The sequence below is a fragment of the Orussus abietinus genome, unplaced genomic scaffold (assembly GCF_000612105.2).
Source record: "Orussus abietinus isolate OABI.00-Male unplaced genomic scaffold, Oabi_2.0 scaffold9, whole genome shotgun sequence".
Classification (NCBI taxonomy): domain Eukaryota; kingdom Metazoa; phylum Arthropoda; class Insecta; order Hymenoptera; family Orussidae; genus Orussus; species Orussus abietinus.
This window is the reverse complement of record NW_019396004.1, coordinates 2,280,521-2,410,066: the sequence shown is the minus strand read 5'-3', so window position 1 is coordinate 2,410,066 and position 129,546 is coordinate 2,280,521. Positions and strand designations below refer to the sequence as shown.

General features: G+C 53.3%; 12 protein-coding genes and 1 long non-coding RNA gene across 15 annotated transcripts in view; 10 read left to right on the top strand and 3 right to left on the bottom strand.

The window, feature by feature from the left end:
* Window positions 1-12,512: 12,512 nt before the first annotated feature.
* On the bottom strand, window positions 12,513-43,198 carry LOC111674343. The gene is made up of 3 exons (XR_002762381.1): window positions 43,116-43,198; window positions 41,110-41,191; window positions 12,513-12,591 (listed from the first exon to the last, which is right to left on the bottom strand). It is a non-coding gene; the product is annotated as an uncharacterized LOC111674343 (long non-coding RNA).
* Window positions 21,711-22,196, top strand: LOC105700988. Its single transcript, XM_012427357.1, has one exon. The coding sequence runs from the start codon at window positions 21,711-21,713 to the stop codon at window positions 22,194-22,196; it is 486 nt and encodes a 161-aa protein (XP_012282780.1).
* Window positions 38,635-39,520, top strand: LOC105700986 (enhancer of split mbeta protein). The gene is made up of 2 exons (XM_012427355.1): window positions 38,635-38,858; window positions 38,972-39,520. Exons 1-2 carry the CDS (start codon window positions 38,787-38,789, stop codon window positions 39,518-39,520), a joined length of 621 nt encoding a protein of 206 aa, XP_012282778.1. The 5' UTR covers window positions 38,635-38,786.
* A 178-nt stretch (window positions 43,199-43,376) lies between the features above and the next one.
* Window positions 43,377-49,152, top strand: LOC105700984 (trichohyalin). Of its 2 annotated transcripts, none has more exons than XR_002762380.1 (9): window positions 43,377-43,973; window positions 44,042-44,215; window positions 44,288-44,727; window positions 44,785-44,905; window positions 44,986-45,193; window positions 45,265-45,593; window positions 45,726-45,893; window positions 45,981-46,359; window positions 49,109-49,152. XR_002762380.1 is itself a non-coding variant. In XM_023434326.1 (9 exons), the coding sequence occupies exons 1-9, from the start codon at window positions 43,893-43,895 to the stop codon at window positions 46,122-46,124; spliced, it is 1,605 nt and encodes a 534-aa protein (XP_023290094.1). In that variant the 5' UTR covers window positions 43,381-43,892; the 3' UTR covers window positions 46,125-46,152. The 2 variants fall into 2 exon arrangements, 1 of the variants encoding a protein (XP_023290094.1); XM_023434326.1 differs by lacking the exon at window positions 49,109-49,152 and having other exon boundaries at window positions 43,381-43,973; window positions 44,288-44,482; window positions 44,543-44,727; window positions 45,981-46,152.
* A 132-nt stretch (window positions 49,153-49,284) lies between these two features.
* On the top strand, window positions 49,285-50,630 carry LOC105700771 (mitochondrial 2-oxoglutarate/malate carrier protein). The gene is made up of 6 exons (XM_012426926.1): window positions 49,285-49,358; window positions 49,462-49,674; window positions 49,829-49,965; window positions 50,046-50,216; window positions 50,281-50,380; window positions 50,438-50,630. The coding sequence occupies exons 1-6, from the start codon at window positions 49,285-49,287 to the stop codon at window positions 50,628-50,630; spliced, it is 888 nt and encodes a 295-aa protein (XP_012282349.1).
* Window positions 50,631-50,708: 78 nt separating this feature from the next.
* Window positions 50,709-54,138, bottom strand: LOC105700770. The gene is made up of 7 exons (XM_023434339.1): window positions 53,957-54,138; window positions 53,478-53,909; window positions 52,871-53,396; window positions 52,374-52,820; window positions 51,593-52,316; window positions 51,058-51,521; window positions 50,709-50,984 (listed from the first exon to the last, which is right to left on the bottom strand). The coding sequence occupies exons 1-7, from the start codon at window positions 54,136-54,138 to the stop codon at window positions 50,709-50,711; spliced, it is 3,051 nt and encodes a 1,016-aa protein (XP_023290107.1).
* Window positions 54,139-54,402: 264 nt separating this feature from the next.
* Window positions 54,403-56,139, top strand: LOC105700796 (splicing factor 3B subunit 4). The gene is made up of 4 exons (XM_012426963.1): window positions 54,403-54,442; window positions 54,667-54,750; window positions 54,821-55,095; window positions 55,171-56,139. The coding sequence occupies exons 1-4, from the start codon at window positions 54,409-54,411 to the stop codon at window positions 56,008-56,010; spliced, it is 1,233 nt and encodes a 410-aa protein (XP_012282386.1). The 5' UTR covers window positions 54,403-54,408; the 3' UTR covers window positions 56,011-56,139.
* A 1,079-nt stretch (window positions 56,140-57,218) lies between these two features.
* Window positions 57,219-58,184, top strand: LOC105700769. Its single transcript, XM_012426924.1, has 3 exons — window positions 57,219-57,635; window positions 57,739-57,940; window positions 58,150-58,184. The coding sequence occupies exons 1-3, from the start codon at window positions 57,414-57,416 to the stop codon at window positions 58,182-58,184; spliced, it is 459 nt and encodes a 152-aa protein (XP_012282347.1). The 5' UTR covers window positions 57,219-57,413.
* A 3,191-nt stretch (window positions 58,185-61,375) lies between these two features.
* On the top strand, window positions 61,376-65,279 carry LOC105700768. The gene is made up of 4 exons (XM_012426923.1): window positions 61,376-61,508; window positions 61,808-61,949; window positions 63,110-63,508; window positions 65,237-65,279. The coding sequence occupies exons 1-4, from the start codon at window positions 61,376-61,378 to the stop codon at window positions 65,277-65,279; spliced, it is 717 nt and encodes a 238-aa protein (XP_012282346.1).
* Window positions 65,280-68,163: 2,884 nt separating this feature from the next.
* On the top strand, window positions 68,164-85,674 carry LOC105701034 (BMP and activin membrane-bound inhibitor homolog). Its single transcript, XM_012427432.1, has 3 exons — window positions 68,164-68,587; window positions 83,665-83,934; window positions 84,563-85,674. The coding sequence occupies exons 1-3, from the start codon at window positions 68,455-68,457 to the stop codon at window positions 84,814-84,816; spliced, it is 657 nt and encodes a 218-aa protein (XP_012282855.1). The 5' UTR covers window positions 68,164-68,454; the 3' UTR covers window positions 84,817-85,674.
* On the bottom strand, window positions 84,832-89,021 carry LOC105701033 (mRNA-decapping enzyme 1A). 2 transcript variants are annotated; one of them, XM_012427430.2, is made up of 4 exons: window positions 88,631-89,021; window positions 87,806-88,250; window positions 87,231-87,728; window positions 84,832-87,146 (listed from the first exon to the last, which is right to left on the bottom strand). In XM_012427430.2, the coding sequence occupies exons 1-4, from the start codon at window positions 88,837-88,839 to the stop codon at window positions 86,913-86,915; spliced, it is 1,386 nt and encodes a 461-aa protein (XP_012282853.1). In that variant the 5' UTR covers window positions 88,840-89,021; the 3' UTR covers window positions 84,832-86,912. The 2 variants fall into 2 exon arrangements, with proteins under 2 accessions (XP_012282853.1, XP_012282854.1); XM_012427431.2 differs by lacking the exon at window positions 88,631-89,021 and adding an exon at window positions 88,517-88,613 and having other exon boundaries at window positions 85,805-87,146.
* A 275-nt stretch (window positions 89,022-89,296) lies between these two features.
* Window positions 89,297-90,910, top strand: LOC105700800 (importin subunit alpha-9). Its single transcript, XM_012426969.1, has 6 exons — window positions 89,297-89,615; window positions 89,673-89,885; window positions 89,955-90,136; window positions 90,219-90,411; window positions 90,493-90,664; window positions 90,722-90,910. Exons 1-6 carry the CDS (start codon window positions 89,373-89,375, stop codon window positions 90,835-90,837), a joined length of 1,119 nt encoding a protein of 372 aa, XP_012282392.1. The 5' UTR covers window positions 89,297-89,372; the 3' UTR covers window positions 90,838-90,910.
* Window positions 90,911-112,277: 21,367 nt separating this feature from the next.
* The window catches only part of LOC105700967 (nuclear hormone receptor E75), an 81,386-nt gene continuing 64,117 nt past the window's right edge, over window positions 112,278-129,546 (top strand). The window contains exon 1 of the mRNA XM_012427319.2: window positions 112,278-112,384. Coding sequence (XP_012282742.1) covers window positions 112,288-112,384 — 97 coding nt within the window. The 5' untranslated portion in view covers window positions 112,278-112,287. The remainder of the gene's footprint in view (window positions 112,385-129,546) is intronic.

Genomic DNA, 129,546 nt, shown 5'->3' with positions numbered 1-129,546 from the left:
AGTATTACTCTCTTATGGTATCACAGAAGCGTAATAAACGAAGTGCATTGGTATATAATATAATATTCTTATTTATACAGATTTTAAAAATAATTTATAAAAAATGAAATTTTCCGAGTTTCAGGACCTATCTTAGGGTCTCCATGTTCACGGTTTAAAGTATGAAACGATTTGAGACACCCAGTTCTATGAAAAGTTTTATGAACAATTCAGCTTTCGGATGCCACTTTCACATCCCCTTAATGTTAATTAAAACGGCCGAGAGACTTATCCCTCAACCTAATAATGAGGTAAAACAGGAGGAGAGAGCTTGTAAGTGACGGTAACGAAAAGCAACACGGTGGTGGAGTGCCGGTGTAAATCCGAGGACCTCCTCGGATCGGATTACCGACATTACAGGTCGTTATAGCAAGCGGCCAACTATCCGGGATCTTTCCTTACACGCGGCCCACAAATTCAATGGACTTTTCCATTTAGATTATCCGCAGGATCTCCGGGTATATCCGAGCTAATGCAACCGAATGCCGCGAGTTTCCCCGAGGGCCGTGCAACGCGACACCCGGCCGTGGCGGGCCCATAGAAAAGCGCCTTATAGGGCCTAAGGCCCCTAGACGGGGCACAAAGGAGTCCTCTCCTCTTGCGTGGGCCCGCCACTATGCGGGGCCCGTCTCACACAAAGTGGCCGAGTGTCGAGTTTCGTTTTCGGGGCCCTCGAAAATATTGTCAAATATTTGGCGCCCGCCGCGCGAACGACCGTCTTCGATCCGACTCCGAAATGGGCCTTAAAGATGGTCCCCATTTGAGCGTCAAGACCTCGATCGAAATCTCCCAAACACTCCCCCAGGAAAATTCGGAAACGTCGAGATCCTCCCCGCGAACGACCTGCTGGGGCCTTTCTGGAAATAGAAATTTAGGACAAGGCCCAAAATGATTTTTTAGGCTCGTGTCTCATGGATGCTGGAAATCTCCCGAACACTCCCCCAGGAAAATTCGGAAACGTCGAGTTCCTCCCCGCGAACGACCCGCTGGGGCCTTTCTAGAAATCGAAATTTAGGACAAGGCCCAAAATGATTTTTTAGGCCCATATCTCGTGGATGCTCGAAATCTCCCAAACACTCCCCCAGGAAAATTTGGAAACGTCGAGATCCTCCGCTAGAACAATTTTCTGAGGTCTTCTCCAGAAATCGAAATTTAGGACAAGGCCCAAAATGATTTTTTAGGCTCGCATCTCGTGGAACTGAAATCATGGGGATTCTGAAAGTTCGTATGAATGATTCTTTCGGGATGTCGAGTGATTTCAGTGTCGTTAGAATAACGGCAGGTGTGGGGAGCAAAAATGCGTTTTAACGTCGAAGTCAACGAGAACTCGCCGCTCCTCCCTGCCCCTACCAGAGAACACTTTTCTCCTCGACTTCATCTCCCGATCGACTGAATTAATACATTTTACGTCCCTCTAAACACTCTCGATCCCTCGGCTACCCGAAAAGGGGCCTTCCCTTTTGTGACAGGCCCCGGCATTATGGAGTGATTTTCGAGTTATTTCGACTTATTCCCCACAATAGAGCGGCCCGGCATTGTTGCCTCGCCCCGTCATTGGCGGCAGCTCTCTCTCCCTCCCTCAAGAGTGGAGATAAAAATACAAAATCTCGAATTTCCTAAAAATGAGGCCCTCCCAAGGCCCAAATCCGTCCCAGAGTCAGGGAGTCGAGAGATCCGTAATTAAATTGGGGATAATTCGAGGGCAATTTGGGGATTCGTAGGTTCAAACTGAGGTTAGGGATGCTGGGTCCGGGGCTGGTGGGCCCTACGCCGCTGACTTCCCCGAGGGCCTGACCCTAGGGGCGGCATTACGGGGAGACAAATTTCTTAAAAATCTACCTTTTCGACTCGTGAAAGGGACAATTATTGTATTATTTGACGCCATTTAGCCTTAAGGACGACTTCCACGGCTCGGATCACCCGATGAATGGGACCTCTGGGCCCAGGAATCACCTCGAATGGTCCTCTCGCGATCCTGGCATTCGAGGGCGATCTCTGTCGAGCCGAGCTCATTCTTCGTCTCACGAAAATGTTTGCCGAAATAAAAAGGATCCACGGCAGCTGGCCGATGGCTTATTGGTCGCGATAATGGACATATTTAAGTCAATCCCCGGCGTCAAACTTCTTGACACGCCAGGTGGAGGATATACCAAGGTGCGATGTCACCTAGGTGCCCAAGACGACGGAATTCCCGTAAATTGGACGTGGTTCCCCCTGAAGTTCCACCAAGGGTCCCCGAATTCCCCCAACAATTACAGGGTAGAAACTGTAAAAAAAAGTCTGGAAATCGACGTATGCAACAATCAATTAACTGGGTTCATAGATAACGATTCGCTGGACCTCCACCCTGGGCCCTTCCCTCGCGAAACTACATTCCTATCGAGCCAGGGAAATGTCTATGGGGTGATATCCGACAAAAGAGATGGCCTCACCTTGTGATTTCCTGGGGGAGTCCCCTAGAGTCGGGGATGAATCACCTCTAACTCGGAGGCTGTGAAAACCACTCGGCTCGAAAGTCCGGCCTCGCCCTCGAGATACTTCTCCATTTACGTATCGATTCCCGCCGCGTTTCCCGGCAATTGGCCGGCGTCGGGATACGCTTTTCCGGGACGGATCCGCCGCTTTTTCCCGAAGAAGCGAGGCAGACCGAGGCAACTAAAGGCCTGGACAAAAGAGGCCAAGGCGGACCATCGCCATGGTCGGCTTCGAGCCGGCAATCCTTTGTGACCACGTGCACGAAGAATCGTAAATCCAACTAAAGGAAACCTCCCCGAGGGGAGGAATAGCGGGAGAAAATGGCGGGAGAGGTCGGGGTCGTGTCCGCGGTGAGGTCCCGAGAAAGACCCAAGCTAAGTGGATAATGGGCCATAGGCGACGGGCCCGAACGGGCCCTATGGGGCCCCTAGGTATCCCGGAGTCCCGGTTCTCCAGAGCCCGACGCCATTGCGGAAACAACGCTGCATTGTCGGCGACCCTCCATTGTGGCCGGCTCCAATGATAGAAATATTTGTATCGGCTCTCCTCGAGGGCCTCCTGGAGGACCCTGGAGCACCCTGGAGGACCCAGGATCCCGCCGCGAGATGCGAGACGCTTCCTTTCCGGTGGAGTGCTTTGTGGCTCCTCGAATTCCAAGGAACGACCAACCTCGCACCCTGGAGTGCCTCACTTTCCTCACAAAGTGAGTGCCTCAATTTTTAGGTTATCCACAAAGCGAGTGCCTCGCAATCCCCTCGGTACACCCTGAGTCCAGCTCTAGATTTTGAAGTGCCTCCATTTTTTTTTATAGAACCTCGGAATCTCATCTCCTGGTCCTTGGTCCAGGGATGCTGATCGATATTCTTCAAATTTGCGCGCGACCTCCGTTAATCTGGATCCAAGCTGCAAGATGAGTCGAAGATGTGTCTTTGGACTTTTCAGATGAGCTCCAAAGTGACGACGGGCATCATCCAGCATCCAATCTAGGGGAGGTGTTGGTGCCCAGAAGAGGCTCTTCCAGGGTCCTCCAAAGCGATCCTCGATGGTGCTTTGACGATTATCTTTGGGAATGAGATAAGTCACGGCGTTTCTAGGCTCGCTAGGTGCACGTTGCGCGTCGAGGAAGACCCTAGATCTCCCGATCGGCTCTTGCCAGGACGAGGGTCCTTCTGCACACAAGTGTTCGCGGCACCTCTTCCAAAAGCGTCGCACCCCGCGACCCAGAAGACGGGCGAGAGGTCGGGTCGACTTTCGACCACGTGCAGCTCGGATTACACCCACGTAGCTGGGGTCTTGTCGTGGAAATACGTCCGTCATCTCGGCTTTCTCCCTGCTCGGAGAGGAATTTGTCCCCCAGGGTCGGTGCACGTGCAGGGCCCGCTAATCCGGAGCAGGGGAGTCGCAAGCAGGGGTCTCCGATTGACTAATCGTGTCGGCGCTCGAGTACGCGTTTCCGGGATGCGTGTCGATTCCCTAATAGGAGGCAGACGTCATCCTAGAGCCGAGGTCTCCTCATCTGGCAAAATCCCGATTTGTCTTCGCGACCATTAGTACGCAAGAGTCGGGTCCTGGGTCAATTAGAAGATTTTTCCCGAGAAAATGGGCCCCTTAATGGTCTAGACCTCTCCAGGAGCGGTTTTCAAGCTCGACGACGAATAGTCCCCCCGAAGGGGCCCTAAGTCCCCTCCTCTCAGCAACCACCGTCGAGAAGGGAAGAGCAAGAGGTCCCGCTTTTTCCCGGAGAAAAAGTTCGGCTAAAAAAGTCGAGAGAGCGGTGTCATGACGTATCGAGAGGGCCCGAAGTCCCCGCGCTACTAATAGAGGGAAAGGTCCCTAGAAAAAGTCCCCAGAAAAAAAGGCGGAGGAGCTGACCACGTGCAGGGGCACACGTTACCCCTTAGAAGTGGCGACGATAAACAGACGGAGGGAAAAAAAAAAGTCCGAGGGAATAAAAAAAGGCGAAAAAACGGGCCCAAAGACCTCGGAGCCTTCACGAGATAATTGCGAGGGGCCCAGGACGCCTCGCGATTAAACCTGATAGGCCCGATTCCGGCTCGCCCTCCATCTTGTTTTTTCGACGTTTCTCCTCGTTCCCCTTTTCCAAATCGCTCAATCCGTCCTCGCCGGAGTCGAATAAGAAACGGAAGGAGAAAAAAAGGAAGGCCCCCGAGTCCCATTTTCCAGGAGGGGACTTTGGGCCCCCCCGAATTGGGACTCGACAGTTTGAATTTCACGCTCGATCCAGAGGGGTTTCGCCTAATTAATAATCTGAGGGTTGGTAACGCGATATTTAGCCGTCTATTGCAATTCGAGTAGGAGGGGTCGCGGTTTAAAGGTCCCAGGAAGACGAAGACAGCGAGAGGGGGCAAGTAGGGCGTCGAAAAGAGACGCCACGAAGAGGGAGCGAAAGGGTTTCGCCCGATTTGATTTTCTCCTCCCTCCCCAGAAATCGGATATTCCGGACGATTTTGCCCTTCCCTGAAACCGGCGCTCGGATTTCAAGAGCCGGGACGATTTAATCGAGATACTCGCCGGGAATCGAATGTCGCCCTCGATGATGCACTCGAGCAGTTGCATCTGCATTGAGAAAGATGGCCGACGGAGTCGAGGCATCGGGAAGACCTAGAGGGCCGGGGAATCCCGTTAAAAATCGCGCCCTTTTCGCCGAAACCTCCCCAGGGTGCAGCTGCATCGGCACCTCGATAGGGTGTCTCGTTATCCGGATATTTTACAATCTCGGCATACTCAAGAACCCGAGAAGCCGTCCGAAGGGGTGGCGGCATCTTGGTAACAAAAAAGGGATCCGCCGAGGGAAGTCCGCCAATTCCCAGTTTATTTTTTTTTCCCCCCGATATCGATAACAACGCTCGGCTAATTATCGCAAGGAGGATCTCTCGGAACGAATCGAAAGGAAAAACTAAAAAGAAACGTACGCGCAAGCGCCAGGAGGAGTGTCCGCTCGTCGTCGAGACGGCAGAAATGAAGTGAACGAATAAATTAAATAAACGAAGAAAGTAGAGTGGAAGAGATAAAAATGGCACGTGTCCTTTTTTCGCCTCTTGAGAGGCGAGGGGGAGAAGTCTGGGCCCGCAAGAAAACCGCGGGCCAGTCCCCCTCGCTTTTTTTTTCTTTTTTTCGAAATACAAGAAATCAGTCTATCGGGCCCAGGTGGCGACTCGGAATGCAAATTTCTCCAGGCAATTCGCCTCGCTCTCTTCTGCGACCCCCACCTCGGCGATGCATCCGAGAGACGTCCAATGCACGTCCGATGCGAGCCCAGGAAGGGATTCCACCAGAAGATCGGGATTTCTTCGGAAACGACGCACCTGCCGGTGAAGGGGGGGCACCGGCGAAGGAAGCGCCGAAGTGCGGAAATAAAAGGAAGAGCGCCACTTTGCCGGCCGACTCGCGGCCGATAAAGTAGAGCGCACCTCGAGGTGCCACTCGAGTTACCGTAATCTGCCGGGCTAATCTCGAGGTCTCGATCTTTGGGCCCGCTCGATGGGCCGGAAGTCCCCCAGCCTCCCCCGCGAATGGGCCTCAGGCCCAGGAATCCGTAATCCCGGCGTCCGGTTTTGCGCGTTCCTTGGACTGGGTGGTCCGATTCGCATTGGCAGTTCTTCCTTCCACTTTTTCCCCCTTTGAAATGCAGAACGTGTCATATCGCTTGACAATTCACGATATCGAGAGTTGATTTACCGTGATAAGGAATATTTACGAAGATATGTGAAAAAAGTTCCGACGAGCGGAGGAATTCGGGGGCGGAAAATCGTAAATCGTGAGTCCCTTAAGGGGCCCTCAATGGGCCCCGCGTTTCCTCGATTTATCGGGGGGCCTTACGCCGAGGGTGCAAGGAATCATCGTTTCGAGACCCGCCCCTGCAGGACCGACAACGGGCCCCGCGAGGACTTATATCAGCTGGCCCGTATCTCAGCGTGGCGCCGAAGTGAAACGCTTAAATGGATTTGGGCCAGGTCGATCGAAGGGCCCTAGGGCCCCGTAACACGTGTTCGCGAGCGAAATAGTTGTCAGCCGAGAATCTCCCGCCTGGGCGACAAAGGAGGAAAAACGCGACGGGGAGACGGGCCCCGAGGGCGTTCGGGCATAAAAGCCCGGGGGCCCGACAATGGCCGCCGCGCGCACGCGAGAAAGTCCCCGAGACGGGGCCCTAGGATGGCCCCGTGTTTCCTTATGTTTGCCCATACCCGCGGAAAATCCATTGAGCCCGTGCTGGCTCAACAGAGACTCGTGGGCCCCCATTGTGGGCCGGCCATGGGCTTGTTATGGTTTACCCAAAGGAGACCGAAGGGCCCGACGGGCCCTGCAAACTGGGCGCGAGTTGGGCCCCTGTCGAGACCCGCGAGCCGCGCATTGTTCGCGCTTGGCCAACGCCTCGGAGAGAGGAGGTTCGTTTGGGCCCATTCATGGGCACGTCTCGGGCGTTCTCGAATTAAGGCCCAATTTTATCCTCCCCCACCCGCCTAGGGTTTGACTTCTTTCGGGACGCTCCGAGTCCCTGGGAAAACGATTAACCCTTTCCCTCGCCTCTCGAATCCACCTTCACGCGCCGTTGGGCCCGTAAGACCCAAATGCAGCCGTTTCCTCCGATTTTCACGCATGTTCCCTAAATGGCTGGAATCACCCGAGGGGTTTCATGCCTCCCGTGCATTAAGATCGCCGATAATTATCGCGGCCTACTTTGGGCCTCACGAGGCCGGCTTCCAGGTCGGGCCCCACCTGTTCCCGCGGGCCCTGCTCCGAGATTCCGGGAGCGTTGCGCCAAGTGTTAAGCCCTCGTGATTTCACCTCTGGGGCCTTAATCGCGCCGCGGGTTCGCGATCCCGTCGCCTCTGCTGAGGCCCATCGTCGGGGCCGTCCATCTTGTGGGCCCTGGGGAAAGTTTATGGCTTTATGGCACCCTGCAATCGAACGCAACGATCTCCTCGGCCGGCCGGGTCCAGAGACGAGCTCCGCGGCGGTAATTCTCGCCGCTCGGGCCCAAAGTGCAATTCCAAGACCGTTTCAACCGACGTCGGGCCCACCGAAAGTACGCGCCTCGGCGTCCTGACCCAAATTCGGGGCAATCGTCATCGGTTGCTACGCGGAGAGCCCGATTCGCGCTTTTTTCCCCCTTTCTTGGATTCGGAGACAACAGATGTGGCCCACTTGGGCCCCTCTCGGGTTACCACAAAGGACACCCACTTGCCCATCTACAGGGCCCGCGCGTCCGGGACGAGCGGCTCGACAACCTGCAATTCCGCGCGAAATTTATGCCCGTGATGTTTGGGCCTGATGTTTGCTCTCCGCAAATCTCTCCTCTCATCCGGGAATCAGATGGTCGGCTCTTTTCATCAAATGCTTCAGAATGGGGAAAATTTGAAGGGCGGTTTATGTGCCATCCGACTCAGATCTGACAGAGACTTGGCGAGTAACGATGAGCAAACCCGGTCTAAAATTAAATAAATAAATATATATGGTGAGGCCCTTTCCACAAGACCAAGACCAAGACCCATTTTGCTCATCACAATTAACAAGGTGGTTGGATCCACTTAAAGTAGGAAATTATTTGCGACCATGGTTGCGTGGCGTAAAAATGGCGCAAACGACCATGGCCTCTCCCCCAAAGTACAAAATTAGCTCTCTCGTCCCAGATTCAAGAAGTTAATGAACCGCTGCCACCGACCTCGGTTTCGGACAAGGGTGAGGCGTTTTCGGGCCCTTCCGCGGATTCGCGCCGGTTCCAAGTACTCCAGATGTGGTCCACTTGGGGCCCGAGATGGGCAACCGTAAGGCCCAATTTGCAGTAAGACCGTAAGACCGCGGAGTGACGAAACGTCCATCCTGGTGGCCGGAAACCGAGCAATTCGGGCCCAACCACGGACCGGTATTTCTGGGCCCTATACCTCGCGATTCCATTTCCCGGAAAGCGCGACACCTCCGGCTGTTCCGGTTCCTTGAGCACGGAAAGGTCACTCCGCAGGGCCCAGGATGAGACTCTGGCATAAAAAGGACCCCGGAAAGCCGACTCCTCCCCGAGGAGCCAAGCCCGGGACTTAAGGCCCATTGTCGCGGGCACGAATCGCCCCAGAAGGCCCGGGCCCGAATGGAGTCATCGATTATCGAGAGGATGGCGCAAACGTGGTCCGTTTGCTGTCACCCTGCTCACAAATGGGGCCCTAAACGAGTCCCCCATACACGTGGAGGCCCCCCGCAGGTTCGCGGTACAAACCGTCGCCCCCGCAGGACGTGGACGGAAAACGCAGGAAAATGGGGCCCGAAACCGCCGAGGACGCACAATGGGGCCTGGCAGATCTCTGATTCGCCCTGGAAAATCGGAAAGGAGTTCCGGACTGACTCTTCCTTGAATCCGCGACTGGGCGTCCTTCGGCAACAAAGAACTCCTTGCCCAGAGGTGCGCGCGCAGTCACGGCTCCAAAGACGTCCTGGGGACCCTGGAATGGCTGGGGAGGTCCCCGGGGGCCTTAGGAAGACGTCGCCCGTGACAAAAATATTTAACAACAGTCGCCATTGTCCTGGGACACGGAGGAAGCCTCCGGGATGAGTCGCTGGACCACGCTCTGCGGGGATCGGTGCACCATTTTGTAGGAGCATTGTTGGCTGGCGTGCGAAAACGATTCTTCGCCGACGTACAAGCACCAATCTGGATGGATCGTGTCATCTTGCACATACAGATGTTCTTAGAACGTTTTACAGAGGAGCTTTTGTAGTGTTTATGACGGTGGAGGTAAGGGAACATTGTCAGGATTCGTTATTCTATCCTGTGGAAAATTGTTGGATAACGACAAAAATGTTTCAAGGGCATCGTGCGAGGACCAATCTGGATGGATCGTGTCATCCTGCACATACAGATGTTCTTGGAACATTGTATAGAGGACCCATTACAGTGTTTATGACAGTGGAGGCCAGGGAACATTGTCAGGATTCGTTATTCTATCCTGTGGAAAATTGTTGGATGGCGTACAAAATCGTTTCATGGGTATCGTGCACTGCACATCATCCTGGAGATTTTTATTTAGATTTTCTAGTACCCATAGTAGCAGGATCCAGGAAACATCGCTGATACCGATAACCAAGATTCGTCACCGTCTTTACCAGCAGGATCTGCTCATCATTGGAGACCCGCCATGATTTGTCAGGTCCCTCGTGGCATTACAAAGACGTCGCCCGTGACAGAAATATTTAACAGCATTCCCCATTGTCCTGGAGCATGGAGACGACTTCCTAGATGGGATCCCTCCTGGACCCAAATTCCGTGCCCATTGTCCAGGGCCGTTCGCCAAACCGGAGATTCACCCCAGGACTGCACCCAGGGGAATCTATTGTCTTCCGCTTCCGAGTTTGCACATCACAGGGTGCCCCATGGTGTTTCTCTACGGGAACCTAGGGCTATCGGTGCACGGACTTGTTACGCGTTGTTTGTTGAACGTGTTCGACCTGGGGATTGAAATGCCACCCAGGATAGACAGATGTCCCCGTGGTTGGTGGCCGGGGCATTGTACGTCTCTTGCAGGACAAGCTTCGTCCAATTGGTCGAGAAGTTTCAACTTAACCGGTCTCCAGAAGGATGCTGACCCTGGTGGTCCTTTTTTCCCCTATGGCGAGAGATTGCAAAGTAGGCGTCATGTATTTGTCCCGAAACTCTGCCGAGTACCTTTATCCTTGAAATAGAAGTCAAGACATATCGAAGGGATCTTCATATGTTGGCGCTGGACATGGACCACCAGGAAAACGGATCACCAGGTTCACCGTTCCTGATTGGAAGGCCAGATCGAGTTGGCGTACCGCTGGGAGGGCTAGAAAGAGCTATGAAAACCTAAAGAGAGCTAAAAAGAGGTCCTTGCAAGACCTAAACCTCTCAAAAGCGGCTTTCCCTTCCCTTGAGGTCCTCTCTGCCGGAAGCGATGGGCGTCTAGGAGCGTCCCGACGACTTACTACCCGAATAATTGGGTCCTCCTATCGCTCGGGCGGACGCGTCGCTCATTCACGTGATTTATCGAGGCATGACGAGGTCCTTGGCACTTGGGCCCTGGTCCTTGAGATTTGGGCCTCTTTGCGCAGCCCAAGACTGCCCGAGTGGCTCCAAGAGCCCTGACACCAACCAGGAGGAGGTTTCCCTGCCGGCTGGATTATTTTAAGAGCGTCCAAGAGCCTTAACGCCTGATGATCCTGCGCCCAGGATAATGCAGAGGGGCCTGTTTTGCGCCTCGGCGTGACACCGGCCGATTTTCAAAGGGCACCGCCACTTACGGCCCGCCGGGAAATTACGAGGTCCTGCAGGAAGGTGCCGAAAGTGACACCATCCTGGCGAGACCTAACGAGATCCTTCGAAGGACCTCGCAGGTGACCGGGAATTACGCGGCCTGGTCGAGCTCAAAGGACCTGCGGCCCCCTCAATTTTCGTTAGGTGCGCATTTCCCTTGCGAAATTCACCGGAACGAATCCTCCAGGATTTCGCTCCTGGGGCGTTCGGAAAAAGTGCACCCTAAAACCAGATATCCTTAGAAAAAAAAATTCCGAAATCGATCGGCCGATATACGTCTGCTCATTTTACTAGTTTGTGATAAATACTAGAATCCTCGGTTTTCCAGGACAATCGGACAACTCCCGAGGTGATTTCCTTAATAAAGAAACCCTCCGGCGGTTCCGTTAGGTCGAGTCGGCACTTCTCAAAGCGGAGGACCCCACTTCCGGTTGGGATCCGTCGAAAACTCGAAAATTAGCGCGAAACCATTTCCTACACCAGCGGTGCCGGACTCGGAATCAAAAGGAGCCCGTAAATTGGGGCCGTTTCGCCGTTTCTATGGGGCCCTATGGGTCCGCGTAGGGTTTGTGGGCGGAGATGTGCCCCTGGCCATGAAAAGAGGATCCCAGATAGTCTATCCTTCGGGAATGGAATCGGAGCTAACTTGGCCGAACGGGAAGTGCGCAGGTGCGCTCCCCTCGCATCCCAAAGGGCGGATCTTGAAAGATCGTAAGAGAAAAAAGGAAATAAAGGAAGAATCGCGCGGAATCCTGAAGAGAATGACGAACCCCCCATTCGATGATCAGTGCCAAAAAAAATTTCCCCCATTAACTAACAAAAAAAAAAATTGCAAATAGCGAGCGAGGAAAAAATCGCAATTAGAAAGAGGGAGGAAAAAAAATACATTACTCAATTTAGGCAACGGTTAGGTAGAAATCTGCCGAGACTTCGACATTTCTTGGGAGATCCTTTCTTCGGGCGGTAGGGTTCTCTCCGGTAGAAAGGAAAATGTGTAGAGAAAACTTTTATATAGGGAGATAAAAAAAAAATGAAAACCTGGATGGCGCGCGATCGGTCTTCGGTAGTCGCCATACGCAAGAGGGCGGAAGGTGCTCTAAATGGGCCCTAAGGCCCATTGAGGGTCGTAAGAGCTTCTAATCCGGAGCTCTTGCACGATTTCGGGTCACCGATCGAGCAGCCAATGGACCGCTTTCTCTATAAAGGGAGCAGGGAAAAGAAAAGCACACAAAACGCAGGGAAATTCAGCGAGGCGTGAGACGCGTTCGAGCCTCTTAGGAGGCGATCCTTAAACAGTCCCAAACCTCGCAGTGGCTCCTTTTGCGAATCCCGATCCTGTATCCCGATTAGGCAGCGAGCCGGTCTTGTGGACCGATGGACTTAGCGAGAATCCCCCGGGAAAAATATTTTGGAAAAGGCGCGTTTCACGCATCGATGGTGAGATTTAACGAGGCGACGCGAAATAGACGACGCGGCCTTCCGGGTGAGAATAGCCGAGGGGTACCGCAGGGAGAGGAAGGAAAAAAAAGGGAATAAAAAAGAAAACAATATCGCCGAGAATCGACAATGGACAGATCGACCTGGGAGTAAAGAATTTTTAAGGACGATCCGAGCCAATCTTCGCCCCTGGTGAAACCCTCGCCTTGGACTACGAAAATTGTACGCATGTCATACGTCCATACGAATAGAATGGACTTCTTCGATAAAGAACAAGACTTACAGAATTCCCTCGGTTGGATAGGGACGATGTTGGATGGAGCTCCTGGACGACGCGATGATCCTTGATGGTGGAACCCCTGGAAATAAATGAAAATGGCTTTGATTCTTTTTTTCAAAGTTTCTGAGGGGGATATCGAAAAGGTGTGCGGAAAATGGCAGAGGGGAGATATAAAGGAAACAGCGAGCAATTAGGATCGGAGACGGGATTCAGGACCTCGGAGGTCCTTTTCCCGAGTCTGCGAATCGTCCTGCCTGCGTGTGGGGAGGAGGACGACGATTCTCTCTTTTTCTCCCATTAGGCGCAAGTTTACTCGAGGTGCTCGTCTCATCGCGGGAAGTGATGCTGCAGAAAATCCGGTCGATCGATCATCCTCGACTATTTGCGCGAGTTAGCCGTAAAAAGTATCCGCCCGTAATCGGCTTTCAGGTTAGGACGGCCACTTGGCCTCGATCGCCCCTTTCTTCGAGGACTTCGAGCCGCTAGCGTAATTCTAGTTATCTTCCGGTGGAGCGATGACTCCTGAGATCCCGATAAGAAAGAGAGAAAAAAATAAAAGGGGGAGTTGAAAAAACACCCGGAAGGGACTTCCACGTGATCCGCCACGTCGGGAGACGCGTGGAGCAGGGAAGAAAAAAAAAAACAAAGAAACAAATTCCACCAGAGCGATCCATCACGGCGTCTTTATTAGATACCAAGATGGCGTTTCACTCAGTTTGGCCGAGGTCGGTTCTCTCCCCAAATTCGAGCCACCTCGTTCGAGATCGATCCGAAAAAAGCCCAGAAGTACTTTAGGAGAGGTTCAATTTTCCGGGCCAATTTCCACGGCGGCGAGGCCGGCACTCGTCCCGGAGTACCGAACAGTGAGGTTAGGTCCGGAAAGAAGTAGAAAATTTCGCGGGGACTCGGTTCCAGATCGAAACCGATTTCCACGCGAGGTCTCCACGCGAATTTCCTAGAGAAAGCCTCGCGGATTCTCCACGGTGGCGGTTTTCTGTGTGGCCGTTCGGCACCCCCCCTCGGCCGCCATTGTGCACCCTCTCAAGGTGTTCGCGGCGTATAATATTCGAGAAATCCCCGGGACATCGGGGATTCTTACATATAGATCCCCGATCCCCCGAAAGCGACTTGGAATCGCGTCACGGCGAATTTTCCGGGAGCTCTCCTTTTTCTCGCCGCTTTTGGGACCACCCGTTCCGCCGCGTTAAGGCCGCATCTGGGCCCTAGGGCGCGGCCGCACCCCATTGACACCAGAGAAATCCCCCGCAAAACCGGCGATCCCTCTACTTGTCCTCTTTTCCGCGTCTCCTTTGCCGAGGCCGAGTCGGCGCTTCTTTTACGAGATGTATATTCAGGGAGGAGAGAAAGACTTTGGGCCCAGAAGTTCAGAGGCGGTGAGGCCCCATTGTCGAGTCGCTTTGCACCTCGGAGCCGCCCTTAATATTCCGTGACGACCGATTCTCTCGTACTCCTGATCTTCCACCCCCGGACGCCCCGATCCACCCCCGACTCTTTGTGGAATTGCGCATTATCTCTAACAAGCGGCTTTTGGGCCCGATTTTCGAAAAGCAGGCCCCCACCGAGTCCACACTCCGAGATTACCTCACGGCAGTGGAAACTCCCAAAATCGTGAAATCGTGCCAAGAGTCTCTCCCCAGGAAAGGACCACGTCGAATTTTGGGCCCGCTCGAGTAGTTTCCATGTCATTTTCGTCGCGCCTCCTCAAATCGGGCCCCAAAATTCGTGGTACCCGTTCCCATGCTTGACATTTGGCAAAGTACTAGAAAAGTGGAAAAATCCGCTGCGAGAATTAAGGGAGGGAATCGAAATTTCTCGACCAATGGTGGACGGGTCCGTAAATGAGGCCCAAAATTCGACGGACGCCACGAAATCGCCTTATAATGACACAGGGCCCGAGTCCCCGCTAGAAATGCCGGTAATTTTCAGGAAGCCCCGGCGAAATCATTAGACCTAAGGATTCTAAGGATCATAGAGCGAGGTTAGGAACGGGCCCCTTTTTTTCCGCTTCCTTTCTAGGGACCCCGTAAGACGTGGGTCCTGCGTGAAGTTGATGGGGCACTTGTTACGCCAGTGGATGCACGTGTTCTAATGGTTATCGGGGGGACCGAGAGGCCCGAGAGGCCAAAAAAGGCCCAAAAAAGGCGCGGGGCCCGTTGGCCCGGGGATAGGGATACAAAAACCGAAATGGACGTCTCTAGGAAGAGATTTGGGCCCGCTCTTCGAGCCGGGGGGAAGCATAGGAGATAGGCGAGATGGATAATGAGGCCCCGAGTCGCAGGGCCGCATCTCATCTCCCGGAAGAAGGACCCAATCGCTTCGGCGAATTTTGAGCCTGAATTCATCCTAAGGATTAAATTTCGCCCAGGTTCTGGAAAATCGTCAGAGACCGGAAAATTCGGGATTTTTCATCGGGGCCTAATCGAGGCCCCGTTTAAAAGACCCTCTTAAAATGGCCGCGATAATTTCCTCGCCCTCCTGGGGCCTTTTCCGCCATAAATCAGGAACAATCGAAGAAAAAGAGCCATCGCTCGGATTTAACTTGAACATTTCCGCATTTCCGACGATCCATCCAAGGATTTCGGAGGATTATAGACGGCGAATGGGATCGAAGGATCTCGTGATCGTGACTAAGGCCCCGCGGGGTGCCTCCCTGAGGCATATCTGACTCGTTGATGGCCGAGATGGCCCCACCAGGCCCAGTCGGGCTTGCACGTGTTCGATTTCCATCCTCGGGACAGGACCCGATCCCGTGTCCTGGCTGCCGGACCTTCGGGCCCTTTTTTGGGCCCTTTCTGGGGCTCGGGCCCCGCCCACGGAGGACGAGATCGAAAACCGAGAAAGGAAGAAAGGGGGTCGTCGTCTCCTCTTCCCGGCGAGTAAGGACCTTAAAAATGGCCCGATATATCGCGACACCCGGACGGACATCCAGGGTGCTTTATTGTCGGGCTTTGTGTAGCCACCGGTGGACGGTGTCCTGCGGGACCGGGAGATATCCTTTGTCGAACGGGAAGTCGGCCCCGCCGCTCCTGAAGATCCTGGCGACTCTCCAGGACCCGGAAGGACTGGACCCGCCACTTTCCCGGATATCAATGCGCGCCCATCCCGAGGGATGACTCGGGCGTTTCGTGGACACTACTAAAGAGGAAGGCGTGTATCCCTAAGGACTAAAATTACCTACACTATTCCCCCCATACATTTCGCAAAATCTTCAAATTCGGATGGAAAAATCAGGGCCCGATTTTCCCTACTTCGAGTCGGGCCCCGAAAAATGCCCTCCAAGTTGCTGAGGAAAAAAAGGAAAAAAAAATGAAATGAAATCTCGAAAAGACCGCCCCATAATTCTCCCTCGACTTTTTCCCGCAGAGGGAAGTGGCGGACAAGAGATGGTCCTGGAAAAGGACCTCGGGCCCAAGGAACGGACAGGATACCGCGATGACACGGTCCGGCTAATCCGCGGGCCGAATCGCGGATCCCGAGGGTGCCCCATGTCCTGGAGTCCCGAGGAAAAAGGAGGAATCGAGAAGAATCGGGAGGAAGGAAATGTATAATTTATAACTCTAATCCTTTAAGAATGGCCCCTGACCCGAGGGTCCTGGGGATGAAAGGGCCCCGGAGGATTTTTTTAACGGGCCCCGCGGCCTTTCTTCCTCCTGCAAGGATACTGGACGAATGAATCCAGAATCGATCGGCCGGCCGGGTAAAATCCCCGAAACTGAAAGAAGGAGAAACCGTTCCCGTGTTTACATAGGTGCAGGCACCCCCGTTAAAAAGGACCCCACAGGACCGGCGACTGTTTGCTTAGGTCCATTATGGAATTTCCTCCCCGAGGAAACGGATCCTTCCAGGACCCTCCGGAGGAGACGAGCGGTCCATCCGAGCAAGATGAATCCTCGAGGCCGGAAAAAAGGCGCTCGAGACGCGAAAGGAGTCCTCGACGAGGTTTGCCCAGGAACGCCGTCGGTCCTCCTGATATTTGATATTGGGATCCCAGGATATCGAGATCGAGTGTTGACTCGAGGTTTAGGGACTTAGATTATCGACGTATGAAGACCTCGAATTGGCCCTTCTGGTCTCCGGACCTAAAACCAAGCAAATAAGGACTCTCTTCAAGATCGATCCTGATCGAAGGATCGGATAATAGTGTTGTGGGCGTCGCATCAGAAGGAGAACATCCAGGATTTAATGGATTTCAAGGACAGGACTCGAGAGAAAAATCCAAAGTCGAAGGTTCAGGTTCACGTGGGTCCTGAAAATTCTTCTGGATGATGTTTGACGTTGGGATGTCAGGACTCCAGATTTAAGGACCCGATATAGCCGAACTGGACTCGAGGTCAGCTTCTGATCATAGGAGAGGTCCTTGGAATTTCTCGATAGAACATTCCACCGGCATCTTCAGAGGATCCGATTTTTGTCTGGCATAAAATTGGAGGGACCTCGGGGCGGAAGTCTCTTCCGGAGCGGAAGCTCCTTAACGCGATTTCCGCGCGGAAAAATTCCGCTCGGGAGATGGAAACGTGCCTCGGCATACCCGGTGCGAGTTAGAACTCGTCCTGTCGGCCATCTTTCTTCCTTTTCATATCCTTTTTTTCTCCTCGTGCCGAATCGAGGCCTCCTCACAGGTACAGACACCCCCACGACCCTGCAGGATCGATCCCTTTATCCCGGACGGTTTGGGACCGAAGCGAACAAGGTGCATTACGCCCCGTGAGTTACGTAAATGGAAACAAGTCCGAACGTGTCTAGGGCCCAAAATGCAGCGAGTCTGAAGAGCCATTTTTGTGCCCTCGAAGGTAGCTTTGCATTTTCAAAGGAAGCCAAGGATCCTTGGAAAATAAATAGAGGTTAGCGGAAACTTTTCCTCGGATTCACTCGAGTGAATATTATTACGGGGAAACCGAGAAACGAGGATCGAGTTTTCCTGGGGAGGGAAATTTATAGGGAATTTATATTGGGGGATGATTACCAAATTCCAGGACTCCAAAGGATCTAACGGGGCAACTGGCTACAGAGACGTCCCTAACCCTTTGATCCGTTAACCCAGAATCCTCGCCCCAACACCGGTATCGCCCCTGTGAAAGGGTAGAGCTCCCGGGGCCCATAAAGCGGACAATACCGAAAGGGTTGGACCCAAAATGCACCTGTAAAAGGGTTAAGTCCCGAGCCGCAACGGCACCTCCTCGGCCTTTCAGGAAACCTCACCCGCGACAAGTGTGGTCTACTTTTGGGCCTTACCGCGATCGTCGGGATTTTTTAATAACCACCCTCCAGAGAATTCCCCCGTCTACTCTACTAAAATAACATTCAGAAGCACTCGTGTACCAAGGAAAAGGAAATTCAAAGCGGAAATTTTTCAAAAACGATAATTTTCTGCCTGGCCCAGAAATACGGGGCCCTTTGAGCCCGAAGCCTTCCGCAGCTGTGGATTTTTCAAGCGTTCCGTGGCGTTTCGAGGGTGCAATTCGACAGGAGGAAATCAAGGTGCAACCTGAAAAGCAACCCTTGATAGCCAAGGCGAAGGTGGTCCCACTTTCGTGTCGATTGTCCGGGGCCCGAATTCCGCTCGATGGATCGAAACATCCCTCGGATGGACCTCGCCCCTTTCGATTGCGTCCCCAGAAAGGGCCTTTGTGCCCGGTTGACCCTTTTCACCTGAGCTTCACCGGTTCAGGCCCATCGCAACCCGTAAGGCCCCGACCTGCAGGGCCCAGAGGGTAGACTCGGGGGAGAGCCGATGCGTATGTGAATATACGGTGAATATACAGTATAGGAAGGGAAAGAACCCTCCCATTGACCGGGGCCCGAATAAGATATGCATCTCCGGGCCTGAATAGGGCCCGAAACTGGGGAAATTCCAGGGAAGATTTTCGTGATTTTGAATAATATTGCATCCCCCTTTCGGTGGTCGAGCGAGAGAAAGGGCCGAAAGGGCCTGTTCAATGGCGGCCGACCCCTTTTGTGCCGTGTCGATAATCTCCGGACTGGGCCCGGACAAAGGCCCCGTGGGTCCGGCCTGGACCCACCCGACGCATAAAGGATTCGTCCATTCCAACGGGGGGAGGGAAACGTCGCGGGAGAAAAATCCCCAAAGCCAGAACGACCGGTATAAAAAAAAAAAAAAAGGAGTGAGAAGGACGCGATAAATCGGGGAGTAAGGCCCAAAATAAAAAAGGGGGGGCGAAACGAATCGCGGCACCTGGCGACTCGCTCGTCACTCGCGGCGACGCCAGAAATCATCGGAAACTAATTGGCGCAATCGCTTTCACCCGATTGGGCCCGGGCCCAATCGAGGGTCGATGACAACGAGGATTGATGATTCCACAATTATTATCCTGCGACCCATCCTTCACCCGACCATGATCCTCGCAATCACGTATTCTCCCTTCTTCGCCAATCAGCGTTCAATTTTATTAACAGTACTCTCTCCGAAGGGGCCCGCCACTTTCCTCCCCCACGTAAGGCCCCAGGCCTCGGTTAAAAAATAAAAAGGGAGTGATCGAAATAGAAGAGAAGGAGCGTTTAATGAGCGTAAAAAGGGTACAATAGAACCGAAACCTTCGAACTATAAATTCACCCCCTCGCGTCCGGCCTTCGGGGTGGGAGGGAGGGGGGGGGCTGGGTCCGAGGGGCCCAAATTATGAAGATCCCAATCTCGGATCCCGTGCCTCGCCTGCCGAAGACTATTACGAACGCCGTAAGGTGAGAAACAAGATAAAAGGGAAGGAATCAAGATGAAGATGATACACGGTAGTCGGTATCCTATTTCGGGGGCCGAGGACTTCAATTTCTGGGCCCCCCGAGCCGGGCCCCGCCTCGCCCGATTTCTCGGCGAAACACCGGAAAACGGAGACGGTCCCAAAAAACCGAGGGGAAAAAAAATGCCTAAAAAGGGAAAAACTTGATTTTTAATGAGACGCAAATTTGCGAGCGTAATATGCAGGGGGACTGATCAGCGCTCGATATCGCGGCGGATCTCCTCGGATAGGACCCTATCAGATCGGGGACCTCATCAGGGAGTCGTCAGCCAGGAGGGGCCTTTTGGGGGGAAATCACCTAATCTCCGATAAATCCCCGCCAGGGCCGATTAGAGGACGGGCTCGTTCGTAGCGAGAGCGTAACTGAATCCCCCGGTGGCGGGTATCTCGATCTCGAAATCAGCGATTACACGCGCGAGAGGGGCCCGAGGAGGGCGAGGGGGGCAAAAGAGGGCAAAAGAGGGCAAGGGGTAGGGAGCGAAAGAGAGTAGACAAAGAGCAAGGACGAGGAAAAAGAGAAGGCGAGATATCGCGCAGGTTGCACCTGCCGGTGACGTCAGAGGAAGGGACTTCTTGTTTGGAGGTGCGCGAGCAGGCCCCGGGGGTCACCACTACTGTTTTACGTCCTTTATGTCGGCTTGCTCTTTTCCCTCGTTTCTCAGGCCGTCTCTCTCGGTCCTTGCGCGAGCGCGGTAGCGGCGTCTCTCTCCATCGGGGCCTCACGGGGCCCTACGGGCCCCAGCGCGGCGTCTCCCTCTTTCGCGCGCGGCCCTTAGCTTTGGGCTTCTGTTGCGCTGCATATTATTTATATGCTAATGAAAGCCCGGCTCATGGCGAGTGCAAAGGAAGGGAAAGAACCGAGAGACGAAGGGGACCGGGATTAACGAGAGGGCTCGGGACTTCTTCGGGCCCCGATCGACTCGTGCCCCTCGATGCTCCGAAAAAGTCCTTCGAAAATTCAGAAAAACGCATTTTCGGCCTTACAAGGACACTCGATGTCGTCGGGGCCCCTGTAGGGGTGCCCTCGAGGAGGCCGCAGGTTGCAGGGCCGCGCACTCGACGAGTACCGGTACTCACCTGCGACTTGGGACCTGCGGGAAGACAAATACCGAGGAATACCTGCGAAGCGTCCCTAGGGATGCGAAATCCTCCGGGAACAGGGCACGTCCGTTTCGGTTTTGGTTTACCCGGGATTTAACGGCCCCTGGCAGGTTCACCCCCTGTCTGCGTGCTCAGGTGTACGGGCCCCCTGAAATCCCGCCACACTCCCCCCGTCTCCCATAAAAACCGAAAATTCATGGAAGGAGCACCCCTTAATGGGGTGCGACTTTTTCCCTATTTAATTAGCACCGAAGCCAAGTAGGAACTCCGACGGATGGAATTACCGAACGACTCGTACAGCAGGTACCGCATTTCAGGGATGGTAAATCACCTAGGGGGGCGCGCCCCAGGGGAGGGTAAGCCATCCGGGGTTCAAGCTCCCCCTGAGTGACGGGAGCCCCCTCGGCAGGCCATCAGGTGCGCGCTCAGGTGCACGCCTCGATAGGCGGCGAGACTCCGACCAGTCGTACAGGTTGTAACACCCCGGACCGATTTTAGACGTTATTAAAAAAATCTCAAGATCCAAGAGAAGGAGTGACACCTCTCGCGAGATATCAAGGTGGAGATCTCGCGAGGGGCACCCTCGGGCCTCCCCTCCAGGACGCGGTCGCCTTCCTTCGAGCGGAGGGAAAAAAAGAAGAGGAGCGGACAAATTTAACGCGAAGACGTAAGGGGCCCCCGGTCCTTTTTAAGGACCCGAAGAAGCCGGTTAGAGCGAGTTCGGACCGGTCCGAACTCGTCGGATCATCCCCCTGTAAGATCCCTCTCGGGTCCATCCCGAGGAAAGCAGGAAAGAGCCCGGGAAACCGGAGAGTCCCCCCGTCCCCCTCGGCGCATAATGCAGGGGCGGCGCAGGGTGGCGCAGGACCGGCGGGGGTGTCCCGGCTCGGATGGGTTAGGGTCAGGTTAGGGTGTGCGTCGGAGAGGAGACCGGCAGATGGTCGGCGCGGCCCCCGTGGACGTGGGAAGCTCCGAATTCCCCGAGTTCCCACAGGCCGGGCTGCACCTGCCTCCCCCACCATCTAACCCCACGGGAAGAGCGCGGGGGCAAGTATATAAGGCTCCAGGGTTGCAGGTCGGAGGAACCATTCGCTGCTAAAGCGTTGCAGGCCCACAAGCGTTTCTCGCCCAGTTTCACCTCGCTCTGTTAGCCCGGATTTGCGCGGCAAGATAAAGAGAGAGGGAGTACACATCGAGTACCCCGTCAAGTCGAAGTACGACAAGTACAAGTTCGACGAGTTCGACGAGTTTGACGAGTTCGTCGGCAGGCCGGTCCGGTCACAGCTTCTCCGAGTATCTCCAGAGAAGAGTCTCGATAACCAAGATGGCTGCCCCCACGAGCCACGTGTTCGAGCTGGAGAACGAGCTCAACGACAACCTGTACAACCTGAAGATGGGAGGCGACCGCAAGGCAGCCTCGAGGAGGGTCCGCAGGATCCTGAAGCCCCTTCTGCGACTGCTGAAGAAGAGCTCCTGCAGGCAGTCCAAGAAAGCGCAGCGCGCGGAGCCCCAGGCCGAGGTGTTCGCCGAGCCGGAGGTCGACAACCAGAACAACTGCAACGAGCAGCTGGAACGTCGACTCCTGGAGGACCTGAGGAACGCCGAGGAGGGCGCAGCCATCACCGTCTGCCTGGATGGGCAGATGACAGTGGTCCCGGTGGTCCCGGGCCAATGCTACGTGCCCGTCCACTTCGCCCACACCCACGCCGGGGACTTCTACTGGACGACGCTGGCCTTGAGCGACGCGGACCTCTGCTACAAGGAGAGGGCCTTTTCTCAGCACCAGCTGCCCGAGATGCAGGTAGCTTGACGCGTCCCGGAGGTCCAGGACGTCGTCTACCTCGCTCCTCCTCCCAGGCATCATTTTGGAGCCATCCAAGGAGTTCCTATCGACGCCACCAGGAGGCCCCAGGAGGGGTCCTCCTCCCGGCAGACTGTAATTTAGCTAGCTTTAGGGACTTGAAAGACTTTCTCGAAACTGTGATCCTTAGAGTATACGAAGGAGCTGTCGCGTCTTGACAGCGCGCGAAGCCGCGTGGTCGCGCGACCACGTGGTCACCTGTTGCGCTCGGCGCGCATGCGCCGCGGTAATAAACGACACTGACCGATCATTGTGATATCGCGCGGATTAGGATAAGCCCATTCCTCGATTAGCTTGTAAGTACTATGTGATAACGGCTTTAACAGCGGCCGCGATTCCTCGGCCGCCAGGCACATGTCTTCCAATGTTGAATAAATGTTACTTGACCAGAATTTTCTCAGTTTCTCGAAGTCACCCTTCTCCCTCGACATAAGATAGAGTTAAGTATAGAGATGGCGAAGGGATCTCCAGGTTCCTAGATACGAATTTACCCTTGGCCTAGTGGACCACTGGAGATCCAGGCCTCGAAGTAGCAGGTAGTCCTTGGTAATGGAAATTCACGGATGGCACCGAGGACACCTGCGCCTTCGAGAAATTGCATTCGGATTCCTGGGCGTGTTTCGGGTGGCAAGAAAAAGCAGGGCCCTTAAGAAGGGTCTATTCGAGGAGTCAGAAATGGCCGGCATCCCTCTTCCTCGGCCCCCCATTTAGAGGCGCCCCTCTGGGGGCCTTTTTCAGGGCCCCCAAAAGAAGGGACCAAATTCCTGGTTTCCTTTCGAGCTCCTATTTCACCTAACCTAAGGTCGGCAGGTCTCTGGTGGTCGGTCGACGTCTCTCCCTTGCCCCTTGAAGACCTCGAAGATATTCCTTCCACCCCGAAACTCGAATTTAAAATAAATCGGGAAAATATACGAGCCCCATGGCGGACCCATGGGATCATGGGAATCGGACGGGACGTCTAAACCATCCCAGGATGCGATCCTAGGAGCGATTCGTCCATATGCGTCCATTTGGACACATGTTCACAAGGTGCATGCGAGTTCGCCTGACTTTCCGCGTCCGCAGGGGTTGATCCACCCCTGCGTGATGCGTGTACAATGGTGAACGAGGTGCAGATAATAATGGAATTAAGTAGCCCAGAAAGGGGGATAAGGGAAGGGGAGGGTGGTGAATATTCGAAAGGCCTCCCCTATGGGGTAACCCAGTCGATGAGACGCGGCTCCCTTTATTTTTCCGGCAAATCGAACACGCGTCCTCCCTCCATTTATATATTTTTTTTTCTCACCCATCACATCGAAGAGCAGCATCCCGGTTCTGCTAGTTTCCTTCTTTGGGTTTAAATCGTCCCCTAAAATCGAGAAATAAAACGGGAGCGGGCAGAATGATTGCGATCACCGAGGGAGACAGGCGTGATGATCGAGGACCGCGCAATTCGGGGGGGCATTAAAAAGGATCATTCCGGACAGTAACGAGTCCGATCGGGCCGATATTGATTCATTATTTCGGGTGCCCGCCGACTTTCGGAATCCTTAATGGAGGTACGCAAATTGACGCCGCTCGTAATTCCCTCCGCGAGCGAGCACTCTCGGTTGATTACAGTCATCAAACTGTCCGACGCGGGAGTTTCCATCCACTCGTCACTTATTCTCGAATTTATGTCGTCGCTGCTGTTCCCGCTCATTCGGGAATTTACGCCGACGGATAATCTCGGGGAAAAACGAGCCATCACGACGAGTGACACGGCCTGCGCCACTTTTCCCCCGAGTTCCACCTTCGCTTCCCGAGGCTCGAGAGAAAAGCCCGAGCACCTCTCGGAGGATAACCAAATTTTCAAATTAAGATGCTCAATTCGCGTGTGGAGGAGGGCAGAACGCGGGAAATTACTCTACCGCGAGATAATTTAACGAAAACGGGCGAAGGAGAAAAAGGAAAGGAAAGCACAGGCAGACTAGCAAAGTGGAACTCGGCGCGAAGAGGCGCGCTTCGCGCTCACCTCGTTAGCTCTAACAAGCCTAACCTCAACTATCTCTAATCTCGGCAGAGGTTTATTTTTGAGGTTTATTTTTGAGACACGATTGTTGAGTGGCGGCCCGTCGAATTTTTCCAATTTTTCGGATATTTCGAATTTTTCCAATTTTTTTAATTCGGCCATCGGCGAGATACGCGCGTGTCGAGTGTTCACGGTAAATGGACGACGTGACGAGCCGAGGTATTCCCGCGGTAACCGCTACGCCTCGGAGATATCTCGGAAAAAAGCGCGCGAGGAGTTTCGCACCTGCGGGAGAATAAGACGAAATCCCCCGCGGAATGGGGGGAGAAAAAAAGAAAAAAACGAGGAAGCGTAGCCCGCGGGAAGGGAACGGAGGGAAATGCCAATTTCGAAACGCGCACTCGACTCTGCGTGGGAAAGAAAAGGAGCAAACCGGGATGTACAAGAAAGTACGGGAAAGTAGGCTGACCAAGGCGCTCCCTACGTCGTCGTTTTGTCGTATCTTTACCCCGCGAGATACCGAATCGGAATAATTTCCTTTCCCCTCTCTGGTTGCGTCCCCGAGAGATGGAGACCGAATTTACCCGGGCAAACATATCAACAAGAGAGTGAGACGGAGAAAGAAAAAAAAAATAGAATTCCCGTCCCCATTTTCGAAAAAACGAAGAGAAAAAAAAAGTTGAAAAAATTGCGTTCCAAAGATAACCTCAAAAAGTCTCGTCGTCGTCTCCGTCTATACGTCACCACGTGGCCCGATGATCTCCCGCACTTCTTTCTTCGAAATGAGATGAGCTGACCGAAACAAATATACATTGTCGGTATTTGTACACATATATATCGCGAAAAATAATTATTTCGTTGGGAAGAAAAATTGATATCGACATGAAATAATTTCGTTAACTCGATCAGACATTTTCTCGGAGGTATTTTCTTATCATTATAAGATAATTCGTTTAAGGCTACTTTGAACAACATTAATGATAAATGAAATTTCCCGAGTTTCAGGACCGACCTCAGGGTCCTCTCATTCACGTGGTGAAACTTTAAAGAAGCTGATACACCCGAATCAGGGAGAAGTCTCACAAACGACCGACCCCTAAGACACATAGCCCTTAACCATTACTTCTCTGTGCGGTGCATGAAATGGGCGCCTAAGAATTGCTCCCTCGATCCGACATATTTTTTTCTTAATTTTTTGCGGAAGTTTATCCTAGCGATGCATATCTCTCCGAGTGTAGGAAATAATGCCGTTCCCACGGCCTCGTTGTCAAAGCAAAGGATGGATGCAATTCGGGGCGCGCTATCACCCTCTCTCTCGTGTAGATAAGAGGAGCGAGGCGATGTCCGTCACCTCTGACAAGTCCCACGGGTGATACGTGGTATCGCGATTCCGGCCGCTCGTAAAAGCTCTAACCGGAGATAAGAGCGAGCGAGTACACGAGTTACTCGCAAGTACGAGAGCACGAGCGAGGGTACAAGTGGCAAGAACGAGTAGCGACGGGCAAAGAAGGAGAAGCCGGCTCGTGGTCGGCGCTCCATTACTAGCCGTTCGCTCGTACCTCGCTACGTGCTCGTGCCCAACACGCGCCGAGCGATTCGCAAGCGAGTCGCGAGCCAAGCTCGAGCTCGGTCGGAGCCGAGCCGAGCCGAGTCGAGTCGGGCTCGGAATGCGCCAACACGCGCGAGCCGCGGACACGTACTCGCACTGGCGAGTAATGCCGCTCGAGGGGGTTTATAGGTTATGTAAGGTAGCGGAGTACCTCGTGCGAGAGGCCTGCACACGACAAGGAATGATATTCCCGGGGCATATCGTAAGAATCAGCCGACCCAACTCATAGGATGAGCATAGCACCGAGTACGAGTCGCATATCCATTGACATGTCTATATTTCAATTTCCATGGTTATGTCGGAAAAAACAAAAACAAAAAAGAAAGAGAGAAAAGAACGTCAAAAGCGTCAGATGTCAGCGCTAAGAAGGGCGCGCGGCACTTGGCGCGAGACGCAACCGCGAGGGGATCTATACGACAAGGATGCATCTGACAGGAGTGGAGGAATTAAGAATCCGTTCTGTTAAGTACCACGAGGGGTAGGATATAAATGTTAACGGGTTGAAAAGTCAAGTGGGAGGTGAGGAAGGTTTTGACGTCCCTCAGGATGCGATCGTTAGACCCCGGGCGAAGATGTGGCGGTTTTAATTATTTCCTCGCGCGGTTGAAATCCCGGTTTTTCGTCGCCTTCGAGGGAGGATGCACGTGGTATCGGTGCAAGGGGTAGCTTGGTCAGCACCTTCCGGGATTGGATATTCCCTTGGGAAAACCACCTCCTGGCGTCGCATTCCCCCCCTGTCCCTTCGGCAGCCGACCGACACGCCTCGGCGGTATGTAAAGTAGCCAGTGCCGCGAAAGGGCCGAAGATTACGCGACATAGGGATCCGGATTCCCCCGAAATTCGTGAGTCGCCGTAATTTACACGGGGACGCTCCCCCGCGGCCCGTAAATAATCCCCCGCGACCCGGCCCGACGACGTGGCCGCCATTACGGGTATTAATTGCGCGGCCCGGAGGAGAGGACTTTCCAGGAGGCCCCCGGGCCATCTCCTCTCAAACCCTGCCATTACGGGCGACACCGGACCCGAGGACGTTTTACGACCGTCAATCGGGATACTCGCGCGAATCTCCCACTGACATCCAGCCTCTTTGCGGCGACTCGCTAAAATGGCCGGGCTGGACCACCAACGACCAGGATCTTCGCCAGGACTTTCGGACCTCGACGAGCACTCCCGTTGATTCTCGAATTACCATCAAACCCCAAACGCCCCAAAAATTAAGGAAAGGATTAAGTAATGAAAATAATCCTGCCGAATCTCCAAGCATTTTTTTAATCAAAAGCAGAGCGTGATTTCATAGTACAATTATTAAACTTAATATATCATTGTCTTTTTGTCAAGATATATTTAAACATTGGCGAGGTACGGGAATTTCACCGATCGGCTTGAAATTTTTAGGGCTCGTTCTACACATTGTGAAATACTTTTTTAAATATCCTGGTCATCGCAAAAGAAAAGGTTTTTCGGAGAATTGCCGTACCTCGGCAATTTTTTAATACGTCTTGACGAAGAAAAACAAAATGGCGTATTAAGTTCAATAATTGTTGAAAATCATTGGAAATCACCGAAGCGCTTTTAAGGAAATCGCTTTCCGAGGGAACAGCCCCTTGTATGATAATTCGGCGGAGGAGGTCCTTCGGGACTGCGTTTCGGGATTTGACGAGGGCATTATCAAGATGTCCCTCGAACAGGAGGGAGCTCCTGGAAGGGCCTCGAAATCCATTTCGCAAAATTTTACGAGGAAGGGGGAGCGCCTCTTCCTCTCGCGAAAGAGGCGGCCGAGAACCCGTCGAGGATAAGTACGAGCGGACGTGGAGGATGCAAAAGGAAGAGGCGACCAATCGTTAGTCGGACCCGCTACCGGTTCCTCGCGCGGTTATTAAAACGCGTCGAGCCATAAATCGCGCATAGAAAAAGCGGCGGCTCGTCTTCCCAGGGGATATCCTTTTTTTATCCGCCTCGTTTCCTTGGCGTCTCTTCCCATCTCGGGCCCGAGGCACCTGCTGATGATCCGCGGCTACCGTGCGCCTCCAATAAAGATGGCGGCCGCCTAAAAGCGCCGCCAAGCCGTATTCGCCCCCCTCGGATATAAACCCCCCTTCCCCGACTCATCTCAATCGAGATAAGACCTCCGAAAAGCGGCATGTCCATTGTCCAAGCGAACCGATCCCAAGATAAATCCGTGACCCGAGTTAAGAAAAATCGACGCCTCTCGTCGGATTTCCTGTACCTTATCGGGGTCATTTCAATGATTGATACCGCCTTGACAATGAGGAGGAAGGGTTCGAAGAGACAATCGATTACTCCTGGCGGCGCCCTCTTACCGACTGACGGTGATACCGACGGGGTCGCTTTATAAGGACTGACTGCCCCTGAAAGGAGGCAACCCTTCTGGTAACTCCCCATCAGGGGTAGGTTGTCCTGGTATAAAAACCTCCCTGTACATTCGTACCTTAATTTATTTCCGCCTCCTGAATGTTGCCTAATCTCATCAGGCCCAAACGCAGCGCGGGATAGAGATGCCTCGGTCTATGGAAAGTCGCGAGTCTAGTTTACTCGACTTTCGGATCCCTTTTCCGCTAATCCTGCGGTTCGTTATCGGGCTTATCGCAATCGGAGCGATGGGTGTCACCGGCAGCACCCGCTCGTAAAGATCCCGGTATTCCGGGAGAGCGGAGCTTCGGGCCTCAGGGCCCACTGTGCGGTTCCGCGGGCCCGCGCGCTGGTAAAGTATCGTCCACCCGTCCCACGGCGGGCATACCGAGAAGGCGGACAGGACTTTCCCCGCGGGCCGGCTTCCCTCGCGTGGGAACTCGAGACAGATGCGTCGCGCGTGAGAATCTCGGGCAGATGCGGCCTTACGCACCTCCTTCGGTCGATCCGTGTGTGCGTTAACGCGCGTACGGACGCGTACGCACGCACTTCCTTGGGCATGGAAGACGGCGCCCTAGCGTGCCGTGATTATTATAATGCGCGTGTGTCGAGGCGTGTGCACGGAACGTGTGGGGAACGTGGCAAGGCCCTTTCCTCCTCTTATTGCCGCCCCGTTCCGATTCTCCAGGAGGACGCCATGGGGGAGAGGGAGGATGCAAAGTCGGTCCACCTCCCCATAAAACCACGGCAGGGTCCGAATCTGGATCGACAATGACTTCCACAAAAAAGTGGACGCGCCGATTAAACATCTAATTCCATCTCGTCGATAGTCATACCCTGTGGTGTGTTCTTACCACACAGATCTACGGGGTACCCCATGAAAATACGCCTATTTCTTAAGGAATAACTCCCGAAGGAGGGAGGCCCACCCTTTGAGGGTCGCGAGATATCGAAGGGTGGCCGTGTGTTACGGGGACCCTAACAGGGGTTGGGGTGTGCACGCGATGTGGACCCTCCACCCTGAGGAGGGTGCATCGCTCGTGCAGCCCACGAGCCTAAGTTGCACATGCTCGATATTCCCATGGATTCCGGGCCCCATGGCGGCCCCCTCCCTCGGGGCACTTTTTCCTACCAGCGTCTCAAACCTAAGATCTCCCCTCGGGGCCTGATTCGGAGTCGTGTGCGGATCACGGGGTCCGAGACACATGTCCCGAATTCCCACAGTCCGGCCGAGGGCCACACCTTGGTCGGGGCCCATGGATGCCCCTGGACGGACCCCTTCTTCCTTCCCCGGGGGAGGAACGACCACGTGCACGGGCGCGAGGTGCCCGCACCCTTGCACGCGTGTACCCGCGTGGCGGGAGTCATCCTCCGACCCTCCACACACAATACATAGTGGACCTCCCCGCGAACACTGTGTGTTACCGGAATGCGTTCCGATTCTAGACCCCCCTTATCAGCGGGAGATGGGTCTCCCATCTTATCGGGAAGTTTCCACTCAAAGAGATCCTGCTCTCTCCGACGCAATGGCGTCGATTCGCAAGACGCACCTAGGACGTGCGGAGAATCATGCAAGAGCAACTCCCAAGCGAGTCACACACCGCAGAACTGATACAAGAAAAACGAGGGACATGCCGCACACCCAGGGTGCTCAGCCAGTTCTGAAAATGTCCTAGCGGACGTGCAGAAATGATTGCGGAAAAAGGAGCCGCGAATCACGCACCACACATAAAGTGTGGCGATCCTCCCGTAAAAAGTGGTCCCACCCCGGAAAGGGAACGGTCGCAAGCTGCCGGCGAACCGGGAAGCTCGGAGTTGCGATTCCGGTCCGATCGGGCCACTTGTCGGGCGTGTTGCAGCGGCCTCGAATGCTGCACGCGTGTGGCGCGCGAGAGTTCGGCAAGGCGGGAAGACGCGTTTCCTTAACGAGCAGGGGGAGGCGAGAGGAGGGATCGGGACCCCGTGGGAAACCCGGTGGTTCCTCCTCGAAGGACCCGCGGCCCGTCCACGTGTACGGGGCGCTTACGCGTGCATATGTGCGTACGCGGGCCAGCAAAGGCGTGTATACACGCGGGCCCAAAGGAGGACCGGAGAGCGGACCATCTGCCCGAGTCTCTCACGATTCCACGCACAGCTGCCGATAACCTTGGCACGACAACGTAAGCGTCGTGAACCGCGCGTCGCGCGTCCACGCAGACGCGCGTGCTGCGCGTGCCGAGCGTGAGGTCGAGGATGTAGATCCAGGTACCACTAGGAAAAATTGCCCTCGTGGCTATTACCCCCCATGATTAAAATCAGGATTTTCAGAATAACTTTCAATTATTAAATTAATTCAAATAAACAGCCCATAGGAAAAAAAAGAAACATAATTCATCAGTATCAGAATTGATAAGTCATGATTTTTTTTCTTATCACAAATCGTTAATTTAAAAAATGAAAAACCTCTCCGGTCTCGTTCGGTAGCACTTTTCAATACTGTTACTGTAAAAAAAAAAAAAATGGGGATTTTCAAAAATAAAAATCAGGTGATTAAAATCGAGATTTTTATTAGACTAGATCGTTTCGATCCTGGGAGGGAGTATCAGGGGATTTATGTGTACCATGGGCCTTGGACCAGGGTCATCAAGGTGGAGATCTTCGAGGTCCAAGGGTGTAAGTCTTGGTCAATGAGTCCATGGGGTCGCGCCTCCAGGACACAAAGGGTTCGCGTGTCAGGGTCAATATCAAAACGCGGAAACGGTTGACCCATTGAAGGCCCAATGGAATCCGGTCCGGCCGCTTCCACAAGGGAGCTTCCTGAAGGCTTTCAACGTCCAGGTCTTACGGGGCCCCGTAGAGGTGAGCTCGTGCACAGGATGTGTTCAATGGGCGAACGGAGTGTGGGAACGCGGCTGAAAACGCGAAACGGGACCCTCAGGCCCCTATGGAGAATCCTGTTACGTTTACGGGGCCTGGGGTGTTATGGGGTCCCATAGGACCGATGACGAGCGCCTCAACGCGCGTAACAGGACTTTCGCGCGACCGCGCTTTATTGTCTGGTCTGTAAACACGTAAACAAGTCTCCCTGGGAAAGGGGGTCCCATGGATTTGTATGGTGTCGAGGTCGCCGATAAGGTTAGGAGGTCGGTCCCTCGATGGCTGATAAGGGGGATATCCAGGAAATGAATCGGCTCTGTGACATCCGCGACTCCACCACATGGTTCAGGCCTCATGGCCGCGCTATGTCCATGATGTACGTTCATGAGATGCTCCCTCTCTCTCTTCCGTGTGACGGCATGCGCGCGCACGTGCAGCGTACTACGTAGGACCGGCATGAATGAAAGGCCCCCTTTGTCAGCAGCTCCGTCTCTCTCTCTTCCCTCTCGCTCCCCTTCCGCGCGGCGACCTTCCACTCTTCCTTCCTCTCTCGCTCGAAGTGTCCCCGATAACCGCAAACGCATGCGCGCGCTCACGTGACTCCTGTCAAAGTCGCGGGCCACGTGGCGAGGCGGCGATCGCTCACGTGGCCGCGCGTGCGACCCCACCTGTCGAGTTCCCGCGCACTAATCGAATTAAAAGAAACATGGGAGTGACCTTAACCCCACTAATGGTCGGCATAGAAGGTAGATCGGGACCAGTTTTCGGGCCCGATGATTAGTACCTTTCTCTGAGACATGTTTGAGAATCGATGGGTAGAAAACCAAGTGGCAACGAATCCAGCAATAAGGCCCCAGGGCCTTGCGGGCCCGGCGTAAGAGGGCCTTCAGTCCGGCGCGTAAGATAAGAATCCCGAATCGCCGCTTTTTCCCCGATCGCGGGGCTTCCGCGAGCGGAGAGTGACCTCCATCGGGGCCTGAGGCCCCGAACGGGCCCCCTTCTCTCGCTGTCTGGAATAAACTCCGCATCGGTGTTCGCGCTCTTAGCCTCGTTTCCTCCCTCCCCCTCATCGAGCCAGCGTGCAAACAATGATTTGTATTCGGAGCCGATCATCGGTCCCGTTTTCGGGCCCGCGGGCCCAGGGGACCCGGCGATCCCGCGATTCGGCCATTCCAGATCGTGCCGGAAGCCCTCGTTAAAGAATATCCGTTAATTGCGCCCGTCGGTGGTCATCGGTCGGCGGGAACCCGGAGAAAAGTACATCGGCCTACGTGAATGGCCGGGGCCCGCCTCTTTCCCTCTCTCTCTGTCTCTCTCCCGGTCCCTCCGAGATAGTCCCCTCGCCGTTCCTCCGGGCCCGAAATCTAACTACCACCTGCCTCGTTTTCCCACGAGCCTCCGAGCGAACCTCTCGAATACCGATGAGACGGACGAGGACGGACGCCACCCCGGAGGGCGCCATCTGGCCCCACGGGTGGGACCGAGACGCCGCCGTGAGGCCCCAGTTGGCGAGAAAGGGACAGACGGATGCGCCGATCCGCGACCGAGACAAGGACGACGCTATACGGGATCGCCGGGCGAGAGAGAAGCCGCTATCGGCGGCGCGGGCCCAACACGTGCTCGCGGCACGAGGTGAATCAGGCCCCGAATCGCGCGATTGTTTTTTTTTTCCTCAATGCACCCGACCTTATAAATCAGACCAATCGAATGCATCGAGAATGCACTTTTCCGTTCTCATGATAATATAGGTCTTATCAGAGCGAAAATTCGGAATTTCCTGCAACGATGCCTTGAACATCGCTGAGGCCCAACGCGAGCTTGGGCCCGAGATTTTTTTTCGAGCATACAGCCGACCTAATAAATCCACCTAACGGAGTGCATCATTAATGCGCATTGTTAACGCGATATCCCTGATAATCAAAATTAGTGCAATGCGAGGAAATATCCACGGGACAATGGCGGGCCCAAAAGTGAGCGGTTAAGATCCGGCAATAAGCCGAAAGGGTTCCCACGCAAATGTAATTAAATAGAAGAATAAGAGGGGTCCGAAATTTCGGGGGGCAGGGATTCGTCATCCGTAGGACCTTCCAAGTCGTGCGAGGGATTAACGAGTCCTGGGGAACTGCTTTGCCTATTCCCGATGTTTGGCCTCCGAGCCGCAGGAGGTCCTTCTCGTTAACGACGGTCGGGTCTGATTTTACGAGGGCCGGTCGATTATTATTGGGCCAAGGAACGGATTGGTCACATCCTGGATGCCCTACGTGCCCGAAGGACCGACCAGGGACTTCGGTCTGAATCGAAGAGCGCCAGGACGCCATTATCCAGGAACAATGGCGGCTCATCCGCGGCCTGCGCCAGGTACCACGGAGCAATGTGGACTTTCGGTATTACTCCCGTTACAGGGAGTCCTTTTATTCGTAAACCTGGTCCGTTTATTGCCCCCTTAAAAGGCCGGGCCCACCCTGACGCACAGCCACGAAATCATGGCCGGGAATATTCGAGGATTCAGCACGCGTCCTGACAAATAAAAGGCACTTTTGCCCCTTCGCTCCCAGTAAAAGGGATTATTTGCAGCTCGACGGAGGCGTTAAAAATACTCCGAGTTGACGTCCAGAGAGATTGAGCGCGAATCCAAGGACGCTCCGAGCGAAGACCCCCGTCATAAAGGAGGGACGGAAAGCCTCCGATTAAACGCGGCCAGAAGGAAGAAAAGGAGGGCCCCACATAGAGGTCTCGTTATAATTAGCGGGGATGATAATCGACGGGTGTATAATTAAGAGGAAACGAATTCGTGGGCAGGACCTTCTGGCCGCGTCATCCTGTTGTGGGCCTTTTTTCTCACGGGGTCCTCTCGTCTCAATTTCGAATGTGGAATTACTAAAGAGGGCCCGGTGAGTCAGCCCTCCGAGACATTCCAGGATAACGCGCCCTCGGGACTCGTTAATGCCCCTCCACCTATCTGGACGCGTAGGTGGTCCTCCGGGAAGGTTTTTACATTTTTCTTCGACCTTCGTCACGGGGCCCGTGATGCCGCGTTTTTAACCGATTCGCCGGAAGATACCGCAAGAGGGCCCCGGAGGCCCCAAAATTAATTCTAAAAAAAAAGAAGGGGGGGGGATAAAGTAATAAATAAATGAGGGTCGTAATCGGTCGATTTCTCTTCCGTAGTCGCGAAAGGGCCCGAGAAAGAGGTCGAGAAAGAGGTCAAAGAAGCGAAAGGAAAGGAGGGGAAGAAAAAAGAGAGAAAGGGGGGGCTTCCGAGGGCCCGAAAGACGGCTGCCACCTCCGGGGTCTCTCTTCCTTCTAAGATCGCGCACGTGCTCGGCTTTCCCACGGCATATTCCGCAGCCGGTCCGCTCCCCGGCCGGCGGTGGGGGGCCCAAAACCGAAAAAGAACCAGAACGGGCCCGAGCCCCATTGCACACGAGCCCATTGTGCCCAGGCACGGGTCGGACCCCCCCGAGTGCACCTTGCCGTTGGCCACGCGACAATTTCTCTCGCTTATCAAGATCCATCTCTGGGCCTTATCGGGCCCTGCTCTCTGGAGAAGGTAAACCGTAAAAGCAAGAGAAATACATCAGGGACTTGGTTCTCCCGAGGATTGCCCAACGAGTCGCCTAGGCTTTCCTCTAGGCACGTGCCATGGGAAGGCGCCTTTCGATTAAAACTTCCACAGAGGAGGGGGAAATGTCAGGCCCATTTAAATGGCGCGAGGGGAGTAACGGAGCTCGACACACCAGGTGAGTTTCGGGCCCGCGACTCCGTGGGAATGTACAATTAGCTCCTTCCGTGGGCCCCACGGGTCACGGGGTCACTCGTGTATGCCGAGAACAATGCCCATTCTTGGAGGCGTAAGGCCCCCCGCGAAGTTGCGGCGATCGCGTCGTGAAGAAAAAAAAAAAGAAACAGCGGAACGCAGGGCCTTGTTTTGCCTCCCAAGGGGCCCAAACTGAGAGTTTCCGCTAATGCCCGCTAATGGGCGCAAAGTGGTCCGAGTTCTCGAGCCGAGTTTAATCACACCTCGCGGGGGCGTGTGCCCCGTATCACGTGCAAGCCCCCCACGGTCCCCCCAATTTGTTATCACGAGCCGCCTAATTCGGGCCCCCACGTCGCCGCTTTCGAAAGCGGACGCGTGCGAACGCAACGACAGGGGGTCGGTGTCCGGAAAAAGGGGAACTCGAACTCCGACCCGGAGGGGCCCAGAGCTCCCCCTGGAGTCTCACGGAACTCGTCGACGGCGCGTGGCCAAACCGACGATATCAATTGACATAACACGTGTCCCGGCGTATTGACGCGCAGTCAACGCCGACGAAACGTGGCCCTGCCGCGTGTCCCATTGTGGTGTCTCGGCGTTCTCCTTTTTTTCCTCTCTTCTTTTTCCGAGGGATTTCGCCCTCTTGGGCACGAGCCATGGATGTACCGAGGTCCGACACGATGCACTCCACTCGTGAGGTCCATTTTCGAGATAACCGGATACCCCTTGACGTTTCGTCCCCCAGTTGACCCGGGATACAGGGGTGAACCTTGCGGCCTCAATCCATGCCCAGCGACGATATCGATTCTTGATACGTTCAGGATGAATCGGGGGGTGAATCCCCCGAATGCACCCCCACTGGACATCGCATTTCCTTCTCAAGATCCTCATCCCGGAATTTTTCTCTCTTCACAAAATGACGAAAAGAAATTATCTTCAGAGCGACGTAACCAGGTCGCGAATCTTCATCACAAGCACTTCCACCGGATATCGCAGCTTCTTCTCGAGGTCCTCGGTTCTGGATTCTTCTCTCTCTCTCTCTTCGCAAAAAGTCACTAAAAAATTATCTCCTCGGCGACGTGACCAGGGGTACGAACCTGGGCTCGACGCGCGGATAATTGCGCTCCCCCCGCGAGAGCGGCCTTAACTCGTTAAAGACACGTTAGAGACGCCGGCAGGGGCCCGGGGAAACGAGCCGCTCGTGTTTGTGCTCCCTCGATGGGGCGAAACTGCAGGAAGCCGAGGGACCGAGGGGGACACGGCAACGCGCGATATAAAACGCGCGCCCGGCGTAATTGTCCGGTGCAAACGACGCTTAAGCGAGCCGCGCCCGAGGGCGGGACGCAGAAAATGCGCCGCGCAAAAACCCTGCCGCGGAAAAACGAGAAGGTGAACTGCGCCGGTTCCGAGACGTCCGCGGTTAGGCGCGACGTCGGAATAGGCTCCGTAACAAGGAAAGACACCATAAGAAATAGCCCTCCCTCCGGAAAGTACCCCAAACCATGTAAGATAATGTAGCGCATCTCAGGATTAAATGTAACAGAATTTCCCCCCGCGGCTTAATAAGCATGGAAAAGGATTCCATAAAACTTGATACTCTCCAATCCCGAGAATGATGAAAAAATATCTTTCATCCGATTTAACGCGCCAGGACATACTTCGCTAGGTGAACGTCACGGTACCGAGACACGCGCCTATACATGTACTCTGTGAAACTCCCAAGGAAGGTATCCCAGATCGATCTCTCCGATTTCATTTCATTTATAATATGTTATAGTAAACTAAAAACTAAGCGACACGTATTTTTTTTTTATCTGCCATTAAGCACTGTAAGGGGGTTAAACCACCATCCAAAGTAAGGCCTGTGAGAGGTGGCTCGCCCCTTGACATGCCTTACTTTGGATGGTGGTTTCACCCCCTTAAAGTGTTTAATGGAAGATAAAAAAAAATACGCGTCGCTTAGTTTTTAGTCTATTATAACATATTATAAAAGAAATCAAATCGGAGAGATCGACCTGGGATGACTTCCTTGTCAGTCGATTAATGAATAAATCCTGGTCAGTCTTCCTGGATTCGAGTACTCGCGTGGAGAGAGAACCCTTAATGAGTTTCGGCCTTGTAGGGGATTATGGGGTGGGCTTCCGGCATGACTCATAACCTCCATATTCATGGGGAAGTCAGGGTGAGATGGAAGTGGCGATCCTAGGGTGGATTCCGCGATAGATGGCGGAAGGACGAGCCGGGTCCAGAGTCAACCCACGGAGGCACCTTTAATCCCGCCAAGGATCGTCCTAAGAGCAGGGGGGGGGGCGACTTGTGCCTAGCACGCTCCACGGGAGAGAGAGGGAAGCTGCGAAAGAGAGACAGCTCGGACGAGATCCCAAGGAGAAGGACGACCCTACGTGAATCCCCAAAGTGCGAGAGAGAAGGGGAGAGAAAAAGCGACTAGACGCGAACCGGTTGCCGGAGAGACGAGTTAGAAAAAGATGGAGACCGCTGACAAGCCGGCGCGTATCGCGGGGGGAGAGAGAGAAAGAGAGAGCGATGGGGGGCGACGATAAGAGCGAGGGAGACAGAGGGAAGCGTATCGGGGAGTCGCGAATGGACGAAGAGGAAAGAGAGAGAGATACAATCCGTGACTGCAGGAAACGGAAGGAGCGAGGAACGGGAAGAGAGGGAGATAGAAAACGACAAAGACGGAGAGCGATGGCTCTAAGTTAGTTCAAGTTGATAGAGCTCATGAGAGAGAGGAGTGAAATCGCGAAGTGCGAAGATCGGTTCGCGACCAGTGGGTGCGACAAGGACGCGCTTATGCGATTCCTCCATAAGGACGACCACCTCACCCTCTCTACGAAGGCAAACGAGAGGTTTAGGGTGAGAGAGACGAGAGGATGCGGTCGATCGTTGAGTGGAAGAGGAGAGAGAGCGTGTCCGCTCCGAGCGTGCCGAGCACGCGCGGGGGAGAGACGGAGCTATACCCTCCACCATTCGAGAGAAAAGGGAGGCGATACCCGCCCGTATCCGTGGTAGGGCGCGAGAGCGACGCTCCTATGCCGAGCCCATGCATCAGAGAGAGAGGTACGACCTCGGGCAACCAGGTTCGGTATTGCGACAAGGAGCGCGTGACACCGGGGGACCCCGCGTCCGACAAGGACGCGTTTCCGCGGCGGGACAAGAACTTGCATAAATTTGACACACTGATCCAGACATTGTAACTAAGCAGCAGTCCTCGATTTCCCTGGTTGGGACTGACAGTCGGAAGATTTCAATTAAGATTAAATCGAGCATTCTCCCCCGTGCGACAAGATTCGCCAATTAGGAGTACCATCGCTCACACATAACCCACCGTCCCTAGTGTGGATTTTATCATAGTGGTCAGTCGCTTCCGGCATTTGCGATATAAATCGAGACGCGCGTCGATCGGGGCAATTCGCAGGGTGCAAAAAGTGTCGCGGCAAAGTGGCCGCAGAAGCGAGACGGCTCGTCCCGAACTCGCTATTCGGGTTTGAGTCTTAGCGCGGGAGGACAAGGACGAAAGAGGTCTCGGGACCCGGGGATAGTAGGCGCGGCCGACAAGGACGGCGATACGGTGACGACGCGGTCGGTGTGGGCGCGTGTCTGGCAGCTGCCGCTTACAGGTGGTGCGCTCGCCTTGGGAACCAAGCTCCACGGAGCGTTCCCACGGAAAGGCGCATCCCCACCGGACCGCCGCCCCCTCCCCTGTCCCTTCCGGATCCCCTGGCCGAGGAGGGGTATATAAAGCTCGTGCGCAGCCAGGGGACGCCATAATCACTGCGCGGAGCTCCCAGGGCGTACACGTCGTTCCTAGGTGCTCTCAGAACCGTGCACGACACGCGCCGTAATTCGCCAGGAATAACCGCAATTACTGCAATTATCTCGGTGACCACGAGACTCGCTCGTCCAAGTGCAATCGACACGTGGTGTGACCCCAGTGTGACCATGCAGATGCACGAGCAGATCCTCGCCGACGGGCAGGAGCAGCCCATCTCCAGGACCTATCAGTACAGAAAGGTAGGTGTCTCGATCCTGGTGGTTCTCGAATGATAAGATAAACCGTGTGTGCCGTTCCCCGCGTTTCTTCTTCTCTTTAAGCGTTCGATCCTAACCACTCGGTTGTTCCCCAGGTGATGAAGCCGATGCTGGAGCGCAAACGCCGGGCCCGGATCAACCGGTGCCTGGACGAGCTGAAGGACCTGATGGTGACGGCTCTGGCCGGCGACGGCGAGAACGTGGCCAAGCTGGAGAAGGCTGACATCCTGGAGTTGACGGTGCGCCACCTGCACAAGCTCCAGCGGCAGCAGCGTCTCTCGGCGAACCCGGTGATCGACGCCGACAGGTTCCGGGCGGGGTACACGCACTGCGCCAACGAGGTCAGCCGCTGTTTGGCGGCGACCCCGGGGGTCGACGTGGCCCTAGGCACCAAGCTGATGACCCACCTGGGTCATAAGCTCAACTCCATGGACAAGACGGGTCCGTTGACCATCCACGTGGCCAGCTCTCCGCAGGCCTCGCCGACCTCTGGGGCCAGCGACGTCGGCAGCGAGGACTACTCCATGCCGCTGACCCCTGCGTCGAGCCAGCCATCGCCGGTCAGGACGGACGTGGAGGCAGCCAGCCACCAGGGCCTCCTCCAGGTGGCCAAGTCGGCGGAGCCCGTCTGGAGACCCTGGTAGACAGAATCCGGTGATCCGTGGATCGTGGCAATATCCAATGGGAACCGCCTCCAACACGTGGCGGGGAGGGTCCTGGAGTGAATCCGAAAGAAGACCCCAGGACGCGGTGGCAATATCCAAGTGAAACGCGCCGATGAGGGCGGCTGATGAAGAGGATCTCAGCGAGTGGTCCAGTCACCCGACAACCGCCTGCCCAGTTGGATACGCGATCCAAATACTTGGCGACGCAATATCCAACATCCTGGGCACCGCGCCATCGGCGAGGAGGACGTCGTTCATCCCGGTGACAGCATATCCAGGGTGAAAAGTGATCCAGAGGATGCGTCTCGGAACTACCCGAGGTCCTGCAAGCCTTCAGAATTGAAGGAAAGGCGGGATCGACCATGAGACTCCTTTTGGATCCACTGGAAGCTGGAGGTGTCCTGGAGAATCCGACGATTGCGACCAACGTGCCCAGCCGCTCCTCCGGACGCGAACCAAGACTGTTCTTGTTTTACTGTTAACTTCTCCACTTTGTTTTTCACCCTCACTCTTAAATGTAGCTTTAAGGGGGTTTAAGACTTGCTCAAAGGAGCCGGAAGGGATGGGTCGAATTTCGCGACTAATATCGGACTAATATCCGACATCGAGAGATCCCGTCTCTCCTCTTAGGGTGTCCAGGGCGCGAATAGAGCGCGTTAGCGGTCGAGCTTTAATTTCGTAAGAGTTACTTTTTTTTTTCTTCTTTTTTTAATCTATTGTTTATATATATCACACTTTTATCGAGAAGCCAAGAGGACGGAGAGCAGCGCGAGTCTCTTGGAGACCTAGTTGCGAATACGTGCATATATTACATATACATATATATATATATTTTTTTAAGCCACATTCCGCGCGTTTCACCCCCAACACGTTTCAGTGGTTGTCGGTAATTGGACTTGCGCTGCTTTCGGCTCGACAGATTATTATTTAGATATATTTCCGTCGACAGAACGGATCCAAGTTGGCGCTACTGATCGCGCCGCGCCATGAATACGTCTCTCATCAGCCAATCGACTTCTACCGGTGATCCAAGAATATCGATCTATCGGGGCCACTAAATAGCGAATGCCTTGTAGGTCTCTACCCTTATTCGCCGTGTCTTTTCTATTACGACCGAATGCCGCGCGATCACGGACGCGCCGAGGACCATGTGATATAGAGAAACGTGTACCTGTGATATTTACTGTCGTAGAGGTAGCCGAACGATGGGCTATTTTTTAATAAAGATTATTCGTCGACAACGAACCGCCTCGCTCTACTGGCTCAGTTTCTTGCAATCCCCATTCCCCCCGAAAACTCCGCTCTTTCGTTCCAGTTATTAATAAATGGCGGTAAGTCTTACCCGACCGAGCTGGAATCTCGAATTTCATCTTATTTCCCTCTCTCTCTCTCCACGATTCGTTAATCCGCCATTGTTTCCCGGTTTCTCGTGGATTCCCAAGAAAGTAATGGGGGGCCCCCCTAACGTGAAATTCACGACCTGGGGAAGGAACTCTGAATACGGTTAAGCGACGCATCCCCGAGTTCCCGCAGGACTTAATTTACGCTTATGGAGAATTCCGACTCACCGATCACGACCTGGTGCAGCGGCGCCGAGGTGTAACCAAGGTGGAGCCCTTCGCCGTCTCAGCTACCACCTTCCACGAGCACCTGAAACGATCGCAGAATCTTCAGGACGTTAACACAACCGAGTATCTAGAAATCCCTGGTCGGTCACTTACATGCGACCGTTCCCGCAGTAAAGCGCATTTATACTATTCCTCGGCCACGAAACTCCCGACATTTTTCATCCCCTCCAACTTAGTGTCAAGTGAAGTCGCTTCACCCCGAGAGCCTCCTGGCACGTTTTCACAGCCCACGAGGTGTCTATAAATAATCCCTTATAAACTAACCCCGTACCCCCTCCTGCTCGAAATCCTCCTCCGACTCGAAATTCCTCACAATAGAACTCTCTCTCTCTCTCTCTTTCTCTCCCTCTCCTCCTATTTTTTCTTATTTTTTTTTCCCCTCTCGACGAAATCACGATCCACCCCCAGCGGGTTCGGCGAGGCCGGGGAAAAAGTCCGCTTGCGATCCGCTCGAGCGGATTTTCCGTGACTCCACTCGTAGGAAGAACCTTAACGTCGAGGGATTATCAACCGTATCGCTTGGGTGCTTCCGCGAGATTCGCGAAATCGGGGAAACGCTCCCTCGGCGATCGATCGACCAACGACCCCCCGCGAATCGTTTCGTGACCGAAGAAACGCCGACGACCGTCCTCGGCCAATCGAGACCGGAGAAATCGCGGAAACGCTTAATCGTCGGCGATTATCGCGTGACGTAGTTCATCTTCCAGAAACTGAGTAATTTAAAAATATCCGCTCGGAATGCCCTAGTCCATGTTTCCACGCGATACACTTCGAAATTTCGGTATATAATTGAGGTTAGGATTTTGGTACACGAGTGCAGGGATTTTCTATCCTGGATATTATTTCAGGTTTACTGATTTTCTATCGCGTGGTTGGACCCCAATTGGGGGTTACTTGTGGTAGGCTTAATATCGCATATTATATTAATGAAAAGCGGTGGATATGGTATAAATACTTCTGCGGCTCCTCGGTCACGTGGGTCACGTACAGTGGCGAACATGAATGCCTTCCCACAATACATTGGTAGCACGTTATCCATAAGGAAAGCATTCATGTCCGCCAGTATACGTCCCCTGAAGTTAGCCGCGATCAACCTTGATCTTGTTTGCATCGGGCCTAGATCGGCCAACCCCAAAGGGAGTTCCCCGAACTACCGGATGGGCACAAATGGCCGAACAAAAGGGTATAAATAAATCCCCTCCTATGTTACTCCTAACCTAGAATTGACGCGCCGCGTGGCCGAGACGCGAATGCTCGAATTATCGCGGGGCTTCTCTACTCCGATGGACGACTCGCTCCCGACTTTCGTCGCTTTTATTTCATAGCCTAAACGTGATAGGTAACGAATGAAATTCCTAACGATTTCTCATCGTTCGAAGGAAATATAGATCGGCATTTAAACAATTTCGAGCAGCGCCTCCTGGTTAAGCCTGATAACCCAGGCCTGAAAAACCCAGAAATGACCAGGGTTCAATGGAGAAATTTAATTCTAACCTTTTAGGGGATTGCTTTAACCTCTTCGCGACTGATCACTCGCCCTAGGAATAAAATATCTCCTCGAGGACATGTTTTTTGGAACTCTTGTTCAACCAGAGGTCGAGTCGTTAACGCGGCTTCTCTCTAGTTTCCTCGTTTCCTTGTTGGGCCACTCGCGCCATATTTACTCCTTGTGAAAATTCCAACCGTCTGGAGTGTCGCCCCCTTCACGCGCGGGCAATTCGAGGAACTCCCAGGCTAGTGACGAGAAGTCGCAAGTCCGCAATCGGGCAAAGGCGTAACACGTGTCCGCGGATAAATGGAGGTTAACGTGTCCCTAAATCGGCGCAGGACGGGTCTGAGAGGCCCAGAGCTGGGCCCGTGGGTCCCAGAGAACGCGGCCGGGCCCCGCGATGCCTGGGGATCTCAAAAACGGGGCCTATTTGCCAAAGCTACAATGTTATACTCACTTTTACCAGAGACGAAACCGCCACCCAGCTGTAGCACGTGCTCCCGGCCCGAACACACATGGCGCTTCGCCGTCATCTTGCGGCGCTTTCCCGAAGCTTCTCGCCCGTTGTCGTTGGTAATGTCGCGACCGCCAACCTCATCTTTACTGCCAACTCTTCGCCAGACATAAAAAATGTATAAATCTATTATTCCACGTATCACACATCACCTTTTCGTTTCGCCACCTTGAAAAAATCGGACGTTTCTAACGGTTTAGATTATGCACGAAATACAACTTGTCATGTCTACTGTTTTAATAAAATTGTTTTGGTTTTATTCGCTTGAGATTAGCAGCCCTTGATACTCTTTTCAGAATAATCTCAACTCCCGGAATGTCGGTTCAGAGAATTCTACGTGCTAATTTTTCGAGGATGAACTGTGATGCGTTTTATGTTTGCGCTTAAACTTTAAAAAATGACCGTCTAATTATGAGGTTAAGTGCGCTTTGGTCATTCGATGACATGTATCGTGTAGTTTGAAATTGTGGAATAAATTCTTGGGGTATCGTGTATGAGTTTTGTGTCTTTATTAAATCCTTTTATTGCATCGACTTCTGCAAGTTTATTTCAGGAAGTGCTGTAGCTTTATTTGCATCTTTTTGTGTTACTCTGTATATTGATACTAATTGACTGGTTGCTAGGAGACCTGTATAGAGATAAACATATCCTGTGGTTCGATATCGTAGAGGGGTTGATATAATTAAAGTAAGGTTTTTCTATATTTGCCGTGTTTTCAAAATGGTTAGAAGAGAAAAAGATTCAGTTAAAATGCACACAACATATTACTTGAAGCCTGGACAAACGTTGAAAAATACTAAAGTGAGTAAATACATTTTTGCATAATTGGTTAAATACGTTGTATTGATTTAATATTCTACCGTTAACAGGCATCGGAGAGGGCTCTCGCCCTGGTTATTAATAAAAGAGCGTTCCAGCAATTTGTAGATCATGTTACAGAGGATGAACGGAATGCCGAAATTGCAAAAAGGGAAGCGGAAAAATTACAAGAGTTCAAGAAAGCGACGTACGAAATGTCCAAAACCTGGGACAACACGATAGAGGTCGATTTTTTTCTTATCACTCAATGGTAGATATAATAATTATGTAATGTTATTTAATACTATTAATTTCAGAATATTCAACGGAGGAGAAAAGATGAACTACTAACCAAACGGAAACGAGAAGAGGCTGAGAGAATGCAATTCGCAAAGAAAATGGCTGCAAAGAAAGCGGCTGAAAGAACTGAAATAGTCAAAGAAGCGAAGAAATTACTCTTGTACAGAAAACCGCAGTGTAGAGCTATCAATCAAGCCCTTTTAGCTTCCGAGGCAAGTATAGCCAAAATTAATTCAAGCTTTGAAACAGTGGAAAATATTTGGTTCTTTCAGTGTTTCAGAGAACTCGAAGCTCAGATTGCATTTAAAAAGACTCTAGAAGGAATTGATAGAGAAAGAGATAAAGAATATGTAAATTTAATGAGAAAGGATGTAGAGAATTATAAAGAAGAAGAGAAAAAAAAGGCCGAGGAAGTGCTAAAAAAAAATCGAACACATGGCATACAACTGAAAAGACAGTATGTAATATTTTAAATGTTATTAAATAAATAAGAAGTCTAATCTCTATTTCTTAGGATTGAAATATTGGGAAGTGACTTAAAAAGGATGGAAGCAGCGGAATACGAAGCTCAGAAGCGAGATTTAAAGATCATGGAAAATGAACTGAACCTCATAAAACAATGCGAAGCAGACGAAGTACAAAGATTTATTTACATTTGAATTATCCCAATATTTGAACGCAGCTTGATTTTTAAATTAAATAAAACCTTGCCTAGGCTGATAAGAAAAAGAAGATGACGAATCAAATGCTCTTAGAGGCTATAGAACAGAAAAAAGCCTATGAATCGGAAGACAAACGAGCCGAGGAATTTCAGACTAAAGCACTGGAAGTGTATCTAAGATCCAAGAAACGAATTCAACAGATGCACAAATCGCTCATGAAGGAAGAACAAGAAGAACGAATCCGTCGTGCCGAGAATATTGGTAAGAACTTGTTTTCTTTTTTTTTATCAGCTTCAAAATACCGAAGTCACAAATTCTATTATAATTTCTAGTGAAGAAATTGGCTGAGCGGATGAAAACGGCACAGGCTTCTGAGGAAGAAAAGATTCAAAAAGTGGCAGAAGAAAAGGAAGCACTGGAACGACAGAAGCTCGAAGAGCAGAAAAGATACGACGAGAAGTTGAGAGCTGAATTACTGGAATTCAGGAAGCAGGCAGAACGGGAGAGACGTAAACGAGAGCAGGAAGAAAAGCAGCTAAAGGACTGGGAGACTTTACAGCGGTACAAAAGAGACGAGTACAATAAACGAGTGCAGCAGGAAGAGAAGAAGAGACAATGGGACAAGAAAATGCAGACTGCCAGAACCTTCCAGCAACAAGTCGTAAGAATAATTTTATACTTCCGTTATCTTTCTCGGTTTCCACTTCCACTTATCTTAACAGTTTCCTAACCTTAAAATTACTTACAAGATTTACTGTCAATTAACCTGAGTTGTATCTGTATTTACTAACAGATGGAAAAGGAGGCAGAGCGACGACATGAGGAGATGTTGAACGACGACTCAGCTGTTATTAAAAAAATGATTCAGAGCACCAACGATAGAGTTTTGGCATACGGTCAAGAAGTCATCGAAGAGTCGAGAGGCGTGAGGCCTCTCTTCCCGATTTTAAAAGTCATCGAAGTAATTCTTTAACATTTAATTCCTGTACCTTAACATCGAAGTGGTTAACATCAAATAGAGCTGTTAACTTCTTATTTTTATTTTTAGGGATTCAAAAAAGAAATTGGAATGCTACCAATGAAACAACACGTGGAATTGGCTTCGGAAGCACAACCGAAACTAAGGAGGTCGCGGAAACCTCAAACAATTTGTAGTAACCCTATACCCGAGCACCAAATACATTATTTATAAACCTTCGTCTTTTATTAACTCAACATTCTACGACTGTGATTTTATTTGGGAAGAGGAATTTATAATGGAAGGTGGACTGCTATTTTGACTGCAACTTTGAAGGCTTAATTTGCTTGACGTATATTATGCTGGTACCATGTATCTGAATAAATGATAGACTGAAATCAACAATACCATATTGTTTAACATCTGGGATTACCATATTGTAAAGCCAAGGAGAGACTGAAACGTAAAGGTAGAACTACAATAATTTAATAATTGATAATGATGATTAATAATACATTATTTAAAAAGGAACTTACTTTAAAGCCGTGTAAAATAACGCTTTTGCTTTCGGTAACATTCTCAGATTGATTCTCCTGATCGGTGGATAAAGGCACCTGAATGGTGCTTCTCGAGGTGCTGAAAATTCGATTTCGAATTTCCTGAAGTCTCTTCTGTTCCTTTTTGGATAAAAATCCATTTTTAGGTTCATACCCCAAAATTCTGTATTCTCTGGACTTGCTTAGAAAATCTTGAAATTGCTCTACCATGACCAACAGGTCCTTAATCTCTCCTTCTTGCTTCAGTAAAGCTTGTTTGTATTTAAGAATCTAATAAAATGCGAATATATCAGATTTTGCAAATACAGTATAATTCTGAATAATTTATTTGGGATTAAACGACTAGCCTCGGAGTGCATCAAATCCTTGTACAAGTCTCTGTCGAGAGGACTGACTCTGAAATCAGGATTTTGGTTCGAAGCAGCCAAATGTGTAGTCTTGACTTCGTCTAATTCCTCCAAAGCGAGGCGCAATTCCTCAACTTCTATTCTGTAGGCTTCAGCTTGGCTGATCTTTGATTTCAGAGTCTCCAAGTCTTCTCCCAAAGAAGAATACTCAATCAGCTACAAAAGAAAAGAGCATTAGTCAGAGTCTTATTTTTGTCTCACTGAGAATTCGTTACTGGCGATTCTTGAGTTACTCTCAATCGAAGCTGATCCCTTTCTTCGACGACGAGACTAACTGGCTCCTTTATGATTTTTTCTATCCGGGATTTAAGTCGATTCCTTTCCTCGGTTATTTTCTTCAACTCTAAACGCAGCACTTTCAATTCATTGTCCAGCTCGAGGCAACTCTCCGTCAAGGCCTTAACTTGCTTCCTCAAATCCCCTGTTTCTTCGACCACCTTTTCAAAGTCTTTCAGCCTTTCCGTCAGTTCTTATTAAGAGAAATCATCGTCACGAGCTTTTTCTAACATCTACTTGTTTACAAAAGACCATCTCGAGCACCATTATTCTGTATCCGCAGTTTGACGAAGTCTTCGCTGAACTTCCCCTTTTCGTCCTTCGTCATGGCCACCAGCGACATTTCCCCTCTTTCAACCATCTCCAACAGCTTCAAATTATTTTCTGGACCAGACATTACCTGGTCCCGGTCGAAGTTTTCGATCTGCAATAAAAATTTAAACACAACTTGTGTGACCCAATGAGCATACAAAATTATTTCTGTACAAGGGAGATTACCTTCTTCGCGATGCAATTATTTAGAGCGACTTCCTTCTCCTTCAAGGAGTCGTATCGTTGCTGAAGAGTGTTAAGGTTCATCTTAAGCTGACCGACCTCGACGTGGAGCTGCATTTTCTTCCTTTCAAGTGCCAATAAATGGGTGTAATATCGTCTTTGCCCAGCCGGCAGGGAATAAACCCTTTCGATAATGTGGAGTCTTTCTTCTTCGACCAAGCCCAGCCTCTTCAGCTGGATCCTCAAGGAATCCACTATCCTCGCCAATTCCTTCGTGCCCAGCAACATCCTGCCGAAATTGTTCCCCTTAAAAAAGGGAACACCGAGATAAATGTACCAATATGCGTAATAAATATGTAATAAGTCTATTTCGTAGCCGAAATACTTGGGAATCCCCTATGTTCTTCAAGGCTTCCTCGGTAATGGCTTCGTATCCTTGGCAGGAAACGCTCTCCATCGCATGTACCAACTTTTCCTGGTTTAGAAGTAAACTTATAATTCTATTTAACATGGAGAAGTGCATGTCGTGTCATTACTTGATGTTTTGTCAGCCTTTCAAGCCTCGCCAGGGTCGCCATTAAATCATCCTTGATTAATCCTTGCTCGGTTGGCAGATCATTGTCGTTCTTAAATTTATCCAAAGCCATCGAGAGACTTTCGTTCGCAGCCAAGGAGTCGCCATCTTGGCACTGATGAAATCTTGTTAATTGGAGAATTTTCATTTTGCCTACATTAAGTTCGAACGGGGAGCCTCACCGTGGTTTTCAGCTGCATGAGCATGTCGTTGTTGATCGACATTTTTAAGAAATGGTAAATCTGCTCTCTCTGGCAGTTAAGCATTTTTTGCAAATTTCCGATGTGCTCATCCTTCCGAGCGAGTAAACTCTTGACGTAACTGTCTGCTCCGTCGAAGCTTAAATTATTCTCCGAATTCGGCTCCTGCAATGGTACGGAATACGGTTAAATGATGAAACATTTGGAGAGATTTCAACATTCAATGCTGACCTGCACGATTGGCTTGGACTCCTTTTCTACTGGTGTACATTCGTATGTGTTGCGAGGAAGCAGCCTCTTTTCATCCCCGCCATCTTGAAATCTTTCGCAATTCCTCAGCGAAGACTTCGAGTCTTCGAACTCGTCGTCGCCGCTGCTCGATGAGGTTTCGAACTCGTCCAAAGTCGTCCAAGACATGTTAATTCGAGATTAAATTTTCTCCTCGATGTCTGTCGATGATTTCCCTCTCTACTTGCGGTGGACGGAAGGAAATGGACAGTCAAAAAGCGATGGAGAAAGATGGGGCGCACGCGAAATTCGTTTCACGCGGTATTTCCCATGCCCGAAGGGGCATTCACGTTACATGCTCTGAAATTTCGTGCAATTCCGAATTTGCCAAAATAGGAAAACGGATGTGATCGGAAGTTGAAGGGAATAAAAAAAAAAGAAGTGAATTTCAACGGTTTAACTGCGGGTGCTTGATTTGTAGAAATGTTGAACCGCCTGAAACGATACGGAGGTCGTTCAAGTGAAAGCTTTGAAAATCGCTGCCGACCTTCTCGACGGATGGACTAACCTGAAAACCAGCTTGGATTTGATAATACACATTTAAAATAGAAATTATTACTGGGGCATGTTTTCAAATGCATACACGTGAGTATCGACATGTCTGAAAAAGAGGAAGCAAAACCGAAGCCCCTTCCACCTGTTGTTAATTTCCTAAAGGCCGGGCTGTCAGGGTAAGCGCGAGGAACATTTCCCGAAACTTCCACATATCTTGAAGGCACAAATTGTATTTTGAAATTCCTATTAAGAAACTAATGATTACTCCACTCCTACCAGAATGTGCGGTACTTGCATTTGCCACCCGATGGACGTGATGAAAAACCGAATGCAAATGTCTCCGGGTGTCCCCGTGTCGGAAATTATCAAGAAAATCTCGAAGACGGAAGGAATTTTCAGTTTCTACTCAGGACTTTCGGCAGGCCTCGTGAGACAGGCCACCTACACAACGACCAGGCTGGGAATTTACAACCAACTGCAGGATTACTGGAAGTAATCTCATTTCAAACGTTTCCAAAGTCCTGCTCCACCTCGCAACTTCGAGGCCCGAAATATCCGGTTTCAGTTATTTATTAGCAACGACCGCCAGCTAATACGATAGATCTATGGTGATCGATGCGAAATCTCTATGGATTTTCAATTTCAGAGCGAATTACCCGAGTCCTCCCAATTTTCGGGTTTTGTGCGGCATGGCGATGTGCTCCGGCTGCTGCGGAGCTTTCGTCGGCACTCCAGCAGAGGTCGCCCTGGTCAGAATGACTTCGGATGGACGATTACCACCGAGTAACGGAATTGTCCCACTTATGAAAACGTATAAATTGCTGTAGCTGTACACGTAACTGTATCCTCTTCCTGCCAGCTAGGTGAACGAAGGAATTATAAGAACGTATTCGACGCTTTCTTGCGAATCGCCAGGGAAGAAGGACCGACGACACTTTGGCGTGGAACCGTCGCCACAGTTGGTAGAGCAGCCGTCGTCAACGTCTCCCAACTGGCAACTTACAGCCAATCTAAACAGATCATCTCTACCAAATGTATCTCAATTTTGAACTGATTAACCTAATCTTCAACTACTCTAAAAACAAAACTCTTCCCCAGTTGGCGTCCCTGAAAGCCTGGTGTTGCATTTCTACGCATCCATGGTGTCGGGCTTCTTCACCGCGTTCAACTCCATGCCCTTCGACATTGCGAAGACAAGGTACGCAAGGTAAACCCTAGTTAACATTAATTTAAAGGGACCTTCTGTTCTTCGCAGAATCCAGAATTCGAAATCATCAGGCAAACCACCAGGAGTGATCACCGTGATTATGGAAATCACGAAGAAAGAGGGAGTCCCAGCCCTTTGGAGAGGATTTTGGCCCACCTACGGTAGAATAGGACCCATGACTATGATCGTCCTCATCCTGAACGAACAGTTCACACATTTATACAGAGCAATCTTTAAGTAAAATTTACTTTCGGACTCCTGATATTCAGCTTCACAATAAAATGACAGAAAGGGAATACCCCAGCCTCTGTTTCCAGAGTTAGAAGTGCCTAAACTCGACGAAACATTTGTCGACGTTTGCGTTGCGATAGTCTAAAGCCAGTTGAGAGAAGAGTGAAGCAGCCTTCAGCATGTTGGTCTCCGTCTTCTTCGACGTGGAGCTGAGGGCTCGGGAGAATTTTCGCAGGATCTTTTCAGTCATCGAAAGAGTCGTCTTCATGGCCGGGCTGATGCAGACCATGGTCCCGGTTAACCTGTGTTCTCCATCGTGCAGCAAGAAATGGGCCCCTTGCAGTTTTACTGGGTCGAACTTGATCTGCAACAAGGAGTTGTCAATACTTGGGCTCGGTTCCTAATCGTTTCCGCAAAATTTATTTTGGTCTACTAACTCCGGAACTCTCTGCGATCAGCTTCAACCTCGGCCATTTGTAAGAACTCAGGGCCCCATGGAACAATTGCTCGATCCCGACTGCACAACGTTCGGAAGTGTCGTCCCAAGTTGGAAGCTTCACGTCCGACATCATGACAGAGGATTGTCTCCTGCGAGATTCATGGGTGACATCAATGCCCGCCTCGAAGGTGTTGGCATCGACATCATAACTTCCTTTGATGGCGAAGATCACCCAGTCGATGAAATTCTGGGAGTAGCTGTAATATGGGTCCATGTCCACCACTAAGACCTTCATTTTCTCCTGGTTCTTCGTGGGATAACAATACAAGTCTATGGCCAGATAGCCGAAATAGCCCTTCTCTTGAAGAGCCCTTGAAATCTCATCGACTGATGGCTTCAACTCTGCGACGTTCATCGAGCTCATCGGGAACATGAAGCCAAATGTTGAGAAGTGAGCGTCCTCTATAAATTAATAAATGTCATTAATTTGTACCATTGCACATAATGTTCAGGGATCGTTCAATGTTAAGTACCTAAACGTATCTGGTCAGCAGTGCCCGTCCACTCTGGTTTCCTCCCAGAACTAAGTCCAGGGATAAAAAGGTTAACGATCACCGAAGTGTGGACTTTCTTGCTGAGTACAGCTTGTATCAGACACCCAACCTTGACCATGTGACTGTAGAACTCCTTCCAAGACCTAAATAACGATGGGATCCTGGCAGCCATCGAAACGACTCTAGGCAAGTGTCCTGCCAACATCCTCTGGAACTCCGACCTCAATTCAGGTTCAGCCTTCCACCTGTCTCCGTAAAATTCAGCCTGCTTCCTCAATTCTGGCATGAAAGGGACCGTTATGTGATTTATAAGAAAGATGGCAGAGTTCTGCTTAGAAGCAGCCAGGTTGAGCTTGATCAGCCACATGCAGATCTCGCAGTTGGAGCAGATCAGTTCAGCCAGGTTCGAGCAAAGACTGTTGTAGTCCTTGATGTTGGAAACGCAGACAGGCTGACTGAGGCCTAACTTTTTTATGAAGTCCGACACGAAGGACTTGTTCAGGAGATCCTGCTGGAGCGCCATTTCTGGACATAAATAGGGGATCTTCAGGTTCCCAGACACCCTGACATCGCACTCGTCCATTATCCAGGGCAGGATGTACGCGGGTTTATCAGAGACTTTCTGCAAGATAGCTTCCATGGTATCCTTGGAACAATGGAGAATCCTGGAGACGTTCAGAGATCGGTTCTCAAAGGTCTTTGCCTGAAATTCATAAGATCGTGAGGGTGGAACGTTTCTTTAAGAAGGCGTTCCCCTCACCTCTGATAAACTCAGAAACGTAATTCGTTCTCGATAGTTTCCTCCAGGTTGAACAGACTCTAAGATGTCGTAGTACATGGCCAGAAGGTTCTGCGTCGCTTTCACTGGTAGAATGTAGATGACCTCGGCGTTGGGATTCCTCAGGAAGGATATCTTCAGGCTCATAAAATTCTGCTGAATTCTGAACACCTTAGCTGGCAAGTTTCTCCTGGCGTCAAGACGATAACCCAGTGATGGCAGATGGACTACCACGTGAGGCCCCTGAATTAATTTATCAAAATCCCGGATCAACTCCTTCATCAGTTCTTTCGTTTCTGTTAGAGATGTCAGCATTCTTCGCAGATATCGCTCATGCATCTGACGCTTCTTCTTCACAACGATCCACGAACACCACAAGACACTTGCTGCTATATATTTGCATTCTGACTCCTTCAACCTTTTGCGGGACTAATGAAAGAACCGCTCCAGTTATTAAATATAATTATCATGTTATGTTAAAGCAGTCGAATTTGTATGGCAATTACTTGATGACCACGCCAGGTTTTTTGTATAATCATGGCGGCTACGTCTTTTCCATCCATCTCATGCATTTGTGGTACCCAACTATTCAACCACTTTGCTTCATTTTGAACGGCCAACAGCTGCAGCAAATCCCTCTTCGATAAGGTAAAATTCACCCCGTTCTCTGGGATTTTTGAAAGGAACTTGAAGGTTGACGTTGAGTTTAAGCGGATACTGGGAACCCTACGATTCCTCAGCAACTTTTCGATTTGTGGACGCAACACCAAACACCACTTGGAACGCAATTGCCTACCATGAGCATCCAACAGTTTCGTCCAGATTGGGCAATCTTTAAATGAAGCATCGACGAATTTCAAATAACCAATTTTTTTTGCCTCCTCAACGGAAGGAGTGACAAAAGAATCCATTTTCATGACTTTCTCAATAAAATCCCTGTTCGAAGATAAACCGATGGTCGACCTACGACCTTCGAGTGGTTCCTTGAAAGACTCTGCTTCAAAACTGAAATTAACATTTTCTTTTATATTTCTTTTTTGTTAATTCCTTGCAGGAGGAAATTTAATTGAATACTGGGAATCCTACATTGGCTTTTCGATGGATTTCATCCTCGAGAAGGTCTTCATTCGAAGTAACGTAAGTTCTTGCTTGAATTTAAGGTCAGAATCGTCGAATTTCGAGAATCCTGTTTCTTTTGGTCTAGAAATGACATTTCGAGTGGGCTCCAAATTTGGAAGAGCTGTATTTTTCCAAAGACACTTGCAAGATTCATTCCCTTCCTCGTTGAACGAATCAGTGATGTGGAAATTTTGTTTCTCTAAGATTTTTATGATTTTCGCAAAGGGCACACGAGACGGGAGCTGAAGACGTTCCTTCCCCTCAGCTGAAACGTCGGTCATTATTTTTAGATGGTATTCCTGGCAGATTTCTTCGATCTTCATAAGTTCATCTTTTGCGTGATCATAGAAATGTTTGGTCGCTTCAAGTATTGCATCCTCTCCTTTACCTGCATTTTTGCTGTAGGTCCGTAAAATTATCAATTTAAAAACAGTGCTCTATATTACGAAAAAATATTTGGATCCGATTTGAACCTCAATTCCTTCGCAATTTCCTCTTTTCTTTTGGTAATGGTAAGCCTTAGGGCACGGTTTTCTTCCTCCAATGTCAGCAAACTGCTTTGCAACAATTTTGCTATCCGAATTTCATTTTCTCTACCATCTAGTCGTTTTCTGCTTCGAGAAGTCATCATTCATTAATGTTCATGAAGGAAATGGTATGTACATATGTATGTATATACAGCCACGAGAGGTTAATCGGTTTCATTAACCTGCATTAACCGATTGGATGCGATTGCGCGACTCTGCCCGTGAGCAATCTCCCAACTCATCTTTGAGTATGTCTATGCTAAATATGAATCAGTTTCTGTTTATGGCCGCTGAGTAGCAGCACCATACTATGAGTTCAGGAAATAATATTCGTGCTCTCATCTTCTCAATGTTCATAAATTAGTGTGAAAATGGCGGCCGGTCCGATTGCGGAACGTAATCAAGGTAATTTTTAACGATAATACGTTAATATAAAAATTGTATAACTTTATAGCACTTCTCCCAATTAGTAATATTTTCCGTTAATATCAGACTAACCATTGAGGGAGCGCTAAGCCTATAAAAAGTTAATTAACCTAGAATTAGAAGAGAGGTTTTCTTTGCTTGGCATCCGTACTTTAAGGTTTAGACTTTCCAATGATGTGCTAATGATGTCAATGGGTTTGTAGATGCCACGATATATGTTGGAGGTCTTGATGACAAAGTCACGGAGTCGCTTATGTGGGAACTGTTTGTACAATCCGGACCGGTTGGTAAGTATCTTGCAGAGTGTGTATTAGGCCAAGTATAAGTTTAGTTACATTAATGATTGTATTTTTTTAGTTAACGTGCACATGCCGAAGGATAGAGTCACTCAAATGCATCAGGGATATGGATTCGTTGAATTCATGGGGGAAGAGGATGCAGACTATGCTATAAAAATAATGAATATGATTAAGTTTTATGGGAAACCAATCCGTGTGAACAAAGCAAGTGCCCACCAAAAGAATCTGGACGTTGGTGCGAACATATTCATTGGCAACCTGGATCCTGAGGTTGACGAGAAGTTATTATACGACACGTTCAGTGCATTTGGAGTTATACTTCAAACCCCAAAGGTAATTGTAATTCCATATAGTAGAATGTCGTTCAATAAATTTAGGAGCCACGTTCTCATTAAATTTCATTTTTAGATAATGAGAGACCCAGAGACAGGAAACTCCAAAGGTTTTGCATTTATAAATTTTGCATCCTTCGATGCATCCGATGCGAGTATAGAAGCAATGAACGGACAGTACCTATGCAACCGTCCTATCTCAGTGTCATATGCCTTCAAGAGAGATGCCAAGGGAGAGCGTCATGGAAGCGCAGCAGAACGTTTGTTAGCTGCACAAAATCCCTTGAGTCAAGCGGACCGCCCCCATCAGCTGTTCGCTGATGCTCCACCTTTGGCACCTCCACCTATGCCGAACAGTAATGCAGCGCCTCATCAATCATCCCATCATGCACAACACCACGTAATGCACCATGGAATGGTAGTTCCACCACCTCCACCTCCGGCTACACCAGTGGCACCGATGGGTCATCCTCCACCACCGCCAGTGCCTCCACCACCCACAGGATTCCCTCCATCATCTATACCTCCTCCGCCACTACCTCCCATGTCGGTGCCTGCTCATCCACCGCTACCACCAGGAATGCCACCTCCGCTGCCTCCGATGCCAGTTCCAACATCTCAAGCTCAACAGACCAGTGGCAGGATGATGGCTCCTCCTCCTCCACATTGGGGAGTCGGAGGACCGCAACAAGGACAATTCCCACCACCACCTCCTCCATCCTCAACCGGTGGTCCGATGCCATTTGGACAATTCCAGCCACCTCCTCCGAGGCCTCCACCTGGATGGAGGCATCCTCCTCCTCCACCTGTCTCCCAGGGTGGACCTCCGCCACCACCTCCTCCCCAATTTCGACCATCCTTTCCTCCGAGAGGACCTCCTCCTCCACCTCCTCCTCACGATGGAGCCCAATACTAGTGTTTGACTACAATATTTGACCCGACCATGCTCGGTTCGTCTACTGTTGTGTGCATAATTCCTACAATTCATTTTCTACGTGAGTATTCTTTGTAAATGAAACACTGATAATAAATAGTATAATTAATATGCGCTGGAACTCGTGAATTCCATAATTAGCTATGTTTTGTGCGTTTAGGATTGGGAGTAAAGTAAGGATCGCTTCTCCCACGAGTTTATCGATTAGTTTTACGCACTTCACGCGTCTTCTTTCCGTATCCATTAATGCCTGCGCGTACGTAGGGTGACCTAAATTCCTGACGTCATTCATATTTTTATCCTACACGTAGCGAGATTGATTTTAATAAAACAGGGCCTTCGATGGGGGACAGGAGGTCAATGGTAACTGGCTACGGCCGACCGATTCTCCCTCTATTTCGGGGACCTTTTCGTCATTTAATAATAATCAATCGCGATAATGAGCACGATTATGCCCTCCCCTCCGTAAAGAGACTCGATCGACCTAGCGCTTGGCTAAATGCATTTGTCGCAAAACTCAATCGAGTCCGTCTCTTCCTCGTGACTTCAAAATGCAAATGGAAACCAGGGAACGGTTCGGCGGTCCCTTTGTGCTGGTCAATAACTCTGGGGAATTATAGTTCATCGGAATATCGACTTATAGTTGCGCGCAAATAGGGCTGACGTATACGAGGGATCGATCATTCCGAGGTCTCTCTTCCCACCGTCGGCGGCACATTAAGCCGGTAGCGTCGCGACGTCGTTGCACACGTTGCTCCGACGCGAAAATAGTTGTCACCACGCCGTCCCCCGGAGCAGGACGAAAAGGAAAAGAAATCCTCTCGCCGCCCATGAACCCACTAAACCATAAAACGCGAAAATTAAAAATAATACGTACAAGTAAAAATAAAAAGCCGCGCGAGTGGAGCGAAAACAAGTGCTGACCGGCGAAAATAAGCGATAAACAGTCTCTTTCCCCTTGTTTCTTTTTTTAAGACCCAAGGACAACTGTCCGTGGATCTTTTTCCACTCGTGAAGTATCTCGGGGATAAAAAACGAGAGGAGGACTCAGGAAAGCGTCCTGGGGCACGGAGTGTTGGGTGACTTCCGAGGAAAGAAACCAGGGTGGCTCCGTACACCGGAAAGATTCAGAGTTTGTAGTCGAAAATTCATTGAAAAGTCATCCTCCCTGGTTGGCTAATTGGGATTAATTTCCAACGCCCCCCTGGAGGACTTTTGCAGCGGGCTGAGCCCTAGGGAAGTGCGCAGAGTTCCATCGAAGGTTGGGTTGGTTTTAAAGCGTTTCTTCGAACGCTAATGTTAATCAAGGGAAGTGTGCTCGGTGCTTTACGGTTATTTATAAATTACTGACGAAGAAATGGAATGAATTATTCAATATCGAGGCAATGGCACGTCTGGCGTACGAGTGCAATGTTGGCCTTCGAGACAGCGCCGGCAACGACAGCAACGCCGTCCCGTTCGCCTGCACCGCGGATAAGTATTGCTTGTATTGCTGCTGCAATCCGCAATGCTGTTTGCTGGTGCACCGAAGACCGCCCCGGCACTTTTGGGAAGCCTGGTACTTTTGGCTGGGAATTGCATTGCTCGCTCTTTTCCTGATCAGCTCCGTAAGTGGGAATCCCAACAGATTTGGGGACGCCCGCTGGTCCTCGAGTTTAATGCCTTTTTCCCCATTTTGTATTATCTTTTCTTTTTTCTCTTCCGCAACAGGTCAGCAGCTACGTGGTCAGCAATTGTAGACACCATAACCAGAACCTGGGGGACCAAAGTCGGAATAATCGGAGCCCTCCTCGCAGGAACGAGCATGGGAATCCCAGCGAGATCTCCATAAACATCATCGCCACCCCTGGGTTGCTGCCGCAGCACACGAAGATGCTGCTGATGCCTCCTCAGTCCAGCATGGCGCACATGAGTTGGTTTCTTCTTCCTTCCCTCTCTCTCTCGCCCTAGCAATCCATTTGCATGCCTATCGAGCGGGTAATTGGTATGCGACTTGCGTGTGAGTTTTATGAAACGCAAGTCCGCGTTTCCATCCTGCCATGTCCTCGCATGGGGACTCGGTGAAATTGAATTTCAGACACGGTTCACGTTATTACATTTTCTTTTTTATCCTCTCACTAGTTGCGATTCACATTGCAGCTCCGATCGTGGCGTGAAGTGGTCAGCGACTTCGTCGAGGAACCACCACCACCGGCTGAGACCTGGCCCTGCGACTCTGTCCGATGCAGCAGTCGAACCCTGGCGGGGATTTTTCAAAATAATCGAAGAAACTCCTTTGTCAATTTGGACAAGTTAACTTACACTCTGGGTTTCACTATTTGTAGGGATTCTTTGAGGAGGACCGGGATTCCCAATTTTTGGAAGTGGGTGTTAGCTTGCCGTTATTGGTTAATAGCGATGTCAATTGGATCGACGACCGCATCGGTAATCGGCGATGCATCCCTGCTAGAGATAGCACCGAATCAGAGGCAAAAGGCAATAAGTCCCTGGCGAGCACGTATAAGGCGCAACCCCTCATTTCGCTCGGCATCTTAAATTGGCCTCAATATCTGCCATTTAGCGCGATATACGCCTCTTCGTCCGAGGAGACCGGTCCCTCGGCGAGGTTTGTTTGCAGATCTCTGCTTACCGGCGGAGGATTTTTACCTAGGGGAACCTGCTGCCACCTGGCAGGATCCTAACGAGTTTCTGGGTATCTAGGAGGAAGGTATCCTTCACGGGCCATCCTGCTATTTCCTTTTCTCTCGAGGAGGACTGATTATCGAAGTAGGAGAGTTTCAATCGCGGTAAACGAGCCGTGAGGCGCGAACGGTCGAAAATAGACGCCAACCTAACCTATCATCCCGCTCACCGGACACAGAGCCTCTCTTTACCGAGAGTGATCGAGTCGGGCCGCAATTAAGCGTTTTAATTAATTAAATGTACACGAGAGTGGAGATAGACCTCTCGGCTTCTTAAACGAGCTACTAGCCGGGAGGAACAAGGACTCTTTCTCTTGCCGTCTCGTGCCTCTCTTTTCGCCTTTTTGTCCCGAAAGGATAGCCACGACCAAACTCGTTCCTCGAGTCCGGGCGCAATTCCCTTTAACAATTAACAATTAAGCCGACACGACGCGGACGCCATGTCCGTACCTTAACCTCCTAAAGGACCATTAAGGCCCCCCCAAGGTTCTCGGGGGTTCCAAAGGCTGCCTGGGAGAGCGGATACCTTCGGGAGACCAAAGTCTGCAGATCTGGGAGTTAATTAAAAGGGACAATCGAGTAAACGAACCGACCAACGGGGGCCCTAGGGATTGGCCAAGGAAAGGAAACGCAGTCTCTCGGCCTCGCGTGTTATCCTCCTCTCTTTGTCCCTTTTTCCCCGTTTTTGCGTCTCCGACTCTAAGAGTGCCTTTAATTAAGAGTGTTCCTTAAAATTCGTCCCTTGCCGATGAGGACACCCGAAATGTCCGTAAAAAAAAAAGAATTCCTTCTTTCACGGAACAACTAACGAAAGTATACGAGGAAACACATTTTAACTACCATTAACGCCATTATTAATCCTAACATATCGAGTAATGTTAAGAACGAGCAAAGAGTCAATTTGCACTTCCCCGGAGTGCTCAATTTTTCCGCAGGATGTTTAATGACGATTTTTTAAAAAATCTTCTAAGGGAACAATTTAGCTCCGTTAATTCTCGTCGTTCGCGGTAATTACTTCGTTTGTGTGTAACGTGTACATGGAGAGGTGGGTCAATTTCGTCTCTAAGTGTCCTTATTATCTATGCGGTTATGTTGTTATGGAACATCCACTTGACTTGAAATAAAGACACGTGTGACATCGTTAGTGACTTACTGTTCGTTTTCCCGAAATAGGTAGAAATTAAACAACGAAGTGACACCTTGGCATAAATAACGAATGCGTGGATGAATAAATAATAACGGCCATCCTTGGCGGCGGTTTTTCGAGGCGCGCTAGACGCACGATTTCCTGCCGTGCAAAAAGTAACGGGGCGAGCTCGGAGCTGAATGCATTCGGATGCACCGTGTCGTACTTGTGCGTTTACGTCCGCTTCATGTGTACGCAACGAGGCTGCGTCGGTGTGCACGCGAGCAGTGTATATACGCACTTCTCTGCTGATAACCTAACCCGAGTAGCTCGAAGGACGCTCGGATAAAGAAGCGTTCCGAGGAGCCTGGTTAACGTGGCGAGGATTTTCCCGATTGCGTTAATTCTCGTTACCGATTGACATTTATTTCGACTTATTAGAATTTATTATCACAGAACCTAGATGTGATTACTTACGTTTACGGGCTCGCTGGGGGAAGTTAGAACGGTTTCCGCACCTCGTGAAGCCGTCAACGGCCGCCAGCAGCGCGCAGTAGCTTCCCCCCGACAACTTTAGACCCACCTCGCGTCTTCACACCTTTGATAAAGGCGAATGAAGGAGGCGCCGTCGTGACCAACGACTGAGAAATACTCCCTGGATGTGAGTCATCGTCTTCCCGAGGAGCCATCCACCCAGGACACCGTGGTTTGGCTTGTTTTTCGAATAAACTCAGCTAGTTTAAGAGAGCGCGGGCGGCCATCTTAAAGTATGCGTCTGCGGCCTCGCGCGTGTAAATCTCGCGTCCCCCCGGCTCAAAGAGACGCCAAAACTCGAGGGACGCCGAAAAGAGCCTGGGTTTCTTTCTTTTATTAACTGCTACTCAGACAGCAGGGCTCGCGTTGGGTCCTCCGAGGCGTCGCCAATCGCCCAATCGAAATAGACGGACGTAAATCCGTAAGGTGCGCATACCACGAGTCGTGGTACCCACTGACGGTTCGTTTCCACAGAGTGGGAGGGTGCTAAATTTGGAGGAAGAAGCCACTACAAGGCTAAATTAATGCGAAAGCTTTCTCGTGGAGGCACCCCTTGGGGAACATTTCCAGATCACTCGTCGTCCCGACCAGACGCAGTCTTCTCTGGGGCCGGGACCTCTTCGGAACCTCTTCTGGACCTCTTCCGGACGTCTACGGAGCGTCTTAAGGATTTCTTCGGAACCTCTTCAGGACCTCTTCGGAACCGCTTCTGGACCTCTTCGAGACGTTCAAAACTGCCCCAAGATTGGACATGCGACCCTTTCGATCTACCCTCCTGACCGTGGTCATCTTCTTCATCGATTTGATAAATATCGAAGGCAAGTGCGTTCTCTTCTACGATATCCCTCACATCCTTGTTTCCTTCCAGTGGTCGCGGAAGAGGGTGAATCTTGGATAATGGAAAAAAAATAGAATATGACGGAGAATTGGTGCCTAGTGGTATTTCAATTGCCCGGTTTCTGGGGCGCGTCGATGGCGGGAAGGAAAATGCAAGTGCAATTCCCCCATGAATAATGGATGTGGCGAAAAGACGGCGACATTAAGGCCCCCTGGCCTGAATTCTCGAGGCGATCCACCGTTGCTGAAAATCCTAACCTATTTCTACGTTTTCCCGTCGCAATTCGCAGGATTTATCGCCGGTACGTCGATTCGGCTCGTGAAATGCCCAACCGCGTTTACCTAACCTAAATGCCTGCGAGTACCGGCCGTCACGTTCTCAGAATATGCAAATTGAAGTGCGAGGCCGACCGAGTTAGGCCTCGAAGAGTCCGTCGATGTTCCCAATCGAGTTCCTCGACATTGTTGGCCTCTAAAAATAGTCCACCTGATTTCCAGGAACTTCGGGACGTCATCGCCCACCTCGGGAGTTGCTCGCACGAATTTAACCCGTTCCCTTTGAACGTTGCCGATTGGACTGAAGGAATTCGTTCTTCCCCAGGGAGAAAATGCACCTGTACGAGCAAATCCTGCAAAGAAGCCGGGGTGAACACCTGCAGGACGAAATCCTTCTGCTACACGGAGCTGATCCTAACCTCCGACGGCAACCCGGGGGAGAACACCACGACGAGGGGCTGCACAGAGTCGGTACACCTTCTTGGACCACTCCTAAAGGAGAAGCTCGAAGGAAGGAATGAAAATGGACGAAATCGAGGGCTCTTCGGTGGCTTTGACTTCGAGTTGCGCCGAAGCGATAACCTTCACGAGATAATCGAGTCGAAAGGTTCTCGGTCCTGGGGTAATTAAAATCTGCGAGACAACGGGCGAACATTCGCTTCTTTGGTGTCTCCTCCCGCGAGAACCGTAATTAAAAATTATCGCCACTCGGGGAGGTTAGGTTGACCCTGATAAAAGTTCCCCGCCGATAAGGGGATGCACCGAACGGCGGAGAATAATTCGCCGCGCTCTCTAGAAAGCTTAGTGGAAATAATACCGGAGGAAAAAATTAGGCATTTGCTCGTTGGCGATCTCTAGGACTACGTGGACTGCGAAATGAACAGCTCGACGAATCGCGACGTGGAGTCAGCAAGTCGGGACGTCAACGAAAGCGAAGAATCGAAAGCCGGCGGCCATCTTGGAGTGCAAGCGTTTGCCCTTTTCACTCGGCGGTTTCGCAGTCGGCATTGCGCCCGAGCAATTAACGGAATAAATTAAATAAATTCCGGCCGAGTCGTCGCTTCGCTCGTTAATGCCGATTCCCGATAAATAACGTTTATCGCTCTTAGCGGTGATCGAGGGAGCGCGTTAGAGCGGGTTGGCCTTAAAAATCGGGAGGAATCTTTACTAAGCGCGGAAAAAGGAAGATGGAGTAACGCTCGGTGCGTTTCTCGAGATCTCCATCTATTTCTGGGACGCCTCGCAATCCCCCGTTAATTATTACTTCCCCTATGCACTCGGGCTCGCGATGTAAGCAAATAAATACTTTATCTCGAGTGCGGTTCGACGAAGAGTCTCCGTACACGTACGTAACCGCAAACCCATGTGTGTGGTCCCGATAGGCGGCTCTACATGGCCGGAGACCTCGGGTCATGAACTTTATCTATCCCGACATTATCTGACGAGGGCACCCCGATTGCCCAGAGGTACCGCCATTGCGCAAAAAAATCTGAACCTCGAGTCGAACCTGCCGACGCGCTTCCAAGTCTCAAACAAGAGAAGGATCGTCCATTTCCTTCCACATTTTCGAGCAATATTTTCAAAAATATAATTGCCCCAATTTATTAAGTACTTTTATTCCCAACAGAGGTGCACCACCCTTGCTGTGCGAGACCAAGATCTGGCCCAGGTCGAAGCCAGGAGACCTCCAGAATTTCCCCCTGCTTGTGCTCAAGTGCTGTGACACCCACGACTACTGCAACGCCGGTGACCTGACCTCGACAAAAATGGCCAAAGACCCTGAAGAGGATCGCCAAATGGACCCATCGACCCCTCAAAGTCTGGGTCCTCTAAGGGGACCCCCTGGCCCTGACCTAGGACACCCCACAACCGCAGGTCGAGGTCACGTGGATCGAGGTCCACCTAGAGAGACATACGAGTCGAAAAGCTACGCCGCGAGCCTGATGCGACCTCTGCACGTCGCCGCCGTGGTTTTAGCCTTGGCAGCCCTGATATCCGTCCTCGCCGCCTGCTACGTAATCACAAGGTCATTCGATTTTTGGTATCTCGATCACGTATCGGTTGGCACGACTGACGAGCGCAAAACTCGGAGCAAAGAAGGCTGCCGTTTCTTTTTTCTTTTTTCTTTTCTTTCTGGCAAATTTCCTTTTAGTTTAGGATCGGCAGGGCAATCGGTAGGATCGGGTAGGATGAGCGAGCGATGATGAATGGCGTGTGGCAGCGATGTCGAGACCGGCAAAGGAAACCCCGATAATTGGTTAATTTGCTTAATTACACGGCGACCAGAGGCCGGCAGTGATTGGATAAACTGACTCGGGCGGATTATATGGTCGGCTTTTTGCATTCCATTGTGCAAGTGCAAGTGTCTCAACGCATAGCTACGTGTAAAGTAGCGGTCTCGAATCGATCGAGGGCCGGGAGATCAAAGATCAGCGTTACGTTCCGTCGGTTAATTACCGAGATTCCGCAACGCCGATTTATTCCCCGTGGCCGGACTTCGTGCCGGTGCGTGTGTGGACAACCTGGGGTGCGCACCTCAAACATGGCGGGCGTGCCTCCGCCCGCAATCCGCTACAAATCAGGGTTTTCCTTCTAAACGGTGCGTGTCATAAGAAATTGCTTCCAACGAAAGTTGGAAGTATCGAGATGGGGCACAACTTTTGTAGGAAGCACTTTTTCGTGTCGAGACCAGGTTTAGAGCTAGGAGCGAAAGGAATCGCTCGCGAGCGCAGCTCCGACCTTTCCACTCGGGTGTCGGTTTCCAAACGAGAAAAGCAACGGCAAGCGTAATGAGCGATTACACTCGGCAATGATTTAGGGTCGTTGAAAACAAGGGAACGAGTGCTGTATGCTCGGACTTTGCCCGGCTATCATCGCGTTTCACTTCGCTCTCCTACTTCCCCCGTTCTCCATCCCGCCTCTTCGATCGCCATTCGCCGCACAATAAACTCCGTTATCAGATCGCCTCGCTCCTTTTCCTCAACTTCTGGCCAGTATTTCCACCGAGTTTCCTCCGGGGAGTTTGAAAGACCGAGAAGAGTCTCGAAGGTCTCCAAGTATGCTCATCGACGAGGTCGCCGATGGCCGATTTCGGTGGGCCCAACTTTAGCAGGCCCCTAAAAGTCAAAGTCACCCGTCCGCCCTGTTATCAGTGAGCAGTCCCCAAATAAGAGCCCGCCGCACGCTTAAACAGATATAAGGCCCAGGGCCGAAGGGGGTCCGCCCTCTAATCTGGCGGGGCCGGGGCCCTAAGTGGGTTTTCGAGTTCGAGAATGTCCGAGCGGGCCCCGAGGCCCCATGCCCGACTTCCGTCGGACTCTTCTCTTTGGGCTTTATCGGGCCTTCCAGAGGAGCCGACCGGGCCCAAACCGCGGGGCCAGACCCCCTCCACCTCCACTTCGTCATTTTTACCCGCTGGGACCGCCATCTATTCTCCTCCTTATCGCTGACGTCGCTCGTCACTCTCTGCCTGCTTTCCCTTTGGTGAAGAGAAAAAAAAAAAAGTGACGCCGGAGAGGGACGCGAATCAATTTGCGACAGTGCTTGGCGCTCCATTTGTTTTTAAATTAATAGCCGACCGCTCCTTTTCTTGCTTCGCTTTTTTTTTTTTAAGCCTACGGAAGCGAGGTGGATAATAAAAATAGAACGGTTGACGCAGATCGTAATTATTCAATCAGAGCTCGGTTTTTGCGCCGGCAGAGAGACTGTATCTGTTGTCCGAGTATAATGAATTTCTTTTTTTCTCTTTCCGCAGATTCCTCAGGAGTTATCCATACGTGGGCAGCTCCGTGGAGTAATGGCGGACGTCGCGTTCCCACGAATTTCTGCGCGCGAGGATCCACCTGGCAGGATATTCCGACTGGCCGAACCACTCAGGTACGCTCCGACTAATTGCCGTCCCGAAACCGTCCGACGTCCCTCCCGTGGTAAATACGCCGATGCTATCCGTGTTCTAAAACGGAAAAAGAAGGAGAAAGAGACTCCCGGGTTATCGGGCCATGACAGCGTGTTCGTACCCCTCTGCCCCGCGACATGGGTATTTATGCTGCCACTATACTTTCGACTGTTTGCCGAGCTTACAGCCGAGCTAGTTTGTTCTGGACGTAGATAAGGATAAAGGACAAACGAAGAGACGCTGATAGCTCCCGATATTTCCGACGGGTCCGGTTATATCTGTCCATTTTCGAAGCCCCGAAACGTGGGAGCGTCCTTTTTCCGTGATAATTTCCACCATACGACCCGACTCCTCGAGAGTTTCTCAGGTGAACGACCAGGAATGTGCGTCGACATGGCACCCGCGGTGGCGGCCGCCATCTTGGGTTGCGGTATTGCACCGACGAAACAAAAGGAAAGAGTGACGCCAGAAGCTTTTGTTCCGGCATAGGCAGCTGAATAATCTGAATTCCGTCGAAGCATGCCTATCGCTAGGTTGAGATGCCCCCGAAATTAGGTATCCGGCGATTAACGAGAGCCCGAACATCCCGGGGGGAAATATCGAACCGACACGAGTTTCTAACCCCGGCCCACCAGGTGCGTTGGCCATCTCCCGTGTATAATTACACCTGGACTAGCCAACGAAAGGCCCCTCCGTGTTCCACAGAAGTTGTGAGACGTTAAGAGCTACATCGAGGCGAAATTATCGTACATCCACGTCTCCTATAAAAACTAGACCATGGTAAAGAAACCCACGCGATCCCTTGCTAGGATTCGCGAGGAGTCGAAAAAGGACGAAGAGGGGAAAGAAACGAGCTGCGACGTGTAACTCGCTGGAAAGGTACATAAGGTAGAGGCCTAGAAAAGGGTTCGGAGAAATCTATTAGAGATAAGTACTAAGTTCTCCAAAGTTCCCTTCACCATGACCTTGGAGGCTGCAGTGCACATGGCGGCGCGTCGCGCCAGGTGTCGGGCGCCATCTTGGATCTCTTCGCCGACCTAGAATAATCGATTTTCGAGTATATTTTCCCCTTTTCCGCCTGACAAATCCGGAATCTCGAGTAATTGCGACGAGGGATCTTACTTATTTCACGAGATAAAGCTTGAGGAAGAGAGTCCGGACGCGTAAATATGTGGGAAAAAAGTGGAACGTGTACGCGTGTGCGTTCGAACATGGCGCCGCGGAGGAGCGGATCGCCGAACGACGCGGCAGCGAGCGTTCCGCAAAATTAGCAAACGAGCGGAATGGATAATTGGCGAGTTACCTGTCCCGCCGGCACTAATACCAACCTGGCGGTCGTAAAACGAACGATGCTAGATTTTATCTGCCGGTCTGGCCGAGGGAGAGAGACCGAGGGATTCGTGAGAAAGTGAGTTTCCCGCGAGCGCGCAATTGTTGCGGCATCGCGGAGGCGCCATCGCGACCGCGCTAGTCAACATCTCGATATTAAGTACCCATTGCGTCCACCTTCTAATCAAAGACAAGGATAACGAGAAGAGGGAAGTCAAATGCAGCTCCCTAAACCGAATATACTTTCTCGAGTCCGTTAAGTTCCCGAGCGATTAAAAACGGCCGCGCCAGGTGTGCGGCCATTTTTGTGAGTTCTTTTTCCGTCCCCCTTCCGCGGCAGACCCGGCAGCGATAAACCGTCGTCGGAAAGTGAGTCTTCCCGCACGTGAAAAGGACCCACTCCGCATAATGCAGTGTATTAAAACGAAGCCGGCTGCTCCTTGTAGAGAGAGAGGGCCGAGGATGGCGTCCCGCTTCCTGGGGCAGAAACAAGAGAGAAAAGGGATAGAATGTTAATAACGAGGAGAGGGAAGAAATATGTGTACGAAAGAGAAGGAAAAACAAGGTCCCCCGGGGAGGGGTAAAAGAGAGAGGAAGACGTACAAGGGGAGTAAGGGAGCGAGAGAGACGGGAGGAACGAGGAGGGTGAAGTAGGAAGGACTGACGAGGGACGAATGAGCACAGTCACGGGCGGAGGGAAGTGCAGGAAGGAGACAGACTTATGGGGACCAAGGTGGAGAGAAAGAGAGGGGACGACAGAGAGAGAGTCGATGGCTGCAGGCCGGTGCCCTCACGCACTTGCCCGTGCACGCATACACGGAGCACTCGAGCGCATCCGTGCGCAACCGTGGAGCGCTCCCCCGCGAGTGACGGGCGCCGCAGGCGCCACTGGGCTTCCCCCACCCTGCCCCCCACCGCGCAGCCAATCAGCACGCTCGCTGGCATCACGTGACGCGCGCGCTTTTCAAAACGCGGAACTTCTGCTTGGAAGAAGGCGTAATCGGATTGTTTCAAAATAGATCCATCGAGATATCTTCAACGAAATGCGTTCATACGCGTAACGTCCTCATGGAAAGGACTTGGTAGGATTTATTCTATGGCAGAAAGGATTTAAAATACCCAAAGTACATGTATTCAAGGGGTTTCAGAGAGGCCCGGTCACTATAGTTCCGTGCACGTTTTCATACACGGATTCCTAACCTCGGAGTACGCGCCTCGACGACGCTCTCGTTCTCGGCAGCGTTATCGCGGTAATATTACCGCTTTACGGCTCCATGCAGCGCCGCGGCGCATTCCCTCGTCGGGAACGCCATCGGGTACACTCGCACACTTAGGCTAGGAAAGTGTGGGAGCGATTTAGTCAGCGCTTTCGAGTTCCCCGGCGCCCTCTCGAGTGACTCAGAGAGCGGCGCAGCGGCGCCCCACGTCCCGGCGCCTCAGTCGCCTGCGAGCGCTCGCTGCAAACGGGTCTCCGCACGCATAAGCTTCCGAACCACTCCACGGACGAGACGCGCGTGCGACGTGCAAGTCTCATTAGACATGAGGTTCCACTGCTGAGGGATAGTCGAGGAACGGTCGTCGACTCCTCTTTCACGTTCGCGTTCGTTCTCGTAACGCTCCGGATTTGTCGGCCTCCTTTTTTCCCTTGAATTCATATTTTCGGGGGGAACTCGACCGGTGGTTTCGATACATGCGGGGATTCGGTTTCCTTTTGCCGACTTCGTTTTTATGAGAGCCAAGTGTGGAAGATGCTTCCGAGGGAACTCATCGCGCTCGCTACGTTGACGCTCTCCGTCGCCGCTGGCGTCGCTTCCGTCGACCTGGACTTCGGGGATTATGAGGTCCTCGGTGAAGAGGAGGGCAGGACGACCGATGGCAATGGTGAGGAATTTTTTTTCCCCCTAATATTTTCACGCCTTTCTTCGATTTAATTCCCCAATTTCTGAATTCACTATGTTTCAATTATGGGAATCATTCATAAAATGGACACGGCGCTCATACTTTCTTAAGGATTAATAATTTGAGACAAAAGAAATAAGTAGTAAGGTGGCCGCTATTGCGAGAAAATTATAAAGTCGGTAGATATGAAGGAAGAGAAGTGAAGAGGGACGATGAAAAAGGAGAAGCAGTCGGGTGGCAAAGGTCTCTTTGTCTTCGACCAGTGCGTGTCAGTCCGGTGACACTGCGGACCACTTTGGCGTCGGCGTCGCGACGTCGCCAAGGGCCGGTGCCGGCTCGACCGCTGCCAAAAGGAACGCATGCGTTCCACTTTTTCCGGAAGTCGCCGGCGCCACGTGACGGACAAAAGGGAGAAACGAGAGAAGAGCCCTCGACTTATATAATAACGAAGATGGCCTACGAAATCGGTCACCGTCTAAAAATATAACGCTCGTTGAAAGGAAAAAAAAAGAACTACTTTTTCAATTAAAACGAAGTAGAGGCCGGTGGTTCTTAGATCCAAGATGGCGGCACAGACCGTTGGTCACGTTTAGATCGGTAAAGGGAGCGCCGCGCTTTGCGGCCGATCCGATTTGCCGATCGCCGACCGCAAGCCCCACCGCAAAATCAACGACCTATAGATCCCTTATCGATCTCCGATACCGATCGAAGCCACGCGTCGATTTATCCCTCCGCGCTTCGCGCGCCAATCTTTCACCACATAACCTCAAAGCCATCCGCCTGCTCGAGCAATTCTTGATATCATTTGGAGCGCCTCGACATCGCCCGTTACATACTCGCCATTACCGTAATCGTGGCAATTAACGATCGAGGCGATAACGAGTGAGGCCCGAGGCTCGTTTAAAACGGAAATCTGGATCCTGGTCTGCCGAACTTCGCCAAACTCGCAGGCGCCGCGACGCCCGGCGCCGCTGCGCTTCGGGAATAATAAACATTTTAATTTTACTTCGGCGCGATACACGGAGTTTGAAGACGATAAAGTGTGCGACGGGCGCCAGCTAGTCGCGCGGATAGCGCGATGTATGAAACGAGCGAGGGCGCCAGTACACGCGAGTACTTGTGCGCGCGAGCGTGTACGTGTGAGCGAGCATATTCCCGCCAGAATGCCTAAACGTAGAAACTCTTATATACATACATACATAAGCATATACGCGTGCACATCCTCGCGTTCTCGGGCTAAATACGCGCGGAAACGCACACACTCGCGTACAGTTTAACAAGTGCGAATAAATAAATGCACGTACCTAAACGCGTGCTTCGCGAACACGCGTAAGTGTGCGTAAACGCACATGGCTGAGTTAAGGGGCTCGTTTTACGGAAACCATTTCACTTAGTTTCGACCAATCAGCGCCTGTTACGGTGCATCCTCAATCTCGCCTTGATATTCTCCGCGATCGTGACGCATGCGCGGCCGTACATGCACGTTATGTACGTTATGTATAGCATCGCATATAGGTACGCGTGTACGCATCGCGTATGCCTTCCCGAAGCCATTGATCTCGATGCGTCGCCCCAAGCGATTCGCGCCTGTTGGCCTCTCTCTCGGCCCCACGGCACAAGGCATGGTTCTCTCTCGTTTCTTCGGCTCGTCTTCCGCCTTTTGCCGAGTCGAAATCCCGGAATTGCCGACCCGTTAGTTGCGACTAACGAGGGAAGCCTTCCCACCGTTAGTCCGTGAACGCGTCGGTAAGCGACACGCGACGAAGACGAATCGAGACGAGTCGGAGGTACCGTCCTTCCGTGATATACATCAAGTTTTCTGGAACATTTCCCTGGTTGATCCTCCAGTTAGTCAGAAAAGTATCTCTATTTATACCTACGATCGCCTGATAATCATCCAGAATCACGCGATCTTGATCTTCTCGCCGGGTCCGTCTTCGCTTGAAAGCTGGAAATAGGGGATCTTGATTACCGCTCATGTCCGAAAGGATGGGTTCAGGAACGCGAGGTCAATCCGGGTGCCGCAGTTAGATGTGTCTCGCGCCGGTCCAATTCGGTTCTGACCAGCCCGCGCCGCTGTCCGGCCGTGGTGTGAGCGCCCGCGGCGGTGCGCGCCTGCTTATATACCCCCACCCTGCCCCCCGGTGGCGCCTGCTGGCGCAACGAGGTGCACGGAGCATGCAAGTGTGAAATGCAAGAGTGCGTATCGGCTGTGCCTCTTCTTCCTCGGTCTACTGTTTTCACCCTAACGGTCTCTCTCCTTCTCTCGCATGCACATATATAAAGGATACGTGTCGGTCATGTGCGCCCGGGGCCATGCCGGTGTACCATTCGGATCCCCGTAGCAAAGGAGCCGCTTCGAAGGCGGTTGGCACACGGAAGTGACGACTGTCGCTTTTATGTGTGTGCGACTGGTAGCCTGTGCCCCGGCTTCTAGGTGGAGTGCTCGCCAACGGGCACGCGTCCGGTAGCGTGGGGTCGGCGAGTTTTTTTTGTTTACACCGGTGGTTTGTTAAAAGCAAAGGTCTCAAGTCTTGGAACTGGAACCGTGTAGATCTCATTCGATCGGTCTCGAAAATAGTCGCGATCACGCTCCTATCCAAAGATCGGTCAGGGCCAGTTCGGCCAGAACCGGTCACTCTCGGTTCCCATACACCTCGTATGTAAATCCGACGGAATCGAGCCCGGGGGAGATTAATAGCGTCCGCGTTGACAGTGGCCAATGAGATTAAAAGAGATTTGAAGTGAAACTATAACGGCGACACGTAAAGAAGCCAGGATTTATGGGCGTCCACGAGACGAGCGAGTGGACGACGGTTCCGCGCGTGTATGACCGCGCACGTAGACGAGAATTAACAGTTTAGAGACCCTAGTATCCCCGCGAGGTACGTCGATGAATTACCTCGAAGACGCACGGACTATACCACGTCCATGCAGCTCCGACATGCACCTACATATCCCAGGACACGGAAGGACCCCGAGAGCGTAAATCGTTCCCAACGGATCCGAAGTAGAAAGTTTTCCACAATCTGGGACCCCAAGGCCGACGACCTCCTACCGAGTCTCGGGCACCCTTTTTGCGCCGCTCCATCCCTCCTTTATTCAATTTATCCCGATATAATTGCGCGATATTACCAGCCGCGAGGAACATATAGGACCCTTGAACGCCGAGCTTATGGTTGGCTCTTACCCGGCCATCAAGATGAACCGTTTGCGGTGCATTTGCCGGGACGCCGTTTCGCAAGTGGTACATGTCTTGATCCAGGAATTACTCCCCGTCTCAATGGTGGAACACGCCTTGGCTCACGGCTTTCCAATCGAAAGATCATCCTCATTAATACAATATAATCGGTCTCGGAGGTGGTGGTGGATCAGACTATAGTCGATGACGCACTTGTCCCTTGCCCTTTTTCCTTTTTTCCCCGGTTCTGGGTGCACCCCTAGGCCCCGATTCTTCCGAGGTACCTTTCCACTCCCCTTCGGGGAATCTGCAGGCTAATTGCGGCCCTCGATACGCAGTGCCTAATTGCGGATCTCTGGTCTTCGCACTCCAACCACTCCCACGAGTGGCCCCAACAAAACGAGGCTGCATTTGGGTCAGTGGCATCCCTCGGCGCCAAGATTCCGTGTAAACGCCTCCCAGCTCGGCCTATTTCGAGTCGAGTGACAAGGTCATTGTCTCCACATCTTGGCATCCCTAGGTCGAAGGAGGCGCCAAAAATCCGCCACTCGATCGATCATCCTTCAAACGGCTGCTACAGCGGCTTCCGTGGATCCATTCTATCTCCCCTCTATATACCACTGTTACGCTTCCTCGCTTTTACAGTCCTCTTTATCATCCCCGACTGATTTACCGCTTCCTCGTGTCGCCATTACGGCCGCGACTCCAGGGCCCCTATTCGCTCCCCTCTTCCTTTTCCCGCCAATTTTCTCAAACCGAGTTGAATTCGTGGCTCATTTGCACGAATTATCGCGCTTTAACGGCGCCGCCGTATACCGGGGCAACGCTTCCCGTTAACCTATCGTAATTGCCGCACCGAGCCGTAAACACCCCACTAAGTGCGTTACTGGCCGGCCTCGTTGCAGCAACGAGACTCGCGGCGATAAATCAGGAAGCGTCGTTAAAAAGGCTCCTGCCTTTCGCGACGTCTCGTTAAATTCACTCGGGAATCCTCTTCGTCCTCTTCTCGGGATGGATTTGACCTCGGGTCGCGCAGACACGTCCGGAGTGGCATCCTAACCTCACTTCTCCGGCCTTCTTCCGCATCCCTCTCGACTGGGGTCTTACGACACTCGTTTCCCTCGCCTCCAGGCCCGGAAAGAGAAACCTAGGAGTCGTTTAACCGACAAATACCCTCAAATTAGGGAGAATCGGCGAGTTTCGCGTACAGAGGAAAGCCTCCCGAACCGAGAGGGGCGACTTACGGTACGCGTACGGTACGTACTTGTACGCACGTACGCGCGCCCGTACAAATATAACTTAACTGCTTTCGAACGCACGTCCAGTCTTATTAAACTTGTTGTAATTCCGCGCGGCAGCGCGGAATGAGCACGTATTCCTACGTGCATCTACATACAAGGAAGGCACGAGCTCTTGCGCGCCTCCGAATGCCTCTGTGTGTGTCGTTCCTTTTGGACGGGCATTCGAAGGTGTCCAAGAGTATCCGAGAGTGTCCACCCTGTCCACGTGGAATAATGCACACGAGAGGAGATTACCTGCACAGGGATTTTCAGGGGGCCCAGCCTCGAGTTCCGAGAGTAACGAATTTCGTTTCTCCTTTTTTCCCCGTGTTCATCGGCAATGTCTGTGGGTACACCCACCCACACACACACACAAGAGGCGCCACCGGCATTTTCATGCGCACACACGAGCGGTGGAACACACCGTGGACGATTAATCGCCTGCTACCGAGCGCATATCCGTCCATACGTGTCCACCGTTCGCCATTTACCATTCGCTGCCGGCCATTTTGCCGAGGAGGGGCGAACGCGGAAGACTAATGCAGAAAAGGGCCCGCTGCGATGAAACTCCCCAGTGAGGCCATCTTGGTCGGGGACTTCCGTCCCCGACGGGGAAAAAGTCGAGGATCGCTCGTCGAGATCTCAGCAGTCTCTCCACCGAGACCGAAGAAAGTGAGAAAAAACGGAAGGAGGAAAACGAGGAGTCGTCGGGCCTTTTTATGGATTCCGAAGCCAGTAATGTCGCGACCTGTACGCACCTTGCCGTTTATGTTAATCCCGCATTTCGCATGCAATATGACGCGGCGCACTTACACGCGTGCGCTTCGGGTATGCGCGCATCCACAGGCCCGCGCATGCGCGCGGCTCTGGACGCGTCGAATTTAAATGAACGCGACCCTTCGTCGCTTTTCATCGGAGATCGTCGATAGGCACCCGGGAGAAGAGATGAGGAACTTTGCGGAACGCTCGAAGAGGATTTGGCAAGTGAGGGTTTACCAGGGGGGTGTTGGAGGTCGCGAGGAAGAGGGCTTGCTGGAGAAATTGAGGGAGATTCGGGTAAGGATGGGAAATCCACAGGGAATGTCGACGGAAATATACGGAAATTTATAATAAGGCGAAGCATGCGTCGGCGGATTCGATCGTCAGCTCGCTAGCCGGCACCGAGGCGTGGAAAATTCAGCTATTAATAAAGCTGTCGGTCCACTCCCCCGTGGTGACACTCGCCTACGGATAAGTAATGTCCGGCAGGGACGGAGAATGTCGCTGGATCTGTATCCCGATATATCGGGCCTCGTCGGCTCGCTTTCGCGCTTCCTGGGGCCCGATTCGCGCCCCGGAGAAAGCCGAACCCCACGGTGCGATTGCTCGTCCATTACTTCTCCGCGACAATGTCCAGATTGCCGAGTAGATGAACAATCGGATCCGGGTCGGGCAACTCGTCTTTGTCTCGAGGGTCCACGTGGTCCAGTGATAGGGAAAATTGGTCCCATCGATCAGAACATGAAAGATATCAGCCCGCGAGTGTTCGGCTTGTTAAGTCGGGTTTTGCAGAAAAGTGGGAAAAAAAATAAATTAAGGGGATGTGAAAGTGGCATCCGAAAGCTCAATCGCTCATAAAACTTTTCATAGAACTGGGTGTCTCAAATCGTTCCATACTTTAAAACGTGAATATGGAGACCCTAAGGTAGGTCCTGAAACTCCCGAAATTTCATTTCTTATTAACTATTTTTAAAATACCTATAAACAAATTTGAAAAGAATCGAAATTACATGAGTTTCAGGACCTTCCTTATAGGCTCCCTATTCGCGTTGTAGTGTCAAACTATCCGGTAAATCGAGGTGGGAGAAAAGTTTTATAAACAAAACCTCTTCGATGGCACTTTCACATCACCTTAAGACCTTTCTTTCTGTCAACCTTATAACTCGTCATCGCCGAGCTAATTGCTCGGATTAATCGCCGTTCGGGTGATCGAACCGTTCGGGAGGGGTGAAGACGTGCAGTTAAAGTGGAGTCAAAGTGCAGTAGAAGTGCAGTCTAAGTGGAGGAGGGAACTGTAAACTCTCGTTACGCTTCCTGACGCAACGGGTCCCGGGTATCAATGTCGGCGATTTCAAGGAGATATTTATAAATATACACCGTAGGTGGACGTGCACGAGTCCGTCCGCTCGCTGACGTATCCGTCTTATCCGCGCGGTCGCGCAATCGCGATGCATTCGCCCGTAATCGGCAACCGATGCGTGTCGGGGAGTGAAAGAAAAGGAAAAGGGAAACAGGGGAGGGGAAATAAAAAGGGACGTATAAAAATGCCGGAGCAAGGCGCAATCGCCTCTCGCGGTTCCACGCTCTCGGCCCACTCCCCGGATTGCGATTAATTTCAGGATTAATTGAAATTAATACGCCGCGGCCCGCTACGGGGCGATCAATTAGATGCAATCTTTCCAGAACGCGTTCCCGAGAGGATTATGCACGTCGACGGGTGTACAAATATCTGCCCACTCGCCGGATTCCGGCGAACTTCGCCGCCTATAAGTACGCGTCGCGATTCGAGAAGGGAATTCATTTCGGAGTGCAAAAAAAAGCATTAACGAAGTCGCGCTCTCCGGGGGCCTCGCGCTCGGAAAATCGTAAATAGGAAATCGCAGGAGGGATAAGAACTTAATCCAACGCCGTGAAATCAGCTCGCGTGTGCCGATACTAACGCGGGAGAAGTTCGCCCTTCCCCGATTTTTTTTTTCCTTTTTTTTTTTCCCTCCTCGCGCAATTGCCAGATAATTGGCACAGAGCTTTGCTGGGCTCGTTCCCACACGGGGCCCGATATGTATCGCGGGATCTCGTCGTAATCGCGTGCAAAAATCTCCCAGGCCGAGCCCAGGGGCCTTGGCGGTCGGCCTGATCTCGGATACGTCGTTCTAGTTCCTAACAATTAATAATAAGTAATATTGTTAGGAGAGGAGACGCGCAGTCGAAGACTCCGCTCTGCATACTCGTGGCATTACCGAGGGGCTATCGCGGCGTCCGCGGTGAATAAAACAAAAGCATCTATTAATCGGGAGTGCCGAGGGGATTTATTTGCATAACCACTCCGAGGCCGTCTTAATACTCCCGATCGTTACGACCGGCTCGTGCCGATTTTACACCCCTCGCGGATATCACGCGGCGATATCCGCTCGCGCGAGAAATCGATCGGCATCGATCAACCGTCCTCGATTTGTTTCGTTAATTGCGTTAACTTCGCCTCCATTAGGTTTAATTCACCGGGATATCGCAGCTGCGATCGCGACTGGACGATGCAGGTTCCCCAGGGACGTGACTTGTGCAACGGTCGTCTAACCTCACCACGGATCGCTAACTCGATCCGATATTTTCTCCCCTACTTTCCGTATCTCCGTTAATATCTCCACCCTCGGCTCGGAGTTCTGAAATCCCGGCCAAATCGTCGGCAAAGCACGTGATTAGCGGATTAATTCTGGCGCCGATGAACAAAGACGATGCGCGCGCGGATTGAGCCATCTGCACGCCGCCATTTTGGAGAACGCCGTGCAGACTGGTCCACGTGGCATTTTCATGGATAGGGACGGTGGTAACCGATGTTTGGCATGATTTCACTTGCTATGGGCACTTTGTCTCGTTATCGTTGCTATCCAAACCGAATAAACCGGGGTCGAATCGAGATCCACCAGAAGAAAAAAGAATATCTCCGCCGGGGAGATAGTCGGCATGACGGCACGCTTTAAAATTAGACGGCGCACATCTCTCTCTCTCTCTCTCCTCGACTTTGAAAAACGTCCCGAGAGCATTTCCCGAGGCTTTGTAACTCGGGGGATCGTGTGAAATTGATTATCGCGAGTGGTCAAAGTACTGGCCGATCGGCGGCGGCCATTTATCCGTCGCAAACTCCGGACTGAAGGGGGATAAACGAGGAGATTACAGTGCGGCGAGATGGACCGCTCGAGTCACGAATATCGTGCAGACAGTCGGCAGAGATTCATGCCCATTAACAGGGACCATTAAGAAGTGGGGTCGGTAAAAAGCGGAACCATTAACGGCGGGTTATTACTCCCGGCCCGGTAAGCCGAGTTACCGACGCCGAATCCAATTCGCGGATTCCCTTTCGATCGGCCGCAATTAAACGATTAAGTGAAAATGACGAGCGGGGAGTGAATGAAAGAAAAAAAGTGGAAAAAATACAGAGAGTAAGATGCGAGAAAATACGGGACGTGCCGGTCTCGGTGAAATTGGCCCTCGGTGGATTCCGCCATTTTGCGACGAGACGAGGGGCCGCCGGGGAGGAGGCCGAAGAGTTATGGCGTCTTGGCGGCATCGGGCGCGTATAATTTGGAGCAATTTGGCAATTGCATATAATTGATGACGTTGCCTTTTACTTCTGCCGGGCCGAGGCCCTCGAAGACGAGAGTTAAGTAGGGCTAATCATTGGTTACCGGGCTGAAAACCTGCCTTCGCCTGGCCAGAGCTTCCTCCGGACCCGAAATCCGCGTGCCCAGGTCGACACGTATGTGCTGCGTTTTACACGAACGCGTATGCACTCGGATTATTATCCCTGTACCCTAGACAAGACTCCACTCAGCTAATTCCCCCAATTTCGGAGTCACAGGTCCAGCATTAAATAGTTAAAGGAACGTCTCCAATGGCGGACCCCAGTCTTTCCAATATGGCGTCGAGGTCAATGAGGATAGGGAGTGGCATTTTCGGGGGAGCTTTTGTAGATAGACGACTATTTAGAAAACGGTACCTAGGGATTTCTTGGCTCGTAGACGAAGGATACGCGTATATATTCTCACAAATTCAGGCATAACCAGGGACGGTAAGAGGTATACTCCCTCATCGGTGTCTAATACCTAGCGAGCCCCGGCCCAGGGCCTCCAGGGATCCTCCTTCTTCCCAGAAAGAAGAGTTCCGTCCCTATTGTTCTTGCTAATTGCCGGCCCTCCTTCTCTCTCTCTCTGTCTCGAGGCCCGACCCATGGCTATCTCCTTAATGGTCGGTTGTGGCCGAACCGACCGATGGTCGGCCGGTTTGCAGGCCCTGCAAATACCGGGCCGGTGCACACCTAAGTCGCTTCCCTTTGTCTCGGAATTTCGGGCCGACAGTCCCGAAACGGAGTTTCATTTTCTCGGATTACTCGGCTGAATTTCGCTGGTGCTCGAAGGCCCTGTCCTCGTTGAAGGGTCGTTTATCTCCGGAAACAGGGTATCCCATCGATCTCGTTCGATTGGGTTTATCTTGAAGGTCTCTAACCTCCGGATTGCAACTTGTATCCGGGAAAAAAATCGTCCATTTCCTCCAGATTCCCCCTGGAGGCTCTTTGTCTCTACTGCGACCGACGCAGAATACCCTGGTTTCACTTTTTTAATTATTCTAAATTAACCTCCCCCGGGAAATAATTTCTTCGAGTGGCGTTGACAAGCTGGCGACCAATGGGACGTGAAAAGGGAGTCGGGGGTCACGACGATTAGCCGCCAAGTAAATCATTTCCTTCCCTAAGGGTCGCAAACGAGCCAGGCATCGATTCCGAGGTCTCCCGGTCGATGTCTGACTTTTTCTGCCCCCGTCGCGTCGAATTACGCCTCGACGTCCGTCGAAGGAACGCATAATGGCCATCTTCTTCTGCTCACATCGGAGGGCCTTTCAATATTCACGAGTGGGTCCAGACGCGAATCGTTTCCACTCGCCAATTGGTCCATTCAGCCTCCTTCGGTGGCCTCTTCATCGGCGCGACTCCTCTTCCACTTCCTGGCAGAGGGGCAAATGGCGAAATAAATCCAAGGGGTCTACGCAGAAACCAACAACCGGGATGGGATCATGGGTCTTCGCGGTATAAATGCAGAAGCCGCTACCGAGGATTATAAAGAGGCGATCAGGCAGCACGGGGGCCGCTGGATAAACAATTTAAAGACCCGGCGGCCATCTTGGTCCCGCGACGGACGCGTCCGCCCCCCATCGCGAAGAGTTTGCGGGGGAATAAAAATGGAAACTAACTGACAGCTACCGTGGGAATGTCAATGTTCGCCGTAGGAACCACGGGAGCCGAAGCCACCGAGAGAAATGGCCAAGAGTATCGGCCAGCAAATAATTAGGGGAAGGCTTTAAGTGGTCCGCATTTCGGGCATCCTGGAATCCGCTCTCGGGCGAACCCCGCCAGGACCCGGGGAGACCACCGGTAGAATGCCTCGGAAAAGGAGCAAAACCTTTATTGAGAGCCCTGGTCGCTGACCAGTCCAGCGGCTCGAAAAAGGGACCAAAAAGCGGGTCCATTAGGCGAGCGTGCACTTGTCGTCGACGACTGGGACCAGCAACGTTCCCCGAAACACTTTGCATCGGGGTCCTAAGATGGCCCCGGGCCTCTTGCCCTCTCCCTTGCCCCGCTGTCGCCGGTGCCATTATATCTCCGTCGGCTGACAGCAGTGACAGCCCGAGATACCGTTTAATTCGCCGAGAAAGCCGCACCTGCCAAGCCGGGGAACGCTCTTCAAGGTCCCCCCGACAGGGCCGCCACGTGGACCCCCCGCGAAGCGTCCAGACTTGAATTTTTTTTTTCACCTCTTCCCCGTTTAATCCTTGCACCAGTCCCTTAAACGGAGACACGACCTTCCATGAGCCATTGATAATGATTTCGAGCCTCTCACCCTAGGTCCCAAGGAGTAGGTCCAAAAGGTGCCTATCAGCTGAGAGGGACGAACCGTTCCAATGTCCGGATGCAATAACGCGTAATAGTTTACACAGTCCAGTACGCGCGCATCGGATAGCAGTGAAACATTTTTCTTTTTTTTTTTTGCCGCGGGTATAAATGAGATGTGTTTCCAACGAGGTCTCGAGGCCCCCCGCGAAGAGGACTCGACCGGTTTTTCGAGTGGCCATAGGAGCGTCCGGCCGGGTCGTAAATATCCACGGGGACCATTAACTCGCTAATATAAAGACGGTAAAAACATATTTAGTGGGGTCCGCGTCGAGGGGAGATAAAGGTTTTATATAAAAAGCATCAAGGGGCAAAGGGAACGCGGGGAACTCTGAACCCCAGTCTTCCCCAGGGCTGTTTGAACAGCTTGTCGAGGTGTTCGAGGCCTTGCCCGTCGACAATACTCACTTCTTCCAAGAGCTGTTCAAACAAATCCCTCGGCCACGAGGACGATCATTATTTGCCCGTTACCGGGTTACGACGAGACTGCGTTTGCCTGGGCAAACCTCCAGGAAGTCATTCAGCGCCACGTCGAGCTACCGTTGTCATTTATAATCCTGGAGTTGTCTTCGACGACCTGGTTAACGATAGAACCGTCGACCAGGGTTTGTCATGACGACCCCGAAGAGCGTCAACGCCGTCCCGGTAAATCCCTAGTCTCGCCATTGTTTCTTCAACCTGTCAGGTTTCCGTTTAACGATCCGACACGTCCAGCCGCGACAATTGTCGAGCTCGTTGGCACCTGCCGATGTACCAGGTCGTCCAGGGAGTCGCAATCGAGTGCGCCTTAAAGGGTGTAAAATGGCGAGTTGCTGGAGCTTCAGCCCAGCCAGGTGAGTCCCAGCTCGGAGCCGCTCATCGCAAAGTAGTACTTGCATCGGTTTACGACCCTACCTGATCGTTCCGTTACGATCGGGGCCCTAACTCCTGCTTCTCTGATTAGCACCTGCCCGAGAGCTGCTTAAAGAGTCCAGGGATTGCCAGCGTCGCGATTATTCAAAAGAGAGGGGAAGAGAGAGGGAAAAGAAACGGAAGAAATGGTCCACGATTTCAGGGACTCCTCGGACCCTCCATTCGTCATCCCATCGTTATCCTCCGGTGATATCTGAAGTGCGCGACGTCAGGTCGCCGTTGAAAGATCGCCGGAGATCCTCGAGATCCTCTTCCCGTCCCTGGGACATCTCTGGTGCCTCCTCTCGTCCTCCGGTGGATTTTTTCCGCATTCCGAGAAGGCTCCTGGCCCCTGGGCTCCACAGGTGCAGAGGGAATGCTCTCACGTAGCGGAGCTGGACACGAATCCCTGACGAATGAGTCAGGAGTGATCGTCGCGACACCGGACAGGAGTTTCTCGGTCCAAATCCTTTGGGACGTTCCGTCGATCTCCGAGTTCCGTCAGTTGGTTCTCAAAGTTTATGAGGTAGGTTCGGAGCCGGAAGAAAGGTTCAAAGCTCCAAGGCAGTTGGCGCCGTCAGGGGGACGTCCCATGGGACTCCATGACCGAAATTCCATCCTCGGTTTCGGCTCCCATCGGTGCGACGAGAAGCCGTTTTAACCGTTAAGTCGTAAAGCGTACAAGTTTGCTCCTTCTCCCTCCGAGTGGCAGGTCCCTCTTCCGGCAACGATTTGTATCCTCCCGTGAGACAGGAGAAACAAATATTGACCGAGTGCCTCCAGGCCACCTTCCCCGGAGCCCACCACGACCGCAGGCCATGGAAAGGAGGGCTGATTAATTAATAGGTCTCTCTCTCTTCGATCATTCCGCAATCCTAATTCGGTTGCGGCTAGCTAACGGTGACTCTCGAGCGATTCGATTGGAAAGTGATTTATCTTCGATCTCGCTTGGGCGGGTAGAAGGTAAAAAAGCCTGGTGGACGCTTTGCCGAGGATCTGGATCGAAATCCGGGTTAAGTAAAATTCCTTCCTTTCTCTTCATCGCTCACTTATATTATTTTAGCGACAAAATATCCTTCCCCCAGCCAGCGTATCATCCAAATTTGGATGATCGGTCCTCACTATGTCGAGGTCGCGGTGCACCAGTTCCGATCAGCCTTTTTTCAGGCCGCCTAGGATCGTCCACCCGGGTTCGCAGACGTTCCCCGTAGTTCATGATCGAGAGCCGGTCTGGCGGCCTAAAAAACAGGAGGGAACAATAAGGGGGGCTTGTCGGAAAATAATTAATATACCTCGGACGCATAACGAACGGCCCCGCCGAGCCGTCTGTTTGTTTTCGGAGGGGCCTGCCCCGGCTTCCTCCTCCCGCCGTCCTGTATCTCCTCTTCGGGGCCCTCTTCTTCTTCTCGACCTCCCGCTGCTGGGCCCCTAGCCGGTGCTTTTATTTTCCAGCGCAAACATCTCCACGCACGCACACGCGCCGCCGTCTCTGGCTTCCATCTCGAGGGCGTTCGTCTCGCTCGCACCCGCTGGGTCCAGCACGATGCGTCCTTCTCGCTCCCACTGGGTCCCAAGACCCCTCGTAGAGGAAGGGCCTCCGACGGGAGGCAGCCTCGGTCGCCGCATGCCTCCTCCCTTCCCTCCTCCGCCTTGATCTTCCTTTTCTGACTCGGCTGTTTTAGCCCTTTTTACTCCTCGGTGAGCTCCGGCACCGGCAAAGGGGTATGCTGCCGCTGGCTTATTAGCGAGAGACCGACAGATTCGGAGGGGAGAGATCGGGCCCTGATGCGGGGCCTGAAAAATTGACGACCGGCCCGCTTCGGCCCAGTCACGCTGCAATGTTTGCTTAATGCCCCGGTTTCCTAATTGCACCCCCTGACGGCCTAATTCACACGTCAAATTTCCCTAATTATTCATTAAATCATCGGTCAAGATCGTCATCGGCGAGGTTTCCTTCTCGTCGCGGCTTAAATCCGCTAATAAGCTCTCAGAATTGAGATATTAATGTCCGTCCGATCGTGAGGTCGATCCCTGTCGTAAAGAGACTCGGCGGCCTTCGCGCACACGTATGCGCTTGGCGCGGGACTCGGCTCAGCCCCGATGCAAATCCTCCCGGGCGAGTCGCCGCAGGGAGATAAATCCAGGAGAGGGGAGTAGCAATTCCCCGAGCTCTTGAGATTAAGACGGGATTAAGACGAATCGCGAGTACAAGGGCAGCCGGAGCCCGGCACAAATCTTGGCCGGTTGTTGCGAAACACAGCGGCGAGAGGTCCGACGCAGAGAGGCGATCCGCTCTCGTCCCTCGTCTTGGAGGAACTTCTCTCCGCCGATAAAGTGCATCCACTCTGGCGTGCATCTGCCGGGAGCCATACTCGAGCGCACTGCACGCACAGCAAGTCTGTGCCGATGGTGCACACGCGTACCAGCTTGCGACCTCGTGAATCCGCAGATTTGCTGCTTTATTCCTGTATGGATTTCCACGCGCACGGCCACATGCGCGCGGATTTAAGATAGGGAAAGAAAAAGACGGAGACCCTCCCCGGGCGAGCCGAGGGACGGGGCCTTATCTTTTACGACTTCCAGTCGGCCACTCATTAGCGGCCGGCATTCGCCGGAGATAATGATTCGCCTTTGATTCGATGCGCTTCGGGAGATGGCTGGGATCCCTGCCCGTCCCTAAGTGCACTCGCAATTATTCTCCGACCAGGCCCTCCGAGGACGATACAGGAGAATACAAATGATAGCATTTCATTCCTGATATCGTCCTCGGTACAAAGTGGCTCAATCGAGGACTCGTCGAGGCGATAAGCGGGCTTTCCTCCCGGAAAGCCACGAATTCCTCGCGAGTCCTGTATCCGTCTTGATATCGTTCCTTATCCAAATACTGAAATTTATTTAAAGTCAGTGATGGCCGTGCGTCTCGTCCAGGAGTTTCAGGAACTCCGTTATGTGCAAGCAGCCTGCCGGTGATGATGGGTTGGTAATCATTGCGATCGTCGATCTTGGTTTCCAGATTCCCGAGGCGTGCGAGAGGTGAGGTGTTACTGCAACCAGCCAGAATGCGTGTCCCAGGGGTACATGTGCCGAGGTAGAGGCTGCTTCACCGAGTTGCCCTCCAGTACGAACCCCTCCCTGTTGAGGCCGGAGCACAGCTCCCATGGATGCCTGGAGGAGAGCTTCAAGGAGCGCCAGTGTCCCACGGGGTTCCTGTGCTGCGAGCAGGACCTCTGCAACCACGTGGACAGCCCGGCCATGAGGAGTAGGCTGAACAAGACTCTTCAAGGTAGGCATCGTCCTCTTCACTCTTCATCTTTCACCTCGCACAGCACTTCACTTTCATTAATGCTAATTAATTATTGCATAAATTTATCGCAAATGGGCAAACCGAGGGGATCAACCTAGGGTCATAAAACGGGGCTTGGGATGTGCATTCGGTGCCTACAAAAAAAAGAAGTGTGGTTGCGCGTATAAAGGATGATGAGACGCCGCAAAAGACCGTGGATTTTCTATCCGTGTCCCTCGTATTAATTTTTATCAATACCCCTAATGGCAGTATGCTTACGTCGTCTCGCGGGCACACGGAGGGAAAGTAGGTGGTTGTAGGTGCCGGAGGTGCTCAACGTGCGCGGAAGGCTCGAGGCCTGGCCAGGCTGCACCGTACACCTAGAGCTCCGTGCAACGCTTTCGCTTCTCCAATTAAGCCGCGTAATTGTGGCCGTGGCAATCATCTCTTCGTAAAAGATTGGGAACAGGTTCTGCCGACAGAGGGAGGGAGAGCTCGGTGAACCTTAAAGGCCCCCGAGGGATCTTCGTCGTTCTCCTTTCCGTCGTGCCAATGACACGAGATGCCCTCCCCCTGGTACTCCTGGATCCAAAAGCCTCTGTTATTGACCCTCGTTTCTCGTTTCCAGTTCTGTTGGGCGACCAGAGGGCGTTCCTGGGCCCGATCCAGCCAACGGCCCATGGGGCCCAAAGTACGGACGGATGGTTCAAGACGGCAACGATAGCGGTCCCGATTTGCGGCCTGGTGGCGTTGCTGATCCTGGCCAGCCTGGCGATCAGGTTGCTGCAGCCAATCCCCACGCAGAACGACAAATTGGGGCCCCACAGGACCCCCGATGGTGCCCCTCCGCTGCTGGGGACGCCGAAAGTGCCTCTCGTCTGAAGGGGACCGGACACTTCCAAAGACTCGACACTTCCCGTCCCGTCAGCTCTCTTGCTTTCGTATTTCCTTTCTTCTCTCGAACGACGGGTCCTAAAACAGAGGAGCTGCTTCGTTAAGGGCGATTGTCTCTCTTACCAGGGGCCAGCAGCGACTCGTCACCGCGCCCTGGTGGTCGTTCGCGATTCACTCGAGATAAGATTCTCTCCGGGGTTGATTCTCAAATTTCTGGGCCTTATTGCGGCTGCGGTCGGTTGTAAAGATACTGTTACTTAGCATATAGCGAGGAGCTGGACGATTCGTCATCTAGACGTTCATCTCGACGGTGCGGAACCGCTCGCGCTGTCCTCGACTGATGGAAATCATATATTTTTTATACGCTCGACCCCGTAAGGTAGCGATTAAGTCTGTTAGGAAAGCTAGCGGGCCGGAGCGCGGCTCCACTTGGCTGTGAATCTAATGACGGAGCGACCAATTTGTAAATTATATACATATATATATATATAAATATAAATATAAATATATCGTCGTGAAACCGTAACCCCACGCATCCCTCTCGAGCAGGGCACCACCCGCGTGCCTTGGAAGTGCCTCTCAAGCGACTCTCGAAGAGTCACTTTTCCGTTCTCCCCCGGGGGGGCAGATTTTCTAAAACATTTTCACGGAAGTGGCCTCTGCTCGGGAGGTTCCACGTCTCTACCCTGACGTGGTTCTTCCTGTAAATATTGTACACACGACTTGCTGTCTCTCCCCCTTATTAATATTAGCGATAATTTCCCACAATATTTCGATTCGAAGCGAGCGTCCGAGAGAGGAAGCTTGTTCGGCTGGGAAAAATAAATAAACCGTTTGTTTATTCGACACGACGTTGCGGTGCATCCGGTTGCGTTACTTGGAGGATCTCCTTCGCGAGGGATTTGGCCTCGCGTGTCCGATGCCCCTTAAACTCTCGTCTCGTCGGAATCGCCTGGTATCCGGAAGCAGAAATTAGAACGGATAACGGCGGATTAAATCTGGACCGTTCACCGAGGAAGGACGGGCCAACTACTCCGCTTTCTAGATCTTCCAGATTTTCCATATTTAACAACGGGGCACTTTCCTAAATTAAATTACTGCGGAACGGAAGAAAAATGTTCAATATGACCTTGTGACTCCAGCAGATCTCGTACTTTTCGTTTATTTCACGCTTCTCCACTCGCAGGGACAAACGCAAGATACGCGAGTGTCGTGTCGACACCGAACATGTGAGAGGGTGTGTCGTTACTCTATAAAATAGACATTTTTCTTCCACCGAAACCCGATCGCGCTTATTCTCTCCCTCTGTCAACCACGAGCGTTTTCCTCTCCACTTTGTATAATATATAATTGATTTGGCATCACAGTTTAGAATCGTACGACACGTCCGACGGTAGCTTCGCCCACGGCTCCGTGTGCCGCCTTTCGCCCAGCACTCGTATGTAAAAAAACAAAAACCTCCCGAGCCACTGGCTTCCCGGGACCCCCCGCGAATCCTCGGTTAAGTCGAAAAGAAAACTAGGGAAAATGCATCCAACGTTAATACACCGACGTTCTAGGGGATTTCTGCACTCGCGCGGAGCAACACCGGAGGCGAAGTCCTGCCGGAGGACCCAACGTTTCTCCCCGTACGATTTTCTCGGTTTCTGTGGCCTTGTTTTGGCCGCTTCGTCGCGGAAAATGGATTCTTAACGGTAAATGCACTGTAAAGGAAAGAAAGAAGAAGTCGATTGCGAGTCGTCTCAAGTTCCTCGAGTCCGGGAGCAGTCTACGTGTCTCAACAGTCTAACGAGTAGTCGCTGTCCCTTCTCTCTTTTTTTTTTTTCTACAACCACTTCATCTTTCTTTTTTACAGCGTGCAAAGCGTAGTTCAGTGTCCTAGCGTCTCGTCTAAGCGATCAGTCTGGCTCTGGACGAAATCTGGCGTCCCAGGTGCCCGACAGCGTCGTCCAGGGTGGTGGAACCGATTCGGACGTGTTGGCTCCGGCACCTGGTCGCGCGAACGCGATTCGCGCGCCGCCATTGTCCATCACAGCCCGTGTGACGGGCTCGGTTTTTCGGGAAGGGTTCCACCAGCGCCGGGCCTAGGAGAGGATCTCGCCGAAGGACTTGACGTAGGCCTCGTGGAGCTTGTTCACAAAGTCAGGATCGCTGGTTAGCAGGTAATTGAAGGCTTGCAGAAGTTGGTTCCTGGTCAGGGGCTCGAGGGGTCTCGCAGGAGGTTCTTGAGGACTTGGTGCGGAGAACATCACCGGGGGCATCAGAGCTGGAGCAGACCCAGAGCCTGACAGCGAAGAGCCAACCACGTCATCGGAGCTCTGCCATTAATTAGAATTTATGTTAATTCAAATTCAAATGGCATTATATGTATTTTTTTTAACTGGAGATTTTTTTAAACTCACCGTAGGGATGGTTGCATGTGCAAAGAGGGTTGCGAAAGGGTTGCCACTGTTCGTACTGGAGAGACCAGAGGTCTGGTGGTTGGTCATAGTGGTGCCGACGTTTGTAGTGGGTGTCAGTATCCTGAGGAAACTGGTCGAGCCATTTGAGTCACTGGCACTCTGAGTAACCGACTGATTCATAAAGTGAGCCGGCAGCTCTCTCAGTAATGCATTGGTTCCAACGGTTTCTGATTGCGAAGGAGCTCTGGTTCGCCTTTTTGATCTGTTAGAGGCAGAGCCCACGTTGTTCATGGTGCCAAGGGGAGTGGGCTGTGGAGCCTGCACTTGCGAAGGTGGCACTGGCTGTGGAGTTGTGGAGCGCTGTTGTTTTTCGATGTGCTCCAGAGTGTGAGCTGCAGGGTGAGACATTAAGCGAGCCAGGAGAGGCTTGGTTTCTGGAAGAGTAACTGCGTTTCCTGGGGCTGGTTGATCTCCAGGCTTGAAGTGCACTGGGTTAACCTAAAATCGAAAGTACCTTTTTAATTTTTGGCACTAGATCAAACAATAAATCTATGCTCTATCGAATGTCTAATCACCTTAGCCTTTGCAAAGAAATCCATTACGCTTTGCGACGTAACGTCAGGACCCAAAGGAGCATTCAGCGGGCTGGAGGTACTATCCCCTAAGATAGTATTAACCAGAGGTTTGCTCTCAGCTGTCGTTCCTCCTCCTCTATCGCTTGCCTTGCTGATATTAAAATCCTCCTGAGCCTTACTTAGCATACTGTATATATCGACGTTACTCATATCAGGTCCGAGATTCTTCTTGCACTTCATCAGACTCTTACTCGTCGACTTTCTGTCATCCTCCAGCTCCTTAACCAACTTATGCAGCATCGTAGCTATGCGCACGCAATCTTCTTTATCATAAAACCAGACTCCATGAATGTTGCACTTCCAGTTTCTATACAATAAGAATGGCTCTTGCAGCTGCAAATCTAGGCCCTGCATGACTGGCTCCATGAGGTTCTTCGTATTTAGCCTAAACCAAAACAAAACAAAACAAATCAGTGAGCAGTTAACCTCAAAATACAGTTCACGGATGCTTTCCAATGCAACAATCAAAGGTTATGCACAACCTACAAAATTTTCACATGAATCCTTTCTTACCCCTACTCAGCAAATAAAATTCTCCCAAGTAAAGCCTTAGAAAAACTAGACAATACTTTATAAAGAAAATTAACACAAGCTCTAATTAAATCTAATTAAGCTTTAAAGTGCTCTAATCTATAGATATACTACAATCACCTATCAAAGCCGATCTCCTATCCTGGGGATCGTTCCACTGCTTCATCCGTGGTGCTGAGCATCGCATCGAGTACTACAAAAGCTATTAAATGCTAAATCTTAAATACTAAGTACCGATTCATGATGAGGATGCTGTTATAGGGCTCTCCGTTCCTGGAATATACGAAGAGCGCGCCCTCTATATCGGTCTTCTCCCACTTGTTGTTCTCGGTATTGAATGTATAAAGGGCTACATGGGTAGCGGTCTCTATGATATCCTTGACGTAGGGGTCGACCCTCTTCAGAGCGGCCACGTTCATCCTTAGCTCGGTCAGGTCCGTCATCTCGTTGAAACTGGCGGAATTCACGAAACCGACGAAAGCTCGATCACTGGAAGGCACTTCTTGTGCTAACCTGCTTCCTCGGCGTGGCGCGCTTCTAGGTTAACTGATCGCGCTTGGCTCGGTAACGAACTCGCTTAGAAATTGCGCGTATTTTGAACTGACGCAGGCAGCTGCTCGTCGGGAAGACGCCATACTGGTTTGGCGATCTGTTTCGCATTAGTTCCACCGTTTTCCCGCTACGCGTACTGGCGCACAGAACGGCCAGGTATTGCGGTTAGAGGATCGATTTTGTAACTCGAATCGTGTTATAAGAATGCCGAAAAGTGTACATAATACTTAAGCCTAGCGCTTAGTACCTCGTGGAATAGCTCTTTTCTCCAGGGGGCAGCACAGTACGCGATCGCGCGATCCTGCCCGTGAGCAATCTCCCAACTCATCTCTGTTTTGTAACCTAACCTCTCTATCTTCTGAAGCCAATCTGTAGGAATTCCCATTCAACTCCGTTCCCTCCATTGTTTAGAAATTTTCGCACGATGAGCGAGGATTCTTTAGAGAAAAATGAAGTAATGGAGTATATTCGCGAGGAATTAAGGGGCACTATTTCGGAGGAGAGGAAACGTCATCGGAGAAGTGTGCTGAATAAACAGCGGACCACCTTGGAGGATCCTCTCACCGACTTGATCACCGAAGACTTCGTCCGATCGAAAGCTAACCTCTTAAAGAAAAAGCCGCTACGGATGAAGGAATATCAACGTTTACAGAATGCTTTCGTACAGGTTCGTTGCAGATTTCAAGAGGGGATTCAGAGGTTAGAATAAATTTACTGGTTTCAGGATTTGGATAATATTAACACATTTATGAAAGTTGATAATGCAGTCGCTGGTTTGGCTAGATGCCTGTCAGGATCTAATGCTGCGTTGCAGTTGGCTGCAGCTAATTGTTGCTGTAATTTAGCACTTGGGAACAGCAAAACCTGCAAAGCGCTGTGTAAATCAGTGGGTCCTTACGTCGTTGCGATGCTAGAGGGTTTAAGCAATCCTCACGTGGTACATCGGGCATTCACGTTATTCTATAGTTAAGAATAAATGAATGGATCAAAACGGACTCATTTTTAGGAAGTATGCGCATGGACTATAGGGAATCTTGTGGGTGGAAGCTATAAAGCTTTTGAAATTCTCCATGCGCAAGACTGCCTCGGACGTTTAATGTCTCTGCTCCAAGAATGCGATAAGAGCATTTTATCGACAGTAATATATGCAACAATGCACTACGTGCGAACAGGCTATCACCAAATCGAGCAAGTTCTGAATTCCGGTTGCGGTATAAATGATGACTAATAGATTTAAAGAATTTTTATTTATTCATGTATATTTTAATAGGGATGCTGATATGATAGATCTTACTAAAGCGGTGGTTAAATTATTGTTCAACTGCCAAGAGAGCAATTTAATTTGGCTCCTTGCTTTACTTTCATCCAGACCAGCTTGTTTCGCTTATTTAACAAGTGCTGTACCAATGATTTTAGAGTATCTGTACAATTCTGCAAATTCTGGTTTAACCGATGTTGTGCAGGTAATCTGAAATTGGATTTGCATGATTATTATCTATTTTCATATTCGTCAGTAAAAGTAAGAGTTGTAAATTTTCGATCAGGTCACGGCAGCAACAAGATTTCTGGCTAATCTCGTTTGTGAGGAAACCGGAAGCGTTGTAGAAGCATTGTTGAACGACCCAGACCGAATCAATGAAAATTTGCGTGACCTAATTGACAAGTTGATGTTGCATGCACACGCGCACTTAAGAAAGGAAGCACTATGGCTAATAGGTAATCCCGAAAACTGGTGAATTATGAATTTAAATTAACATTTGTCCTTTTCATTAGGGAATATTTATAACCATTCATCGAGAGATTATCGCCAGTCGTTGAGGGACAATCTTCTTTATCTTCCGTCGATTCGGCTAGCCGCGGCATCTGTAGTAAAGTCGAACTTGTTATAAGACCCACTCCAAATGTACAGAAACATTCCTAAGTTACCTGACAACGGACAATACAATTTCCACGGTTTTGAAATATTGCGTCATTTAAATTGCTGGTCCTTAAATTAAAAACAGTGGTTACAAAATTAAGAAGAGTAGAAACGTCGAATAATCTGCACTTAGTTCAACGTTTCGCTCATCAGAGGGCAGAACCGTGTTAGGAATGCGACCCGTCTCGTCACTTTTCTTTCCACAACTTCCTGACCGATAAAGAAGGGATCCGGAGGCAAATTCAGCGCGTAAAACAGTGGTCAAGAGGATTGATAAAACTCGTTTCAAAGTCACACATGTTCTCTAGTACTCATGAAATATTAATAAGTCCACCAGGAACAGATAACCGCGATAAATACAGGTCGACGGCCCCTTGCGTGAAGGGTGCCATTGCGAAGCGTGACTTTACGTGGTCGGTTTCTATCTTGATGACGTTTCCCGCTCGGAATAATCGCGAATCGCTGGAAAATTAGCCTACGGCTCACGATTAAGGCAGGGACATTGTTCCTTGCCATGCGAGGTACGTCGGGCGATCCTTACTAAAGGATCAATCGTTACCAGAGCACATGGCTCATCGAGGGGCAAAACATTCCGTGTCTCAACGTTCAACGGGGCCGGAATTTTCCGAATTTTCCGACAGGGTGAACAGCTGGCTGCGATATCGGGGTTACCAGGGGAGATAACCAATTTCCCAGGCCTGGTTACCTAGGAGGGTCCTGACCCTGGGGAAACGTGGCCTTGGAGGCGGAAAGTTTGCCCGTGGCCCTATTTTTAACGAACCGCGCCCGAGGAGGGATACGGAGGCGCTATCAGTCGCAACTTCCAGTTCGTCATTGATAACGTTCACCCCGCATCGATTCCGCCATTAATTACTATTCAGTCGAGAAGTTATTCCCTATCCGCGTCGCGGTTTTCCATCTTTTGCCAGATGCAGAGCGAGAGCGACAACAAACACCAACCACCGATCGCTGATACTCTTTATTTTTTTTTTCAGGTGCAGCGAAAAGGACGCAGAGAATTCCCGTCGCTCATTGCTGCTTGTCGTCGCTTCCTGTTTGAATTAAAAAATTCCCGGAGGATGGATTTCTCTCGAGGCAGACGCTTAACCCGAGGGCACAAGGAACGTCGTCATCGTCCGACCAACCATCCAAGGATCAAGGTCCTTTGGTCCAGGTTAGGAAGCTTGTAGTTCACTCGTAGGATCTTGGGACGATAACGAGGTCGCTTAATCTGGATGCCAGGTGTCGGGACGCAAGGTCAGAGTGTTCGTCCTGGCGGCAACGCCACGACCATCAACCCTCCTGTCCTCCCCAGGACCTCCCATGCCCTAGTTCACCCCTTCCAGCGGTTCCCCCTTCGACGCTCCTCCTTCCTGTTTCCTCCACATCGCCCACTCCGATCCACCCTGGCATCCTGAGAAGCACCGATCCACCTCTAGACTCCGAGACCCAGAGTGGGATTCCCAGCACACTCGGCGTGCCCTGGTTCTCGGTACCCCTCGATCCAAGAACCGCTTAGGCATCCTCATGAAAAAAAGATCTCTTCGCGTCTTCAGGGTTCGGCTCGATGTCGGGAATCGCTATCGACTCGCGATCGGTCGCGTTTCCCTGTCGAAGTCACCCCAAGACCTGGGATTCCCATAAGCGTGGGATATTCCATTCCTGCACTTCGAAGCAACCGAGAGTGTACCTGATGGATCGATCATGGCCGATGGAACCTGCTCTCGATCGACCCATGCTCTTACAAGGGGATGCCCGATTTGCCAGAAGATCGGAACACGCGTAGGAAGAGGGAAAGTCCCGGGCTGGAGGCTGGCTAAGTGCGGCGTCTACTCTCCGGGGCTTATTATCGATATTTCCTCGACCACGGCGAGTCGGTACCATCGGCACCGGTTTTTCTCCTATGTGGAGGGTCGTATGTACCGACTGGGTGCCCCGGCTATGTACCGGGTGTTATCCAATGCGGCAGTCTCGCGCTTGCAAACATCCCGGTGGAGGGGGCGTCTGGGTCACCCCCTTTCACGTTAGTCCGTCTGTCTGGCTGGCTTACTGGGGTTCGCAACCCCTGAAAGGCTCTTCCCAGACCGATGCACACCCTGCCTCGGGAATCTACCGGTTGTTTACTCGCAATCGATATCGCGCGACCGCAGCTAGGTGCCCTTCGGTACGAGCACCGAGTGGCTCACCTTCCCTTGCCGCGTAATCGCCGATTTCCATCGACGTCGACGTCCCGACGACGAATCCCCATCCCCGGGCGGGGTGGGAGGTGCGGGAGTAATCCCGAGGTGGACTCTTTTTTTTTTTCGTCCGGGTATTGCGGAGAGCACTCGCGTGCAGGACCGATCGAGAGCGTCATTTTCCAGGGGTGGTATCCGGTCCTACCCTCTAGCCTCTTCCGTCTGGTCGTGCGGCATAAGGGGGAGGAATTATTATTGGGTAACGGCCCGGAGGGTGCGGGACGGGGAAAAAAGAGGAGCCCCGGCAGACGGGGTGGAGGATCTCCGTCTGCGGGGGTGGAATAGTCTTTTTGCAAATGGAAGCACGATACTACGTAGATCGTGCGTGGGTGGTGCAGCGCTTTATCAAGGGGTAGACGGGGCCGGAGAGGAGCCGGGGGACTTTTGCACCCCATACCCACCCAGCCCCGGGGGGAAGGCTCGAGAGGCAGTCGCGGCCTCGCTGGAGGGAGAGTCCTACCCTGGAGGGGGTGTCTGGGTCAATCCCCTCCAGTCTGGGGGTTCCCAATCCCCGACGCATTTCCCGGGGTTCGCAAACGCACCAGCGACGCCGCTGCGGCGAACGATCGCGAACGGTGCCCGGGCCGTCGCGTTCTTCGATCGCCACCCTCGACGTACCGGCGAGGACGAGCTACGCCGACATTTCAGTCGCCCGACTCGACGCCACGTCCCGCTCGCGCACCACCACCCGGGGGTACGTCGAGTGTCACGTGACGCCGGAGAGTTTATGGCCAATAAAGCCGACAAAAATGACACGGCCGGCGTAAAAGCGGCACAATTGGTTCACTGGGCCGGTGCCCCCGCGGCCTTGATAGGGCACGGTGAACCCCCCGCGCCGTTAAAACGCCGCGGACGGGTGATCGGACCCTCCATGCGTGCGGAATAGCGCGACGCCGAGTGTGCCGTTGCACCGGCGTCGAACCGTCGCCTCGCATATGCTTGCTCCCCCCCTCTATGTTAAGAGGTAAAAACACCATAGCTACTCGCCAGGACTGAAACGGAATTTCTTTTCAGGTTATGGAGATGCCTGGTTAATAACTATCTTCTGGAATACAAGATGGATGCGCACTCACGGCCAGGTGGACGCCATTCCTGGGGCGAGGGCGAAGGTCCGTTTCGAATCCGCAACGACGACGAGGCGGGCTCGCGGACTCGGCGAACACGCGAGAGCGTGTACGCGTGAGCGCGCTCCCGCGCGCCCCGAGAGAGAGGGAGAGAGAGAGAGCGAGAGCGTTCACCCTGCCCGGTGCGTCGGCCCTTCAGCGTCTCTCAAACGGACCTTCCTTCTCCCGCGAGGGCCCGAGCGCGCTCTCGCCGAGGAACGGTGCCGGCCCTTCCCCCCCTGTCCCCTCCCTGGCGGACCGAGGGAGCTGCTACGCAGGAAGCCGCAGCGCCGCGGCCCTCGACTCGCGGCTTTGGGCGTTGCACTCGGCGCTCCCCGGGTTGATGCTCGAGGAATGCCGCCGAGCTCGCCCGAGGATGGCCGAGTGACTTTGGGCTCGGGCGCGACGCCGAGCGGCCGCGACGGTCAACGCGCGCGCGGGTTCGATGCACTTGCGCGACTCGCACCCGAGTGACTCAGCCCGACCCACCGCGCGATGGATACGGCCTTGACCCGACCGTGCACGTATACGGATGCGTGCACCCGACTCGACTGGCTTCCGATTCGCTCGGCCGAGCACTTTTTGCCCGACCGAGCGAAACTCGCCCGGAAAGGGCGAGCCCGGGACCGGGATTCCCCCGAATCGAGGATTCGCAGCGAGGAGGCCCCTGCAGCGAGAAGCGGCGAGACGCCCGTCGACCTGGAATCGGAGCGTTGCACGAGTCTCTGGAGTGTTGTATTAATTTATAATTGTTTGTAAGTTTATTGGGGAAGGTTTTAGGGGGGGAATTGCGGATAATTGCGGATCTAATTGACGTTTAGGTGGATTTGGTTGCAGGGCGAGATGGCTCCTTGGGACTCCGCGGTGGAGGCGATTTACGTCGAGTGTTCTCGACGGCGCGGTCGTTGATCGGCCCCGAAAGGAAGGCGCTTATCGGACCGATAGCGCGACCAGACGCGCAGGTCAGTGTGCTGGGAACGATCGACGATCGAAGCCCCGGGTTTCGTATCGGGGCTGGGACTCGACCTTCGCCGGAAACGAGAACAATGGAGGCAATTCGAGGGGCCGTGGAAAGTTCGCGGCGGGCCGGCACGAGGGCACGCCGGCCGCGTGCTCGTCTCTATCGGTCCCCTCTTTCGCCGGATAACGGGGGAGTCGGCGCGAGAAGAAAAAGGAACGACTTCCCGCTGGAGCTCTCGGCGGAGTCCCGATGTGCCTGGAAACCGACACCGCTCTGGCACCATCTACCCGCTTCCGGCCCGCGGTGGCGGCGACTACTGGAGAAACGATCCTTATCTTTCGGGAATTTACCGTCGACTTTTAGGTTAGGGTCGCGCGGCGCTTCAATCTCTAGAGGGGACCTCCGGGAATGGAGCACGCGCAAGCCGATTATTTGCGCTTGCACTGGCGCGGTTCAAAGTGTCTTGTCCTCGAGTCGAAGAGTTCAACGACGTCTGGCGGTTGGACTCGAGACAAAGGCTGAAAGAGAGCGCACCTCCTCCCGGGGGGTATATATCTTTATGGAACGAGTGTCATCGACACGTCGCGGGGTGTTCCCATTTGCGGTGGGGAGCTCGATCCGTCTATCGCGGATAGGTTTTATCTGCCTCGCGCGCGAACCGCTCATTGCGAGTATAGAACCCGAGGGAGGCTCGTCCGCTCGTATCTGAAATCGCGAAGAACCTCTGCCGAGGTTTGCCTTCTCGCGAATTGAAGTCCATGGAGACGTTGCCACCCTCGTAGGTGTTAGATTACCATGGCCCCGGATACCCTTGTTATCAGTGCAGAGGTTGAAGGCACATACGGTGTTCTAGTCGGAACGATTCGCGATTCTTTTACCTCGGGCTTCGAGTCTGGAATTTTGGCACTCGATACGAGAAGTTTCATCTGAAAACGAAGGTTAGGTGAATCTCCTCGTTTCTGGATATCGTGGAAATGGTCTTTCGACGTTATCATGGCCCAGGCTCCAGAATTCGATGCGTGCCGACGCCCACGAGTGCGCTCCATATTTTGGCCGGTCTTCGACTGCAGCAAGGTTGCCGGGCTGTATCGGATATCTGCATATCCGTGCACTGCTCTCTTTCTTGCGTTCCCCCAATGGGTCGTCTCCCTCTCGTCCCCCCTCTCTCTCTCGGATTTCTCAAGGGGGATGTATTTTGGTCTTTGGACGCTGACGTTACAGCGGCCGATGTCCCGCGCCCCTAACCTTGAACTGCAGAATGCAGTCACCATCCGACAACGTCCTCAAAGCTATTCCTGGCGGACGTGGAGGCTGCTGAGGATCGGTAAACTCGCGCGAAGACGCGTCCCTTCTTGGGGACGTCTTTCCACGAGCCAGCCCCATTCGATTTGCATCCGTAATCGGCGTCTCCGCGCCCTGAAAATTCCACCCAGGAGGGGCTCCATCGGCGGCAGCGCGCGAGGCCGCTGCGGATGGCCGCCGATGGAACTCCCGGCCACTTTGATGGGCCTCCTTTTGGCGCAGTATATTCCGGGCGAAATGGAGTCCCCTTATTTCCCGAGATTTAAGGAGATTAAACAAGATTTAATGAGACTTTACGAGGGTCCAGCAGGGGTTGGGCATATGGACGAGATGCCGAGGGGTGGTCGCAGACGTCTCCTCGAGGTTCGCCGACTCCGCGGGAATAAAGTCGCGGAATCGCATGCCGGGGGTCGGCTGGACTGGTCTGGATTAGGGTGAAGAGTCTTGGCGACCAGACGAGGGCCTGAGGACCTGGGGAAAAGTGTACTTCCTTCATAGCCGTCACCCTCGAGACCTCGAACCGTCTGACGACCTGACCGTGAGTCGCATTCGTGTTATCGATTGGATGCCAGCTTGGAAGTGGGGTTGGATAATAAGGCTAATGCTCCCGACCGGGGGTTGCTACCCCTGGAACAAAGCCTGTCTGCGGCAAGTTCAAGTGCCGCGCGCAATATCCGTCGGCGAACAAGGTCGAACACCTCCGGCACGGATTGTAGCCGAGGGGAGGGCGCTCCCTGCATCCCTGTGCACCTTGCCTTCGCGTACATGATTGTACGCGTATGCAGACACCCATCAATACCGACGCACTCATGAATCCAGGGTGAAAAATGTACCAACGAGTCCCTCTCCCTCGAACATTCCCTACGCACTCAACATACACGTAGACGCGCCCAGAATAATGAACGAGCGATTTTTAATTCTAATTATGTACAACAATGAACGAGCAATTTTCATTTGCAAATATTAAATTCGCATTTAAATGTTACACACCGCTGGGTGAAGAGTCAGACTAAAGGCGGCAGGACCAGGGCGGAAAGTTCCTCGGTCGATGATCTTTGACGATTTAGCGATATCAATTCTTTTGTATTCAGCCTTTCTTGGCCGAAAATCCGTGGTTCGAGGGGTATCTTCTTCTTCTTCCTCGCAGGTCGAAGAAAGTTGCCCACCACTGCGCCGTGGAAGATATCACGGGTGCGGAGGGAGCAGACCTCGCGGGGTGAGGGAAAGTGCAGCGGCCTCCTCCTGTCCCCTCCTCGGGCGGCCTCGGTGCAACCCTATCCCCGTGATCCTGGGGGTTATGCGGGAGGACGCGGGATGCTTCAGACGACGCGACAGCGGTAAACACGGTGCCCTGAAAAATGGAACACTCGTTAAACGCACTCGGACGCGTGTACCATGTCGAGCCGTAGATCGCATCTGCAATGGCGGCCGAGTCTTTGGCGGTGGCAAAGACCGGCGGCTTCCATGCCTCCCTTGGAGCCTCGGAAAGTGCACCTCGGCTGCAGATCTCGAAGCCGGGAGGGGCGGCAACTTCTCCTTTTGGAGGACTCGGGTGCCTCGCATCGGAAGGAGGGCATTGGTGCCAGGGTGGCTGTCGCAACGTCGTGACTACGCCCGGAATAAGAAGCCGAAGAGGTCGGTCTCGTTTTGGCGGAGGCTTCGAGTTGAACGTTCCTTCTAATTTTATCGGCGAGCCTCGCACGGCTATTTCCCTCTAGGTCTAGTGCGCGCAATCGGCCCTCGATGCACCGGGAAAGGACTCGAAAATGGACGATCTCAAAGTACCCCCGAAAATGGGGCCGAAAAATGGGGAAAGCTAGGCGTATACCCTCAGACACCCTGAAAATATCTACGCGGGAGGCGCAGGGGAGATCTTTGGAGGAACTCCAGAAATAGGGGCCGGTGGGGGTGGGGTAGGGAGGATTTGCTCGCTGAAAGTGTCTACACCAAAAATCGAGAAAAATGGCGGAATCAAGGGGCGAAAAGGAGGGAAGGAGAGAGGGAGAGCCGGCCAGACGGGGCAGGGCATACTCGTGAGGCTTCGCTTAACACCCCGGACTTGCATTTCGCAAGAAAGGGGTTTCGTCTGGCGCGAGGAAGAAGGGGGACTCTGCTTTTGAATGTCAATGTCTTTGTCTCCAGGTTACGTTCCGTTTGGTTGCATGCGCCGAGACATCTCGGCTGCACATTATGGATTCTTTCCCCTCCCAGGGGAGTTTCTTCGGATTTCCAGGCCGCCATTAGGGGTGGATCTTGGTCCTCTTTGAGCTCCCGAGAGGCCAGGGGTTAACTCCGAAATCCTACGAGGAATTAGTCAGAGTCGACCCCGAAGTTAGGCAGCGGTTCGCCAAGAGAAGAGCGCGTAGGAGTGATTAATTTAGGGGACGACCGATGACCCGGGCGAAATCGCCGCGCACGGGCGGCGCCGGGGCCGAGAAGGTGGAGGTCGGAGGGAAAGTAGGTGCGGAAGGACGAAGAAAGAGGAAAGAAGACTCGGAAGGGGCTGCGGCACCGCGGAGGGGCGAGGGGCGACCGCGTCTGGCCGCGGGTCGGAGGCTTCCGAGGGCTTCTGGGAGCTGGCTAGAGGTCTCGAGAGGTCGCCGGAAGGAGGTTGGCTCTGCAGGAGGTTGAGGTCGTCGGGCCCGCGGGAACGAGGCATTGACCTCCAGTGAGTTAGGACGTCTGCCGGTATTGATTCGGCGGCGGTGCAGCTAACTCGGGGGCGGTGAAAACGGGAATACGGGAGTACCGGAGTACCGGGATGGAGGCGGCGGGTTCCTGGGGGGAGGGCCGGGATTGGGGGCGAAAGAGGGGCACGTGGGAGGAGGGTGCAACGTACTGGGGCAAACTTTCCTCGGCGAAACCCGGCGATCCGACTCGCGCCCCTCCCCCCGGGCACACGTACGGGGTGAAAGCAACCCCCCACGAGGTGGTTGCCAACTTCGGGAGGCACCCCCGCCGGGGGAGGGAGGTACTTTACAACCTTCCGTGGAAAGTCATGACCAGTCCCCGAACCGATCGATGCAACGTGCCGGAATCGTTCTTGCGAACCCAAGGCCTGGGAACCGACGATCGACGTCGCGCCGGACGCCCCTTCTGTAACGAGCTCGGTGGCACCATTTTTAGTACTATCGTTATCTCGGCATCGACAAGGAAACGCATAAAGAGAGGCGCTTTGTGGTACGCGGACCTTCCCCCATGGGGAGAGCCGCGACGTCGGCGTTTATACCTCTTCGGCAATTTTCTGGGAACGTCGTCGCGTTGGGGGTGCCTGTGGAAGTCCGAAGTTTCTGGAACGCAGCCGGGACCGAGGGTTGCCAATTTCCGCTCTGGTTGGCAGCCGTGCGATCGATTTCCACGGCGGCATTGGCAACCCTCGGCGCGCCGAGTGCAGTTTGGCTGCTCGGGGGGCGCAACGTGCAATTGCAACGGGGACGGGGCACGGGGGCTGGAGGGATACCGCAGACAGGATGGAGGCACTGGGGCGAACTTTCGCTCTCTCGGCTAGAGGCGAACGCGCACCCACTACGCCACTTCCCGCGTCGGAACCTCCACGAGCGGGGCGACCAAGTTTCCCAGAAATTGACCGTACATAGATGTTCGTCTGGAAAGTCTAAATGCGACAAGGGGCATGCGAACAGAATACGCCTTGCGACGAAATTTCGAGTTTTCGGATTTTCGTGTTTCCGACTTTTCGAATTTTCGAATTTTCGAATTTTCGCATTTTTGCATTTTCGCATTTTCGTATTTTTGCATTTTCGCATTTTCGTATTTTCGCATTTTCGCATTTTCCCATTTTCGACTTTTCGAATTGTCGTATTTTCGAGCAAGCTCGAGATGATGACCAGGAAAACCGCGTCAGGATAAGTTTGGGATCCGATAGACCCTGTTGAATGATCGACCGGGCTCGGACGTTTCATCGTCCCACGGGATATTAGCCTCGCCGATTGAAGTCCGGTCCCGGAGGAAGTACGGGGGCGAAGTACGCGATCGCCCAAGACCGTCGGCGGCGGAAGTACGACGACCCGAGGCGAGTACGACGACCCTGAAGCACGAGCCGGATCGATGTTGGCGGCCTGGGGGATGACGTTGTGGAGGGCCGGTGAATGCGGCTCGGCAAAGCCACTTTTAATTAATCACGATTACGCGCGGAGCCACTCCTGGCCAGGGGAGTCCCTTTCCTCCCTCTTCGGGCTCCGCAGGATCTGCCCCTGCTTCGGGTCCGCCCGAGCGATCCGGGATCCAGGGGACGGACACCTATCGGACGGAGGGCGCCGAGGACGCGTCGCCGATCGAGCGATAAACCGGAAGCCCATGCATCCATGACTGGCTACCTGGGAGGGAAAGGGAAAGTCGGGTGGGCAGAAGGGAGGGTTCTAACGAGCGTCTTCGGACGCGAGAGACCTTTCGGACCCGAGCCCAGATGTCCGGGTCGCCTCTGGGGTCGATCGCGGTGTCGGGTCCTACACGAGTAAAGGTCCACCGCCTTTTCCCGTCGCCTCCACGTCTCTTCGTCGTCTCCTCGTCAGGGTCCCGTGGAACCTACTTCTCGCTGATAATGACTTCCACGGGCCCACTCACCATCGACCGGACGATAGACGCATGTCGCCGGGAAGTTGGGACGGGTCCCTCCGGTGCAGCAGACACCTCGCAGGGACACGGAAGCTCGAAAGGTTCGGCGATGGTGGTGGTGCCGTTTCACACCGGCCCTCCGGTCGTGCGTTCGCGACATGTCGGAGCGCACGTAGAGCGGAGTGGAGGCGCAAAGCGGAGGTGACGGAGGACGAGGCGAGGTAGGTGGGAGGTAGACGCGAGGTAGGAGCTGGCTCTTCGCGAAGGGCGACCGTCTAGACGGGTCATTGTTTAGGATAAACCGTAACCACGAAGCGGGGACGGCGCGGTCCCGTGCACTCGATACTCTCGCGACCAATCCGACGCTCCGTCGTCGCGACGTCTCGGGACGTCGTCGACCCGGAATCAAGGGATCATCGACTCATGAAACGTCTGGTTATAATTCCCTCGACGAAGACCGCCTTCCGCCGCCGTAACTCCCCGTTGGCTAAGGGTACCCGTCCCAGGGACGGTAGTCTAGACGAATCGGGAAAGCTACCTCCGGTAAAGATGGCTACTTAACCCTGTGATTAGGACGATCACCGTGAATCGTGTCTGGCGCAACGGAGGGAGGATTTCGGGGACGTCGCGACGTATCTCAGGATTCGATTCCCCGGCACGCGAGTTTCCCACCGAGAAAATGAATTCGCTGTATGGCTAAAACCACGGGAATGCAAATGCCGAGGCCACGTAGCCCTGTCTACCCCCAGGAGGGTGAGGACGGCGCCCCGTTCGGCGCGTGCGACGGGGTTGCAAGAGATGCACGCGACGCCGTCGCGGGTGCTTGGCCTCTACAGTCACGGGGTCATTAAGCCGAGTTGCCGTGCGCGCAGCCAATGCTCGCCGGTGACGGCTGGCGCGAGAAACGTCGCCACCCGACCCTTGATCCAGCCATCTTAAACAATCGGGACGCGCTTTGTTTCCCTGGAAATCCAGGACATAGAGTCCTTCGGGGGAGCTCGAACGACGTGCCTGGGATTCCCCCACTGGCTAGAGTGCCGGAGAACGTTCCAGTCCCGGCCGATAAATAGGCTACCGTGTCTCTCAACGTTCGCCGCCATCTTCGCGTCTGCGTCCTGGTCTTTCGAGACGGACGTGACTTTAGACTCTGCAGACCGGAGTTTCGTACTCGGCGCAGTTTCTGGAGCAAGAACGTCCGTCCCGCGATTAGCTTGCCGAGCCGAGCCGAGCCGAGCCGAGACGTCCTTCGTCTCCTTCGGGCCGACGACGCCGGGTCGCGACCGTCTGGAAGGTTGCCCGGTCGCACGCATGCGTCCGAGTGGCACGATTCCTAATTAGCGAATAATTGGATTCGTTACGCGATAACCGCCGTAGCCGGGCTGGATGATAAGAGGAGGGGGGCAGAAAGAGAGGAGCGAAGTCGAGATTGAAAGAGATCGTTGCCGCGAGACGCCATTGTGACTTAACCTCCAGCCGAGGAGGGCCCGGACCTCGCCTCCTACTCGGAGAAAGAGGAGCCAGACTATTCAGAGGCTGAACGAGTCTCGTTCCGAGCACTCCGCACATCCGATGCCGCGTCTCCCGGACACCCCCTTGATGCTCCCCCTCCAGAGGAATAATTCCACCCCCGCTCCCCGACGCGAGTCGAGATGACCCCCGATTTCTTAATTAACACTAAACCACCGGCGGGTGAAATTGACCGTTTCAAAAGATACTTGTAAGGGGGGTATAAATCGTCGGTGGGTTAAGCGTTAAAAAACACCCTCGACGTTCCTTCCTCCCCCGGTATCACCTCATTTTCTGTATTTTTGTAATACATTGCCACCTTCGGAGAGAGGTCACATAAAAAAATCCGAATATAGTTAAGAGCCCCCATTGTCTTATTCTTTGTATATTTCGTTTAATTAAACCCTCCCCCTTGATTAATAATGAATTTCGACCCATGCACTTCTACAATAGGTCGTCGTCGTTCGGGGGTGGTTTTCGGCTAGGTCGGGGTCGGGGTCGCTCGGCGTGACATCCGCCCCCGGGGGAGCCCCCCACGCGTAGAACTACCCCCTCGCGATAAGGAGGTCGATAACAAAGTACCATGTTGCCCCCTCGCCCCTGACCTCCGCCCCTCGCCGATGCACCCCCGGCGCCGCACGAAGCTTCCCGCACCCCCTGCGACGCCCTCCACCCCCGGGTACCTATGCACGCGTGCAGACGGGGCCGTGCACGCGTGCACGCACGACGAAGGTGGCGTTTCCAACGCGAGTATTCTCGGCCGACGAAGTGGAGTAGAGTAGAGTGGCGCGTAGAGGGTGCGCCGGCCGAGGAGGGGGTGGCGGGGAGAGGGACCGCCAGGAAGGGGAGGCGCGCCGTACACGTACAGGAGGGTGCCTTTCGAGGCTTCCACGTGTGGGTGCAGACAGGAAGGGGTGAGTGCACCCTTCGTCTGGCGCATAGGCGTAGTGCACCGACGCGCCGTGGGGCGTAACCAGGTCAGGACGACCGGCGCGACCCTGAGGAAATGCCTTGAAATTTTCAGTTTTCACATTTGCACACTTAGTACGTGAAAATTGTAAAAGTAAGAAGTGGCGAGATGGGAGTTTACTCCCCGGGGAGAAATTGTCGCTTCTTCATAGAATCAACCCCTAAATGAAGGGCTTGTAGGATTCCTCTTAGCTGCTTCTTCTTCTTAAATCAAATTTCAATTAAAAAAAAAAATTAAAAAAAATAAGAAAAAACTTGAATTTCTAAATTTCACAATTTAGAAATCTCGCGAATTCGACAATTCTTCGCCAGGGGGAGAATAAGTCTGGGGGAGATGTTTTTATTTATTTATTTATTTTTTTGGGGGATTTTTCGATTTTACAGGAGTACTCGTGGGCGGAGGTGAACTCGGTGGCGTCGTCCAGGGCGGCCTGCAGGGAAAGGAAACGGATGTGGTGGCATCGATTCTTCGCGAGGTTCCGGAGGGTTCCGCCAGGAGGTGGCCCCGTGTAGGTGAGGGCTCGGAGGTGCGCGCGCACCGCGATGCAGTGGAGGTCATCCACCTGAAAGGTCGGGGTCATACTCTAAGGTAGGTGGTGGGGCAGCCGACGGGGTTGGGGGTTGAGAGCTGGGCTTTTGAGGGCAGAGGGATGAACGGGGGTGGAAGAGTGCATCTCCATGGCAACCCCCACGCGCAGTCAAGGCTAGACGGTTCTCGACGCGGTTCTCTCTATGCACTTTTCAGCCCCCACTTTTCAACCCCCCCCAAAGGACGGGTCCCTCGCGTTCCTAAACTGAAAGGAATTAATTATAGAAATAACCGACCCAGGATGGAGGAAACTCCAGCCACCTCTTCCGGGCGTCCTACGGCTCTTGCAATGGCGGCGCGGAAGATCCGCGGCTACCGGGAGAGGAGGAGGCATCGATTGCGGAAATACTCGATGACTCTCGTCTACGGAGTTTCCAGCCTCCACTTTTGAGCCTTTATCCCCGCCCGAGGGGCACGGGACTGGAAGGAATTAATTACAAAAATAACCACCCTCTGAGGGCTCGAACTTGGGACGTGCTCCACTTGCGACATGTTCTCTAGTATGAATTTTCTCCTCTATCAGTTTTCCTACTCCCGGCCGTGATAAGACCCTGGTATACATTTGACCGCTGTTTTTAGGCATGACGCCGATTTGTTAGAATACCCGGGGTGCCGGAAGAAACGCACCGATCGTTCCGATATATCTGGACGGAGCGACGACGCCGCGCCAAACTTGACGAATTGCATTTCGGCCTGTTGTTTTCCCGCGAGAATGCAGTTACTTCCCAGGAGCCAGCTGACTCGTTGAATATTCAGCCCGGCAAGGTGACCGGTCGCAGGTGGAAATCCATTTCCAGCGACGTGGGTCCGCCGACGCGGCGACCCCTCTCATTAGAATGTCCCTGCATCGGCGCTCGATTTCTTTTATTGTCATGCCCTGACGTCACGTATCGAAATCGGAGCTGAACCCCGGGCGGAAAGTTTGCGCAACCGAAGCCGCTCTTGGCCAACCGCGACGAGCCCCTGAGATTAGTCCGGCAGAAAAGTGTCGAGCAACTCTTGTCGCCCGAAATTCGATGAAAACTACCACTACAAGGATCGCTCTCGGGACGACTGTGGCGAACAGAGGGGATGATTCACCCCCAGGACCCCCGAAATCACCCGGGAGGCGGCAGCGCGCCAAATGGGGGAGCGAGGGAAGCATGTCCTGGATATATGGTCGTCCTGCAATCGCCGAATCACTCCTTGCGATTGGAGACGCCGTCAATGCTCTTCTCGATACTCGGGAGAGAAGAAAAGGATGAGGAAAAGGAAAAGGAGGAAGGATATCGAGCGTCTCCTTCTATTACGAGGAACCGGCGCCATTAATCGGTGGGTCTGTTTGCTCTCGGCTGGGCCAAATAATCCGCCGATAATAACTGGTGCAATGTCAGCTCGAGGTCGAGATATCGCGGAAATCCTCGAGGGATCCGCGAGTGACACGCATTATTCCGCGGTCTCGCCGCGGGGTCCTAAATCGGCCCATCATCGATCTTGTCAGCTCTGATAAACAAAAATGGCGCCTTCTCGATTTCTGAATGAACCTCCGATCGCCTATCTGCCTCCTGAATACCGGAAGAGGACCCTAGGACCAATGTAACCCCCAAGGCTTAGTTTCCCCTCCCGGGTCTGCCCACTTCCGAATCTACGCGGGAAATTCAAATTTCATCCCCGCAGGAACGCTTCCCGCCACGATGGCCAGACGTGTGGGTTAACACCGAATTTATTGATGTCTGAAGATACGCGTTATCTAAATCGGCTCGTCCGTCCTCTAGGCGACCGTGGCCCGTTTCAATGTTAACGGATATTATCGCGACCGATAATGCACACCGGTGCGAGAGGGGGGATTAAAATCTTAGGTCTGATTCACGTTTCGAAACCGTCGGTTTTCCTTGGCAGAAACTCGGCGCGGGAGTTTACGAAACCGATTCGCGGAATGAATTGTGACAGCGGCTGCGAAGCGGTCCCGATAATGGAATCGCCACCTCCGGCTTTATCGGCCGAAGTTGGGTCACTTGAAAGGTGGGAGCCACCCTTGAAATCCCGTTCACGTCACTCGAAACGTGGAAGTTTTGCCGTGTAATCGGGAATTTCGCGATTTTGGGAGTCGTCCGAATTTCGGGGGCCTTGAATATAGGCCAGAAGGACGACTCGCACTTGCGACTCTGGCGCAGCCGGTATCGGTGTTTGCCGGGTGATAAGAAAGAGTCGCGATGACTTGCTTGCGGCAGGTCATGGCTTTCAAGATCACTCGTTGTTTTCAATGGGCCTCGGTATCTCGATGCTGGTCAGTGCATTCGCAGGTCGAGGATTCGTCGCATACTGACCCACGTGGATTTTTGTTTAAATCCGTGATAAGGTCACTTCCCACGCAGCTCGGCCATTAACTAGGGAAACGGTCGTTAAAACTGAATCAGCAACCACCGAGGGAGAAAGAATCGCAAAAACCCGGCACGGGGGACCAGGAAATCGGGACATTCCTCCGCCGCGTGAACCTAACCTATAACGCTCCCCGTTAATGGTTCACTTCTCGGGGAGGCGACGACCGGCGAAGGATTTCTCCTTCTCGCGGAACGATCGAAAGTCCCGTAACGACTTTGGAGTTTTGCTACGATTTCGCGTTTTGTCCCTCGGCTTTACGTAACTTGACAATGCGGAAGTCTCGAGTCTCAGCTGAAGAAATTCGAAAGCCAATTTTCGGACCCGGGGGAGTCTGAGGATCGAGCTGGATGGTGACCTAACCTCCAAGGGATAGATCGGAATTGCCCTTATTTATTCCTTGAAAGTCTGGCTTTCCTCCTGGGATGATCAGTGGCGGCTTCGGAGCGACTTCCTCCACTCTTGCTGGCTCCGATGTCGGCAAGGAAAAGCCTGATAACGGCCCACTCTTGAAGAAACGAGGTTTCGCTTTCTTGAGCGGCTCTCGCGCGTTCGCTTTCGTCGAGCCGTCGACTTTTTGGATCCCAGGCTGCGGTCGTTCCGATTTCTCGCGGTGGAGTCGCTCCCCTCCCCTTCGACGTCGCTCCAGGAAAGTCTCCGCTTCCCGGGGGCCCAAGGAATCCCGCGTTGAGGAAGGGCATGGTCGAGGTCGGGAGTTCCCCTTCGGGGAAAAGTTCGAGGTGGGATTCGAAAAATTTCGAGTCCCTCGCTCCTAGTGGAGGTCGACCTCGAGGGCGAGCGACTACCTCTCTCCGCCCTAACTTACAAATTTGGACGAAGGTTACCCCGCGAAGTTGGCCATGCCCGATCCCTCCCGGGTCCCTTTGTTCCCGATTTAAAAGCGTCCCAAAGAACGTCCACGGCGCCTTCGACCCGAGCCTGACTCACATCCTTTAGATTTCGAGAGCGCCGACCTGTTTCTCGTTTTTTCACCCTAGCCGAGTCTATAAATCCGGGTTTTTATTCCCGCCCTTCCGCCAGGGTGTCCAGCTAAAGGCGCGTCCTTCTGGGGACTCGGCCGCTAACGGAAGGAAAAACGAAACGGAAGAGTACAAATCGGACGAGCAGGGAATCGCGAATCGCTCCAGTTCGCCACGTGAACGCCGGGGCCTCGGGTTTCTGAAAAATGAGACCCAACGCCGAAGTGCAATTCGATTTTCTGCTGATTCGCACCGCGAGTCGACCTTGACGTCTCCAGAGCTGACTCGGATTCTAGTTAGACGTGCACGTGGCCTGGTGTCGATCGAGTCCCTGAATTTGCCGGCCATCGTTGGAATCGATTCGTGCCTGCAATCCTCCACGAAACCGAAAGCGAAACCCAGTAGAGAAACTCCACCATGGAGAAACTCCGGAGGCTGCGATCAGCCTTCCAGTCTAGATGGAGCTTGGCGTAAGAAAGACGTCTATCACGGATTCCGACGTCCAGGTCGACGTCGAAATCCGTTTAGCTTTAGAACGACGAACTACCAGCGTTAATGGAGGGCAGATAATGGATATTTGGTCGAGCGGCTGATCGAAGCTGCCAGGAGCAGTGGGACCATCGGCAGCGTGGGCAGCGACCAAAGACCCCTGACCCACTGAATTCGCTCGTGTCCAAGTGGGCCACGCGAAGGTACAATGCGTGTCCTAGGTGTGTGCCCGACCCACTCGCACCGGCGTCGCCAGCACACGACAAGGTACACGGCCACCGGGCCGTCAACAAGGAAGACTTTCTCCTGGCCTTGAGCTCGAACCTTGGAGCACGCTGAACTTGAACCAGTCTCACCTCCAACCTATTTCCCGGCGTCTTGTGCGCAGTTCCGAGTTCCTGGTCGGTCCGACCAGCAAATATGCGGCAGAAGGGAAGAGATCAGCGCGGAGCCGGAAATCGAAGCCACTTCAGGGCGAGATCGGGGGTTGCTAGGTCCAAAAAGCGACCCGACGACCACTTCCATAGCGATGGTACCAAAGTGGAGTCTTTAGGTCCATCAACGCGGGAGAATTTGAAGATTCTTCTCTGTTTATCCGTACCATTCCATGACGTGCTCGGCCTCTCCCCACTTGGCGGCCTAACTCGGCTCGCCCGTCCCTAACCTAATACAACAAGGATCGCGGCGAGGCTGATCTCTCTCGAGGGACTCCGGGACTCTAACCGGCCGCTGCTCGACCGGTTTGAATAGCTCAAGTTCATCTAGATCCGAACCGGCGAGCGATCCGTAACGCGCTACTGCGTTACCCGCGGCCGTTTAACAAACGAGTTTGCACGCGAGCTCGACCCAGACACAATGCCCGACGTCGGCTGGTCGAAAGGGAGGTCCACCCCACAGGAAACACGGAGACAGGACAACGACAACACGTCGAAGCCGAGGTTGAAGAGCGAGGATTGGGTGGCTGGAAGCAGGACGTGGAGTTCTCTCGAGGTGACCGGCGGGGTCTCCGGGACGAGGACACCCCCCATCGGGATCCTGCGGTCCAGGGACCGTCCCAGGAGTGGAACTCGAAGATGCGCGAGGCGGGGTCCTTGGAAACTCCTCGGACCAAGGAGAAGGGGGTTGCCGGTTGCGGATCGGCGGGACCATTGGAAGGACCTTCGGCAGGACCTTCGGTAGGGCAAGGGGACGTCGCGGATCTGGCCTTGACCTTGGACACGAGACGCGACCTAGAACCGGCAATTGGACCGTCTAGGAGGGTCCGCCGGAGAAATTCAAAGGGTTTAATGCCCGTGGCCCATTATGCTTATTATGCTATCCTCCCGGCCTCCCGAAGGGGATTCGGCCGGGGAATTATAGCCGTCCTGACCTCCGGTTTGTTTCGTTCCTCTCTGGAGAAGGACCGGCGATTGCTGGACGGGCCTCGAGATGCACCCGATACCGAGTCGCGTTCAAACACCAGATAGCGATACGCGCCTCGTCGCCCGATACGATAGCCACTCGGCTGGTGCGACGTTCTCGGCTCACCCGCTTCTTTCTTCGTACTTGGGAGCTAATGGTGGCGTCGTTATTCGGCGATCAAGGGCAGACCGTGCGTCAAAGATGACGAAAGCGTCGGACGTGTCCATGTCCACCCCAATTTTGGGTCGTGGTGGTTGTTACGTGGAGGTCCAGAAAAGAAAGAGACATCTTCGTCCCTTGGTCGTTATATCCACGTTATACCTTTAAACTGTCTTACCAGAATTCTGGGTCGCGCTCACCAAAGTGAAAAAATGAAAAGGATATCCACGTCCTTTGGTCGTTATATCCACGTTATACCTTTAAACTGTCTTACCAGAATTCTGGGTCGCGCTCACCAAAGTGAAAAAATGAAAAGGATATCCACGTCCTTTGGTCGTTATATCCACGTTATACCTTTAAACTATTTTACCAGAATTCTGGGTCGTGCGCACCAATGTGGATATCCACGTCCTTTGGTCGTTATATCTACGTCATACCTTTAAACTATTTTACCAGAATTCTGGGTCGTGCGCACCAATGTGAAAAAATGAACAGGATATCCGCGTCCTTTGGTCGTTTCATCTACGTTCCACCATCGAGTCGTACTGCCCTATCACAATTCTAGGTCGTTGTAATCGGAAGGGAAGAAACGACGAGATACTCGCGGTCTTTGGTAATTTTATCTATATTCCCAGCGTCCAGGCAATCGACCCTACCCCAATTCTGGGTCGCCGTCGGGCCTCGGTCGCTGGTCGTCGGCGAGTCGCGACGCTGGTCGGCGCGTTGCAATAGGAGAGAGAGAGCGAGAGAGAATAGACGGGCATGGGCACGGTCGTGTGTACGAAGTGCGTCGAAGCGGGATGCGGGGGCTGATCGATAAAAGCGGCAGTCGGGTTCACGAGCCTCGTTCAAGGACAAGGCCATACGATAGCGGACGCGCAACCGCGGCCGCGCACTCGGCCACCCCTACCGCCGGCCGAGTCGAGCCGAGCCGAGCCTGGCCGAGCCGAGCGGCGACGGTTCCTTCGAGCAGGGCCAGTCCTCCGCAACCTGGGCCCGACCGGTCGGCGAAAAGACCTACATTCGACATCGAGAACCGACAACCGTCCAAGGACGACCTGGACCAAGTACCCCTAAAAATCCCCAGGACCCCCGAATCCCCTAGAACCACCTCCAACGACCATCAGGGACTCCAAAAGGCGGTCACCTAAAATCTAGGCAAATCCAGGAGGCTCTAAAAAAAAAGAAAAAAAAATGATAGGTCGAGTTATATAGATCATCGCCGGGAAGTTGGCCGCGAAGTTGGCGCGACGTTCCTCCAGGGCGAACTTCGCCGTGAAAACGGCGCGGTGGATTCCGCTCGATGGTTGGACGGGCAGGGCGCAGGCGTCGTTTTCCCTTTCGGCGCCGGCTTTCTCTCTCTCCCTCCCTCTCGCTCTAATCGGCGCTCGTCATCTCGGCGTCTCACTCTCTCTTTCTGGCCGACCCGCTCTCCGGGCGGCGCAGAGCGCCAGGGCGCACGTAGGGCGCCGCGACGTAGGCCGCGATAGGGCGAGCGAGCCGACGCGGGACGGCGCAGGGCCGGCCCACGATCGGTCGCGGCGCCGCGACGCCCGCGCCGCACTCTCACTTTCGCCGGCACCGACGACGCTCCTCCGGACGTCGACGACGCCGCCGTCGCAGTGACACAGTGTGCGCGCCCGGCACGCGGCGCGAGCGCCACCCCTGGTCCGACCTCCGGTGCCCCGAGAGAGGGCGCTGCGCGTCAGGGAGAGAGAGACGGGAGAGGAAGAGGGCGACCGCGTGTCGGAGAGAGAGAGAGAGAGAGAGAGACGGGCGACGCGAGCGCGGGGAGGACGGAGAGCGCGAGCGCGAGAGAGACGCCGCGCGCCGCGCTTAGCGCGACAGAGGGAGACCGCGCGAGCGGCGAGCGCGCCGGGAAAGGGAGAGCGAGAGAGGGCGGCTGGCGTGCGCGAGAGAGGGAGAGAGGCGGAGAACGCGCGCCGGGGAGGGGAGGCCGCGGTTCGCGTGCGAGCGGTGGACTTGTTTTCAGTGTGAACCGCCCGGAGGAGTCTCGACGACCACGCGGCCGGATCGTTCCGCGCTTCGACTTTGCCGCGACGTAGCTCACCCTAGCGCGTTGGACCCCGAGGAGACCGTCGGTCAGGTCGGCGCGGAGAGGCAGACGAGAAGAAGTCACGGGGACCTCGACCTCGAGGTCGGACGCCGGTTGTCGGTCGTGCGTGAGTGCCGAGGCCGTCGACGGACATTTGGGGGCTCGTTTACCCCCTCGGAGAGAATCATCTCGGGATTTCCTAGGGTCAACAGGGTGGAGTACTCCCGACCGCTCGTCGGGACCTCCTGGTGGAGGTCGATCGGACAGTCGGGACCGTTGGGTTCGGGTGGTGGGTGCAGAATCGAGGTCGCCGTTGTCAACGGTAGGATCTCCCTGGGCTAGGTCGTAAGGCTTGGGGCGTAGGTGACGGAGACCCCAGGGGTCTCCTGGCTCATCTCGACGGGGGCATCCATGCGTCTCGGGGCTCCGCCGTCCCGAGGTCCAGGCACCCTCCCGGCTGGCCAGCGAAGGGGGTAGAGCGGGCCCCCAGGCCCCCGACCTCGCCAAGGTGGCGCACACCGCCCGGGAGCGGGCCGCCGCAGCAGCCGAGCTGCAGGCCGAGGTGCGCAGCGCGATCAGGGTCCTCCACGGATGGTGCCCCAGACCACCTCCGCAACCCCCACAGCCTCCGACCCAGAACCAGAGCCAAGCGAGCCGCGGAGCCGACACCGTCCTCATGGGACCTCAGACCCAGCTACGGGGACCACCGCCGTCCGTCGTCGTCAGCTCCACCTCGAGCATGAGGCCCCCGCCGCCCCCGCCTCCGCCCCGGGCCAGAGCCTCCGCGGAGGGTAAGGCGCATCACGAGGAGCCCACCAGCTCTATCCCCGATCTCGGTGAGCCTTCTTCTTCTTCTTCTTCTTTTACTCTTCTACTCTTCTACCCTCTGGAGGAATCGTAACACTTACCCACTTCTAATTCTAAAAATTAAAATTCTCGTTCCATCGATACGTATGCCCCACACCGATGTCCGGCAATTATTGGACCTCTAATGACAACCTTTAATTGAGGACATTAACATGTATACGAAATTATCTTCTCTGGGCTCGGAGCATTATTTCTAATCATTTGGAAAATAGAGAGATACGAGTACCCTAGATAGGACCGATCCCGATCGGTCGGCGCACCTTCGGATTTTTGAGGACCCTGCGTCTTCGATTACGCGTTTCGTGTCTATTCGAGGTATATCGTATCGGGGGGGAATCGACGCATCGGCGCCGATCGAGCAGAGCTCGTTCGCAGACGCGCCGATAATGTCAAGGCCGCCTGCCACGGTGTGCCGACCGAACAATGCATCGTCTCGTTGCACCCGATGCTAATTGCCCGCGACGACTGCGACGACGACAATGGGGAACGCGACCGATCGGCGATCGACTTCTCGCGGGGAGTCCGAACTTTGCTCGCGACCGGAGACGCGTCCACGAGGAATTCCGGATGCCGTCCGGACGTCGTCCGGTCGGATCGGCTAGGGGCCCGTCTTAAATTGGCCGGATTGGCGGCGATCATTGCGACCTTGAACCGCGAGGCGTCATTGCGGCCATTCCGCGTGCTCGCGTAATGTCAAGGTCGGGAGAGATGCGAGGATGGCGGTGACGAATCGGCCGCTCCTCGTCAACGACGTCCTCCGATCGATCGACCTCGCGATCTAGACGACCGTCCTCGCGAGCGTTGATCTTAGACCGCGGGTATCTAGACCTCGCTTTGCGGTGGAAGGGGTAAAAAAATGAAACGCGCGAGGAGGCCGCACGATGTGGTGCACCGCGTGGGTGTAAGGTCGGACCTTAGATCGTGTATGTATAGACTTTGTATTCTAAGGAAAGGAGAAAAAAAAAAATAATGTAATGGGTATGTATATGATCCAAGGCGTTGATCTGATTTACGTTTCTTAGACGATCTGCCGACAATAGAGTCGGAATCACGTCGAGAGGACGCTCTTTGTCGGATTACTCACCCGGGCGCCATTAGACCCCCAAAGTAAACAGCGACCGCGCGACAACCGTCGACCGAGATTTGCGTCGCCCTTTGTCTTCGTCACCATTGGCCGCCCTTTCGCGGAGCCGCGATATCCCGATCGAAGCCCGTCCTTTCTTTATTAGCCAATTCGTTGAGCCTCCTGGCTCACAGCCGCGGAATTCGACTCGTCGAAAGAGATCCAGAGAGAGAGGGAGAGGGAGGGAACCACCAGGCGACCTTGCTGGTCCTGGGACATCGAAACGCAAATCGTCGAACGTCTAGCCACGCCTCCGGGTCGACCTCATCTCCGGGACCCTTCCTGGTAGCGGGTCCGGGTCATCGAGTCCTTTTCGAATTTCCCCCCTTTAATCGGGGACGATGGAGGGGTAGCGAGCTAATCGGGCCTTGATCTTAACCTCCAAATTTTTCCACAATTTCTACGATCTTTCGCGAGAGTCGCTTTAATAAATGGGATCAATGGAAATAGGACTAATTTCACTCGTCATCCTGACGAGCCGTGGAGGGTGGGACGAGGTGGAGGCGCGCCTTCGCGGCATAAATTGTCGACGAGGGAACTGACCTAGGTCACCGCGGCCGGTGACTTTTGGAAAGGCTTTTTTAAAAAAGCCACGGTCAGGGTTACGGCCGCGCTGCGGGTGGACGGCGGTTCCGCGCCCCTCCCGCGGCCGATCGGCGTCTCGGAGCGTATTTTCGGATCGCGGCGACGAGGGAGCCTCCCCCGCGTCGCGACGCCTCGTCTCTTCCGTTCCTCGACGAGCCGGCCTCGTCGTCACCTCTTCCGACTCCTCTTCGGCCCTAATCGACAACGAGCGACGATAACGACCGACTTAATGGAGGAGTCCGGTTAGGGTAGACGGAGGAGCGGAAACGAAAACGCGGCCGTTCCTCCGGTCCGTCGACGTTAATCCCCGGCTCCGATCGGAGCGGCCTCGATCCGCGGCGACGTCGCGACGCGTCTCCGCGATCTGCGCCGCGATTCGCCGCGACGTCATCGGACCTTGGCCTCCAGCGAAGGTGATAAAAGCCGCAGAGGGGGGAGGAGTGCCGTGATAAGCGAACTCCGCCGAAAAAGCCGCGCATATCCATGCCGAGTTAGGTAAGGGTCGGGTTAGGCGCGACCTCGACCTCGACGTCGGGACCCACGGAGCGGAGGAGAACGCTCCTCTGTGCAAGCCCGACCTCGACCTCGAAGTCGGGAGTCGTGATACGAAGGAGAGCTGAACACGACCACCTCCCCTCGAGGTCGCCGTCGCCCGTTGACCTCGCGGCCGTCGACGCGCCAAAGCGCGGCTGGAAGGTGCGTCGTCCAGTGGAAAACTTCCGAAGCCTATCGATCGAGCCGAGAAGACGCTATACGAGCCTTACCGGTAACCTACGCCGTGGCCCTCGCGACAAATTGCAGCCGCTTAAAATAGAGATCGCGAGAGGGCCGGGGGAACGGGGGGGCGGTTAAAATTGGGGAAAAGAGGGAAAAAACAGAAGCGCGGAGGGTCGCGAGGTACGGCCGGCGCGTGGGCGTGTTTACGGGACCCTGCGCTAAGTCGATCTCTCCAAGATGGACCGCTCTCCCTAGGGGGGGTCCAGGTCGACCATACGCCTCGGTCGAAATTAGCGGGATCAAGCTACGGGGAGTTTCGCCGCCCTGATTCGGAGTCGCACCGAGCGCGGCGCGTCACATTCTCACCAACTTCGATCGGTTTCCAATCCTCGGGTTGGGTGACGCGCCGCGTTCCATGGGACCCCCGACGCGTCGATGCGAGACTCCACCTAGGAGGTCGCGACGACCGCCATTAGTCCCCCTCCTCGGAATATTCCAAGTTGGGAGTCGGCCGAGCGCCGAGAGGCGTCCACAGGCCACGCTATCACTCCTCCCGGTGCATTCCCGCATCCCCGAAGGGCTCCGGTCGGCCCCATTCGCATCGTGTGCCATGGGCGCAGACACCCTTCGGCCGAGCCGTGGGAGCGAGAGGCAGAGAGGGCGCGCCCGCGCGGCAGAGAAGGACAGACAGCGCGTCCCTCGCTCGCTGCGCCTCCTCGCCGGGCGCTATCGGCGGCAGCGGCCCGATAAGGAATTCGACGATACCCGATGCATCGGCCCCTCCACGGGTCCCGGACGGGGGCCGAGAGATTCCCGAGAAATAGACTCTCCTTCGAGAGTCCGCCTCCGTCGCCGGTACGAAAATAACCGGCGATACGTCGGAGATTGTTCCGCAACGTCACGCGCCGAGTCTCCCGGGGGCTTCCCCTGACCTTACTTTCTTCCAATCGCGCCTCCCCCTCACCCCATTTCCCTCATTTCTAAAAGGTAAAAATCCCACCCCCTCGCCCACCTTTCATCACCGTTCACCACCCTCCACCCCCTCTCTGGCCCGTTCCAAATCCCGGCCCCAGAAGTTCCACCTCGCCCCCTTCCGAACTCCACTTCCACCTGGAGCGGTCGAGACCTCGCTATTATTTTTTTCCATTTTTTTTTCTCTCTCCTTTCTCACGGAACTCCTTAACGGGTCAATCCCACGTGACCCGCGGGAGGTCGCGAGCGGCCTCCGCCGATCGGTGCATCGTGTAACGTCGGATCCTGTTAAGCCGCGGAGTCTGGAGCTGCGGCCAGACGCGCCCCCACCCTTCCGGGCCTCGACCACCCCCCGCCGCCCCCTGGAGTCTCCCCTCGACGTCCGCCGAATAGCCGACGCACACGCATGCGCGCGTGCCGCGACTTCACGCACGCGTACTCGTCCCTCTTTATCTCGCGCCGTCATTGTCTCGCCCTCTCTCTCTCTCTCTTTCTCCCCGTCCTCCCCGACTCGGCTTCCTTCCCTGCCTCCTCCGCGCGTATTTGTCCTCGGTCGTTCATTGCGCGCGCGGGGGGGGGGGGGATTGAAACGAAGAATCCGGCCGACTACCTTGTCGCGCGTCCTTTCTCCCTCCTCCACTTCTCCTGAATCTTTGCTGTCTTTCTCTCTCTCTTCGACTTCGCGGATCTGGGATGAAGGGGGATGGGGGGGGCTCGCCGAAGAGCGTGTCTTTCCCGGACGCTGCGGCGACCTCCGTCGCGGTCGGGAAAGCTCACGGTCGGACGTCCGACCTTATCGCCGAGCCGCGATCTGGTCCTTTCGGCTTATCAGTCAAGGTCAGCCGATAAGCCGACTTACGTAATCCCCCCGCGGTTTTAATTACGGAGATTCTCGACACTTGCGAAATCTCGGCCGCGACATTCTTGTTTACCGGACGGGGGAGAAGTGGGGTTTGACTNGGGGGGCATATGCCCCGAAGGCGGGGGGCAACGAAGATGGGGTGACCATGACTCGAATCATTTGGAGACGTTTATTGAATTCGATTTTTGGTAGTGTGTAATGCCCCCCCCCCCAGAAATTGTACTCGTATCGGGAATCGACGACCAGCGATTAGCAATGTCGGTCTTTGGAAAGTCGAGCTTCGGTATTGCACCTTTTGCAAATGGCTAAAGCGTCTTGATAGTGACACTTTTGACGTTGGACAGTCATTTTGTCCTTTTCGGGCATTGAAGTCCCGGAGACAATCGACTCGGGGTCCCTTCTCGTCGCTGACGTCGCGGGGATCGGGATGGGTGGCCGTTCCGCGGCCAGGATGGCCCCAGCTCTCGGGGGGAGGGCCGCGGTAACGGCTCGCGAAGTCGCCTCCACCCCCTTTCCCAGAGACGCAATTTTCCATAAATCCATAACGCGGAATCGCCGCTTTTACGGTTACCGTCGGCGTAAGGACGCACGCGGAAGGGAGACGCAACGTCGCGTGGGAGGCGCCGGATAGATAGTGCCGGTCCTCTTTTGCGTCTTCGACGTCTTGGGGATTGTTCAGATATTTTTCAGGTTTTCCACCTGTTCTACACCTTCCACATCGGCCACATCCTCGATGGAAAGGAAATGATGGAAATCTTGAAAATGGTGATTTTTACGTATTTGAGGCTTAGGGAGGCTTTGAACTTTTTCTTTTTTTTATTGTCAAGGACCACTCCTATCGGTTTGGAATGATTCTGAGCGGGAGTACCACCCACGGTGTACGCCCCCAGATTAATTAACGGGCGCGATCACGTAGGTGTCGGTTTTAGAGCCGATCGTCATCGTCATCCTCGAGAGGCCGTCCTTTTACCCCGTTTCACGTACCGGCGGAGAGCGCTTGGCCGTAAGGGGCGAATGCGAATAATTAAGGGGGACGAGGCGAGAAAGATGAGGTAATGGGAAAGATAATGTATTCATAGAATAATTAACGAGTCGTCTGGTGGAGTTCGGCGGGCCCCGGATCAGGCCTCGGTCCCGAGGCGCGTATAAAGCGATTCGCCGGGCGCCGGCGTACCCGCTACCTGTACACGCGCGGAAACCCACGTACCCGCCCGAGAGGAGGGGTGTCCGGGTCCGGAAGGGCGGGAGGGTGGCCAGAGGGTTCATTGTCTGGGAATGACCCCTGCGCACTCGCAGCGACGGGGGAATGACCTAGTCCCCCGTGTGCCCCCGTGGCCCCGTGCCCCCGGCGAGGCCGGGACCTCCAGGTCCGAGGCCCCCCGAAACCTCCGATCCGAGTATCGACCTCGAATCCACCCTAACCTCGGATTACGAACACCCCCTCCATGGACCTCGCGAGATCATTCGCCGAGGCGTCGAATTTTTTTTTCTTTTTTTTTTTCTTCTCACATCCCCAGGATAACAACACACCCGACATCACCTGTAATTACGCGCACAGGTGACCATTATCTCCCGGTTATCCGCCGTTAAAAGGCGACCATGTCCACGAGTCCTCCTGCGACCTCCACCCTCGAAGACGTCGACCCCGCGGAGGTCGAAGGTTCCGCGACCCTGGCTCGCGGGGGTTCATCGGCATCCCCCACCAGGTCGGCCTTCCACCCCTGGACCTTGGGGTGAGGTCGAGTTTACGATGGGCACGACGCCGGGGATAGGTGCTCTCGCGGCTCGTGTCGTAAAGCCGCGCTCGCCCTCCCCTCTACCACCCACTGCCACCCCGCGAGGCTACGCAACCCCTCCGCGCTACCGGTCGAACCATCCCCTCCCCACACCCGGGGGTGGCGGGTCGTTGGGGGGGAGGGCTTGTACGAGGAGTGCCATTGCACTGCACTGGGTGAGGGTCATTACTCCGAGCAAGGCGAGCCGGTGACCTCGGCGCCAACGCCCGGGATCGATCCATCCCCCTCAGACGCAGGGGGTGAGTGCGATGCACCCTGCGATCGCCACTTTTATTACCCCCCTTCCGCGACTGCAACGCCCGTTTCGCGGGACTCGTCAAATCTGCCCGGAACGGGGCAATTACTTCCAGGGGGTGGGAATTACCTTTAGGATCACTCCACCCTTTTCCCTTTCACCCCTATCGTGGTATCGATTCGAGCAGCGCGGAGGCCTCGGCGGTGAGTCAAGGGAGCGAGAGTCACTCGCTCGATCGGCTGAGATATAGATAGATCACGATAAGGGGAGATAGAGAACTTGTATAAATAATAAGAGAGGGATGACGATGGCGTGATTAGGCTGTGAGTCGGATGTCTCTTGGATGTCACTTTCTTTTTTTCTTCTCTATTAACTTGGGTCATTAGTGGACGTTTGATCGGGAGTCTTGGACTTGGATTTTTTAATTTGCCGCGGAATTTTAGGGCGATTAGAGTTTCGCCTAGGAAGGTGTCGATGGATTTTGGAGTTCCTCTTGGAAGTGGAGTTTAACGTCCTGACGTAGATTGGGAAACGTTTGAAAAAAGGACTTCCGGATCTCTCGATCTCTCCCATGGACCGGTGGGTTCTTGAGTATTTTATTGAAATATTTATTTACGCCCTTTACCGGGAAACGACTGTTAAGAGACGGGTTCCTTTCCCCCCTTTTTGCCCGATCCTCTGGAGTACACTTTCATCTCCGGCGCGGAGAAAGTTCGGCTCCGGCCGCACAGATTATGAGACTATCTCCTGGAAGAGGGGGAACGAGGATATTCGTTTCCAGGGTGGGGAAGGCCGATAAGAGGGGCAGGAATTTTGAGTGGCCTGAATTTTTGAGTCACTCGGTCGCGCTTCCTGGCCCGGGCCTTATCTATCGGAGATAACCCCGTCTGGGGGGAAATAGAAAACGAAACCGAGTTTTCGGCCCCTCGGAAGGGCTTCGTTATTTCGCTTAGAAAAATCCCGGCGCCCGTTGGAACCGAGGCAGACCCCTCGGGATCATCCGGAGCCACTCTCTGGAGCCCCCCTTTTAACCCCCGGGATTTTCGGGACTTCCTGAAATCCCGTAGGAGACTGTTACGCAAGCACTGCACCTCGGTGCACCCATTGCGACGAAGAGGCTCCCGTTACACGCGACGCGTGTCGATTTGCCTTTGTACAGGATTATGTCAATTCCAGCAGCTGTCGGAGGACCCGAGAGGGTAGAAAAATGTCCGGACCACCCCCAGAAAAATTCAGGATCTCTTACATAACCTCTTTCCAGAGCCGCCCTTCCCAAGGAGGCGTTCAATTCGAAAAGGGTTGGCCCCATCGGCTCCAAAATTCCGAGACCATCCCTACACCGGGAATATCCCCCAAAGACAACTAAAGCTCCCTCGATGCACTTCTTATACGCACTTTGGAAGCGTTTCTCCCTCCCTCCCCCGTCCCATTCGCGTTTTGCCCGGACTATGAGGCGTAACTCTTTGCGCCTCGAAGAAGCCGAGTTTCGTCGCCGGCGACTTTCTCGAGACTTTTCCGAGGCGCGGGGAAAAACGTTTGGGCACTCTCGTTAAATCGCATTGTCGTAGCCGATCGCCTTTTCTCTCTATCCCGCGGATTATCCACTCGGTTTACGATTGGAAAGTGAACTCTACTCTCGCGGCGTTTCTCGGCCCGGGTCGTCGGACTTGGTCCACGGTGACGAACGCTCTGGTAAACTCATTATGGATCGTGGCCGAGACTTTCCGCCATGGGGAAATGTTACCTGCGGAATAATCTCGCGTTGTAGCGGCAGGAAAACGCGTGTACACGATAAATGACGCCGCCAGGAGCGATCCCCGGGATGGAGAATTAGGGTCCAGCAGCAGACCGAGCCGTTGGGGTCGGGTCGCCGGGTAAAGGGTTTATTTGCCAAGGGCTCTTTGCCAGGGACTCCCAGGGCATCCGTAATGGTGCGTACACGCACACGGAAATTGGTACCAGGGATCCTCACCTGTCGCGGATTTCGAGGGAGTTTTTGACATCTCCACAGGGGGGTGGTCGCTGCTGCGTCTACTGGTAGGGATCGAAAACCTCCGGACGAATTACCCCTCGATACGTGGACTATGCGTAACGCAGGTTTTCTTCTTTTTTTTTTTTTTTCCTTTTTTTCGGGATCTCCGGAAATGGGGGAGAAATTCGAGGCTCATCGGGAAGGGGCAAAAAGGTTCGATGGACCTTTCCCCACGGTCACGCCGCTCGTGTTTCCTGCGACCCGACCCCCACGTGCGGTGCGTGCCGTTGTGTGTGGATCTCCTCTCGGGGCGTATAATGCCAGGTTTTCCAAGTTGCATAATGCCCCGAGGAGCTGCAGGACGCGTGCCGGGGTTTTAGGCAGCTGCCGCCGATGCGGTGGGCGGGAAAGCCGATGATGCGGTCATCGCGGCGTCGTTTTTCTCTTTTCGACGCGTCCCGACGCACCTGCCCGGCGTGCGTTCCTTCCGTCCCAGAAGGACGGCTAGATCGGCCCCGGCCTTATTTACATATATCCACGCATCTGGCGAGGGCAGGAAAGTGCCACGCAGATGCAGACGCGGAAATTCTGCGTTCTTCGACCTTTTGAAAATCGGAGCCGAGGATCTTGCCCGGATCTCCGAGGTCTGATTTCCTGCGTTTCGCAGGTCGAAATCGATCCCACTAATGGATGGGTACACCTTTCGGGCCCCTTTACCCCAGGGGTCGGTGCATCTGCCCAGCTCGCGAGCACGCAACCCCTTTGATTTCCCCCTTTCGGTCCCTTTTCAGGAGTTTCCGGGAAACCCTTGCGTCTTATTTGGGTCCCTCTGCCCGAAGTGGGATACGAGGGCCCAGGGGGCACCGTGGGCCCGGGTCGTTTAATGGTGCCTGGGGCTCTTCGGACATTTGCATCTGCCTCGGGGTGCAACCCTTTGCGCAAACCCGGAACACTCGTCACAATGCCCTCGGGTGACACAGGCAGATGCAATAATTCTCCGGGTTTCCCGAACTGGGCTCCCGAAACACGAAAATTCGACCTGGTGCAAACGCGGGGGAGGTCTGTCGCGATTTCACTGCAAGCCCCATAGGCAGATGCTCCTCTGCCAAAGGGTTGCATCGGCCACGCAGCACGACACCCTCGCATCTGTCTATTACCTCGCAACGGTTTTGCGTAAACAGCAGCTGATCAAGAAATCGAGGCCCCTGCAAAATTGCGCTCCCAATGCGCAACCCTTTATCTCGCATTCGTCGCGTGACGTTTTATATCCAGACACAATGGAATCGTAAAAAAAAGAATCTATACCCAAAGGTAGAACCACTCGATCGACCTTCGCCTCCATCTCGAGCCTCGCTCCTCATTCCCGAAGAACCTGTTACCCGGAAGTGGCTGTCGGATTAGGCCGACCGACTCCTATCATTAATCTCTCCTCTCTTCCTGGACCTTCGCTTTCCGGCTCGCCCCTCTTCCTCCTCCCTCGCTAATTCTCTCGCCAACTCGCTAATTCCCCTCTCGAGTTTTTCTCTCTCCCTCTCCAGATCCCCTGATTTCGAGTTCCTCCTCCTCGCACCTCCGAATGATCGACCTCCATCGCCTTTCATCGTCTCGGGGCCATAATCTCTGCGGCTCCCGGTGATAAGGGGCTCCTCTACCTCCCTCCCCTTCAAAAATATTCCTATGAACTTGCTCTCGGAACGCCGATACCTCGATTCCGATAAGATAGCCTCTACCCCTCAAGGTAGACCCTGGGTCTACCTGTAATGCCTGACTTTATTAACGCGTAAGCTCGAAAGAACCCTCTATCATCCATGGTGTAGAGTCATCCGGGTGTCCTCCTTCTCGGATTCGCTGCCAATGGTCCCTTGGACTGGCGATAAGTGCGCAGTCGACGAGGCCTCACCGGGACGCTCCTCTTCCGACGTCCCACCCTTCGGCGCAGCGCGCGAGGCCCTCCGGCGGTGCATTGGCCCGAGAGGGGCCAAGGAGGTGCATCGGCCTGCATATTGCGGTGTAATGGTGCGCGTGGTCGTGCAGCCGGCCCCTCCACCTCGCGGAATCCCCACCAGCTATGCCAGGTTCGCGGGCACCTTCGAGGTGGGAGGTGGAGGGGCCGAGGTGGCTCGTAGGTTGCCGGGAAGAGGCAAAGGAGGAGGTGGAGGAGAATCGGTGCCTCAAGGTCCGCCGCGTGCGTTGCCCTGACTCCCCTCCGTTCCATCCTGGCCCTAAGGAGATGCCCTTCTGACAGGGGAGGTGCCCAGGGGGAGGAGGAGGAGGTGGTCGAGCCGCTGCCCAGGCCAAGGGCCAAGCTGGGCATCTTTGGTGGCCCTGCGTGAGTGCGTCCCTCCTGGCCACCTTCCACCTTTGCCCTCGTACCATTGCGCGTCCCTTGGGCCCTTTCCCCTCCTTTGGCTAATTACCCGGATTTTTCTCCTACTTTCATTTAATTCCCCGGAATTTTGACATGCGCGGTCTTCGGTGGACTTCTTTGACGGCTCCTCGGTTGTTGGACTACTCGGTGGGTGGGATTGATTAGAGGTCCTTTAATTAATTTCAAAGGATTTGTTGGGGGGTGTTAGGGGTATACGGGGTATTAGGGTATACTTTTCGACTCTTCCTGGATCGGCTCGAATATTTTCTAATTTCTGATCGATCCCATGCGTGAGGTGGTGGTTGGATGTATGCTCGCGTATGGTCGGGCGATCAGGTGTCGGGGTCCGGGATTTTGTCTGGATCGCGCGCGTCGCGGCGGAGTGCGCGGCACTGGGGAAGGGGGGGAAAAGAATTACCCGAGACAAGAACGCGATTACGTCCGAAAGAGTCCTATTGCGATAGCGGAGGGTAAACGAACTCCTCTCTCCTTACTCGTCCACTCCTACGCCCACCCACTCCTGCGCGGTCGCAGTCGCGGCTGCGATTTCCTTCCTAACTGGAAGTTCCTCTCGACTTGTCGAATTTCTACACCTCGACCCGGTAGAGGTTCATCCCCCGAAAATCCCGAGGAATGCGAGGGAGGACCCCAACCCTCCCAGGACCTTCGCTTTCTCGAGGTCCTGTCATGAGGCATTATTGAATCGGGTCCAATAAATTCGGGGTGAGAGCCTTGAAGAGGCATCTCGACTGGGGTAGGTGGGGGGACGTACCCTGGTGAATTTTTCCACCCCCTTCGGGTTCCTCCTCGAGATTCGAATTCCGATCTCCTGGTTTTCGGAGCCCCTCGAAATGTACCGCGACCTCGATCCACCGCCCTTCTTTAGGTCAGTGGTTTTTCCACCCTCGGTTTTCTCGTTTCCCGCCCTCGGGTGAAGTCGCAATCCGGGATGTGTCCGAGACCGCTGCTTTCGGATTCCCTGGGGATATCGTTGCCAAGGGAACGATCCGCCTCGGCCGATCCCGACCTTGGCCACGCTCTTCTAACCACCCCCACTTTATATATCCCTGGGGAGGACGAATTCCGCTCCTCTCGGCTCGACTCTTTTTGTTCTCCACCCTAGCCCGAAAGGGGCCCATCGGGCCGCGGGGGAAGACGCCCCCCCGGTGGGATTCGCCAAATTTGGAATGCTCCATTTCGGATATTAACCGACCAGGGGTCGAGCCCTGCCTAGGGGAACCCTCGCATCTTACGTTTCGACCTCCACCCGCAAAACCAACCTCGCAGAGAAGCCCGGACGAAATTTCACCTAAACCCTGAAAAGTCCCAAATCGCGAGCAGAATTTTTCGGCAATCGAACTCGCGTAGAAAATTGATAGGGAAACAGTTATTTCAATTTTTTGTCCGTTTTTTTTTTATCTAAAATAGACCGTCCGAGGTTATCATTAGAAATTTGCGTCGCTTCCGATCTGCCGAGGACCGACCCGAAGACCTTCTTCATGGTGTCCGGAGATCTGGTTGCCTTTTCCGGCGGTGATAAATCACCCCCTCCGGCGTCGCCGTAAACCCTCTCGAGCCGATTTCACAGCCGTCACACTGGTGGAAAGGGTTTTCCATGGCGGATCGAACCAGTTAAATTATTATCCGGGGCTTTTCGCCAAGGGGACGCGGCCAGGATTGCGGAGTCCAAGGATACGCGATGGGTCCTAGCCAGGTCGGCAGGTTTAGCCGACAATGGCCACCCCTGTGCGAAAGGGTGGGTCGATATAACGAAGGGATCCTGGTCGGATTCCACAAACCTGGAGTCCCCAGGTAGGTCCTTCGAAATTTTGGATTTGGGTCTAGGTGTAGGGCCCAACCTCGACAGGTCGCAACCCTTTCGTCGGGGCCCCGTATATAGAGCAGCCATTGTCGGGGGTGGCCTTCGCGGTGGAATTTATCGGCAAGGGATCCCCCTGGATCGCGCTCCTCTCCCCGAGTTTCCGAGATTTTGGGGATACGGAGGGCCCTCCACGTGGAAAGTGCATCCCCAGCTGCATCGGGACATCCGGTGGCCTCGGGGGATGAAATAACCTCGAATCACGGGGGCATTGTCGTCGCGGGGGCGCGGGCCGATTGATAGGGAACCTTTAGTCCTCCCTTTGTGCCCTACGTTCTCCCTTCTCTCCCGAATCCGGGAAAAGGGTTAAAACCTAAAGGGAAATGGGATCGCGACCTGGGAAAGCGAAGGGGCCGCAAGGTGCGTCCCTTTTCAGGATTACCTCCTTTTTAAGGCCCCGATCGGGGACTGCGATGATTTCGGGTCCTCCTCCCTTTCCCTCTTCTTACGTTTCCTCTAATAACCCCTCGAAAAAAAAAATAAAAGAAAAAAAACATCTCGCTTCCTGTGGGAAGGTTCCAGATCATCCCGGACATTCGTCCTACTCCTCGAAGAGTACTCCCAGGCAAATGTTTTCTTCCCGACTAAGGGAAGCACTTCGTCTTATTCCGATCTAGTTTAACCGCGACGAGGTCCTTATGTCCTCCAGGAAGGAGCGGCCATTTTGGAGGAACCTTTCGATCGGAAAAATGCACGCTTTCCCGAAGGGTCGCCGACCACGAGCCCGGTCCGCCATATTGTCGCGACTCAGGCCTACCGCACTAAACCTATAATGTTATTTATCCTTGAGATGATTCGAGGCCCTTAGGGCTGATTTATGGTCGCCCCTCGGTTATTTACGAGGTCGGCTCGGGATTGCGCGAAAATAAAGCCGTTATTTATGCAACGGCAATTCCCCGGTCCGGTGCAGTCGCAGCTCTACGCGTTACGCCTTAATTTCCGATCGCATGGCGGAGAGGGGAAGCTCATAAATTACGGATGATTTGCGAGCTGAAGCACAAAACTCCTCACCCAGGACCAAGAACGCACCCAGAGTCGCGAGGAATTTCCGATTTTTCCTGGTCGTCCTCCGTTTCGCCATGGGTCCTATCATCAAAGAATTCAGAAGTCCCATAAAAGCCCAGAAGGATACGGACGTTCGATGCTCGATAAATAGTACGTTAGCCGACCGATGGCGGCGCTGTAATCGTCTCTCCATCTCTCTTAATCTTATGGCGATATATAGGAAAATCCATTCCTTCTTTGTCTTACCCACAATACTCGCCTTACAATATGCGTCTTTCTTCCTCCCGTATGTGAGATATCGTTGACTAACACATGGGATCTCTCTTCTATCCCGACTTCTGGCTTGTTAGCCAGCTTTTAGAGCACCTAGCGCTAACATAGGATCTGGGCTTCTATGGGACTCCTGGATTCTTTGCTACCATCGGCCAAGTGGTGGTCCAGAGTCCCTAACCCCCAAAGGCGGGGAGTTTCTTCGGTTCTTAATCGCCAAATCGGGAAGACTCGCGGCCCTTCCGCGTTTCTCCGTCCGCGGAGATCTGGTTCCCGATGAATCGATGGACTCCTCGGCACCCTTTCGTCGGAATGCGAGCTGAAGGAGCTCGAGATGCGTCGGGTCCAGCGCCTTTCGCCGTTGGTCAAGAGTAGCGTGCAGTAGGCCGCGAGGGCGAGAAAAAGAGACGTAGGTCTTGCGGTGGGGAGAGGAGGAGGAGTAGGGGGAGGGGGAGGGCATGACGCCGAAGGAGAGGGAAAGAGAGGCCACGGCAAAAGTGCAACGATCGGGCTCGGTTCACTGTACACGATGGTAGCCGATGCCACTGACCCATTAATACATATAAACCCGAGCTGCAGCCTGCATTTGCATAGCATCGCGGCCATTTGAATTGCTAACCTCCTTATGCAAGTATAATGGCCGTCGTTTTGACGAGCGACGAGCCGCCCGGCTTTGGACCCTGACGAGCGTCGCGACGGCCGCGACCCCCAAACCCATCTCGACGTAAGATAGGGTCACGAGACGCCCTTCGCCTTGAAGACGACCTCCACTCTCGGCGGCTCCAGATCAATGGATCGAGCCCTAACTCTGATAAGACCCGGGGAAAAATTCAAGGTCGGTCGTTGGGTCCGAGGTTGGTCCAAGGATGCGCCGATGACCACCTTCCATCTGTTCCTGGTTGTTGTTGCCGATGAAATGGGGACGGGTCTAGGGTAGAGGGTCGCTAAAGTAAGTCGAATTAAGATGCGTAGGATGATTCTATGATGGAGAAGGTTGGAAGGACCTTGAATAAGGGCGAGTCGGGACGATCGCCGGATGCTGGAGCAGAATTGGTTGCCAGGTACGTCCGCGGTGGCATCTGGTCCGGTAACAGTCCATCGAGCAGGTGCTTGCAAAAAGTCCCTGCACAGGGACTGGGAGAGGGAAAGAGGTGCACGGGGGGAGGAGGAGGCCCGTAGGTTGCAGGCGCGGGATGAAGGTCGAAGACCTTCGACATTAAGGGCACCGACCTCGGCCGGCCTCTCGCCACCTTCTCTCCTCGGCGCTGTCGCCATTTTCTCGGGGCACGGCCGAACTCCCCCTCTCTCTTCTTCTTCCTCTCTCCCCATCTCTCTTTCTCTCTCGCCCCCTCTCGGCCGAAAGTATTTCGCGAGGCCTTGACCGTGAGCTTCCTCCCGGGCGGCCTTGGCCTTGGAGCCCCCTCCCGGTTCGCCGTTCCACGTCTTGGACGATTTCCTGCGCACTTATCGCCGTTACTGCGCCGAAACTTCTGCCTTTCCTTCGAAATGGAGGTCCTTTTTAACCGGCACTTGGGTAGCCCTCCCCGAGGGCCTCTCACCCTCCGATTTTTAGGACCTGGTTCCCGTGGGTACAGATTTTGTCGACCTGGTGCTAGGCAACTATCGACTAGATATTTAGTAAGCACTCCAGTCCAAATGAAGATGACATTTTGCTTGGTCCAGTCTTTGTCTTGCAATTTCTTTTCCTTATTTTTTTTTTTTTGGCAAGAGATCAAGTCTGCAACCAATTTTGCTAGTCGCTATTAGCGAGTCTTTAGGGAAGGAGATGAGATTTCTTCGGGTCGATTCCTCGATGAAACGTCTAATTGGGACGAGGGTCCGCTGATATTGTCAGTCGGAGGAGCTTCTCCTCCGTGGCAACCTGGAGTGGCAACAGTTGCGGAGGACGACGACCCAACAAAGGGTGAGGGTCCGCTGGTAACCTACTCCTTGGTTACTGCTCCCGATGTCGGTGACCGGGACGCCCCATCCTTTACCTTCACGAGGTGGGAAGAAACTTCATGGGGCACTCTATCTTCTGTATCCAGGTCCTGCAAAGCCTCCCCAGGTCGTGCAAAGTTTCTCCAGAAAAGTGGCCGGTCGTCCTGTAGGACTTCGCCTGGTCCACCAGGGGCCCACCCAACCGTCGCTACTTATTTTCTTTTTTTTTCTCTTCTCTCCAGCAAGGCTCAAGATTTCACGTGCGCGTCATCCTCATCCTCGAAGACACCCCACGCCGGCAAAATTGTACAGTCTGTAATTCCAGCCTCTCGAGTGGCGGGGGAAAAAAAAAGGAGTACCTCGAAATAATTCGATAATAATTCATTTTGCGAAACGACCGGTAGCATCGGATAGCCGATTCCGAAATCGACCCTCCACGCTTAATGTATAATTTACAGCGGATATATTCATTTTATACGAGGGATAACTCGTCAACCGTAATAAACCTCCCCCTCGGAGAAGGGTGAGACGTGAATTCCTGATGGGGGGACTGAAAAATTCAGCGGGCCAGTTGCCCTTTTTTTATGGGGCTCTCGAATGTGGGCGCGAAGGCATTTTATCGAAGTTAAAGGAAAAGGAAAAAATGAAAAGGGAAAGTCTACCACCAGAGGGGTAGATGCCCCAGTTGGGGACGGGATGGAGCTGCGGCTGCGGACTGTTAAGTAACAGACGGAAGCCCGGAGGACCTACTTCCGGTTAGGTCCAGGATCCCGAGGGAGCCGTGCGAACTCGCTCGCTAACGAGCGCCTCTGATTGCTCTTCTCGGCGGATTAATGAAGACGGTGCGAAGCGGCGAACAAAGGAAAAAACCAGCCAGAGAGGAAGCCGACGTTTAGGCAAAAAGTTAATGCTTCCCGCCAGGAAGACCTCGGGGTGCTCCAGGTTCTCCTTGGGTACCCGGGAGCAGGAACTCCCGATCCGGCGTCCTCGCCGGGTCGCCGGAAAATGCGTCTATAGGGATCCGGTCGATCGCGATAATTATCAAAACCCATGGAGAAGGTCTAGTCGCTACCTCCTGGAGGGTGAAAAATTCCTAAAGGACCGAAATCCGATTCAAATCCGAGTAAGCACGGCCTCGCAGCAATCGTCGCCATGACGATTCGGGAAGGGTCTTGCAGTTTCCTTTTTAGGCTCTCCGGAGGGTACGTCGAATCGCTTCCTAACTCGACGGGCGAAACGAACGGGGGAGGGTGAGAAGCTTCGTCGCAGTTTCCGTGGGGGTTGCAAGGGTAGTTTAGCGGCGGTCGTCATGGCAACCTCGAGAGAGACGCTGCACCCCATCGGAGGACCTTGAATAAGGCACCCGAAGGGCAACCTCGCCAGCCAGGGGGTAGTGAACCCTTCTC

Excerpts from the sequence above, each read along its gene's own strand:
- LOC105700768 (XM_012426923.1), top strand. The coding sequence starts at position 61,376 with ATGAATAATGGATGTGGCGAAAAGACGGCGACATTAAGGCCCCCTGGC. Across the intron at positions 61,950-63,109 it reads ACGACGAGGGGCTGCACAGA|AGGTGCACCACCCTTGCTGT; the intron begins GTCGGTACACCT and ends TATTCCCAACAG. Across the intron at positions 63,509-65,236 it reads GCCTGCTACGTAATCACAAG|ATTCCTCAGGAGTTATCCAT; the intron begins GTCATTCGATTT and ends CTCTTTCCGCAG.
- LOC105701034 (XM_012427432.1), top strand. The coding sequence starts at position 68,455 with ATGCTTCCGAGGGAACTCATCGCGCTCGCTACGTTGACGCTCTCCGTC. Across the intron at positions 68,588-83,664 it reads CAGGACGACCGATGGCAATG|ATTCCCGAGGCGTGCGAGAG; the intron begins GTGAGGAATTTT and ends CTTGGTTTCCAG. Across the intron at positions 83,935-84,562 it reads GCTGAACAAGACTCTTCAAG|TTCTGTTGGGCGACCAGAGG; the intron begins GTAGGCATCGTC and ends TCTCGTTTCCAG.
- LOC105700796 (XM_012426963.1), top strand. The coding sequence starts at position 54,409 with ATGGCGGCCGGTCCGATTGCGGAACGTAATCAAG. Across the intron at positions 54,443-54,666 it reads GATTGCGGAACGTAATCAAG|ATGCCACGATATATGTTGGA; the intron begins GTAATTTTTAAC and ends ATGGGTTTGTAG. Across the intron at positions 54,751-54,820 it reads TGTACAATCCGGACCGGTTG|TTAACGTGCACATGCCGAAG; the intron begins GTAAGTATCTTG and ends GTATTTTTTTAG.
- LOC105700770 (XM_023434339.1), bottom strand. The coding sequence starts at position 54,138 with ATGACTTCTCGAAGCAGAAAACGACTAGATGGTAGAGAAAATGAAATT. Across the intron at positions 53,397-53,477 it reads AAATCCATCGAAAAGCCAAT|TTTTGAAGCAGAGTCTTTCA; the intron begins GTAGGATTCCCA and ends TGTTAATTTCAG. Across the intron at positions 52,821-52,870 it reads CCATACAAATTCGACTGCTT|TCCCGCAAAAGGTTGAAGGA; the intron begins TAACATAACATG and ends TTCTTTCATTAG.
- LOC105700988 (XM_012427357.1), top strand. The coding sequence starts at position 21,711 with ATGGCTGCCCCCACGAGCCACGTGTTCGAGCTGGAGAACGAGCTCAAC.
- LOC105700771 (XM_012426926.1), top strand. The coding sequence starts at position 49,285 with ATGTCTGAAAAAGAGGAAGCAAAACCGAAGCCCCTTCCACCTGTTGTT. Across the intron at positions 49,359-49,461 it reads CTAAAGGCCGGGCTGTCAGG|AATGTGCGGTACTTGCATTT; the intron begins GTAAGCGCGAGG and ends CACTCCTACCAG. Across the intron at positions 50,381-50,437 it reads TTCGACATTGCGAAGACAAG|AATCCAGAATTCGAAATCAT; the intron begins GTACGCAAGGTA and ends TGTTCTTCGCAG.
- LOC105701033 (XM_012427430.2), bottom strand. The coding sequence starts at position 88,839 with ATGACGGACCTGACCGAGCTAAGGATGAACGTGGCCGCTCTGAAGAGG. Across the intron at positions 88,251-88,630 it reads AGCATCCTCATCATGAATCG|GCTAAATACGAAGAACCTCA; the intron begins GTACTTAGTATT and ends GTTTTGGTTTAG. Across the intron at positions 87,147-87,230 it reads CACATGCAACCATCCCTACG|AGCTCCGATGACGTGGTTGG; the intron begins GTGAGTTTAAAA and ends AATTAATGGCAG.
- LOC105700800 (XM_012426969.1), top strand. The coding sequence starts at position 89,373 with ATGAGCGAGGATTCTTTAGAGAAAAATGAAGTAATGGAGTATATTCGC. Across the intron at positions 90,137-90,218 it reads ACAGGCTATCACCAAATCGA|GGATGCTGATATGATAGATC; the intron begins GCAAGTTCTGAA and ends ATATTTTAATAG. Across the intron at positions 90,412-90,492 it reads GTTTAACCGATGTTGTGCAG|GTCACGGCAGCAACAAGATT; the intron begins GTAATCTGAAAT and ends ATTTTCGATCAG.
- LOC105700986 (XM_012427355.1), top strand. The coding sequence starts at position 38,787 with ATGCAGATGCACGAGCAGATCCTCGCCGACGGGCAGGAGCAGCCCATC. Across the intron at positions 38,859-38,971 it reads GGACCTATCAGTACAGAAAG|GTGATGAAGCCGATGCTGGA; the intron begins GTAGGTGTCTCG and ends GTTGTTCCCCAG.
- LOC105700769 (XM_012426924.1), top strand. The coding sequence starts at position 57,414 with ATGGCACGTCTGGCGTACGAGTGCAATGTTGGCCTTCGAGACAGCGCC. Across the intron at positions 57,636-57,738 it reads CTCTTTTCCTGATCAGCTCC|GTCAGCAGCTACGTGGTCAG; the intron begins GTAAGTGGGAAT and ends CTTCCGCAACAG. Across the intron at positions 57,941-58,149 it reads GTCCAGCATGGCGCACATGA|TTGCGATTCACATTGCAGCT; the intron begins GTTGGTTTCTTC and ends TCCTCTCACTAG.
- LOC105700984 (XM_023434326.1), top strand. The coding sequence starts at position 43,893 with ATGGTTAGAAGAGAAAAAGATTCAGTTAAAATGCACACAACATATTAC. Across the intron at positions 44,216-44,287 it reads CCTGGGACAACACGATAGAG|AATATTCAACGGAGGAGAAA; the intron begins GTCGATTTTTTT and ends TATTAATTTCAG. Across the intron at positions 45,194-45,264 it reads CCGTCGTGCCGAGAATATTG|TGAAGAAATTGGCTGAGCGG; the intron begins GTAAGAACTTGT and ends TATAATTTCTAG.